The 144,179-nt window shown below is 44.2% G+C and overlaps 1 protein-coding gene and 1 long non-coding RNA gene across 2 annotated transcripts; both read right to left on the minus strand.

The window, feature by feature from the left end:
• Positions 1 to 44,143: 44,143 nt before the first annotated feature.
• LOC120992531 lies at positions 44,144 to 45,032 on the minus strand. Its single transcript, XR_005776992.1, has 2 exons — positions 44,964 to 45,032; positions 44,144 to 44,774 (listed from the first exon to the last, which is right to left on the minus strand). It is a non-coding gene; the product is annotated as an uncharacterized LOC120992531 (long non-coding RNA).
• Positions 45,033 to 47,998: 2,966 nt separating this feature from the next.
• ELL2 (elongation factor for RNA polymerase II 2) lies at positions 47,999 to 114,663 on the minus strand. Its single transcript, XM_040421553.1, has 12 exons — positions 114,508 to 114,663; positions 84,875 to 84,922; positions 70,072 to 70,193; positions 69,613 to 69,776; positions 66,863 to 67,122; positions 61,678 to 61,802; positions 60,904 to 60,988; positions 57,861 to 58,419; positions 55,117 to 55,180; positions 53,859 to 54,030; positions 52,293 to 52,337; positions 47,999 to 50,258 (listed from the first exon to the last, which is right to left on the minus strand). The coding sequence occupies exons 1-12, from the start codon at positions 114,637 to 114,639 to the stop codon at positions 50,142 to 50,144; spliced, it is 1,893 nt and encodes a 630-aa protein (XP_040277487.1). The 5' UTR covers positions 114,640 to 114,663; the 3' UTR covers positions 47,999 to 50,141.
• Positions 114,664 to 144,179: the final 29,516 nt, after the last annotated feature.

Here is a 144,179-nt window from a genome sequence, read left to right on the forward strand (position 1 = left end):
CAGTGGGCACAGTACACTCTGTGGGCCTGACACACACTGGCAGGCAACTGCAATTATATTACAGAGAAAAAATTGTTTTACTGTTTTAAATGCAAGCTACTGTGCCACCAGATATGAGTGGTGGGCACTGGCAGTGGGCACAGTACACTCTGTGGGCCTGACACACACTGGCAGACAACTGCAATTATATTACAGAGATTTTTTTTTTTTACTGTTTTAAATGCAAGCTACTGTGCCACCAGATATGAGTGGTGGGCACTGGCAGTGGGCACAGTACACTCTGTGGGCCTGACACACACTGGCAGACAACTGCAATTATATTACAGAGAATTTTTTTTTTACTGTTTTAAATGCAAGCTACTGTGCCACCACATATGAGTGGTGGGCACTGGCAGTGGGCACAGTACACTCTGTGGGCCTGACACACACTGGCAGGCAACTCCAAGTATATTACAGAGAAAATTTTGTTTTACTGTTTTAAATGCAAGCTTCTGTGCCACCAGATATGAGTGGGCGGCGCTGGCAGTGGGCACAGTACACTCTGTGGGCCTGACACACACTGGCAGGCAACTGCAATTATATTACAGAGAAAAAATTGTTTTACTGTTTTAAATGCAAGCTACTGTGCCACCAGATATGAGTGGTGGGCACTGGCAGTGGGCACAGTACACTCTGTGGGCCTGACACACACTGGCAGGCAACTGCAATTATATTACAGAGAAAAAGAAAATAAAAGCAGACTGATGTACCAGCCCTAAAAAGGGCTTTTTGGGGAGCTGTCAGGACGCTGTCCTTACAGCACATGAGTCTTTGAGGACTGGAGTGGACACAGAACACTGGCCTAGCTAACGATTTCCCTATTAATTCAGCAACAGCACTCTCCCTGCTCTCACTAACACTGCAGCTTCAGAATGAATCTAAGATGGATGCTGTCCTTGCTTTTTGATAGGAGGTCGGAGGGTCTGGGAGGGAGGGTATGCTGATTGCCTGGAATGTGTCTGCTGACTGTGAGGTACAGGGTCAAAGTTTGCTCAATGATGACGTATAGGGGGTGGACCGAACATCGCATATGTTCGCCCGCCGCGGCGAACGCGAACAAGCGAATAGTTCGGGACATCTCTACCCACCTACAGCAATCCCTAACAGCTTAAAAACAAAGATGCATCACAGAACTGGGCAAGACCATGAAAAATGAAAATAATTACTTTTGAGCCATGGTAGAAGCATCTGGTGAGCATTCGGACACATATAAGTACTTTGTGCAGTAAATCCCTTTTTTAGGGATTCTCCAGGCTATAGCTTTCTTTAAGTTAAAATTTCTACCCCTCCCTACAACACACACTGAACTGAGCACCACAACATTAAACATTGCAGCAGTGCTCAAGTCTTGCATTATTTCCACTAGTCATGGTCTGTGTATTGGACATCCATACACTGTGTAGGGGCAGATTACCTTGCTGGGTCACAAGAGAGAAGAAGTGCCAGGCCATCAATGACCCCTAATAAGGTAACCTGCCACTACACTGTGTTGTTCGTAGCCATGGAAACAAAAGATCCGTTTAACTGAAGCAGGAGACTGGGTGATAAGATATAGTGGCCTCAAAAACTGAACTTGTAGCATCCACTTTCTGCTCCATTCAATTGTGGGCACTAATACAAGGGACTTGTGGCATCAGGTACTTCAGTCGAGAATCTGCCTCAGCCACAGTTTGACATATAGGACAGGTCCCAGCTATTACCGGGAGACACTGTCTCTGAAAGGCCCTCTATTGTTGCCCTGACTCTGCCCAGTGCCAGTCTTTAGCCCATTGACCATAGCCTCGTACCGCTCTGCTGTCAGTCACTGGATAAAGTATTTTTTAAGGAACTGTTCTTAGAGGCCCTGGATATTGCACATCGGCCTCATTCTCCATGCATGTACTGTGGAAAAAAAAAAAAACTTTCTTCTACGCCATCTTATTGCTCAACCAAGTGGTATGTTACAGCTTTACTAGTTCTGTGTGTGTGTCTCGGTGCTCCTACCTGGATACCGTCGCTTCCCAGGTGTAGGCTCTGTAGCACTCAAAGAAGAGAGTTGTAGTTGGTGGAGAATAAGTCGAGTCCAGACTTGGTGAAGTTTAACGGTTTTACTTGAATAAACTTACATCATCCAAACACTGGTTGATCTTTCTCTTGGTTCTAGCAGGCTAACCACCTCGTAATACTCTATTAACTGCAAGGAGTCATGGTGCTGTATATGAGCTGGTTCCCCTCGAAGACTCCTGCTACAGGAGGTGTGGACACTTCCGTCACTGCACCGTCGTCTTATCTCTTTCCAATTCTTCCATCCACTGACGATGGCGTCCTTCAACCCCATCCCTTGGTAGAAAGCAGGACTAGCCCAGAGAACCCCTTTGATAAAATAATTGTAGAAACATGGACCACTCTCAGAGAGAATGTATCTTGTTTCTGATTCTTGTTTCTGATGAGCCAATGTAGATTCATTAATTTATGCAACAAAATCAAATAAATCGCATTAAGATGACCATCCTGGTGCCCCTGGAGTCAAGATAACTCATACGGATGCGGATATTGCATGGCCATTAACAATGCAGTCAGACCAAATGGTGTGGTCTCATTAGTTTAATTAGAGCCCGCTGAGGCCCCGTAAGGTCATGTAGTACTCAACCACAGTGAGATTGTGTCGCAACCGCAACACGACTGTGCGACGTGGCCCTTACTCTTTACATAAATAATAGATTAGGGAACATTAGAGCTATAAAATGACATCAAATTGATTTGCTTTTTAACATCTGCATATACAGTGACATCAGCACCCTGATAACTTGTCAGCACTGCAGATCTACACAGTTATGAGCTTATTTTCCTCAGCAGATTGCTGTGTAGTTTCATCTGGAAATGTCTGCAAGTTACGGGTCAGCCTTCACCTAATTTTGGTGAATTAGACACTTGATTGCACAGTATCCATTAGGTGGAATTGTTACACTGGCAAACTGGTGAAATAAACCACAGCAGCGATTGTCTGAATGTGGATCCATTCCATGCAGTCATGGAACAGAAACTTGGAACCCAAACTAATCTTGAGAACAGAACGTTCTGATGACAATATCTTGTAACAGGTCTGATGTGCTAGCAATGTAGTGTTAATACATTGGAACATAACATGTTTTCTGCCTACTCCAGTCTTGTGGCTTGTGCTGCTAAGTACATAACAAACACTATAACATCACATTGTAAGCCTGATAGTGCTAGTGTACTGTAAGCCAGCCATACACATAAGCATGATCGGCTGATCAGTCATCGGTGGCATCATTGGTAGGAACGATCCCACCACAACATGCCAGACTCGACTAGAAGACTAGGGTGCCATTTTTTTTTTAATACGAACTTCCTGTCCTTGAGAAGAATGGCAAATGATGGGCCTTTGTCAGCTGATTATGAAGTACTCAATTTTGGCAGAGAACAGTCGAAATTTTTCAACGTGGTCGACCACATTTTCAGCAGATAAAATAAAGTTGCCTGCTGCACTACTGTAAAATGTGAAAGATACATTATACATCAAGGGGATCCAGCTGTGGATTAAGTAGACCTTAGGTCCTGGGCTCAAAACTTGGATCCCCTCACTACTAACACTTTTTCAAGTTGTGACTATAGTCAACACCACTCCATTTATTGTGTAGCGGTCAGAGCTGGTTACTGGTTACTGGTTACGCTGCTCCCATTGAAGTGAATAGGGGTAGCACTGAAGTACATATTTACACCGAGGCTTCTAGCTTTGGCCCAGTGACCATAAACTATATATCTTTCATATTAAAAGGACCATAACAGAAAGGACATACAATTAAAGAATGTATGTGAATTGCATTTTTGTGCAATTTTTATATATAAAACTATAGACCCACAAACTAAAAAAATATAAAAATTACAGCTTTGAAGCCACATACACAAAAAAATATATAAAATGTGCCTGGCCAGTTAGGATGGGGGGACAGAAAAAGTGAACATTCATATTATGGTATGGTTTACAGTGACTTGTGAATATATTCACCTTTTAGTGTTTCCTATTTCGTGCATTACAACCTAGATATATCTGTAAAGAATAAATCAATGCAACTGGACTTACTGTAGATTTCTTGAAAACGTTTCACTCGTCCTTCCAACAAGCTTTCTCAATTCTGAGTGAATGTACAAGAATTCTCTGGGAATAAATATGTAATGGAATCAACACCTTTGACCCCATGCTGGGTATAATGACCTCTGACCCCATGCTTGGTATAATTACCAGATGTTGATTCAATTATCCTAATTGGAGTCAGTAGGTGATAATGACCTCCCAGAAAAAGGTGTCAAGACAGCATTGTATGTGGCAGACAATAGATGTCTAACCCCCCGCCTCTATTCAAGCTTGGCTTCTCCATTTTTACGTAGATGGCCTCCTTTACAGGTGTGACCTGTTTCTGTTAGATGTAAGTACACGGCTGAATCTTGACCAGAGGTTTTGGCTCTTCTATGCTGAGCCATACGCTGATGTAGTTGCTGTTTTGTTTCGCCGATATACAGTTCTGAGCATTCCTCATTGCACTGGACTGCGTACACAATGTTGTCCATCTTGTGTTTAGGCGTTGGGTCTTTTGGGTGAACCAGTTGTTGCCTCAGTGTGTTTCTGGGTTTAAAGCAGACAGGGATGTGATGTTTATTAAAAATCCTTTTGAGTTTCTCAGACACCCCAGCTACATATGGGATAACCATATTCTTGCGTCTGTCATGCTTCTCGCCCTCACTGGTAGTCTTGGTGCTCTTTCTTCTCCTTCCTTCTTTTTTGACAAAGGCCCAATCTGGATACCCACAAGTTTTAAGTGCCCCTCTGAGGTGTTTGAATTCCTTCACCTTCGCCTTGGCCTCTGTGCTGGTGGGGATTTTCTCTGCCCAGTGGTGTAGAGTCCGGATGACTCCCAGTTTGTGGTCTAGAGGATGGTGGGAATCCAATTAGGATAATGGAATCAACACCTTTGACCCCATGCTGGGTATAATTACCAGATGTTGATTCAGTTATATATTTATTCCCAGAGAATTCTTGTACAGTCACTCAGAATTGAGAAAGCTCGTTGGAAGGACGAGTGAAAGGTTTTCAAGAAATCTACAGTAAGTCCAGTTGCCTTGATTTATTCTTTACAGATATACCATGACCTGGATAAATGAGAACCTTCACAGACATTACAACCTAGAATCAAAATAAATTTTTGTTGTGTTTGTGCAACATGCCTACCATTTTGTAGGTCAAATTATTTTTTATTGTTGTTGTGCTTTTTCATAGGTGTATAAAATTTATATCTAAATATCATAATTATAGTGGATTTTATATATATATATATATATATATATATATATATATATATATAGGCCATATTGTGTTATATTCACCATTGTGTCTTTTTTTTTAACCACCTCAGCCCCCAGTGCTTAAACACCCTGAAAGACCAGGCCACTTTTTACACTTCTGACCTACACTACTTTCACCATTTATTGCTCGGTCATGCAACTTACCACCCAAATGAATTTTACCTCCTTTTCTTCTCACTAATAGAGCTTTCATTTGGTGGTATTTCATTGCTGCTGACATTTTTACTTTTTTTGTTATTAATCGAAATTTAACGATTTTTTTGCAAAAAAATGACATTTTTCACTTTCAGTTGTAAAATTTTGCAAAAAAAATGACATCCATATATAAATTTTGCTCTAAATTTATTGTTCTACATGTCTTTGATAAAAAAAAATGTTTGGGTAAAAAAAAAATGGTTTGGGTAAAAGTTATAGCGTTTACAAACTATGGTACAAAAATGTGAATTTCCGCTTTTTGAAGCAGCTCTGACTTTCTGAGCACCTGTCATGTTTCCTGAGGCTCTACAATGCCCAGACAGTACAAACACCCCACAAATGACCCCATTTCGGAAAGTACACACCCTAAGGTATTCGCTGATGGGCATAGTGAGTTCATAGAACTTTTTATTTTTTGTCACAAGTTAGCGGAAAATGATGATTTTTTTTTTTTTTTTTTTTTTTCTTACAAAGTCTCATATTCCACTAACTTGTGACAAAAAATAAAAACTTCCATGAACTCACTATGCCCATCACGAAATACCTTGGGGTCTCTTCTTTCCAAAATGGGGTCACTTGTGGGGTAGTTATACTGCCCTGGCATTCTAGGGGCCCAAATGTGTGGTAAGGAGTTTGAAATCAAATTCTGTAAAAACTGACCAGTGAAATCCGAAAGGTGCTCTTTGGAATGTGGGCCCCTTTGCCCACCTAGGCTGCAAAAAAGTGTCACACATCTGGTATCTCCGTATTCAGTAGAAGTTGGGGAATGTGTTTTGGGGTGTCATTTTACATATACCCATGCTGGGTGAGATAAATATCTTGGTCAAATGCCAACTTTGTATAAAAAAATGGGAAAAGTTGTCTTTTGCCAAGATATTTCTCTCACCCAGCATGGGTATATGTAAAAAGACACCCCAAAACACATTCCCCGACTTCTCCTGAGTACGGAGATACCAGATGTGTGGCACTTTTTTGCAGCCTAGGTGGGCAAAGGGGCCCATATTCCAAAGAGCACCTTTCGGATTTCACTCGTCATTTTTTACAGAATTTGATTTCAAACTCCTTACCACACATTTGGGCCCCTAGAATGCCAGGGCAGTATAACTACCCCACAAGTGACCCCATTTTGGAAAGAAGAGACCCCAAGGTATTCGCTGATGGGCATAGTGAGTTCATGGAAGTTTTTATTTTTTGTCACAAGTTAGTGGAATATGAGACTTTGTATGAAAAAAAAAAAAATATAAAAAAAATCATCATTTTCCACTAACTTGTGACAAAAAATAAAAAATTCTAGGAACTCGCCATGCCCCTCACGGAATACCTTGGGGTGTCTTCTTTCCAAAATGGGGTCACTTGTGGGGTAGTTATACTGCCCTGGCATTTTCCAGGGGCCCTAATGTGTGGTAAGTAGGTAAATGACCAGTGAAATCCAAAAGGTGCTCTTTGGAATATGGGCCCCTTTGCCCACCTAGGCTGCAAAAAAGTGCCACACATGTGGTATCTCCGTACTCAGGAGAAGTTGGGGAATGTGTTTTGGGGTGTCTTTTTACATATACCCATGCTGGGTGAGAGAAATATCTTGGCAAAAGACAACTTTTCCCATTTTTTTATACAAAGTTGGCATTTGACCAAGATATTTATCTCACCCAGCATGGGTATATGTAAAATGACACCCCAAAACACATTCCCCACCTTCTCCTGAGTACGGAGATACCAGATGTGTGACACTTTTTTGCAGCCTAGGTGGGCAAAGGGGCCCATATTCCAAAGAGCACCTTTCGGATTTCACTCGTCATTTTTTACAGAATTTGATTTCAAACTCCTTACCACACATTTGGGCCCCTAAAATACCAGGGCATTATACCTACCCCACAAGTGACCCCATTTTGGAAAGAATAGACCCCAAGGTATTCGCTGATGGGCATAGTGAGTTCATGGAAGTTTTTATTTTTTGTCACAAGTTAGTGGAATATGAGACTTTGTATGAAAAAAAAAAAAAAAAAAAAAATCATCATTTTCCACTAACTTGTGACAAAAAATAAAAAATTCTAGGAACTCGCCATGCCCCTCACGGAATACCTTGGGGTGTCTTCTTTCCAAAATGGGGTCACTTGTGGGGTAGTTATACTGCCCTGGCATTTTCCAGGGGCCCTAATGTGTGGTAAGTAGGTAAATGACCAGTGAAATCCGAAAGGTGCTCTTTGGAATATGGGCCCCTTTGCCCACCTAGGCTGCAAAAAAGTGTCACACATCTGGTATCTCCGTACTCGGGAGAAGTTGGGGAATGTGTTTTGGGGTGTCTTTTTACATATACCCATGCTGGGTGAGAGAAATATCTTGGCAAAAGACAACTTTTCCCATTTTTTTATACAAAGTTGGCATTTGACCAAGATATTTATCTCACCCAGCATGGGTATATGTAAAAAGACACCCCAAAACACATTCCCCAACTTCTCCTGAGTACGGCGATACCAGATGTGTGACACTTTTTTGCAGCCTAGATGCGCAAAGGGGCCCAAATTCCTTTTAGGAGGGCATTTTTAGACATTTGGATACCAGACTTCTTCTCACGCTTTGGGGCCCCTAGAATGCCAGGGCAGTATAAATACCCCACATGTGACCCCATTTTGGAAAGAAGACACCCCAAGGTATTCAATGAGGGGCATGGCGAGTTCATAGAAATTTTTTTTTTTTGGCACAAGTTAGCGGAAATTGATATTTTTTATTTTTTTCTCACAAAGTCTCCCGTTCCGCTAACTTGGGACAAAAATTTCAATCTTTCATGGACTCAATATGCCCCTCACGGAATACCTGGGGGTGTCTTCTTTCCGAAATGGGGTCACATGTGGGGTATTTATACTGCCCTGGCATTCTAGGGGCCCTAAAGCGTGAGAAGAAGTCTGGAATATAAATGTCTAAAAAATTTTACGCATTTGGATTCCGTGAGGGGTATGGTGAGTTCATGTGAGATTTAATTTTTTGTCACAAGTTAGTGGAATATGAGACTTTGTAAGAAAAAAAAATAATAATTCCGCTAACTTGGGCCAAAAAAATGTCTGAATGGAGCCTTACAGGGGGGGTGATCAATGACAGGGGGGGTGATCAATGACAGGGGGGGTGATCAATGACAGGGGGGGTGATCAATGACAGGGGGGGTGATCAATGACAGGGGGGGTGATCAATGACAGGGGGGGGGTGATCAATGACAGGGGGGGTGATCAGGGAGTCTATATGGGGTGATAACCACAGTCATTGATCATGCCCCTGTAAGGCTTCATTCAGACGTCCGGATGCGTTTTGCGGATCCGATCCATCTATCAGTGGATCCGTAAAAATCATGCGGACGTCTGAATGGAGCTTTACAGGGGGGTAATCAATGACAGGGGGGGTGATCAATGACAGGGGGTTGATCAGGGAGTCTATATGGGGTGATAACCACAGTCATTGATCATGCCCCTGTAAGGCTTCATTCAGACGTCCGGATGCGTTTTGCGGATCCGATCCATCTATCAGTGGATCCGTAAAAATCATGCGGACGTCTGAATGGAGCTTTACAGGGGGGTAATCAATGACAGGGGGGTAATCAATGACAGGGGGGTGATCAGGGAGTCTATATGGGGTGATCACCACAGTCATTGATCATGCCCCTGTAAGGCTTCATTCAGACGTCCGGATGCGTTTTGCGGATCCGATCCATCTATCAGTGGATCCGTAAAAATCATGCGGACGTCTGAATGGAGCTTTACAGGGGGGTAATCAATGACAGGGGGGTGATCAGGGAGTCTATATGGGGTGATCACCACAGTCATTGATCATGCCCCTGTAAGGCTTCATTCAGACGTCCGGATGCGTTTTGCGGATCCGATCCATCTATCAGTGGATCCGTAAAAATCATGCGGACGTCTGAATGGAGCTTTACAGGGGGGTGATCAATGACAGGGGGGTAATCAATGACAGGGGGGTGATGAGGGAGTCTATATGGGGTGATCACCACAGTCATTGATCATGCCCCTGTAAGGCTTCATTCAGACGTCCGGATGCGTTTTGCGGATCCGATCCATCTATCAGTGGATCCGTAAAAATCATGCGGACGTCTGAATGGAGCTTTACAGGGGGGTAATCAATGACAGGGGGGTAATCAATGACAGGGGGGGTGATCAGGGAGTCTATATGGGGTGATAACCACAGTCATTGATCATGCCCCTGTAAGGCTTCATTCAGACGTCCGGATGCGTTTTGCGGATCCGATCCATCTATCAGTGGATCCGTAAAAATCATGCGGACGTCTGAATGGAGCTTTACAGGGGGGTAATCAATGACAGGGGGGGTGATCAATGACAGGGGGTTGATCAGGGAGTCTATATGGGGTGATAACCACAGTCATTGATCATGCCCCTGTAAGGCTTCATTCAGACGTCCGGATGCGTTTTGCGGATCCGATCCATCTATCAGTGGATCCGTAAAAATCATGCGGACGTCTGAATGGAGCTTTACAGGGGGGTAATCAATGACAGGGGGGTAATCAATGACAGGGGGGTGATCAGGGAGTCTATATGGGGTGATCACCACAGTCATTGATCATGCCCCTGTAAGGCTTCATTCAGACGTCCGGATGCGTTTTGCGGATCCGATCCATCTATCAGTGGATCCGTAAAAATCATGCGGACGTCTGAATGGAGCTTTACAGGGGGGTAATCAATGACAGGGGGGTGATCAGGGAGTCTATATGGGGTGATCACCACAGTCATTGATCATGCCCCTGTAAGGCTTCATTCAGACGTCCGGATGCGTTTTGCGGATCCGATCCATCTATCAGTGGATCCGTAAAAATCATGCGGACGTCTGAATGGAGCTTTACAGGGGGGTGATCAATGACAGGGGGGTAATCAATGACAGGGGGGTGATGAGGGAGTCTATATGGGGTGATCACCACAGTCATTGATCATGCCCCTGTAAGGCTTCATTCAGACGTCCGGATGCGTTTTGCGGATCCGATCCATCTATCAGTGGATCCGTAAAAATCATGCGGACGTCTGAATGGAGCTTTACAGGGGGGTGATCAATGACAGGGGGGTGATCAGGGAGTCTATATGGGGTGATAACCACAGTCATTGATCATGCCCCTGTAAGGCTTCATTCAGACGTCCGGATGCGTTTTGCGGATCCGATCCATCTATCAGTGGATCCGTAAAAATCATGCGGACATCTGAATGGAGCTTTACAGGGGGTTGATCAATGACAGGGGGGTAATCAATGACAGGGGGGTGATCAGGGAGTCTATATGGGGTGATCAGGGGTGATTAGGGGTGATCAGGGGCTAATAAGGGGTTAATAAGTGACGGGGGGGGGTGTAGTGTAGTGTAGTGGTGCTTGGTGGGACTTTACTGAGCTACCTGTGTCCTCTGGTGGTCGATCCAAACAAATGGGACCACCAGAGGACCAGGTAGCAGGTATATTAGACGCTGTTATCAAAACAGCGTCTAATATACCTGTTAGGGGTTAAAAAAAACACATCTCCAGCCTGCCAGCGAACGATCGCCGCTGGCAGGCTGGAGATCAACTCTCTTACCTTCCGTTCCTGTGAGCGCGCGCGCCTGTGTGCGCGCGTTCACAGGAAATCTCGCGTCTCGCGAGAGGACGCGCCGGCGCGTCCAGGAGGAATGAATCAACCACCTCCAGGACGCGTCTGTGCGTACAGCGGTCCGGAGGTGGTTAAAGTAGGCCAAAAGAGGTTCATGGAGAGGACACAGTTCATATAATTTCTTCTCTGTAGATGTACCAGTCTGAGTAGAGTTATTCTTGTCTCCTTATAAATTTATGACTGAGATAAGAATATTTTCTAGACGCATCTGGTACTAATTATCCCTACGGTTTAATGTCTATTGATGAAGCAGAAAATCTGTGATATATGTATACACATATAGTGAACTTTAGTTTTTAGTATAAGATAATCAATAGGGCTAATGTATTGTACTATATTGATTGGATATTATGAAGGACGTCAATGCATCTGTTATCTTCTATATTTCTCACTAGGAATGCATACACTCCGAGAAGAATTTTAAGTGTAAACTTTGTTAGTAAGATAGTGTTATTTTAACTAACAATCAATCAACCGTTGAAGTAACAGAGGAGACACACATGTCTGTGAGAGTACAAGGTCCATTATATTCTTATCGGTACGATAAATTTAGTATCTTGGGAAATGTCTCAAATGGTATCCAAATGTCTGTGTTTTAATTGGTATATGTGTCAAATATAATCCCTTAGCTCTGATTTAGGATTCCTTATGTTATGTGTATGGAATGTAAGATGAAATCAGACCTGGACATTTAACCCTTACTAGTATAAGAAGTATATATAGAGGGTGGCTCACTAAAGCCCAGGAGATGGAATAAGGTGCTCTATCCGAACAGAGCGTACCCAACGCTCGTGTGTGAGGAGTAGTTATAGGAAAAAGTATAGGGATGGCACTCTAGTCATAGGTAATGCATGGAAATGAGTATTTTATTAGTATTAACTGGCTGGTTTATGCCAGCTGTTGACAATGGATACAAGTATAAAAGTTGTCTGATTAGATCATGTAATAGAACTTAGGTATGGAATATAGGTATAGAATAACGTTCTCCTAGAAGTATAAAATGTAGACAGTATAATATCAATGCATAAATAGTGGATATATAACAATAATGCATAAAAACTATATTGCTGGTATGAACCAATAAATGACTGGTCTATGTCAGCTGGACATAATATAGATAATGGTATTAGGCCTGTTGGCGTTATCTTTGGAGGTGTAGAATTTAGACAATGCACAAAATATAGACAATAGGATATCAATGCATAGGAAGTAGATTTGCAATAAATACGGTAGAAAAAGAAGTCAGATAAAAATAAATATATAAATATAAAAGTCAAGTGAACCTATTGGAGGTAGGTGCAGGTATCAAGTCCAATGAGGTAATAAAGGGAACAAATGTGGGTGAGAACTGGGGACATCCCTTTTGTGGGAAATGGTAGTTCAATCCGATCTAAGTTTGCCCCCTTTGTTTAAAATCAATAGGGTGTTTCACCTCCGATTGGTAGTTTTGTTTCCACAATTTCTCCAACAGTAGTATTATAATAAGGTGCTGCTGCTTTAGCAGATACGTTACCCTCCTGTAGATCAGAGGCAGGTTGGTGAGCGGCTCCTGGCGGGCGGGTGGCGTCCACGTGTGTTCTTCCCGCTCAAAATCTCTGTTTCTGCTTACGGAGCTGTGTGCTCAGCCTGTCTACTGCTGTGGCTGATCGTCACTTCCGGTGACGTCACTTGCGCTCGCTGACTCTCCCGCTCGATTCTCATCGGCGTTACACGTGGTATCCGATGGCGGGAATGAGAGGCTGCGGTTTTTTCAAAAGTTTAAGGGAGCTCCGGAGCTTTTGAAGTTCTAGGATCCTTTCAGCTAGCTTGGTATGAGTATGGCTACCTCAAATTACCCCATACGCGTTTCGGAGCTTGCTGCTCCTTCATCAGTGGGAATGGGTAGCCTTGTTACTTTGTCCTATATATATGGTCCTGATTGGATCCAATTGAGGTTCTGGAGGCGTGGTTAAGGACTTTGATTATCGGTGTTTAGTAACACTTGTCCTGGACTTGCAGGTAGAATGGATGGGATTCAGACAGAACAATGTGATGAATATGAAGAGACAGACAAGATACGGCAATATTGTATCTCAATGTATAGTTCATAATTCATAATATTTGTAATAATAATAATAAAAATAAAAATAAAAAATAAAAAATAAAAAATAAATAAAATGAAAATAAAAATAAAAATAAGATAAGATAAAAGCAGAATAAAATTCATAAAATCGATATAGCTATGTGTGTATCAATACACATTCTTATATATGTGGTTATACATATATACGTATCATCAGCTTATAGAGGAGTCCTTACATTTTATTAGGAAGGTAAATGTAGAAATGAGTGTAAATCTGGGACCTCTAGATTGGGGATATTTTCAACAATGTTGGATATATTATATTGGAGGTGGATTCCTGAGTATTATGGTTCCCTAATTGTATAAATATATATGTATATATATATAGAGAGGGGGATTGGGGATCCAGATGTTGTTTTTATTGGGAAGACTTCTGCCTGTATTGTGGTGTATAAATATATCTGAGTTGTTACTTCAGATTAGAAGAGGGTGTTGATAGAGGATGTGAAGAGTGGAATAGGGGGGAGGGGCCCACCCGGGAGGAGGGGTCGGAATGCTGGTAGACAGCCTGACTACGACTCCTGATCCCAGGGGGGGGCACCCCACCCATATATTCTATCTGTGATGTAGGTTCGTGTTCATAGAAATACGAATATTTCCATCTCCGCGTTGAGTCCTTTTGGAATCATTGTGTTGAACTCGAATATTTTTCTAGACTCTGATCTGGACATTGCCGCTATGTGGTTACCGCCTCTCCATTGGCGTGTAATTTTTATTAGAGCTGCATAAGTGAGTGATGATGGGTCACAATTATGTTTTTCTTTGTAATGCCTAGAGACAGAGTGCAACTCGTAACCTTTTTTAATATTTGACACATGTTCTGCTATTCTTGTTTTGAGAAGTCTTTTTGTGCGTCCAATGTATTGCTTGGAGCAGGGACATTGCAGGAGATAGATCACATTACTGGAGTGGCATGAAAGATGTTCCCGTATCTGGTGTATATACGTGCTATTGGTTGCCTTTACTGTGGTCGTCTTTTTTGGAAAGTTTGTGATCTTACAACTGTAGCATTTTCCGCATCTGAAAAAACCTTGCAATGTTAACCAGCTTGGGTTAGGTTTAGTTGTAGTCTTTTTTATTGTTGGTGCTACTTTCAGACCGAGATTTGGGGCTCTAGTATATGTGATTTGTGGTTTGTCTGATAATAGTTGACCAATGACTTTATCTCTCAGGATATGGTGCCAATGTTTTTGGATGCTTGTTTCTAGTTTCTTGTAATGGGCATTATATGGTAGGATAATTCGCGGAGTTTCTTCTTTTGCAGTCGTGTTTATTGTGGTTTGGTCAAAGAATGTTGTTCTATCCATTGCCCTTACTCTGTCTAGTGATCTATCTATTATGGTCTTTGGATAATTTTTGACTAGGAATTGCGTCTTCAAACTTTCTGCTTCCATTTCGAACTGGCTATCTAGTGTACAATTCCTCTTAAGTCTTCTAAATTGACTTGTCGGAATATTAAGTAGCCAGCTAGGAAGGTGACAACTTGAGTGTAATATGAAGTTGTTCTTCATCACTGGCTTTTGATAGGTACTGCAGTGGAGTTTGTTGTCTGTTGTTTGGATCAATAGATCGAGGAATTCTGTTACTAAACACCGATAATCAAAGTCCTTAACCACGCCTCCAGAACCTCAATTGGATCCAATCAGGACCATATATATAGGACAAAGTAACAAGGCTACCCATTCCCACTGATGAAGGAGCAGCAAGCTCCGAAACGCGTATGGGGTAATTTGAGGTAGCCATACTCATACCAAGCTAGCTAAAAGGATCCTAGAACTTCAAACGCTCCGGAGCTCCCTTAAACTTTTGAAAAAACCGCAGCCTCTCATTCCCGCCATCGGATACCACGTGTAACGCCGATGAGAATCGAGCGGGAGAGTCAGCGAGCGCAAGTGACGTCACCGGAAGTGACGATCAGCCACAGCAGTAGACAGGCTGAGCACACAGCTCCGTAAGCAGAAACAGAGATTTTGAGCGGGAAGAACACACGTGGACGCCACCCGCCCGCCCGCCAGGAGCCGCTCACCAACCTGCCTCTGATCTACAGGAGGGTAACGTATCTGCTAAAGCAGCAGCACCTTATTATAATACTACTGTTGGAGAAATTGTGGAAACAAAACTACCAATCGGAGGTGAAACACCCTATTGATTTTAAACAAAGGGGGCAAACTTAGATCGGATTGAACTACCATTTCCCACAAAAGGGATGTCCCCAGTTCTCACCCACATTTGTTCCCTTTATTACCTCATTGGACTTGATACCTGCACCTACCTCCAATAGGTTCACTTGACTTTTATATTTATATATTTATTTTTATCTGACTTCTTTTTCTACCGTATTTATTGCAAATCTACTTCCTATGCATTGATATCCTATTGTCTATATTTTGTGCATTGTCTAAATTCTACACCTCCAAAGATAACGCCAACAGGCCTAATACCATTATCTATATTATGTCCAGCTGACATAGACCAGTCATTTATTGGTTCATACCAGCAATATAGTTTTTATGCATTATTGTTATATATCCACTATTTATGCATTGATATTATACTGTCTACATTTTATACTTCTAGGAGAACGTTATTCTATACCTATATTCCATACCTAAGTTCTATTACATGATCTAATCAGACAACTTTTATACTTGTATCCATTGTCAACAGCTGGCATAAACCAGCCAGTTAATACTAATAAAATACTCATTTCCATGCATTACCTATGACTAGAGTGCCATCCCTATACTTTTTCCTTACTAGTATAAAGCTAATAGCTTATGCAATAGTGCCACCTAGGCATAAATAGGTAACATAGCGCCAACAGTTGAAATGCATTTTGGGTGTTATAGAGACATCACAGTCATTAGCATATGTACACGCCTAACCGACAGTGATTGGAAAACTTCAAGTTAGGAAGGTGTGTCTAACTGATAAGTTTGTGATCATAAACCACACACACATGAAGGTACAGAAAATACAGGGAGCACAGAGAAAAAAAAACTCAGAGAGAAACAAAGAAAGAAAGGAGAGACCCCAGGAGAAAAATCCCAATGACCAGAACGTACTTTAGAGCTGACTTCCCTTAGACTCTGAATATCATCTGCATTCTCGGATAACGTATAACTTTATTATGTGTAGTATTGATTGAATTATTTGGCTTGATATTTAGTAACTCCCCGATTTAGTGCGGATGTATAATGTTAAAAGTGCTACATCATTATTATCACTATTAAGTAAAGATGCATATTACTGAATAAAAGATCCAATATTGATATCGAAGAAACTCTCTGATTGGAATCTTCACATTCCATAGTAATATCAGGTCTGATAATTTATAAGTTGTGTAACAATACTACCCGATATCCGAGATTGGCCAAGGTTTGAGCAGAGCAAGGGTTCGTATCTACCTTAATCAATATTAAGTTTATTGTGTATATCTCATAATTGTCCTCGGGACCTTTGTATTAAATTTTATGTTTGAGAGGTGTTCTGGCAAGCTGGTAGTCGTGTTAGAGCCATCTAGTTGCAAATTTAGGGCACTGCAAATAACTGTATATTATTGCATACCATTGAGTTTTATATGTATTAAGCTTTGATTGCATGTTTTACTGATTGCACAATATAATTAAATTAATGATCTCTTTTTGAGGTGTTTTATATGTCCACCTTTAGGATCAATTCCCTTTGAAATTTTTCCTTTGATCCTATCTGTTATATAAAGCATTTGCTTTATATCCTCGACATTGTGGCATAAGCAAAATTAAGACAAAAAGCAGAGAACTTTAATGTGCATAAGTATTCACCCCCTGAGGAAAAGAATCACATATAGCTTTACCAATAAAGTGTCAGTATTATATTATGTTGTACGCAGTATGTGAATTGAACTTTAACCTATTTAAAGAAGGATTAATTGGATCTAGATGAGCTAGCATGGAATTTGTGATATGACCTCAGTACCGCCTTTCTGACATTAAGGAGGCACTAGGACGAGACCTTATTCAGATAAGGCAGGTAGGATAGTCGAAGGCAGCACCTAGACAATATAATCGTTGTAGTCAATGTATAAACTCCGGGTGCTAATATGCAGATTATAAGGAGAATGCCCATATGGTAGGTGGCCAGAAAATTGGCCCTTGGTTTCAGGAAAAAGTAAGTTTTCTTGACCAAGTCTCCATATGCATGTCCTTATTACTAATTTCTCTCCTATCCTTTACCTCCCTTTTAAATCTGTTATACTCAATAAACTCTCTGCTTTAAAACATTGTGAGACAAGAGACTTTTACTCAAAAAAGTCCCAGAAATCCCAGGCTTCTTTATCAGTTGGTGGAGAACCATCAGGCATGTCCAGTAGCCTCCAGTCCTAGTGCAAGAGACCCGGGTGGGAGGATCCATGGGACAGACTAAGCAGCCGCACCCTCCTATATGGGTTTGCTTCAGGGGTTCTAGCTACAATCGACATTGCAGATCTCTCTTTCACAGACTCTTTCTTTCCTTATAATTGTTAATTGTTTGTGTCACTGTCTTGTCTTACTGGTTGCAAATTTTGGGGTTGGGACATCCCAGACTACCAGTGACTAATTTATTAAGAAACAACTGCTCCTTAATAAATAAGGAACATCTCACTCCAGTGAACTAGGATCAGAACTGGCGTATGGGAACACTAACATTCTTACATTAGCTATGGTCACAATTACAGATGAGCAAAGTTTGCCAAACTTTGATTCAGCCGCTTTGACAAAATTCACAAAGAAATTCCATTGTGGGTAGCGGACACAATGATGGGGAACTGTGACCGCACAACCCCATGTCATTGAAACCCTCAGATGCCGCATTTAACTCTGATTGCGGCATCTGACAGTCACATTAAGGCTTTTCAGGGATTAAAGCAAACATACTCACTTCATCCAGCTGCTCGCGGAGAGGCCGCTACGGCCTTCTTGATTGAAGAAAACATGCAAAATGTTGCATGCGCTTACATGATGACATCAACACGACAACGCGTTTTTCAATCAAGATGCCCGCTACGGCCTCTCCGTGAGCAAATGGAGGTAAATTAGAATTTTTTGGTTTTTTACCGCCATTTCAGAAAAAATTTATTTGTTACCAGGATGCCCCAGGAAATTCGACTTTGTGGCAAATCAAATTTTTCCTGAAATTTGGATCAAAGTCAATTTGTTTTATTTTGATTCGCTTAACACTAGTCACAACCACACAGTTCAGGCAACTTTCCTTCTGCTTGCTTTTGTAGATAGGAATGTGATCTTGTATATATGTTTGTGTGTTGTCTATTAGTTATGTCGGATATCCTTTTCTTCTAAAGTTCTAAGCTGTTATTGTAGCAAAAAATAGTGGATGTCAGTGATGCTCCCTTCTAATTTTTTCTCTCTCAAAGACTATTTTTTTTCCAGCTACTCATACATGTGTGTGACATCATTTCTCAGAATGAGGGCAAAAGAGTGAACTTGTATGTATAGCAAAGAATAATGTTAGTGTCTCCCACATAACAAAATAGATAACGTAGTGGACGTTCTAAAAATATGATAGATTCACGCCTAGTAAGAACATTAAAGGGGTTATCCAAGACTATAAAAATGTCTCCCTTACCCTGCTTACCCTGCTTCCGGGTCCCTGAACCGTTTCTGGTCCCCGTACTGCCGCTGCTTCTCCCCGTTCACGTATAAAAACATCTGGTGTCGGGGGGCAGCCAATGGCAGGCTAGGGAGGCTCTTCCCCGTCCCTGTGAGCCATTAGCTCCTCCCCTCGACACTGGGTGTTTTAATCCGTGCACGGGGAGAAACGGCAGTGGTGGTGTGGGGACCAGGAGCGGCACAGGGAATGGGGAGCCAGGTAAGTATATTCATTGTAAGTGGCCCGGCATATGGGGGACATTTTGATAGTCTTGGATAACCCCTTAAAAAGGAAAATAACAAATTCTTTATTAATTCTATATTGTCTAAAACCAGGGCAGCCGCCCAAATATACCCACTGAATCAGGCTGAGAGGGTAATGCAAGGTTACACTGGGAGTATTAATGGTATATTACCCAGAGAACTCTGGTTCTGGTACCACCGAGTGGGGTGCCATTGGCTGTTGACCCCCTCGTAATGCTCAGTCTATTAAATTCAAGAAGTCACAATGCTCTCTGAACTGCTTTCCCCCAGAAAGACTACAGCTGCAGAACGGGAAAACACTACCTCACTGTGCCATGTTGCCTGGTCTTTTTCACAGTCTAACTGCAACTAACTACAGCGGGACCGGCCCACTCCTGCCCAAAGGGGAGAAATGGAATAGTTAGTTCCATTCTTGTGTAAGGCTCTGCCAGGGCATATGCCACCTTCTGGATAACCAGGCACATCATGTCACATAATGTTGCATAAATACGTTATTAAGGCACAGTATACGAGGACCTGGAAAAGAATACAAAGATGGCATGCATTGCTAACCAGTAGCTGGGTATAAAAATGGTAGAGCCCACTCTGGGGTACTACAACATTATCCATCTACATCTCATCTGTATATAATACGGCTTGTATCTCGATGCAGGCCTCTGCTACAAGTTGTAGCAGAGGTGTGATTAGACACAGGTTGTGTTATATACAGATGTAAATGGATGGTGATCTTCATTTTGTTGGAAGCATTGTGTTCTACAAAATGAAGATCCGCAGCTGCAGAAGTTAGAACACACCGTCAATTTATATCAGTATATAACACAGTCTATATCTCATTGCAGGCCTATGCGTTAAGTTGCTGGACTACATTTACTGCCTCCAGCAGCCTATAGGAAGAACTGAAGGGACAGCATACCCCACAGCCATATAGCACCATTTGATGTTGGGGTGTGGCGTTTTTTTGCAGTGGTGTAACTTGAGTTAAATGGACCCCAGGGAAAACTTTGGATCGGGGCCCACCCCCCATGCCATGCCTAGTCGCACCCTCTGTGACCGCAATCATTAAACTCTTGGTCCCTGATCCCCCAGTAATGCCCCCGGTAATGTCTCACACTGCCCCCAGTAACGTTCTCCACTGCCCCTGGTAATGTTCCCCACTGCCCCCAGTAGTGTTCCCCACTGACCCAGTAGGTAGGGCCACCCACTGCCCTTAGTAATGTCTCCCACTGCCCCTAGTAATGTCTCCCACTGCCCCCAGTTGTTTCCCTACTGCCCCCAGTAGTATCCCCCACTGCCCTCAGTCTTCACTTACATGTAAAAGGGCCGGCTTTGTCACTGTACTTCATGCCAGGCCCCGTCAGAGCACCCAACTCACCTGCATCATATGTGCTCCATGCCTCCAGCATCTATTAGGCCCTGGCGCTGCCTTACTATCATTAGTCACAAATTAAATGGGCGGGGGGAGATTGACTAACATCGCTTATGCTCTGCCCACCTGCTTAATTTGTGACTAATTCTAGTAGGGAGCATATGATGAAGGTGAGTTCTGACTGGGGCCGCAAGGAAGTACAGTGACCATGCCGGTTCCCGTTACATGCTCCAGGTCACGGTTATACCATCTGCGACCACAAATATTACACCCTTGACCAGGAGTGCACTGAATAAAAGAGTAGTAGCCCCTATCCTATATACAGTACTTTCTCACCTTTTATGAACCACACCTGGTTTTAGCTTAAAAAAGCCTTAGAATGCGCCTCTGGAGCTGTAAACATGCATTGGGGTCCCCACTAGGTTGGGAGGCTACTCAGATGTGTTTCGCACCCCTCCTGTACTGAACACCTAGCTACACCTCTGGTTGTTACCAGTGCAGCTGAACACCAACCTCCAGGTCTCCAGCTGTTCAGAAACTACAACTCCCGGAATGCTTCATTCACTTCTATGGGAGTGAAAAGAACAGTCAAGCATGCTTGCATGCTGGGAGCTGTAATCTCACAGCAGTTGGAGTGCCGAAGGTTGCCGATCCCTGCACTAGAATGTATAAATAAGGCAAAGTCAGTCCGGCTCACCTGCTAGGAAGCATGGACACATATAGGAGAAATACTGAAGAACAAGAGAGAAATGCAGAATCCAATAAAATAGAGATCTTTATTGAAATCTTGTAAAACCAGAAAAACAGGACTGCTCTGCTGTCTTGTTTTTCTGGTTTTAAGACGCTTCAATAAAGATCTCAATTTTATTGGATGCTGCATTTCTTTATTGTTCTTCAGTAATTCTGTATACACTACATCCACAAATATAATATCAGAACAACTGTGATTATAAACTATTATATCCAAAGCTGCTGAAAGGCACATCTGCACAATTATACAGTGAAGGGATGACTAGGCAGATTAGCTATTCAGCTGTATGCACTAAGGGTGGTATTATGTATATACTATGGCTTATGCTGTTACCAAATAGATTTTGTACTATTAACTAGTATATTCCTTTCAACAAAATGGCCATGCTCATTGTGTAGACAAATATTATCCAGACTAAACCCAGCCCATTCCTCCTGAACTTCCTGGCTTATTTTCACTAGCATCAGAGGGGGAGAGGGAGGGGAGAGAAGACATGGCTGCAGCCAAAGAGAATACACTGCTTTTCTAGTTTATTTTTCATGGTCTGTTATTTGTGATATGACAAAACAAGAACAAATAACAAAGGCACATAAGGAGATAATGTTGTAATTTGTTGATTGCTCATTTTTGCTTGTTTGGATTCTGGGTTTAGTGGCCGTTTAAATGGTTTCACTCATCAAGTATGTAACCAGACAATGCAGTGATCAAGAGTGCTTTGGTTAAAGCAAACCCTTCTCTATGTGTGTTTGAATAGTTACATCTGAATGACAATGGGAATAAACAGTGATAGTCCTTTTGTTAATAATAGTGCACTTTTAGCCATTGATCTGTGGAAAGTTGTAGAATTTCACTATTGTGAAAGTACAGTTGAAACCAGAAGTTTACATACACTATAAAAAAAGACACATATGCATGTTTTTCTTAATATCTGACATGAAACCTTTCCTGTTTTTGGTCAATTAGGATTACTATCATTATTATTATTTGCCAAATGCCAGAATAATGAGAGAGAGAAAATGTTTTAAGGCATTTTATTACTTTCTGCAAAGTCAAAAGTTTACATACATTTCATTAATATTTGGTACCATTGCCCTCAAACTGTATGACTTGGGTCAAACGATTTGGATATCCTTCCACAAGCTTCTCGCAATAGTGGTGTAAAACTGGTGTAAATAGTACTTTCACACTTGCATTAAAGTTTTTCGGCACTGAGTTCCGTCCTCGGGGCTCAATACCAGAAAAAAACTGATCAGTTTTATCCTAATGCATTCTGAATGGAGTGTATTCCGTTCAGGATGCATCAGCTCAGTCCCTCTTACGTTTTTTGGACGGAGAAAATACCGCAGCATGCTGCAGTTTTCTCTCTGACCAAAAATACTGATCACCTGCCGGAATGCTGGATCCGGCATTAATTTACATTGAAGTGTATTAGTGCTGGATCCGGCATTAAGTGTTCCGGCAAAACAGATCCGGCTTTCCGGTCTGCTCATGCGCTGACCTTTAAAAATGCAAAAATATTTTTATACCGGATCCGTTTTTTCCGGATGACATCGGAGAGACGGATCCGGTATTGGTAAGACGGATCCGGATCTGTCTCACAAATGCATAGGTTTGCGTCTGGATTGCCAGATCCTGCCAGCAGTTCCGACGACGGAACTGCCTGCAGGAAACCTCTGCCGCAAGTGTGAAAGTACCCTAACTGAGCCATGTTTGTTGGTCGCCTTGCTCGCACCTGCTTTTTTAGCTTTGCCCATCAATTTTCAATAGGATTGAGATCAGGGCTTTGTGATGGCCACTCCAAAATATTCACTTTGTTATCCGTAAGCCACTTTGTAACCAGTTTGGCAGTATGCTTCGGGTCATTGTCCATTTAGAAGACCCATTTCCGCCCAAGCTTTAACTTCCTGGTTGATGTCTTGAGATGTTGCTTCAGTATTTCCATATAATCTTCTTTTCTCATGATGCCATCTATTTTGTGAAGTGCACCAGTCCCTCCTGCAGCAAAACAACCCCACAACATAATGCTGCCACCCCCGTGTTTCATAGTTGGGATGCTGTTCTTAGACTTCCAAGCTTCTCCTTTATTCCTCCAAATGTAACGATGGTCATTAGGGCCAAAAAGTTCGATTTTAGTTTCGTCAGATCACAGGACATGTCTCCAAACATGTAGGTCTTTGTTCCTGTGTGCATTTGCAAACATTAATCTGGCTTTTGGAGTAATGGCTTCTTCCTGGCAGAGTGGCCTTTCAGCCCATGTTGATACAGTACTCATTTCACTGTGGATATTGACACAATCTTACCAGCTTCCGCCATCATCTTCACAAGGTATTTTGATTTTGTTCTTGGGTTGATATGCACATGTTAGACCAAAGCATCTCTGGGACACAGAACCCGTCTCCTTCCTGAGCGGTATGATGGCTGAACATTCCCATCTTGTTTGTACAGATGAACGAGGCACCTTCAGGTATCTTGAAATTGCACCCAAGTTGGACCAGACTTGTGCAAGTCCAGAACTCTCTTCCTGATATCTTGGCTGATTTCTTTAGACTTTCCCATGATGTTACACAAAGCAGTGTGTTTGAGGTGTGCATTTAAATACATCCACAGGTGTGTCTCTAATCAACAAACCTAACAGAAGCTTCCAAACACATGACATCATCATATGGGCAGTCCAGAATTGTTTAAAGGCATAGTAGTCTTAGTGTATGTAAACTTTTGACATTGCAGACAGTAATAAAAATGTCTTAAAACATTCTGTCTCTCATTATTCTGGCATTTGGCAAATAATAATAATTATTATGGTAATCCTAATTGACCAAAAACAGGAAATGTTTATTCTAATTTCATGTCAGATATTGAGAAAAACATGCATGTGTCTTTTTATCTAGTGTATGTAAACTTCTGGTTTCAACTGTATGTAACAACCCCAACCACAACAATGGCCAACAATTTACATTGGCTGTACATTGGTGTCACATGGGTGAACTGTAATTGGGTTATAACATTTTGTTAAAATGTTCAGTCCCAAAGGGGGGAGGATATAGAAACAGGTTAAAGTATGTTAAAGTTAAAAGGCTCAGATGAGCAAATAAGTTCTATCACCCCTATTACTCTTTTTTTCCAGATGGTCTCTGCTGAGTATTGAACGCAGGACCTGTTGTATGATAGGCAGAAAACCCAAAAAAGCACAAGCTTAACTATAGTCAGTGAAATTTACTCTTACTAAAAATCTCATTAGTATTTCTCCCATGCATAATGTACTGTCATTTAAGGACATGCAGTACATTATATGTATTTTTTAAATGATAACAGCAAAAGTGTGATTTATTTAGCAATAAAAACAATAAATTAATTGGTGCATGATGATGATGGATGAAGGATGGTGACAGCAGGGAGTGTCTCATTAATGTGAAGCTCTCTTCACATCTGCGTCATGGCCACCATATGTAAGGGAGCCACAATAATCTGGCGTATCAGTCCTATGAGAGATACTAACAAAATCAATGGACATTCCCAATAGAAGATTGCAAACACTTTCCAAGCATACCTGTGTGTACTATGTGTCTGTATTCCATGTCCAGGAAAACCAGCTCCCAAGTGCCCAGCTGAAAGTGAAAGTAAAAACAGCTTTCACTCCTAACTCGATTTCTAACGGCTATATCTTCTGATATAGTGGGTATAATGTTGTGGTTCTGGTATAGTTTGAAAGATTGGAATGCCCATATTTCTAGCTGGTACCAATCCTAAGATATGAGCAGCTAAAGCAGCCCTCCCCTCGTCAGTCTGGTTTGCTTTGAGCACTTGGAGCAGCAGAGCTGGGCACTTGGGAGCTGTTTTCCAGCTTTTAAGTAAAATAAAAGTGCTTTTTCTGGAGATGGAATACAGACACAAAGTGCATATGGGTATGCTTGGAATGTGTCTGCAATCTTCTGTGGGGCAGTGCTCTTAGTTATATTGGTGAAAAAGAGGTGACAGACTGGCCTTAATAAGATCCTAATAAGGTCTTAATAGGAACTGAGATCTTAATAACAAGCGATTCTGAGAGGGTCTCAGATACGGGATTTTGTACACCTATTTGGAGCTACTACAGGCAACTGAGTCCATATGGTTTCAGAAATTAATCAGCAGCTTCATTCCATAATAATGACACATCCTGCTATTACCTATTAAATAGGGAGTAAACTATTGAGTCACACATGTCTCAAATAATTACTCAGACTCTTTTATAAATAAAAGCATTACATGTATCAACTATCAAATATTAGCTAGATTGCCTGGCAGAAGAATTTATCATGTACAAATATATGTACTTGCATAAATAATATCTGTATGGGATTCATAGGGAGAGTGTTTTGTGGTTACCCCAAAAGGACAATACACCCCATGAAATCCACTCAGATATGCTATCATTGTCACCTGACATTTGTCACATGTCAGAAGACAATGCGGGTAATAACTTCATAAATTAATTTGTACTGTAAAAAACCATTTCCCGAACTCGGGTTTGGTTCCAAGGTACCACTTGAAACCGAACCCGAGTTCGGGAAATGTTTTTTTACAATACAAATTCATTTATGAAGTTATTAACTGAAGTCTCGGGAGACTTCGTGAAGCAAAAACTTCGGCTCATAGGAGCCAATACATTCTAATACTGTACGGAGCTTCTGGTCTGTACAGTATTGGAACAAAGTTTTATGCAAATCAACTTTGAATGTTTAATCCGAAGTCGATTCGCTCATCCCTAATGGTTATGAAGTAAGGCGCTATACTACACTGCTCAAAAAAATAAAGGGAACACTTAAACAACACAATGTAACTCCAAGTCAATCACACTTCTGTGAAATCAAACTGTCCACTTAGGAAGCAACACTGAGTGACAATCAATTTCACATGCTGTTGTGCAAATGGGATAGACAACAGGTGGAAATTATAGGCAATTAGCAAGACACCCCCAATAAAGGAGTGGTTCTGCGGGTGGTAACCACAGACCACTTCTCAGTTCCTATGCTTCCTGGCTGATGTTTTGGTCACTTTTGAATGCTGGCGGGGCTTTCACTCTAGTGGTAGCATGAGACGGAGTCTACAACCCACACAAGTGGCTCAGGTAGTGCAGCTTATCCAGGATGGCACATCAATGCAAGCTGTGTAAAGAAGGTTTGCTGTGTCTGTCAGCGTAGTGTCCAGAGGATGGAGGCACTACCAGGAGACAGGCCAGTACATCAGGAGACGTGGAGGAGGCCGTAGGAGGGCAACAACCCAGCAGCAGGACCGCTACCTCCGCCTTTGTGCAAGGAGGAACAGGAGGAGCACTGCCAGAGCCCTGCAAAATGACCTCCAGCAGGCCACAAATGTGCATGTGTCTGCTCAAACGGTCAGAAACAGACTCCATGACGGTGATATGAGGGCCCGAAGTCCACAGGTGGGGGTTGTGCTTACAGCCCAACACCGTGCAGGACGTTTGGCATTTGCCAGAGAACACCAAGATTGGCAAATTCGCCACTGGCGCCCTGTGCTCTTCACAGATGAAAGCAGGTTCACACTGAGCACATGTGACAGACGTGACAGAGTCTGGAGATGCTGTGGAGAACATTCTGCTGCCTGCAACATCCTCCAGCATGACCGGTTTGGCATTGGGTCAGTAATGGTGTGGGGTGGCATTTCTTTGGAGGACCGCACAGCCCTCCATGTGCTCGCCAGAGGTAGCCTGACTGCCATTAGGTACCGAGATGAGATCCTCAGACCCCTTGTGAGACCATATGCTGGTGCGGTTGGCCCTGGGTTCCTCCTAATGCAAGACAATGCTAGACCTCATGTGGCTGGATTGTGTCAGGAGTTCCTGCAAGACGAAGGCATTAATGCTATGGACTGGCCCGCCCATTCCCCAGACCTGAATCCAATTGAGCACATCTGGGACATCATGTCTCACATATCCACCAACGTCACGTTGCACCACAGACTGTCCAGGAGTTGGCAGATGCTTTAGTCCAGGTCTGGGAGGAGATCCCTCAGGAGACCGTCCGCCACCTCATTAGGAGCATGCACAGGCGTTGTAGGGAGGTCATACAGGCACGTGGAGGCCACATACACTACTGAGCCTCATTTTGACTTGTTTTAAGGACATTACATCAAAGTTGGATCAGCCTGTAGTGTGTTTTTCCACTTTAATTTTGAGTGTGACTCCAAATCCAGACCTCCATGGGTTAAAAAATTTGATTTCCATTTCTTTATTTTTGTGTGATTTTGTTGTCAGCACATACTATGTAAAGAACAAAGTATTTCAGAAAAATATTTTATTAATCCAGATCTAGGATGTGTTATTTTTGTGTTCCCTTTATTTTTTGAGCAGTGTATTATGCACGAAGTCTAATAGGGGTACAAAGTTCTTATTGTATCTCTTTTTTTTTTCTGTATATGTATGTCGCTGTTATTAGATTAATTGTTATGACTACTTAATATGTATTAATAAAGTTTTTTGTACTAATAGTGATTGTGTTGTAATTTGCTGTTCAATTGGGGTGTTGCATTGAATTCAAGTGTTTCATTCAGTCCCAGTGCCAGAGGTGTATAAAATCTATCCCCTAGCCACACAGTCTGCTTTTACAAACATTTGTGAAAGAATGGGTAGTTTTTAAGAGCTCACTGTACAGCATGGCACTGTATCATACACTATATACTGTATGATGCCACAGCTGCAACAGTTTGCGAAAAGTTTTCTGTTCTAGGTATTCCACCATCAACTATAAGTGATATTATTGCAAAGTGGAAGCATTTAGGAACCACAGAAAGTCAGCCACGAAGTGGGAACCACAGAAAGTTACACAGCACAGTCCCCGAGCATTAAGCTCTACTGACTCAATAATCAGAGCTTAAAACCTCATCTGGCATTAAGATCGTCACAAACACTGTGTGCTGGAAGCTTCATGGCATGGGTTTCCATGGGCAAGCAGATGCATGCAAGCCTTATATCACCAAGCACAATGCCAAGCATCAGATGGAGTTGTGTAAAGCACGCTGCCACTGGACACATGAGCAGTGGAAACGTGTTCTTCGAAGTGAAAAATCATGATTCTCCATCTGGTAGTCTAATGGTAGAGTCTAGATTTGGATAATGCAAGGAGACCGTTACCTGCCTGACTGCATTGTGCCAACTGGAAAGTTTGGTGGAGGAGGGATAATGCTATGAGGTTGTTTTTCAGAGGTTGTCCTAGGCCCCTTAGTTCGAGTAAAACTAAAGTAAAGGTTAATCGTTCAGTATACCCATACATTTTAGACAATTGTATACTTCCAACCTTGTGGGGACAGTTTGGGGAAGTCATTGTGCACAAACCAAGCTTCATAAAGGCATGGTTGGGTGAGTTTGTTGTCGAACAACTTGACTGACCGCACAAAGCCCTGAATTCTTTCTTTTCAATTATCTTTTTATAAAATTTTGTAATAAAGATAGATAAAACAGATGGTGCAATTCATTGAACAATAGTAAGCATACATGGCATGGTATAGAACTCAATCATGCTCTAAGTGAGAGCTCACAGAATCCCCTAGGGGTTAGTTATCTATACCATCAATCACTGCAAAAAGGAATTGACCAGCCTGCTGTTAACTGAGGTTAAAATACCTCCAACTGGTGCAAATAACAGAGTGAGAAAGGAAGGGGGGGGAGGTAGAGGTACGATGGGTATATGTAGACATAATTTAATGACTAGCTCTGGTGACTGTAGGTGGAGTAGTTTTGGAGATCTTGTCGAGGAAAGTGTTAGTCTTCCAGAATGATATCCAGTCTATCCAAGTCTTTTGGAACTTGAAGTGTGTCCTGGTTTCCCATGCAGATAACTCCTCCATATGGTATATATAATCTACCTTCTGTAGCCATTGTGTGAGTGAGGGGGTGGTCAGCTGATTCCAATGTTGTGGGATCAAGGACTTGCCTGCGAGGTTAGGTAAAGAACAAGTTTTCTTTTCCTAAGTGGTATTTCTTGCAATTTAATGTTCAATAAAACTGAGATCGGGGAGAGGGAGTTGTGTAACGAAAAAATTTTTTTGATCGAGCTCAGAACCTCTGACCAGAACGTAGAGATGGGCAGGTCCACCACATGTGGAAATAGGTTCCCTGGCATAGGGAGCATTTCCAGCAGGTATCCGAGCTGAGACATTTCATTTGCTTAAGTCATACTGGGGTAAGGTACCATCTAGTGAGAATTTTTAATGAGTTCTCTTGTAGCAGGATACATCTGGAAACACCATGTGAAGACCATAGTTTTGAGCAATCCTTCCTCGCCCAGTATATGTCTAGTGAGATGTACAGCTTCATAATAAAGCCGCCAATCAGGGAGAGCCATGCCGCCGCGTGATTTATGCTGGGTGAGAAGTGAGTGACTAAGGCGAGGTCTCTTACCCTTCCAAAGATACTTATTTGTAATTTTCTGGATAGAAGAAAAGAAAGCGAGTGGGAAAGGAATAGGGAGGGTTTGAAGTAAATAGAGTAATTTAGGTAGAAGAATTGCTTTGATGAGGTTTTTCCTGCCGATCCAAGAAAAGAAAAGCAATGACCACGAATCCAAAGTCGTCTGGAATGTGTTGAGGATGGGGGCATAATTAAGTGTGTATAAATCCTTCCATGTTGAGATTAATTTGAGGCCTAAGTAGGTGATAAGAGATATTGACCATTGAAAGGGGTAGTTTGATTGTAAAAACTCTTGCTCCTCAGCGCTAATGTTCATTCCCAGTGCCTCTGATTTGGAAGCATTCATTTTAAAATTGGATATTTGTCCATATTTCAGAATGTCGTCTGCGTATGCCACTACATTATGGGAGGTTTTCCCGCTTGTGAAACCTTCTATTTCCAGGTGTTCTCTTATGTTTTGTAACAGGGGCTCTAGGGAAAGTACAAATAAAAACTGAGCTCATTTGTACACTGAGGCTATCTTATCACTGACTGATGGCATTCTCTGTACACAGACATAGCAAATTAACTCAGAAAGAGCAAAGATTTAAGTGTATAAATTGTAGGTTTTGCTGAATTATTTTCCCCAAAAACTATATATAAATCTATTCACCCCCTCTTGGTCTAGAACATGGTGCCTGCAGATTACACTGCATTTCCTGGTGACAGGTTCAGGAGTGTTTGTGAGCTGCTAGAAAAGTATAAGGACTACAGCTCAAGCCAATTGAGCATCTCTCTGACAGGTTGAAAAGTAGAAGGAACAATCTTCACTGAAACTGATAGCTGTAGAGAAACAACTGTTGAAAAGTTTTAATAAAAACAAATTTGAAAAAAAAAAGGTTTTAGCCCAAAATAAGTAAAATGCAATAATAAATTCCCCAAAGGTGTCCATAGCCTTTAAGGAGAAAAGGAAACAGCTTTGTGTTAAGAACGTAGAAAAAAAAGTGGCGATTATCAGCTCAGGCTTGTGCCTTAAAGAGTTAGAAGAAATTACTCAAAACCGCAGGACATACAATATATCAAAATGGCACACATGGTATAAAAAAATCTGCCACATCATAGTAACATAGTACATAAGGCCGAAAAAAGACATCTGTCCATCCAGTTCGGCCTGTTATCCTGCAAGTTGATCCAGAGGAAGGCAAAAAAAAACCCTGTGAGGTAGAAGCCAATTTTCCCCACTTTAAGGGAATAAAAAATTCCTTCCCGACTCCAATCAGGCAATCAGAATAGCTCCCTGGATCAACGACCCCTCTCTAGTAGCTATAGCCTGTAATATTATTACGCTCCAGAAATACATCCAGGCCCCTCTTGAATTCCTTTATTGTACTATCACCACCTCCTCAGGCAGAGAGTTCCATAGTCTCACTGCTCTTACCGTAAAGAACCCTTTTCTATGTTTGTGTACAAACCTTCTTTCGTCCAGACGCAGAGGATGTCCCCTCGTCACAGTCACAGTCTTGGGGATAAATAGATGATGGGATAGATCTCTGAACTGACCCCTGATATATTTATACATATTAATAAGATCTCCCCTCAGTCGTCTTTTTTCTAAAGTGAATAACCCTAACCATAACCCTAATTTTGATAATCTTTCAGGGTACTGTAGTTGCCCCATTCCAGTTATTACTTTAGGTGCCCTCCTCTGGACCTTCTCCAGCTCTGCTATGTCTGCCTTGTTTACAGGAGCCAAGAACTGTACACAATACTCCATGTGTGGTCTGACTAGCGATTTGTAAAGTGGTAGGACTATGTTCTTATCACGGGCATCTATGCCCCTTCTGATGCAACCCATCATCTTATTGACCTTGGCAGCAGCTGCCTGACACTGGTTTTTGCAGCTTAGTTTGCTGTTTATTAAAATTCCAAGATCCTTTTCCATGTCAGTGTTACCGAGTGTTTTATCATTTAGTATGTACGGGTGACTTGCATGATTCTTTCCCATGTGCATAACTTTACATTTGTCAGTGTTAAACCTCATCTGCCACTTATTTGCCCAAGTCTCCAATCTATCCAGATCCCTCTGTAGTAGTATACTGTCCTCTTCAGTGTCAATTACTTTACACAGTTTAGTGTCATCTGCGAAAATTGATACTTTACTATGCAAGCCTTCTACAAGATCATTAATAAATATATTGAAGAGAATAGGGCCCAATACTGACCCCTGAGGTACCCCACTAGTGACAGTGACCGAATCTGAGTGTGTACCATTAATAACCACCCTCTGTTTTCTATAATTGAGCCAGTTACTTACCCACATACATACGTTTTCTCCCAGTCCGAGCATTCTCATTTTATATACTAACCTTTTATGTGGTACAGTGTCAAATGCTTTGGAGAAGTACAGATATACGACATCCATTGATTCGCCGCTGTCAAGTCTAGAACTTACCTCCTAATAGAAACTGATTAAATTAGTTTGGCATGACGGATCCCTCACGAAGCCATGCTGATATGGCGTTATTTGCTTATTTCCGTTGAGAGGCTCTAAGATAGCATCTCTCAGAAAACCTTCAAACAGTTTACCCACAACAGATGTTAAACTTACCGGCCTATAGTTTCCAGGCTCTGTTTTTGGACCCTTTTTGAATATTGGCACCACATTTGCCATGCGCCAATCCTGTGGGACATTCCCTGTCAGTATAGAGTCTGCAAATATCAGAAATAAGGGTCTGGCTATGACAATAAAGGTCTGGCTAGACATATTTTGCTCCCAATCTACCTCATGCCTGGTGTACAGTCGTGGCCAAAAGTTTTGAGAATGACAAAAATATTAGTCACAAAGTTTGCTGCTAAACTGCTTTTAGATCTTTGTTTCAGTTGTTTCTGTGATGTAGTGAAATATAATTACACGCACTTCATACGTTTCAAAGGCTTTTATCGACAATTACATGACATTTATGCAGAGTCAGTATTTGCAGTGTTGGCCCTTCTTTTTCAGGACCTCTGCAATTCGACTGGGCATGCTCTCAATCAACTTCTGGGCCAATTCCTGACTGATAGCAACCCATTCTTTCATAATCACTTCTTGGAGTTTGTCAGAATTAGTGGGTTTTTGTTTGTCCACCCGCCTCTTGAGGATGGACCACAAGTTCTCAATGGAATTAAGATCTGGGGAGTTTCTAGGCCATGGACCCAAAATGTCAACGTTTTGGTCCCTGAGCCACTTAGTTATCACTTTTGCCTTATGGCACGGTGCTCCATCGTGCTGGAAAATGCATTGTTCTTCACGAAACTGTTGTTGGATTGTTGGAAGAAGTTGCTTTTGGAGGGTGTTTTGGTACCATTCTTTATTCATGGCTGTGTTTTTGGGCAAAATTGTGAGTGAGCCCACTCCCTTGGATGAGAAGCAACCCCACACATGAATGGTCTCAGGATGCTTGACTGTTGGCATGACACAGGACTGATGGTAGTGCTCACCTTTTCTTCTCCGGACAAGCCTTTTTCCAAATGCCCCAAACAATCGGAAAGAGGCTTCATCGGAGAATATGACTTTGCCCCAGTCCTCAGAAGTCCATTCACCAAACTTTCTGCAGAAGATCAATCTGTCCCTGATGTTTTTTTTGGAGAGAAGTGGCTTCTTTGCTGCCCTTCTTGACACCAGGCCATCTTCCAAAAGTCTTCGCCTCACTGTGCGCGCAGATGCGCTCACACCTGCCTGCTGCCATTCCTGAGCAAGCTCTGCACTGGTGGCACTCCGATCCCGCAGCTGAATCCTCTTTAGGAGACGATCCTGGCGCTTGCTGGACTTTCTTAGACGCCCTGAAGCCTTCTTAACAAGAATTGAACATCTTTCCTTGAAGTTCTTGATGATCCTATAAATTGTTGATTGAGGTGCAATCTTAGTAGCCACAATATCCTTGCCTGTGAAGCCATTTTTATGCAACGCAATGATGGCTGCACGCGTTTTGCAGGTCACCATGGTTAACAATGGAAGAACAATGATTTCAAAGATCACCCTCCTTTTAACATGTCAAGTCTGCCATTTTAACCCAATCAGCCTGACATAATGATCTCCAGCCTTGTGCTCGTCCACATTCTCACCTGAGTTAACAAGACGATTACTGAAATGATCTCAGCAGGTCTTTTAATGACAGCAATGAAATGCAGTGGAAAGTTTTTTTGGAATTAAGTTAATTTTCATGGCAAAGAAGGACTATGCAATTCATCTGATCACTCTTCATAACATTCTGGAGTATATGCAGATTGCTATTATAAAAACTTAAGTAGCAACTTTTCCAATTTCCAATATTTATGTAATTCTCAAAACTTTTGGCCACGACTGTACATACACAGTAAAGTCACATTATTATGACTACCTGCTAATATCCAGAGTAAATGTCATCTGCAGCACAGACGGCAACTAGACGGGCTGGGAGTGACTCAGTAAGGTCCTGGTAGGTTGTCACAGGTATCTAGAGTCATGCTGACTGCAAAGCATCCCACAGCTGCTGGAGGGTGCATGGGGAGGATCCATAAAGTGAACATGATGATCAAGGTGGTCTCACAGGTGCTCAATTGGGTTCAAGTTTGGGTAATTAGGGGGCCAAGGTAGTTCTTGGAAGTCTTGGCCATGCTGTTACAACCAATGTCGGACATTTCTAGCCGTGTGACATGTCTCATTGTCTTGCTGGAATATCCCATCCGCCCCAGGGATGACAATGAACTTGTATGTGATATATGTGATCTTCAAGGATTGATTCATGCCCAAATCAGTTGAGAGTGCCTTCCACATGGATGCATGGGCCCAGAGAATGTCATGAAAACATTTCCCAAACCATAACAATACCACCATCAGCTTGTGTTTTCCAGCAATGGTTGCAGAATGTTTGTTCTCTGATGTTTCTCACCTGACACGCCAACATCCATCCGTTTGATGAAGCAGAATACTTGGCTCAATGGACAAGGCAACCCTTTCCCAATCAAAGGAGGTCCAATTCCAATACTGCTGCAAAAATGTAAGCCTTTTCTTCAGAAGCAACTTCGTTAGCAGAGGTGCAGTGATCGCCCTTCTGCTTTGGAGCCCCATACACAGTAGGGTTCATGGAACTGTTTTAGACACGTCTGGTAGCCCCTGGTTTATTTTGGTGGTAAGCTGCTTGTGGCGAAACCAACCTCGCCACTGGGTGGTGGAGAAGCCTGGTTGCCAGCCTCTTGCCCCAGGATTATGGGCCCTCTCATCAGCCCATGCTAAACTTAAACCCCATGGCGAGTTGATTGTTTGTGGAATCTGAGCGCTGTTCGGATATATCGAGCGCTCATATCCAAGCCATCTGGGGATAAGTTGAATGTGGGGGTTCTGTTCAGTTTGATAGGAGTTATGTATTTTTGTGTAGTTTTGCTGTTGTGAATAGATGTATTTTCGGTACCTAGTTGGCTTACCACACCCAGTTAAGCCAATTATCTCACACAGCCTAACTCTGTAAAAACTGGTTTTGGGCAGAAAAGCCATGCTTCCTTTGTTCACAAAGGACTTTTACTAACTTTTGAACCCCTGGTCTAATTCGTGCCATTTTGGGATATGTTAAATGTCTGTGTTTACTGTAATGGTTGGGACATTGTATATTTGAATAGTGATGTCTGGACTATTGTCTCCACGTGTGTATTGGCTATTTCCCTTTGTCCTGAGAGATAATTGAATTACTCCTCGGTTGTCTCAGGACAGAAGACATTGTGTATAACATTGTGTATTCTCCTGCCTGTGATAATTACATCAACCCATTGTGTAAGGTAATTGTATCACAGGCAGAGGGGAGGATTTTGTGTGGGAGTGTTTTACTGTATTGTACGTGTGTATTGGTTGTTTTTACAAAACCCTGTGGGTGGTAGTAGTGTGTAACAATGTTATATAAGAACAATAAACACACAGCTCTGGCTGTCCACTGCTTTACTCTCAACACAGAGCTTGGTCTCGTTCTTGGGGGGGATTCACTGTATGCTGTTAGAGACTGATTGCTAGGAGTGTAAGCCGCTTGGGTGCGTTTCCTATTCGTCTGCTAGCAGCTATTCGTGAGGTTCCGTTTGGGAGTTTGGAGCATTCCCTTGTATGCCGTTACACTCTAGTGTGTCAGGCTGCCCTCGCGCACCTTCATAGCTGACGTTCACCTCTCACATCAATGGTACATGGTGCTCCGTAGTTCCCACATTACTTATTCACAGTGCACCATTTGTCCACTGACGATACACTTTCACAACAGCAGCATGCAAACAGTTCACAAACTGCACTGTTTTAGAAATACTGCCACTCTTGGCTCAAAAGCCAATAATCAATCCTTTTACCCATGATAGCAACGAGGGATGTGTCCAGACAGCCTTTTGCACACCTTATATACCGACCAAGCCAGCTCACAACACCTGACTTCCTTCATGAGCTAAGCGCTGACAACATCGAAAGTAGGAAGTGGTAATAATAATGTGAGGAGAATGCATATATACCAATATTTAGAGGGGAATTTATTAAGACTGGCATTTCATAGTATCCCATATTGTCCTTTACAGGCTTTGTGTTCCAGGTACAAGGCTCATCTGACATGTAGTATGTCAAGTAACTAGTTTGTCTACTTGCTATAGAAGTTTAATGGCTTGCAGAAACTCAGCAGGGAACTATATTTACATATTCACCTGGTATTTTCTCACATGTAAGTACCCACTGGATATGAAGCATATATAATTATTGCCTAGGTATATTTCGCTGGGTGGATCCTGAGGTCCACTCCCTATGACAGACAGCATTTACTTTCTTGCACCAAAGCAGGAAAATGTTTTGTCCCTGGTTTCTCAATCTGTGGACAACAGGGAAGAAGGTAATCTTGGATTTAAGTTTATACATATAGAGCAAAACTGCAGTTTCCAACTGCTGTTGAGTTTTTTTAGGCTACTTTCACACTAGCATTCGGGGTTCCGCTTGTGAGCTCCGTTTGAAGGCTCTCACAAGCGGCCCCAAACGGATCCGTAGAGCCCCAATGCATTCTGAGTGTATGCGGATCCGCTCAGAATGCATCAGTCTGGCAGCGTTCAGCCTCCGTTCTGCTCAGCAGGCGGACATCCGAACGCAGCTTGCAGCGTTCGGGTGTCCGCCTGGCCGTGCGGAGCCAAACGGATCCGTCCAGACGTACAATGTAAGTCAATGGGGACGGATCCGTTTGAAGTTGACACAATATGGTGCAATTTCAAACGGATCCGTCCCCCATTGACTTTCAATGTAAAGTCTGGACGGATTTGTCTGACTAACTTTCACACTTAGAATTTTTTCTGAACTATAATGCAGACGGATCCGCTCTGAACGGATCCCAACGTTTGCATTATAGGAGCGGATCCGTCTGTGCAGATACCAGACGGATCCGCTCTGAACGCAAGTGTGAAAGTAGCCTTAATTGGTACAGGTCAATATATGCAGTATGTTTCCAATGATACATTTGTTTATAAAGCATGATAATTCATAAAACGTAAAAACTATTGAAACTCAAGTTTGAACAAAAAAAGGGCAACCTTCACCCCTACTGTGGGACTAATGCTGTTAGTTTGGGTCATTAGATACATTATACAATCACGATCCAATAAATGCTGCCTGTGGCAGACTATGTAGAGACATGTCCTCCACTGGTGGCATCCATTTTTTGATTTTTTTTTCCTACTGCTGTAAAAGCCAGGCAACACTTCTGAAATTCTGGGAATAGGGTATGTAAATAAACTCAAGTTCTGCCTCTAAGGCCACTAGATGTAAGGCAGCCATCCTCAAGGCCTGTTTAAAAAGGTCAAACATTGACTTATAGGATAGCTACGTATCTGGTGGCATTAGAGACCGAGCTTGCTAACAGATTAGGCTACTTTTGCGTTTTGGTTTTCCATTTGTGAGATCCATTCAGGACTCTCAATAGTGGTCCAAAACGGACCAAAATTAGTTTTGCCCTAATGCATTCTGAAAGGAAAAGGATCCGCTCAGAATGCATCAGTTTGCCTCTGTTCAGTCACCATTCCACTCTGGAGGCGGACACCAAAATGCTGCCTGCAGCATTTTGATGTCCACCTGACGAAGTGGAGCCAAACGGATCCGTCCTGGCACACAATGTAAGTCAATGGGTAGGATCCGTTTTCTCTGACAATCCGCCACAATAGAAAACGGATCAGTCCCCCATTGACTTTCAATGGAGTTCAAGACGGATCCGTCATGGCTATAGAAGACATAATACAACCGGATCCGTTCATGACGGATGCATGCGGTTGTATTATTGTAACAAGCGTTTTTTGCAGAGCCATGATCGATCCGCAAAAAGCGCTAGTGTAAAAGTGGCCTTATTTGCATACTGCTGGCAAATCATTCATAAAAGTCTAGTAGCAATAATAGGAATGGCAAAACAGTTACCTGAGAAGATGCTCAGACAGACATGCCAGGAGCATTGAAAGGTCTCTCCCATCAGAACTTAAAAATGGCCATTATTTTGGGACCATAGTAGTTCTCAATTTGAAACTGATTGAATATGCTATGCCAGTTTTGTGGCATAAAAAAGTTGCAAGTGATGCCCTTGTGCAACATTTGGTGAGCCTTTTAGAAGTGGAGTGAAAAGCAGGTCAGTATTTAAGATTAGAACACAATTAGACCTCATTTATAAAGTGCAGTTTTTAAAAAAAGTTTAAAAAGTCACATCTCCATGCCAGGCAACCACAGGTGTAGTTTTACAGACATAGGTGCACACAACATTGCACTTGGCCAAACATATTACTGTGTGCCATTTCATTAATTGGGTGCAACCTCACGAAACAGACTTAAAACCACTACCAATTATAAATTCCCCCTCAAGTCTAAATATATTGATGCATATTTGCAAAAATAACCACCAAGAGTAGAAATGCTAAATAAAGCAAAGTCCATTTTAAGTGTAAGGCCCGTTTCAGATGAGCGAGTATTCTGCATGGGTGCAATGCAAACGCACTGCGCACGCACTGAATCCGGATCTATTAATTTCAATGGGTCTGTGTACATGAGCGTTGGTTTTCACGCATCACTTCTGCGTTGCGTGCAAATCGCAGCATGTTTTATATTCTGCGTTTTTCACGCAACGCTGGCCCCATAGAAGTGAAGCAAGTGCGGATGCAATGCGTTTTACCACTGACGGTTGCTGAGATGTTGTTTGTAAACCTTCCGTTTTTTATCACATGCGTGAAAAGCGCATCAATGCGCATTTCACACGCGCAATAAAAACTGAACACAATCGCAGGCAAAACTGAATGAACTGGCTTGCGAAATTGCGCATTTTTAACTGAACGCATCCGGACCTAATCTGCTCACGCTCAAGGGGCCTAAGGCTACTTTCACACTTGCGGCAGAGTGATCCGGCAAGCAGTTCCGTCGCCGGAACTGCCTGCCGGATCCGACAAAACGTATGCCAACTGATGGCATTTGTAAGACTGATCAGGCTAAACACTTTTTTGCGAACCGCAAAACACGGTCGTGCATGAGCCCTAAGGGTGGGTTCATATGACGTTTTATGCCTCTGTTTGACAGGTAGGTTACAGAAAAAATAAAATAAAAATTCCAGTAAAAAAAGTACACTGCTCAAAAAAATAAAGGGAACACAAAAATAACACATCCTAGATCTGAATTGATTAAATATTCTTCTGAAATACTTTGTTCTTTACATAGTTGAATGTGCGGACAACAAAATCCCACAAAAAAAAATAAATGGAAATCACATTTTTTAACCCATGGAGGTCTGGATTTGGAGTCACACTCAAAATTAAAGTGGAAAAACACACTACAGGCTGATCCAACTTTGATGTAATGTCCTTAAAACAAGTCAAAATGAGGCTCAGTAGTGTGTGTGGCCTCCACGTGCCTGTATGACCTCCCTACAACGCCTGTGCATGCTCTTGATGAGGTGGCGGACGGTCTCCTGAGGGATCTCCTCCCAGACCTGGACTAAAGCATCTGCCAACTCCTGGACAGTCTGTGGTGCAATGCGACGTTGGTGGATAGAGCGAGACATGATGTCCCAGATGTGCTCAATTGGATTCAGGTCTGGGGAACGGGCGGGCCAGTCCATAGCATCAATGCCTTTGTCTTGCAGTAACTGCTGACACACTCCAGCCACATGAGGTCTAGCATTGTCTTGCATTAGGAGGAACCCAGGGCCAACCGCACCAGCATATGGTCTCACAAGGGGTCTGAGGATCTCATCTCCGTACCTAATGGCAGTCAGGCTTCCTCTGGCGAGCACATGGAGGGCTGTGCGGTCCTCCAAAGAAATGCCACCCCACACCATTACTGACCCAATGCCAAACCGGTCATGCTGGAGGATGTTGCAGGCAGCAGAACGTTCTCCACAGCATCTCCAGACTCTGTCACATGTGCTCAGTGTGAACCTGCTTTCATCTGTGAAGAGCACAGGGCGCCAGTGCCGAATTTGCCAATCTTGGTGTTCTCTGGCAAATGCCAAACGTCCTGCACGGTGTTGGGCTGTAAGCACAACCCCCACCTGTGGACGTCGGGCCCTCATATCACCGTCATGGAGTCTGTTTCTGACCGTTTGAGCAGACACATGCACATTTGTGGCCTGCTGGAGGTCATTTTGCAGGGCTCTGGCAGTGCGCCTCCTGTTCCTCCTTGCACTGTTCCTCCTTGCGGTCCTGCTGCTGGGTTGTTGCCCTCCTACACGTCTCCTGATGTACTGGCCTGTCTCCTGGTAGCGCCTCCATGCTCTGGACACTACGCTGACAGACACAGCAAACCTTCTTGCCACAGCTCGCATTGATGTGCCATCCTGGATAAGCTGCACTACCTGAGCCACTTGTGTGGGTTGTAGACTCCGTCTCATGCTACCACTAGAGTGACAGCACCGGCAGCATTCAAAAGTGACCAAAACATCAGCCAGGAAGCATAGGAACTGAGAAGTGGTCTGTGATCACCACCTGCAGAACCACTCCTTTAGTGGGGGTGTCTTGCTAATTGCCTATAATTTCCACCTGTTGTCTATCCCATTTGCACAACAGCATGTGAAATTGATTGTCACTCAGTGTTGCTTCCTAAGTGGACAGTTTGATTTCACAGAAGTGTGATTGACTTGGAGATACATTGTGTTGTTTAAGTGTTCCCTTTATTTTTTTGAGCAGTGTAAATACTTTTTTTTACAATGGATTTCTATGGTGAACAGATGCCACTGTAAGGCATCAGTCTGAGGAATCTGTTTAACTTATATGGTTTTTGTATATGTTAAAAGGATGGGAAAATGTGATGTGTACCCTGCCTAATCCAGACATTTTGCATATAAAAAAAATATATCCATATTATTGCTGAAGTGCAGGACTTTTTTTTTGTATATTTACACCCTTGATAGCCATCTGGGGTCACTTCCAGGTATTCCATATCAAGAAAGGAAACAGGGGAACCTTATTCTGCCAATAACAGGTTTTTCTAGGACTAAGTGAAGACCAGTCCTCAGGAAGTCCCTTTGATTAGGGGGAGTCCGACCTTCACCGACACCTTTCAGCACAACAGATGGGGTCTTGTGAGTTATACTGCAGCCTGACCAATCCGCTTAACTAGGTGCCGGTACAAACAAGCAACTATATCTGTCCAAACTAAGGCTACTTTCACACTGGCGTTTTGGCTTTCCGTTTGTGGATTAGTTGCCCTAATGCATTCTGAATGGAAAAGGATCTGCTCAGAATGCATCAGTTTGCCTCAGTGTCCGCTTTGGAGGCGGACACCAAAAGGCTGCTTGCAGCATTTTGGCGTCAGTCTGACGAAACTGAGCCAAACGGACCTGGCACACAATGTAAGTCAATGGGGACGGATCAGTTTTCTATGACACAATCTGGCACAATAGAAAACAGATCAGTCCTATATTGACTTTCAATGGTGTTCAAGACGGATCCGTCTTGGATATGTTAAAGATAATACAAACAGATCTGTTCTGAATGGATGCAGATGGTTGTATTATCTGAACAGACCCATCTGTGCAGATCCATGACGGATCCGCAGCGAACAAGAGTGTGAAAGTAGCCTAAGGTGCGAGACAATTTTGATCCTCAAATGGAGATTCAAGGTTACAGTCCAGGAAGACCATACATATACATTATATATATATATATATATATATATATATATACATATATATACATATACACACACACACATACATACACCTAGGATCCGGCAGGGATATCAGACATCTCTGTATTCCAGGATCGCCTGAAGCTTAAACGTCACCGTCCAGCTCCATTAACTATATGGCCCCTTTCACATGGGTGAGATTTCTGCGCAGGTGCAATGCGCGAGGTAAGCGCATTGCACCTGCACTGAATCTGGACCCATTCACTTCAATGGGGCTGTGCAGATGAGCGTGATTTTCACACATCACTTTTGCATTGTTTGAAAATCGTAGCATGTTCTATATTCTGCGTTTTTCACGCAACGCATGCCTCAGAAATGAATAGGGGCTGTGTGAAAATAGCATACCATCCGCAAGCAAGTGCAATGCGATTTTCACGCATGGTTGCTAGGAGATTATGTTACTAAATTGATTAAAGTCAATTTACTGTATTTTCCCTTATAACATGGTTATAAGGGAAAATAGCATTCTTAATACAGAATGCTTAGTAAAATGTTGCTTGAGGGGTTAAAAAATAAAAACAATTAACTCACCTCATCTACTTCATCGCGCAGCCAGCATGGTCGTCTTTAAGGGCCTGCGATGATGTATTTGCGCTCACCACGTGGTGGGCGTGGTGACATCAGCGCAGGTCCTGCTGAATGAAGCTAGAAGGATCACATGGTGAGCGCGATTATGTCAAAGGTCCTTAAAAGAAGACTATGCTGGCTGCATGATCAAGTAGATTAGGTGAGTTAATAGTTTTATTTTTTAACCCCTCAAGCAACATTTTAGTAATTCTGTATTAAGAATGCTATTTTCCCTTATAACCATGTTATAAGGGAAAACATCATCTTCACTGAAGTTCGGGTCTGGGTACCACATTCAGTTTTTTATCACGCGCGTGCAAAACGCATTGCACCCGCGCAATAAAAACTGAAGGCAACCGCAGTCAAAATTGACTGAAACTGCGTGCACACTCACATGTTTCCCCGAAGCACACACAACGCACCCGGAGCAAATCCGGGATGCCCGTGTAAAAGAGGCCCAAGAACGACTGGTGGAGAGAGAATCGGCTGGAAGAAAACAGTTGCGAGATTCTCAGCATATTTGCTGGCTTGTAGTCAGATCTCCACCTCTCTCTATTATAGTTAAAATGGCTGGACCGCAATTCTGGAATGCAGAGAGATCCGGCAGATTGTTTCCTGACAGATCCCAAGTGCTAGTGTCAAATTAGCCTCATCAGTGATGTCTAACCTACGGCACTACAGCTGTGGTGAAACTACGACTCCCAGCATGCTCCATTAATTTTATGGAGTTCTGAGAACAGCCAAGTGTTGATCTTGGGAGTTGCAGTTTTACCACACCTGGAGTGCTGAAGGTTAGTCAGTCTTAGGGGGTTGGGGACTTAAAATGTAAGTTTTGTGCGATCACTGCCCTATTTACATAAGGCAGCCCTCATAAAAAGGAACGTGTTCTATGAGAAAAATAATAGTACAGACCGATAAAAGAAATACTCGTTTTCATGATGCTCAAAGTTAACATTTTATTAAACAATTGATTTTCTTTTAACACAGTGGGGCAAAACTGGCTCAAAAGTTAGCTAAAAACACCCCAAAATCCATTTTACCACTGATATTTTAATACAGCATGTACGGAACATTTCAGAAAGTTCATTAACGTGCAGGGTCAGCCATTGTAAACTTCAGTTATATTTTTCTGTATTGTATAACGCATAGTGTCATAGTAGCCCTGCATGCCCTAGAGAGACCAGCGGAAGGTATGTACATTCAAGGAAATTCTGGGTGTACAAGAAAGAGCATAGGAAAAAAAAAAAAAAAGTATAGAATCCTTCATACAATGGAAATGGTTCTCAAGGCTCTTCTCAGGCTGTGTTTAAAATGGGGCAGGGGTATTGAGAATGGACTTCTGTAAATGCAGCCGTACGTCTCCAACTGTGCTTTGGCAAGGCAGCCCTTCGAAATGGAAGGCGAAGCTGAACATGTGATACAGTTGTCGGTGAATGACATATACCAGACTCCCATTTGGAGGAATGGAAGGTCTGCATCTCTCAAACCAGTTACCTTGGATTGTGACAGATTTGCATTCATTTCACATTGTTATTACACAGGTAAATACTCAAATACAAGAGATACTACTTTGAAATCAGTCGAATGTTTGAAGGCTCTTGGCATCCACCAAACTGAACAGACAAACAATCCAATTGAAATTATTTTACAATTAGTTTTTGCTCACACAACATACAAAAAAATAATAAAATGGAAGGGACGACCGTAATTTACAAAAACTAAAAAAGCAAGTACCCTTTATGACAAGGTAGTGCACAGAAACAAGTGAGGGCCAACAGTTCATCTACAACTGATACAATTGAAGACTATGGATAAGAATGGTTTTCATTTTCATTTAATTATTCACATATCAGTGGCAATGATTTGTAAGATATGCTTATACGTTAACCCTCTCCACAAAATGCCAGTCTAGTTGGACATCACACATAACATAGTAATGCTGTAACTAACAAGTGTCCAACATGAACAGCACGGCTTCAGATCCTACACAGACATGGAATATTTAGATTTTAAGTCAGTCACTCTTGATATCAATACTGCAAAGGTCATAATTTAACTGGATTTTATTATTTTTTTTAACAGGAATGTAGAATAAAAAGGTAGAAAAAGCAGCAAATGTTTTCTTTGATTAAGACTGAGCAAGGTAAGTGGTCTTGACAGAGCATGACAATGCCTGACGTAGAAGGCCAGTGCTCCACAGCATCGCCCACTAGTCACAGTAAAAAGGTGGCATTACCGCACCTGGTGCCACCTTTTTTTTATGTTTTTCTAAATGAGAAAATTGTTAGTGACCTGTGCATCACAAAAAAAGAAAAAAAGTGATAGGTTGGACGTTGCAGGTTCCAATGGTCTACAGGTTATTTTCAATTCCCCCCTAAGGCCTCTTTCACATGAGCGAGTTTTCCATCTGGATGTGACGCATGTAGTGTAGCTAACGCATAGTATCTGGACTGAACCTTTTGTGAGAAAATAGTTAGTGACCTGTGTCCATCACAAAAAAGAAAAAAAAAAGATAGGTTGGACGTTGCAGGTTCCAATGGGTAAAAATTACTGTAGCTTGCATGTAAAACAGAAGGCAACAGGAAGCAATGTGTTTTTTCACTGATGGTCACTAGGGGATGCTGAAAGCTATTCTTCCGTTTTTCCACATCCGTGAAAAATGCATGCAAAATTGATTGCATCCGTTTTTGCGATTTCAAAATTCTGCAGAAAAACTGAATGCAATCACAGAACAAAAAACTGGTCGAACTTGCATGCAAAACCATCAGTTTGTCCCTGAACAGATCCTGACAATCTGTATCGCTCGTGTGAAAGTGGCCTAATAGGGAGACATTGAAAGGGTGGCAATACCAGTTTTACAGCGACTTGGAGGTTACACCGTTTAGTGTGGAGCCCTAAACAAAGAACACTTTGTAAACTATCCTCAGCCACCACTGAGGGTTGCACTGTAGTACTGTCTGATTGACCGTGGCTTTAGATGGATTGTATAACTTATTAAATGCTGGTCTATCCTCAGGATCACCTAACAGCTGATAGGTGGGGTGTTGGACCTCTGCTGATCAGCTAGTAATGCCCTCTCGAGGATAGGCCATCACTTAATAAAAGGTGAAAAACCACTTTAAAAAAAATTGTTGCAATACATCTGGCAAAACAGAACACTAGCCTGAACCTTTGCATTAGATTCAATAAGTTATGTGCAGTGTCTTTGTCTGCGATATGCAAAGTATTGAAAATGTGCCCACAGTAATCAATCAGAAAAGAAAAAACAAGAGCAGGAAGCCGTTTGACAGTAGCCCCCTTATCTGCACTTGTTTTCATACACAAGCTCCCAACTTGGATGTGGATTAGACCAATATGCATCACAAGAAAGCAGGAAACATTCACTTGTAACTAGTTACAACAGTTACCAGCATTGAGCCTTGATGCTTGACTTCTGTAATACAGTTTGGAATGCATTCTTAACATTGCTTCCACTCACAATACGACCATCTTCATCATATAAAGGAAGGCAGGTATACTTTAAGGTAAACAGGGATTCAGCTTAACGCACAATTAGTTCAAGGATTTTGGTTAGGAAACTGTTTTCCAGCATTGGATATGTTTGTCTTGTAAACCAGAAAGTCTGTGCCAATTTTTTTTTGTTAAATGTGGGATTGCACTAAGAAATATAAAAAGGTGTGCATACAGCCAACATTCATGGAAGGACTAGTTACTTTTCCATACTGAATCTGGAGAGAAGACAATATGAAATACATTACTGAAGAGGTCTTAGCGGAGAATACCTTGCATTGAGGTAGATAACAAGGTTAGGTCACATTAAAACTGGTCATGGAAAAGGATGAATAATCTACATGGCTACCATACAAGTACATCCGGCCTTAATACAATGTACATGAGTACTCCCAACAAACGTCGGGGGTTCTAATATTTTGTTGGTGGGAAATGAGGTGCAGTTCCAAGTACCCGGCTATGCCTAGATTTCAGCTCCAATTTAAAAGTCTATTTATGGGGAGTGTGGCCACTGGTCAAGAGTGTTCGGCAAACTAAATTGTGGATTGCAGAGATTTGTGTAAAATGTTTCATACAATTTACTTATCCAGAAGCTGGCCGTACACATTAAAGGGTTTGTCACCCCGCAAAACTCATTTTTTTTTTTTTTTGGATAGTTAGATTCCTCCTAGCGCGATATAGCAGAATATAATGCTCTTACTTACTTTCATGCGGCCGATTCTTTATAAAACAAACTTTTATAATATGTAAATGAGGGCTCTACCAGCAAGTAGGGCGTCTACTTGCTGGTAGCTGCTGCAGAAATCCGCCCCCTCGCCGTGTTGATTGACAGGGCCAGCCGGGATCTCCTCCTCCGGCCGGCCCTGTCAGTAATTCAAAAATCGCGCGCCTCGCGTCATTCGGCGCAGGCGCTCTGAGATGAGGAGGCTCGTCTCCTCAGCACTCCCTCAGTGCGCCTGCGCCGATGACGTCTTCTCTTTCGGTGATGTCATCGGCGCAGGCGCACTGAGAATACGAGCCTCCTCATCTCAGAGCGCCTGCGCCGAATGACGCGAGGCGCGCGATTTTTGAATTACTGACAGGGCCGGCCGGCCGGAGGAGATCTCGGCTGGCCCTGTCAATCAACACGGCGAGGGGGCGGATTTCTGCAGCAGCTACCAGCAAGTAGACGCCCTACTTGCTGGTAGAGCCCTCATTTACATATTATAAAAGTTCGTTTTATAAAGAATCGGCCGCATGGAAGTAAGAGCATTATATTCTGCTATATCGCACTAGGAGGAATCTAACTATCCAAAAAAAAAAAATATGAGTTTTGCGGGGTGACAGAAACCCTTTAAGATAGCGGCCGGCTGAACTATTGACAGAGCTTGTTTGGCGGCCTCCCTATATGCCTGCACCCTCAATCAAGCGTGCATTGTGTTCTCCATAGACACCTCTGGAAGCAGCTTATCTTCCTTAAGAAAAAGAATTGCAAGTTAAATTCAACTGCCCATTCCTTCTCTCCCAACATGTCAGAAAATCTCCACAAATCCAATATGGAAAATCAACATGGAAATCAGGAGGTCTCCACAGGCATTAGACAGGTCGGCTACTCAAATCAGCAGGTTCCAACATTAAAAAAGGCATCTGTCAGCAGAGTTGTACTTTTGACACTGCAGACCTGTTACATGTGCACTTGGCAGCTGAAAGCATCTGTGTTAGTCCCATGTTCATATGTGCCCACATTGCTGAGAAAAATGATGTTTTAATATATGCAAATGAGCTCTAAGAGCAACGGGGGCGTTGCCATTACACCTAGAGATGGCTCTCTGCAACTGCTGCACTCACAGGGCCAGGCAGTGTAAATGTGATCACACCTGGCCCTGACTTCTCCTAAAGTCTTGCACTGTGCTGTTTACACTGCCTGGCCCTGTCAGTGTGCATGGTAGTTGCAGATGGTGCAGAGCCTCTAGGTGAAATAGCACCCCCCCCCCCTTCCCCCATTCATCCTAGAGGCTCATTTGCACATATTAAAACTTCATTTTTCTCAGCAATGCCTGCGCATATGAACATGGGACCAACACAGATGCCTTCAGCTGCCAAGCGCACATGTAACGGGTCGGCCAGTGTCATAGGTACAAATCTGCTGACAGTGACCAAACCCTTTAAAGTACATCTAACAGAATCCAGGCAGCATCCTCCCTTGCACAGGAGCCGAACTGTAGTTTAACCGATCCAAAACCTGTATAGTATGTGGCTGTGGATGGGCAAGAAAGCCATCACGTGATTGAACCACATTACTGTTGTGATTTTGGCTCCTAAGGAAGCGGGGCCTGGCAGCCATAAGCCTTGTGACAAGCAACTCAGGTGAGCTAAAAGGTGACCCGTCTGATTACTGAGGCACCTATGTGCCCATTTAGCCTGGATTCTTTTAAAGTGACCAACTGAAGTCCACACAAAATAATGGCTGAAAAAGGAACCATTTCCCACATCTCAAAATGTAGTATAAACGTAAATTCTGCAATGTAGCCAACATTTGTAAAGTTTTCATATGTGCAAGAGATGCATGAAGTGTTTTACTTTTCCCCATAAAACTGGTTTGTGATAAGCAGCTGCAGAATTATTCCCCCCGCAGCAGAACCACACTGATGGCACCGACACACATGACAGCGAAGCATCTAACCTTCACATGGTCTGAATTTAGGATTCCTCAACTGCACAAACATTCTGGTTTACAGAGAGACAAGAGCAAGCATGTTTGATGCTGGAGGCAATGTTTATTACAGATACTGACAACAGGCTTTTTTGGCAAACATTCCAATAATGACATCTGTAAACATTATGCGTCCCTTTTTCATTGGCAGCACTTATTATGACAGGGAAAAAAAAAATAAAAAAAAAAATTCAGTCTACCCAGAATGCAAAGAAAAGCAATATATATATAAATAAAAAAAAATTAAATAAAAAAAAAATGTTCCCACATGAAAAAAAAAAAATTATAATTTTAATTAAAGTAAACTGGTACATTGCATGAAATGCAACTTTGTGCTGTCTGATGATCACAGTATTTCTTAAAGTTAAATATATCTGTACTTTACTTAAGCTCCTAGTTTACAGGAGAAAAAAAAATCTTTACATATACATGTAGGTAAATAGTCTCTTTGCATAATCTTTCAAAAATACTTTATATCCGTATATAAATAAGTTACCTACATCATTACATTTATTAATTGGTAATCCAAAAAAAAAAATAAAAAAAATTTAAACCTCTTCACAAGAAGTAACCCCCCCCCCCCTCCACTGAAAGGGCTCCGCTTGGTTTGATACCAGCTCCCTTATAACCCTCCCCCTCACTCCGATGTCAATAATGCTGACAAATTCTTGAAATGGAAATGCAAACGTTTTCCACAACACAAGTAGCAAATTCATAGGAAAAACCCTAGAATAACACTCGCCAGTTTTTTAAAACCTGAGCGTTTGGCCTATTACATAGCAGCTTTGAGTTCTCATCATGCATGCTCACACCCACACAACCCTCGCACACGTACAAGCACGCTCCTAGACGCTGATAGGCCACGGTGTGCTTCCCATTGCTTTAGGAAGCCGTGTAGAAATACTTAACTACACTAAATATAAACAGGCAAACACCTTAAGGCATCCATTGAAGTGTGTGTGTAGGGAGGGGTTATGACTTAAAGTTTAGGATAGATTTTTTTTCTATATTTCTTTTTTCTGTCTCTTAACCCTCTATTTTTATTTTGCTTTTTGTGTTTTTTTTTTTTAAAATACATTTTTGTGCAAATTTTTTTTTAACCTTCTACCATTTAAGGCAAAGGGTTTGCATTTAAGAAAGAAGACAGACATTTATCCAAAAGCACATTATGCTACATAAAACTTAGAATGCGCAGTTCATCGAGTATAGTCTCTGGAATTCCAGTATCTATACTGATTTCCACAGATAAATGAGAGTCCGAAGGACAAGGAAGAGGAGAAAGCAGCTTTTAAATAAGCAGGATAAAGGTAAGGTTGGGCACCAGGAGGAGGGAAGAAATTAAGTCTGCTAATACTGAAACTCCTGAAAAAAAAAGTTTCTTTGCTTTATCCTAGCGTAACACATCTGGAATTTTAAATAAATAACGTTAAGTATTCACATCTTGTCTAGGCAGAGCTTTAGTGCCAGGACTCTGCCAGTTGTTGGTCAAATTCTCCTATTAGTCTTTTGATGTGGGCAAGCTTGTTGTGCAGGTATTCACATCTGTATTTTTCTTCATAATAGTTCGGACTTGCCTGTAAAACAGACAAAGGAATGGATGTAAATGTGTATTCAAATGTAAGCTTGGAAGACAATAGAACGTGCATTGTAAAATGTGAGGGATCCAAAAGGCAGGGCCAGTACAAGAAAAGCACGGGTCAAACTGCCAAGCCATATTTTTAAATATTCAATGACTATCATAAACCCCAAATTTTACACACAGGCACATTTTGTCCATGATTTCAATTGTTTAAATTTAATGCATTTTCCAAAACTGCCGTCTAAGTGGATGAAATAGTATAGCCATGACCAAGAATTGATTACATGCAGGGTATCCACTTATCAGAAACTCAAAACTTCAAGGGGTTGTCTCATCTCTCCTGTTCAGGGCTGATGCTGAACATCCTCAATTTGGGGGCGTTGACTTGGAAGTTGATAGGTAGCACAGACAAGCAGGGTGCTGATAAAGTCACTGCGCTGCTTGCCTGTGCATGCACGTTCCCGAGACTGCTAGTGAAGCATTTTCATTATCAGTTTCAGCGCAGAGGGACGATGGAGTGAGCAGCCAGTGACAGTGTGTAGAACAGCTCCAAGGCTACTGCACATGCCATGGAGCGGTTCTATAGACTGATGCAAGGTGACTGGGACGGGAGCTGGTGTGCATGCTCCTGGCGACCTGCACGGCAACCACTGCTAGACTGTAGCAGTAACCATATCCTAGCTGAACGAGCAGACAAAAGGGTTAGAATATTCAGAGTGGCATGTACTGAAGATTTAGGTATGCTAGGAACCATTTAATGAGATGGGACAACTCTTTTAACTTCGAATAAAAATTAAATTCTGTCATGCAAAAAGAGACCAGATTACTACATCATTGTTGCAACAAAACCAGGCAAACTAAATGGGATCACTCTGCATATAGTCACGGGGTTAGGATACATGGGGGCATCTAAAGCACTCTAAATGGCAGCGATTGCGCCAAAAACAAAGGCTGCGGTCTTCAGGACCCTCTAGTATGAGGCCAACACCTGTATTATATCAGTAATCAGACTACAACAAGATGTGCAGTAGAGGGGCAATTGCCCTCAATCACTACTCTCCTAGAACAGTACCCACTGACAGCGATACAGCTCCCATCAATTATCAAATTACTCCATAACCCAGATGGCATATGGAAAAACGCATTTCACCAATTACATCACAGACTAAACATAGCGGGCTTCACGCAAATGAAGTCCCTGCTATCCCAACACGTTTCTGACCACCATTTGGGAACCTTTACAAATAAAAGGTGCGCTGAACTGGTCTCCTTTAGTCTTTATAATGCCACATCACCACCTGCAGTGGCCACTGTAGAGCAAATGTATGACCGGCCATGTATTCTGGTTATAGAATAATATGGAAACTAAACTAATCTAAGAACTAATATTACAACTTTACAAAGTGCTGGTGCGGCCTCATCTGGAATATGCAGTGCAGTTCTGGGCACCATTACATAGAAAGGATGCACTACAGCTGGAAAAAGTACAGAGGAGAGCTACTAAAATGATAAGGGGCATGGAGGGTCTTAGTTATGAAGAAAGATTAAAAGAATTGAATTTATTTAGTCTTGAGAAGAGACGGCTAAGGGGGGACATGATTAACCTATACAAATATATAAATGGGCCATACAAAAAATACGGCAAAAAGCTGTTCCATGTAAAATGCGCTCAAAAGACGAGGCACTGCCTCCGACTGGAGAAGAAAAAGTTCCGTCTCCAGAAGCGTCAAAGCTTCTTTACTGTGAAGCTGTGGAATAGACTTCCTCAGGACATGGTCACAGCAGGAACAGTGGACAGTTTCAAAAAGGGTTTAGACGAATTCTTAAAAGTAAAAAACATTAATGCTTATGAAAACGTGTAGAAATCTGAGTATCACTTCCTTCTGGGATTCGCGGCCCCACCTACCCCTTGGTTGAACTTGATGGACGTATGTCTTTTCAACCGTATTAACTATGTAACTAGTCTTTGAGTGAAACCAGCATTTAACTTACAAAATGAAGAATTCTATATTATGCTCGAGATACATACCTCTTTAAATTTCCTGTACTCCTTGATAACCTCTTCATGTACAATCTGCAAAGATAGGTCCGTAAAATACAAGTTTATTAAGGACCAGCCCTCAAGGTTGATGCTCACAACATTTGATGGGGGGGACGCACAACAGTCAGGCATTTATGGCACAACTTCTATATAGATCTCCGATGTGTGCGATTGGAATAACCATCAAATGTTTTTACTAATTTTTGGAAAGTATAGATCAGTAGGGGACACCATACATCCCTTCCATATGTACATGTTTTATTTCTCACTCATGTTAAGTAGGAATGTAATAAAATGTTTTAGTTCACATTAGACAATCTTAAAGGCTATAGCAGTGGCAAGATAAAAATGGTTTCATATGATGGTGGTTATCGCAAGTCAAAAAAAGTTGAACTAAGTTTCAGTCAGCGATCATTCATTAATCTTCAGACCCAGATTTGCCGTTGCAGACTTTTCTTCTGTGGATGGTCCCCTCCCAGTCATAAGCTGATGAGAGGACTGCGTGTCCAGGGTGCTGATGCTTCATTAGCCATCAGCAAGTGTCATTCCTGGACTGATTTCTTCTAATATGGCTCTGAGCTCTCCCCACCCTGTATTCAGGCTGCCATGATGTTGTAAGTGCGAAATCTCTTCCCTGATGTCAGCTGTGTGATCTATTACTCGTTCCCCTTCACATTCTGCCATGGGTTCTATTTTCGCTATACTGATGCTGTGTGACCTCTCCCCCTGAATACCTTAGGTCCTCAACTCACCAGCAGCTTGTTCTGCATGTTTACCCCCTTTCCTAGGATTACTATTAGGTCCCAGGCACACGACTGCATTTTCTGTTTGCATCAGATTTAGATTTTTTTGCAGACCGGATGCGGACCCATTTATTTCTGTGTGTATCTGAATGTCCGATCCGAGGCTCATCAAAAATGAAAGAACATGTCTATTCTTGTCTGCAATACGGCCAAGCATAGGACATTTCTACAATAGTGTAGGATATGCAGAATGGGAAAGCATGGTGCACACAGCCTGTATTCTTTGTCAGACCCGTGGACGACAAAATGGATACGTGTTGTGCATGGAAAAAAAGGGTAGAGCAGATATCTGCATGAGGGAGTGTTGTATGTTAGAAGCAGCCGCACAGCCAGCCATGTATAGGAGTTGCAGACTACAAAGTGGTAGGAAATTTTTAATGAAGACTATATTTAAAAAATTGCTTAAGGGGGTTGTGCACCTTAGGGGGAGTTTTTGGCAACTTCTCCCCCACCCAAACCTGGAAAGAGAAGCATACTTATCTGCTTTCCGGCACAGGCTCCTTCGTTCCACAGCCTCGGCTGCTCTCCCTGGGCAATCTGGATGTAAACTTCCTGGTCATGTGATGCAAGGGAAGTAGGTCAACAGGAAGTTGACATCCAGGGAGCCCAGTGGTAAGTAGTAGCCTGCTCCAGAACACAGGCAAGCATGCTTCTCTTTGCATGTCTGCTCAGGATGGCCAACACCCACCCCCAAAGGTGCAAAGCCCCTTTAATTTTGCAGGTAGGAAGCAAAATGCATTGCTGAACAAACCTGGTATTCCCTAGAACCAGGGGAAAGGCGCTTTCTTTGGGCATCCAGCTGCATGAATTTTGTAGTGATACCTTCTACTCGGGCATGTAAGCTGCGATACTCATCATATTCAGAGTTGAAGTCATCTTTGTAACTTTGCCTCTGTTCTTTGGACACAATAACAGTGTATTTTCTACAAAGAAACAATTGAGTGTTAGGGAGCCGCTCAAATACATACTACAGTCATTTTTTAGAAATGCACTTGCTGTGCTTTAGGTTTCTCTTCTTTAGGTCTCTCATTTTGAAGGACCTAGAAGCAGAAAGTCCGACTGCACACCATTTCATTCTCACAGTGGTGCTGCAGGGGAACTGAACCAATGCTGCCATTTTCTCCCATAGATTACAGCTGAATTCTGCAATGCCCTAAAGTGGGACATACTAATTAACATGTTAGGGGACACATTACAAAAAGAATTTACTTTAAACTGCAGAAAATTGTGGCATTTACTTCTCAGACCTTTTTAACCCCTTAACAGTCACATTAAAATTGGAGAAACTCCCAAAAATATCACCATTATAAATTTTGGATTCATCTCTGAACCATTTTGGTGTTCATATACTGCATGGGCCTGGTCTTGTTTGTACGCTGACAATGTAAGATTTAAAACAAAACCAGTATCACAGCATTATCCTCACTACTTCAGGAGATATAGCTGTTAGAAATCGGATCAGGAGAAAAAGCAACTGAAACCTGCTTTCATTTTTCAGCCACTTACACTTCAGACCCGGCTACATCTCCCGAAGTAGAGATGATAATAATGTGGTCTCGTTTTAAAGTTTAGAAAGTTTTCAAAAAAGTCCAGGCCCGCACCTCTGGCTGCCATCAATCCTAAAATATGAGGGATTAAACAAACCCTTCCCTCCATCAGGGAAGCTGTATACATAGCCACTTCTGTGAATATGACAAACATTGATAGAAGACTCATTTACGATGGCCAATTTACAAATCAATTTTTCCTCCACTCTGCCCAGCTTTGATTTTTTTTTTCTAAATGTCAGACACCATATATGCATTGCTTTACCAGGTTTTTAAACCGATTACTTCTGTTTTTGATTTTAAAAGTTATGTAATGAAAAGGGGGTATAATTTGTTAACAGCAGCAGGACTCCCCATTGTTTCCTTGTTGCAATTGTTAGCCAAATATAAGAGTGCAAATATTTTCAGTGGAATAGGGTTACTTTCTTGAATAGTGCTGAACAGCATTTTGATACTACTTACATCATGTAATCTGGTAATTCTGTTGTAGATGAAGGATCTGATGCTGTGCAGGTTTCTTTAAGGTCTGTTGATGGAAAAAATATGCATACTTCAGTTACAAGAATAATGAACATTCTAAAGTCATTGAAATAGTATGGAGGCAATTTTATAACTATGAACAAAATGTCCCTATTATTTTGGAAACCACCCTATTAGGATATTTAATCTGGATGAGGTAACCATTTTTTGCAGCTTGCAAGGTAAAAAGTGAAGTGTGATTTGGAAAATGTACAGTCTTGTAAAAAACTAAATTTGCACAATTTTTAAGCAAAGATTAGGGATGACTGAATGTCACATTTTGAAGTTAGTGTGTGGGTTCCTTTTGTGGTATTTACTGAATTGCGTTATGGATTCCATTACCACGGACCATAACGCAATTCAATGACGAAATGCCTTTCGAGGCATTGTTATTTATTCCGTCATAATAGAAGTCTATGGCCTGCATAACGGATCTGTTCTGTTTAAGTTACGCAGGAGAGGACTCCAGCACAACTTAAACCGGATGGATCAGTTATGCAGGCCATAGACTTCTATTATGACGGAATGCCTCTAAAAGTATTCAGTCATAGAAAAACCAAAGATACGTTAAGTCATAATATTTAGGGATGAGCGAATTTCATATTTTGAAGTTCGTGTTGTGGTATTTACTGAATTGCATTATAGATTCCGTTACCACGGGACCATGACTGAATGCATTTAGAGGCATTCCGTCATAATAGAAGTCTATGGCCTGCATAATGGATCCATCCGGCTTACGTTATGCTGGAGTCCTCTCCTGCACTACTCAAACAGGATGGATCCGTTACGCAGGCCATAGACTTCTATTATGACAGAATAAATAACGGAATGCCTCGAAAGGCATTCAGTCATGGAACTGCGTTCTGGTCAGTGGTAACAGATAAATACCATGAACTTCAAAATATGAAATTCACTCACCTTTAAATATTATGACTAACATGTATCTTTGGTTTTTCCAAGTTTTAAAGTAGTCACTTATTTAAAATAGAGGGAGTAGGCATCTTATCAGTGGGGGTTTGATCTTTGGGCTCCTCACCCATCACAAGAACAGGGGCCCCATTTCTCACAAAGGGGCAGGTGATGCACGACCACTGCACCTCCATTCATTCTTTATGGTACTGCACTGATAGCAGAGCCAACTTCTCTAAGTACCTCTTGTTTTATATAGTGAATACAGCATAGTAAAATGTACCATTTATATATTCGATTGCAGAGTGCTGCTGCATTGTGTTTAGTTCTACTAAAGACAGCAGAGAGCTGTACTGTAACTGGTACCACCATAAAAATGAATGAGGCGCAGCAGTCAGGTACAACCTACTGCTCCGTTCATGCAGGAGAACAGGTCCACCGTTCTTGTCATCAGTAGGGGTCGGACCCCCACTGATCAGATTCATCCCCCTATCCTGTTGGAGTCTGGGCAGCACGAAGGCCAATTGGTTAGCACTGGTGCCTTGCTGCACTGGCATCCTGGGTTCAAACCTGACCATGGACAACATCTGCATTGAGTCTGTATTTTCTCTGTGTATGCGTGGCTTTCCTCCAGTATCCTCCCACACTACATACTGATAGGGAACTTAGACTGCGAGGCCCACAGGGGACAGCAAGTGATGATAATGTCTGTAAAGCGCTGCGGAATATAGTAGCGCTAGATAAGTGCGTATAATTAATAAAGAGTCGGGACTTGACAAGTACTTTAAAAAAAAGGGAGCCAGTGCTGGGAAGCATACTTCCCCCACCGCTGCGCTGGGATGTAAACTTCCATCTTGACGCAGCTGCAGCCAGCGATTGGCCACAGTGTCAAAGTGGAAGTTTACATCCTGGGAGTGCAGAGAAGAGAAAGAGCAGGGAACCAGAAAGCAAGTAATTATGCTTTGCAGGTCTGCCCACACCCCCTTTAAGTACAGATGGGTTCTATACCAACTGTGCTTGGAAGAAAAACAATTTATGCATGTAAACAATCCAAGCTACTTCTACCAAGACACTGTGGAAAACCGAAGCAAAAGATGACCCTGCAAAAATCCTGTAGACCAGCGGCTACACCCTTAAAGGGCACATAAAGATAAGGACTCCTGCTGCATGACTAAGCAGATTAAACTTACTCAGCGTTTTAGGGCTAAGCTATATTCGTTCTTAGACCAAAAAAAGTATGTTAAGTGGGTGTCACCTGGGCTGGGGTAAAACCATGCCCACAAACATTAGATGGAACTAGAACTTGTAATACTAATTAGTATGTTAAACTGAAAAATACATTCACAAGCAATCCCAATCTGAGATATCAGGACAAAGTGGTGCACATTATCCACCCACTGCCTATAAAAGACCGTATAAAACTGTTGTACCATTCCTGTTATTTCTCCTTGATATATGGAAAGACAACCAGGTACTGTATTACCATTCCTCTTGTCAGTTGGGCGCTTCTCAACATGGGTGCCATGGGTGCCATGAGTGTTGCACTATTAGACTACGCCACAGTATTCAGGGCCACAATACTTAAGGGGAAGGGTAACATTCCACTGTCAACGTAGATGCTACAGAAAGGTTATTTAAAAAAGAATGCAAATCTACTAAAATGTTTTTCTCAAGGACAGGTTAAAAATTAAGATCAGCAATGCTAACACCAAGTAGTCATCGGCATAAAACAATATTTCCTTGATCCCATAGCTGTATAAAATGACAACACTCTGCACCTTTCTTTTTATCCGGCTTGGGGCTCATTTCCAACTTAACGATTTCTTCTTTTTTTAGTAGAACTGGCTTTTCTTCAATGGGTTCAGTATCCAGTTTTTTGCGGTCCTTATCTTTGTGTTTTTTGGATTTCTTTGCCTTTTTGTGCAATGTGCCATTTTTATCGTCCTTGGGATCTGAATTTCCCAAATTAATTGGCGTTGATATAGACTTATCCAGAGTAGTCCTAGAGGTATATTTATTTTGCTGGTCCTCGTAGGTGCTGCTATTTTGACTGAAACTGTCCATGGGCAGATCCTGTGTCCCCCTACCCTCAGGAGTACTGGGAGAATTGGAGTTAGAGTTCATATTTTGTGGATTGGAAACTGGAAGGCGTGCAGGTGGAAGTGGCGGAAGTGCTGGGGTGGCGGCAGCAGCGGGCGGAGGAGGAGGTGGTGCTGGTTTGTCATTGGTTAAACCTAAATGACCATTTAGAGTTGGCTGCACCCTGTTTGTAAGATGAGATATCCTTGGTTTCTTGTTCATTAATGGATCAATGAATTCAGTGTCCAGAAGACGTTTCTTAGAGAAGAATGAAAAATTTTGGCATGTTAGAAATCAAAACCACGTAATAGTTACCGATACTGATGGCATTATAGTCTTGAAAGAAGAAGCATACATTTATGCTCAGTGGATAACTGAGCAATGTACTCCAGATATTAGGAAAGGGGTTTATAAAGGCTGAATCAACAGGGTTCTCTAGAAATTGATAGAGGACCTATACTCAGGAGCATCGTTATCACATTGGTGGGGGTTCAAGTCCTGGCACTCCCACCAATCAGCTGTTAGTGAGCCACCGCTCCTGGCAGGTCTCCAAGCACAGCACCATACATAGAATAGCTACTGCTCGGTATTGCAGCTCAGCCCCATTCACTTCAATTAGGCTGAGCTGCAACTAGGCTACGTGACTGATGTATGGTGAAGTGACATGGCCCCGGCACTAATGGAGCACTGGCCTCTAACAGCTGATTAGCGGGGGTCCCAAGTGTCGGTCCCCTGCCAATCGGAAATTGATGACGTATCCAGAGAACAGGAGGTCAATATAAATTACCTGACAACACCTTTAAATACCTGTTCCATTATCAATGACAATCTTGTGGCATCCTGATAGGACATATTTTACGTGGTATAAATTCATGTCACGGTAAATAATTTAATATATAATTTATATAGGGCCAACGTCTTCCATGGCACTTTTCAATCAGAAGATGCATGTAAAAACAAGGTCAGACGACAAGAGTAAGGGCCCTAGATGTGATGGGCCATGCAAAACTGATGTGGTTTAAGGGTACGTCTAAAACTGTGGCCGTTGAAAGATGACCCAACTGTGTGGGGGTAGCATTTCTCATAACTGGTGCAGCTTGAAAAGTCTTGGAGGTGGATTTAAAGTTTTAGATTATGGTGGATGTTTGGTGCAAGTCATTTGCAGAATGGGTCATAGATGAGGGAGGAGATTTAGAGAGGTGGAGCACTGTGTAGAGCTTTGCTAGTGAGAAGTTAAAACATTTTCTAGGCCTGGTCTGTGACCTGTAAAAAAGGTAATTTTACAAGCAAGGAGTAGATTAGATTTGACAATCCCCAATTCTGAATGTTATCTATACACAGAGGGGCCATTTCATTCTAAACCTGCCCGTAATAAGGAGATTACTGCAGCTAAGTGATCGGTACAGACCAAGTGGCACCTATTAGGCCTGGTGCCAGTGTAAAAACTGCAGGATTTTATAGTTTCAGTTTAAATACAAATGGATATGAAAAATTTAAAATACAAAAAAAATATCTTTAAAGAAGCATTTAACAAAAATGTGAATTAAACAATAGGTCATTTTCTGATGACATTCCCTTTATGGGTATCAAGTGCAATGACTAGCATTAAGTGCAGGCATTCATGTAGAAGTTCACAATAGACTGGGGAGGGAAGAGTTAGTGAGGAAAGGACTGATTAGTAATACGTTACGGTAACTCAAGCAAAAGTGAACCAGGGCAACAAAGTTTTTGCTGTTTCCACAGCAGGAAAGCACTATTACCACAAAACCAAACCATCCTATACATACAAAATATTATATTTGGTTTGGAAAGAACCTTATAGGAGATCATGTGATCTGGCTCTTTAAAACGGATGGCCTTAGATCAGTGGGAGAGTCAGACTCAGCATCCCCACCAAACAGATTTTTGGACAGGCCGCAGTGGTCCAACACTAGTTCCCAGTTGGTGCTTATCAAGCACAGCGCTATACGTTCAGAAGCAGCTGTGCTTGGCATCACAACCAAGGCTGAATTTAGACTATCAAAAATCAGACCGACATCAATTTTAAAGAACTGGATAACCCCATTAATAAAAAATAGATTCATTGTTCAACTTCTTCATTTTAGCCAGAGTGGAGTGTGGTCACAGATCCTCTTGCTCTTGAGGTACTAGTACATCTGCTCATTGACAGCCCAATGGTAAATAGGTAAAGCTTAAAGGAGTTATCTGCTTTTTACTATTGATTACCCATCCTAAGGATAGGTCATTGATATCAGATCAACAGCGATCTGACTTCCAGCACCCCCGCCGATGAGCTGTTTGAAGAGAAAGCAGCGCCCATTTGAGCGCTGCCTTCTCTTCTGTGCAGCAGCGAGTAGTGCAATTACAGCCCTTTCTATAGGAGGGCTCTGTCCTATTCACTTGAAAAGACGGGAGCCATCCCATAGAAATTAATTGGGACGCAAACAGAAAAGGCAGCGCTCATAAGAGCGCTGCTTTCGCTTCAAACAGATGAAAGGCGGGGGTGTCAGGCCTCCACCGATCTGATATTGAAGACCTATTCTGAAGATAGGTCAATAGTAAAAAGTGGACAATCCCTTTAAATTTCCCTTGTGGCAGCAATACAGACAAATGGACAACAAATGTGTTCACTGATATTAGAGTGTATACACGCATCTTGTAGCATCAGTATTAGTAATAAGGAAAGAATTTAAACGCTTGGAAAAAAAGATTTCTAGACATTTCCATGGTCATACAAAATACCTGGGAAGGAGATGTAGATGTAGCACTTAAAGGCGGAGATTCTGATTGACTGGTGCTGGTTGCATTCTGAGACTGATTAAGTTTTCTGTTAAAAATGAAACCACACGCTAGATTACTGAGCAAATGCAATTTTCTAGTAACCAACTTCATATCAATATGGTTTTAAAAAACCACTCCAGGTTTTTAGTTTATTTTTCATATATTACTAACGCGCCACTAGTATTCCAGCAGTGTCATTTGTTACACCCTAACTTAGTTGCAGCCACAGATTTATCATTATGGGAACAGAGTTGTGACCTCAATTCTGACCAGAGGTCCACAGCAGGCTCTAATGTGTAAACAGGAACTCTGTCTGCCCCTGGGTGGTTGACTTCCTGGGAACTACAGGAAGACATCACCAATCAAATCCATTCTAGCAGCTCACAGGCCCCTCTCCTCTTCATGGTCCTCTGCAAATACCTGTATTCTGTTGAAAATAAAATGTCTCCCTTATGTAAAGGAGCAGGAGGGCAGATATATAGCAAGTGAGTATATACACAACGATTAGCTGCAGTTAAATAAACCTCCTGATTCACACTGCCTGTCTGTACTATTGTGTATGCTGACTCTCCAGTGTAGTTCTAGGCGATGTTACATCACAGTGGTCTCCCTGCCTCCTGAATGTAAAAGCTGACAAGGAAGTAGGAGAGGCATCTAGGCTAGAAGAATTAGCAACTACCAAGAATGCCGATTTACTAGCTGGATGAGAATTATTGCATAACGGCTGGCACATACCTGGAAAGAACTTTGTCTAATAACTGTTTGTCAAACTCTGAGTATCCAGGCCAATCTCGCTGTATCTCTTTGTAAACAAAGTCTTTAAGTGTATACGAGTTGTCCTTGGGGTTCAAATTGGCAACCTAAAGTCAAAAAGAGGGCACATTAGCTTAAAGGCACAATAACAGTATACTAATATCTTTGCGTAAATAAGGAACATTTGTTGATAAACTGCTTGGACTAGCAAGGCCCAAATCAACAACAAAAGGGTTGTTCACCCCTGGGGACCTTTTCTAGAGACCGCTTAGCGTGGCCGGACCCACCGTGGTAATCATACTTACATGACCCTGGCCGGTGAGTTCTGGCTCCATCGCTGCAGGTCCCAGGTCTTTGAGCCAACATCCAATTTAATGCCGGGTTACATGACTAGTGCAGCGGATACATGTCCCAGCATCAAACCAGATAAAATGTGGGGAGACCAGGACCCTGCAGAGCTAGCAGGCAGCGATTCAGCCATAACCCAGCGGCAGGAATGAAGTAAGTATGATTACCACTGTGGGAGGTCTGTAGACAAGTTGAACAATCCCTTTAACAGCCATAAACATTTCAGATGGGAATACCCTTTTCAATTCCATATGGTGTAAAATGGCCACATTCTTTATCTAAAACACAACATAATATTGCGCGGTTAGACTCTCCATGCTTGAAATAATGACATTATACATAACAGCATTATAGGGGTAGCATGTAAACACAAGTCAGATGTTCATATGTGCTCATGAGCATCTATTAATATCCACACATCACTACTATACTTAGTCCATCATTTCCTACGACTCCAGAAGGTCCAGGGAGCACAACTGGGCATGAAGGTCCAGAGAACATATTGGATTACTGTGCAGCATGGCCTTCTATAGTCTCCAGCTGGTCCAAGTCCTTTAAAAGGCAATGCTAAATAAACCAGAGCCCACAGTGAAACCGTATAGCTCTTAGGCATGCTCCTCGATGAATAATGGACTTACTCAGGACTAAACCATGAGCACTAAAATCCTACAAATCCCAGCAGCGTCCATGTGCTAGAAAACAATCAACCCACAGAGTATATATATTAGAATTTTTCTGTATGCTTTGCCTATGCAGAAGAGACAGAGTAAAAGGTAATGTGAGATGTGCAATAGCCAACTACATCATCTGTTTGGAATGAGGCTACAAAACCTTTTTTCATTTAATTTTTGAGGCAAATTCCTTTTTCATGAAGTGTTGGTCAGGATATATTTCATACCTAGCTCTACAGCCTAACCTCTGAAAACAGACTACAGCTACATTCATCTTTTCTTCTCCCAGCTTTTGGGAACCTAGCCTAAAATACTATTTAAAGCACTACAGCAGGGAGGCCCAACCTGTGGCCCTCCAGCGGTTGCAAAACTACAACTCCCAGCATGCCCAGACAGCCTACAGTTAACAGCCCTCAGCAGGGCACGGTGGGAGTTATAGCTTTACAACAGCTGGAGGGCCGCAGGTCGAGCATTATCACTGTAGGAAATTAGGCTGAAACATGCCTATAGTGTTTGTTGTCCTGCATAGCTACACTTTAAACCCACCTGTCCCTTCAAGGCACATGTAGCCATCCCTAAGGAATCACGGAAGAATGCTATGTGGTCTGTTAGGTCATAGGGGGTTCTATTTAAAGGGATCACCTTTTTATAAATTTTGCAAGAGCAACTATTTACTTGTGTACTTTAACAGACCTTGCAAGGGCATGCTCTTCTTAAAAGGGATCTCGTCACCTGTATTATGCTGCCCTTCCCGATTTCAGCGGTCTGTCATTTCTGTGATGGCAAACCCACAGAAGGGAGATGAGGCTCACTGCCCCCCGCCCTCCACTGCAGACAATGATTGGCAGGTTTCTTTCCCAATCCGTCACTCATTGTCTGGAGGCGGGTACAGCAGGCATCATCATTCTCACCTCCCTCCCAGTGCTGGCGCACACTGTGGGGTTCGGCATGTCGGCATCACAAGTGACAGACCACAAGCTAGGGAGACTGGCAGCATAGTACAGGTGACAGGATCCTGTTAGAAAAAGCATGCTCTTGCAAGGTCTATTGCTAGACAGTACCCAAATAAAGAGCTGCTCTAATCAGCTTATATTAGAAGTCCCTTGTGGAGGCCGCACAAAGCGTCTGCAATATATCCCAGGATTTCATCCTGCATTTAGAAACCATAGGGTTACAGATGTTTGCTCTTCTGGGCACTGAAAACCACATAAGACTGCCCTCTTTCCTAGTACCGAGGGTGTTTGGGTCATTGGCAGGGAAGAGTACAGGGTTGCACTGTTCCAGGAGTTGCAGCGCACAAAGACTCCGTCTGTGCCATTTAACCCCTTAACTCCCTAAAAAGACTACATTTACATTACAAGGAAGCAGAAAAGTTGCAGGGTTTATATCTGCAATCCAATGAACAAACAAAAAAAATAATAAACAAAAATAAATAAAACTTTAAAGGGAGTGCGTCACCTGCATTTTTTTCTGCTAGCTTATTTTTTGACTGTATTCTATTTCCTCAACATGAGTATGGGGGACAGCCAACAGCTCTCTCCCATCTCCCTCATACACAAATACGTTTGGCTGAAGGTGTCTATGTACGCTATGGGGAAAGCATCGAAATGCGCTGCCAGACAATTCTGGTGGTAGCTCATCTCCAAGAACAAAAGGATTGGGTGAAAAATATTCATTTTGTCCCATCCTTGTCTTCCCTGACATCTGTCAGGGAGCAATGGGAGCACCCCATTGTCAGCTTTAAGGTGGATTTCAACAGGGGAACGTTCGGTTCCGACGTTACTATGGAGGTGATCACTGCATGTAAATGCAACGCTTCACCTCCACAGAGCGAGCAGCCGACAATCTGCTGCTCCTCGGCAAGTGTAAATCCACCTTAAGGCTTTGTGGTCAGTGCAAAGCGCAGGATTTTAGAATTTAAAAAAATAGCGAAATGGAAAATTAAAGGGGTTCTACAGTTTGTTTTAACTGATGATCTATCCTCTGGATAGATCAGCATCTGATCGGTGGGGGTCTGACACCTGGGACCCCCGCCATTCAGCTGTTTGTGAAGGCAGCGGTACTCCAACAGCACCGCGGCCTTCTAACTGTTTACCGCTGGCCCAGTGACATCACGACGAGTATCAACTGGCCTGGGCGGAGCTAAGCTCTGTTCATTTGAATGGAGCTTAGCCGTGCTCAGGCCAGCGGTAAACAGTGAGAAGGCCGTGGCGCTGCTGGAGTGCCGCTGCCTTCACAAACAGCTGATCGTCGGGGATCAGATGCTGATTTATCCAGAGGATAGATCATCAGTTTAAACAAACTGCAGAACCCCTTTCAATATAAAAAAATAATTGTAAAGATCTTTTGGTTAACAAAAGCTTTATTGAAACAATAGGTCATTCCCCATTAAAGGGGTTGTCCAAGTTCAGAGCTGAATCTGGACATACCTCCATTTTCACCCAGGCAGCCCCCCTGATTTAAGCATCAGAGCAGTTCATGCTCCAATGCTCTCCTTTGCCCTGCGCTAAATTGCGCATGGAAAAGGCATTTTTTGGAAATCCGGTGACAAATCGGGCTCTCCTTCAGGCTGCCAGGAAGCCCAGTGATGTCACTAGCAATGATGGGCGGGCTTTAGCGCTGCCCTAACCAGTAAAACAGCTAGGGCAGCGTTAAAGCCCACCTATCAGCCAGTGATGTCACCAAACACTGCAGGGCAGAAGCCTCCGCCCAGCAGCGTGTTATTGTAAACAAAAGAGCCCTTGCCCTGCGCGATCTAGCGCAGGGCAAGGGAGCGCATCGGAGAACAAGATGCTCCGATGCCAACATCAGGGAGGCTGCCTGGGTGAAAATATGCCTATGTCTGGGTTTAGCTGTGAACCCAGACAACCCCTTTAAGGGAGCCCGTATGTCATCTGAGTTATTTGGACGTTCAGAAAATGAACTTTCATTCCTATGGAAAACTGGGCTCCGCTGCGCTTCTGGCACCTGCACAGAACAGCTCCCTGTCTTGCGCGTGGCCAGAAGCGCAGCAGAGGGTGCCGGCACAAGCATCCCTGTGACATCAGGGGAGAGGGCTGAAGCCATGGGAGGAGCACTTGGAAGCAGTTTTCCATAGGAATAAAAGTTAGTTTTCTAAACATCCAGAGACCTCACAGATGTCATACAGGTTTGGAATACCTTTAACGTGAATTGGTGTACATTGCTGGTACTTTAGTGAAAAGTTGCTGACAGCCTCCCTTTTAAGCTTTTCTTTACAAAAGATTTGCTAGTTTGTATTAAAAAAAATACTCCAGATCAAGTGCAGAGCGAGGAGGTGATCTAGTCTTTGCCAGGCATTCCCTAACATGCAGCACTCAAGGTGTAGCACTGCCCAATAAGGGTGTGCATGGATTCTGTAAGAAATGATCAGCGCTCTGCAGCTATAAATAGAGAGCAGTATGCCAGCAGCGCATGATGAGCTAGCACTGTACAGGAGCCTTGCTTGCTGACATCTGCTCTTATGTAAGGGGGTTGTGCATTTAACCCTTCAGAAGACCACCTTGAGACATACTGTACCTCACAACCCTTATAAGACCTTTCCATAACAGCATACACCTAAACTATGACAAAATATATTAACACACAAGACTCTGTACAGATAACCTTGCAGCGCAAGTGCAGTATTTAGAGCCATTATTGCCGTCAAAAGCAGCAGACCCAGATTATCAAAGGGGTCTATCAGGATCACCTCAGAAAATGGATCTGTCACCATCATCATGACGCCAACGTGACCAAAGCCTAATTGGGTTTTCCACAACTTTCTTTTCGATAGGACATAGACGTCAGATTGGCAGGCGCCTGACTCCCAGAAAACGGCTGATCAGCAGGGTTGCTGGGTGTCACTACCTCCTTTTAACAATTATTTTTACTGGGTGTAAGTATCAGATTATCCGAGCTCCCAAAACTGTACAGAATACTGCTGCACATAGTCTGCCATCTGCAGTCTACATCTAGGCAAGAACAATAAGAATCTGTTTTAGAGGTGTAGATTCATGAAAAGTAGAGAGATTTGAACACAATGCACATCCAAGGACCTGGAAACCTGAGAGTTCAAGGGAAAACCATTTTTCCCAAAGCCAAACACACGCATGTGTAAGAAGAACACGACAATACGTTTTTCTTCTCACCTGTGGCAGGATAACACCGAGAGAGTTCTTGTCTTTTTGATTAACACCATCTTTATGTAAACGAGCAAGTATCTCTGGCTTTTTATATGGCTTCAGTGCCAGCAGATGAATCACCCTTTCCCTATATGGCCGCTGTGCAATACTGTTGCTGACATTTGTCTTCCGAATGGTGTTTGCTGGATTAATGGGCGTGGACCTTTTCCTTTCTGGTGCTGCATCTAAAATATTATTTGCTGGTTTACGAATCTGGACCCTCTTGCCTGCAAGAGAAGATAAAAATACAAGTTAAATAAGAAATCACAAAGTCCAGAGTCTCCCAAACCCCGTTACCAGCATGAATGCTTATTTCATGTACATGGCGACCAGTCTACGTGTGTGAAACAGTCACATATCGCCTCTCTTCACATGCACTCAGGTCTTGCAACACAAACAATTACACTGTTCCTTTGTGATGCTGACATTTATAACTGGTACTTGTGCTGGAGGAAGGGAACTTGAAGTTACTAGGTGTAATGGGCGTCTATCCAGAGAGATTCCCACTCAGATCCTAAATGTTATTTCTACAGTTCACATGGGAAACAATCGTAGATGTCTGACAATACACTTCAGATACCCAAAGAGGCAATGTTTATAACCAGTCAAAATGGTGACTAAAATAGGGGGGCTTCTATGTATAAAAAGCTTATGAGCTAATGATCTTAAAGGGGTTCCCTGGGAACTAAGAAAATTAAAGTACTTTACTATTTTATCAAATATATTCCCAAATACCTTTCATTAGTTATAATTGGCTCAATTTGTCTAAGGAGCAATCATTAGGAGAAATATGGCTGCCCTCCTATTAATACACACAGAAACTATCCTAATCACACAGGAGGACAAGTTATTTCAGAGCACTGAGCTAAATAGCTGCCTCAACCTCCTCTCTGCTCTGACTGTCAGGGATTATGATCCTGTCTCCTCATGAACTCTATTCCTACACAGATTTAGATGATCATATATTCAGGATCATAAATCCCTGACAAGTAGAGCAGAGAGGAGGATGAGGCAGATATTTACCTCAGTGTTGTGAAGTAACTTGTTCTGCTGTGTAATTAGGACAGGTTTTGTGTGTACTAATAGGACACGTGCTCATTTTATTTCCCCTTACGATTGCTCCCCAGACAAAACAAGCCATTATAAACTAAGGCTACTTTCACACTTTCGGCTTTGTTGGTGAGATCCGTTCAGGGCTCTCACAAGCGATCCAAAACAGATCAGTTTTGCCCCAATACATTCTGAATGGAAAAGAATCCACTCAGAATGCATCAGTTTGCCTCCATTCAGCTTTGGAGGCAGACAGCAAAGAGCTGCCTGCAGTGTTTTGCTGTCCTCCTGACGAAGCAGAGCCAAACTGATCCGTCCTGACAATGCAAGTCAATGGGGACAGATCCGTTTGACACAATAGAAAACTGATCTGTCCTCCATTGACTTTCAATGGTGTTCAAGACCAATCAGTCATGGCTATAGTAGCGGTTGGATTATTGTAATGGAAGCGTTTTTGCAGATAAATGATGGATCTGCAAAAAACGCAGGTGTGAAAGTAGCCTAATGAAAGGTATTAGGGAATAGATTTATAATAAAGTAATATTTAAGCATTTTTATTTTATTTTCTTAATTCCCGGAGAACCACTTTAATGTCAACTGTACAGTGAAAGGGCATCAGCAGATTTGTACTTCTGAAACTCGCTGACCTGTTGTAGGTGCACTTTGCAGCCGAATGCATCTGTGTTGGTCACATGTTCATAAGTGGCTGCATTGCCAAGAACAATGAAGTTTTACTATATGCAAATGAGCCTTTAGGAGCAATGCGGGCGTTGCCGCAACTCCGAGGCTCAGCCCTGCTGCGCCCCCTGCGCACTGACAGTACCAGGGAAGATCAACTTTTAACTGCCTGGCCCTGTCAAAGTGCAGAGGGCGCGGCAGTTGTAGAGAGCAGAGCCTCTAGGTGTAACAGCGACGTCCCCATTGCTTTCAGAGGCTCATTTACATATACCCTTTTTTGCCCCATAAAACGAATACTAATGGGAAATTCCATTATGGAAGCGTTCATTAGCACCAGAGGACTGGGAAGCCTGTGAAGGCTGCGCACAGAGTGAAGGCGCTCTGTGACCTCATGCTATGCGCGCAAGTTCACAGCACAGCTGACAGCAGGAGGAAGCCAGAGCGTCTTATTTATATTGGGGCTCATTCACTTTTGGGTGTGAGCTGAGGTTTGATCTGAGGTCTTATTGGGGATCTGATTGGAGCTGTGATCTGAGGTCTAATGAAAAATTCTCTTATTGTCCTCCTCTAAAAACTAGGGGCGTCTTATGGGCCGGTGCATCTTATAGGGCGAAAAATACAGTATTAAAACATCATTCTTCTCGGCAATACGGCCCTATATGAATATGGGACCAACACAGATGCCTTTAGCTGCCAAGTGCACATGTAACAGATCAGCCAGTTTCACAGGAACAAATCTGCTGACAGATATCCTTTAAATGTCCCTTGCAAGCAAACATTTCAGCTTGGGAGAAATGCACGCGCTAGAAATGGGATAACAGATGCCAACACCCCCCCCCCCCACTAAAAAAAATAAATGTAGAGCCTCTCTTCCCACCAAATCACCTCTTACAGGGTTGCCTAAACTTACACTAAACTTAGCACTTTGACTTCTTGTGCAACAAGTAGAAATTTTGCTGGAAAACCAAAAACCTACAGTCAATGCATACCTACAAACGGGCCACCAGGTTTTATAACTTTTGTACTACGGCTTCGTGTTTCTTCTTCTGCCTGGGTCATACGGTCTCTTGTAAGCTGGTAGGAGTCATTAGTGGCACATACTGTTATTTTATCTTGTATGAATCCCAGACAATTCAGTTTTGATACGCCAGTGCTTTCATGGAAAAGAAAAATAAAAGGATCAAATTAATCCAACGGCTGAAATTGAATGTGCTGAAGAAAAAGATGATCTGTCGATTCATTTAATGGGTGGCAGGCTCTATACTATAAAGCAATACCATCTATAGAGCAATCATGCTATTGAAATCACCAATGATCCATCGTGTATCTAGACGCAATTGTGACCGTAACTGAAGTGGTAAGATCAGTTCATGCCTCTAGTAAAAGCAAGAGGAGATTTTACGAACTGTCCCGTAATTGGGCTTATATCGCACATTTATTTGGCTTACCTTGACACAGTTTGCTGGATACAATCAAAGCTGCCTTGGGGGTTATCTTTTCCTACATTTGATAGATAGAAGTTAAAGTTGTGCATTTCATTGAGGCAGTCTGATTTTGGAATCTTGATGCACTAAAAATGGGAGAAGAAAAAATAAAAATACAAAAAAAGTTAACTTAATGGCCAAAAATGAGCAACCGAGCAATTAATGCCACAGAGTTTTGTGCATAAACCATTGCCAAGAAGTTTCCCCTACACAGATATATACTCGACCAATCTACCAAAAGTTTTCGTAATTTTATCTGTAATTAAACAGGTGGAATTAAGAGGAAAGAACAGGTTGTAGGTCACCATAATATTACTGTACGCACAAAACCTAGAGCTGGCTGTACACGAGGCAAAAGTTCTACAGAAAGGGCTATTATGCACATTTCAGCCCACGGGTATTTGAAAAGCTGGCATGAGCAATCGTTCACAATGGCCAATCACAGACTTGGCATTGTTGGATGAAACTCCATGTTTATGCCATGATCTGCCAAAATCAGTTCAAGGACCATTTTTCTGCTCAAGGGCCAGGGAGTCTTAAATACAAACTGGTTTATTCTGGCATATTGATGGTGGGATCATTCGTACAACGGATCCTGCGGCTGATCACTGTCTCAATTAGGGCTGCAGGTATCGACTATTTTTTTAAATCAAGTATTCTATCGATTAATCCGGCGATTAATAGAGTACGGTACTCTAATAAAAATGAATTACAAGAATGTTTTACTTTATAAAAACTCACCAGCGCCCCCGTGCTACCAGCTGCCCCCCAGTGCCCCCAGCAACAGTGAGAAAATACTTACCTCTCCTATAGGGGCGCCGCTCCACAGATCGCCAATCTTCTCCAGCGCACTGCACTGACGCCCTGATGAGTCAGGAGGAAAGTGGAGTGCGGAGCGGTCTGGAGGGTGACCACAGGGTGGAGAGCACTAGCAAGTGCTTCACTCCTGCTCCATGGTCACATGACAGAAATCCAAGATTTTTTTGGGTTGAATTACTCGATTCAAATCGAGTAATCATTTTAGCCCTAGTCTTAAGTGTATGGCCGTTTTTAGAGTACATTCACAACAATGGAAAATGGGCGGTCTACGGGGCTATTCACATAGCTGTTCTCGTAACAGTCAGTGAGTAGCAGCCGCGGAAAAAAAAAAAAAGGACACGTCCTAATTTTGGCCGTTCTGACAACCAGACAGACTACAATGAGATCAATGGGACTGTTTTTAACAGCCGTGCATACATCTAATTGCTGTTAAAAAGTGGTACACTATGGAAAAAATAAAAAGTTACCTCACTACAGGCACAAGCGGGAACACTTGCTCCACCCTGGAGGCAGCAGGACCTGTCCCATGATCCTGCTGGGAGTGATAGGTCCTGCTGCTTCCAGGGCAGAGCTAGTTTTACCTCACCACCGGCAGGAGCAGGGAGTATTTACTTTTTTAATCTGTTAATACTGGCTGAGGGAGAGAGGGTTAAAATAACAGGGGCTCTATTGGGCATTATATATACACTGAGGGCAGTGCAGGGGATGGAGTTAAAAATAAATAAAAACAGATAAATCTCATTTATTTGTTAACAGACGTTAAAAATGGATGCTAAAAACAGACATACAGCCAGGATATGGATGCACACAGATGCAAAATGGCCATGAAAAGGGGATTGTTCATCTGTTTAATGGCTGTGTGAATGTACCCTAAAACTGATTAATGTTTCTTCAGCAGATCTAATGCATTCCAGATACACTGAGCTTCTAATAGACAGATGAAGACTTACAGAAAACTGCTTATTGTACAACATCCATAGCTATGTGACCAAGCAACATCTTTCAACCAGGAACAGTGTAAAGACTCATGTAGACTACTGAACCAGAGCTCTACCATCTGTAGGTACAGTGTATGGCACCCACCAAGTAGTGGGCCAATGTTGTACAGAGCCCAGGGCACTGTGCCCAGTCAAAATGACCTCCATATAAGGCCTTTCACACGACTGTAGTGCTCCCATGATCGCATTGCGGGCCGCATACCATGGTTCCACAATACACGGGCACGGCAGGACAACAGCCGTGTGAAAGAGGCCTGACTGATTCCCTATGGCATCAATCTGACTCCCATAAAACTGAATATGATCTGTAAAATTTGTTAAAAAATAAAAAGACATTGGGAGGAAAATACTCCAACGCAAGCGTGTAAACAGGTCAGGACGTGCAAATATCAAAACCAAACGTGCTGGGGCTCGGAGTGATGCAATAATGATGTAAATGATCAGCTGCCATACGCACACAAGTCACAGCATCTGTCAACGTTACCAGGGCAAAAATGGACTTCTACATCACGAAGTAGATAAGAAATACCGCATAAGCCATCTGTGGTTTTTACCCAGTGGAGCATGTAGTCTATGAATCAAATTTCCTCAATGTTTTACCACCCATAAAATCTAAAAATTCTTAGAAAAGAAGTTTCCCTACGTTCCTTGCTGGCTGAGCACCGCACCAGTCTGTTTCAGAAGTGTGAATGTGCATTACTTATTGTAGACCAGAGCTGCAGATTGTCCAAACTGGATAACCACTTTAAATTTGTACTATCATTTAAAAAGGCCCTGAATAATAAGCAGATAACAGGAGGTGACCGATCAGACCACAGGTGACAAGCTGTAATCTGTGGAAGAATCTAGCTGCAAGTGTTCAATTCCTCTACAGCGCCACTGCAGGGCAAAGAAAGCATTACACGGTGCTTACTGAGACTGCAGCAAATCATGAAGGGTCCCTCCAGAACAAAAGACTCTGCGCGGCTAATTTCAAATTGAGGAAGAATAGTGATTACTATAATGTTTCTCAAACTAAAACCTTATGCAACTCTAACAGGACATTTACAGAGGAATCTGGGTCATTTTCAATGAGATTCAATTCTTAGGGTGGGTTCACATCACGTTTTATGCCTCTTTAACGTATACATTACAAATATACACACACTTTTTTTTTTTACTATGGAACTCTATGGCGAACAGATGCCACTGTATGGCATTAGTCTGAGGCATCCGTTTAACATACATTTTGGATACATAAAAAAATAAATTCTACACTATTTGGACATCTACAGGGAGGGAGTTTTAGGTCATCCCATTTTAGATCCATAGGCAGTGATATGGAGTTGGTCCCCACTTTACAGCTAAAATATACAGGCCCTACACCAGGTATCATGGTGTGGGGCACCATTATCTATCGTGGCAGTTCCCATCTGGTATTCATAGAAGGGAGTACTGACCAGTCTTCAGTCCAGGACAGCATGGAACTGTCCTGCCTTTTTTTTGGGATCAGTTAGGAGACTGTGTCCCATCAAGATAACACAACGTGCCCTTCAGGATATCCAGCTGATCCCCTTGCCAGCAAAATCACCAGATCTCTCATCCATGGACAATGCTTGGGACTGGATGTTGTAATGGATTTCTCAGGCACAGAATAAAACAATGACCTTGGCTGAACTATGGGTCCAAGTTGAAGGAGCTTGGAATGACATACCACCGAAGGATATCCAGCATCTACATGCCGTTACCATGCCAAAATAGCAGTCTCTGCAAGGGGAGATACCACCCATATATTATATATACACATACTGTATATAATAACACACTTAAAGGGGTTGTCAGTTATTTTTTGTTCAATGTTCCTAACTAAGCAAATAACAGCTTTCCAATTAACTCACTTTATCTCCAGTGGCTGGTTTCTCAGATTTCACTGAGGGTCACATGACCTGTGATGTCAGCTTCTCTCCCTGCTCTGATAAAGGTAGTTTACAAGCCTGTAAAGAGACTTCACTGTGCGGGCCACGCCCCCTTCACTGCAGTCTACTCTCTGCTAGGATTCTTAACCCCTTCAGCTGCACAGCTCTGCAGGCAGTGAGGAGACAATGCTGGGCACTAGAGCTGACATACTGGAGAGCATTGCACAAGAAGGTAGGGGGAAGATCCTGTGTGCATTAGCAGTGTCATTATACAGGTGGGACATGTAGTTCTACACTTACAAGTTGCTGTTGATTCTCCCAGCATTCAGGGCAGCTCTTGTATCCACTCCCTTAGCAGTACAGGGTGAGGGGCAGAGATGGTTTTTATTGCATGTAAACAAAGGGCCAGAAAAGAACCTGGGAAATGAGGAAATATATACACTGCTCCAAAAAATAAAGGGAACACAAAAATAACATCCTAGATCTGAATCAATTAAATATTCTTCTGAAATACTTTGTTCTTTACATAGTTGAATGTGCTGACAACAAAAATAAAAAAATGGAAATCAAATTTTTTAACCCATGGAGGTCTGGATTTGGAGTCACACTCAAAATTAAAGTGGAAACACACACTACAGGCTGATCCAACTTTGATTTAATGTCCTTAAAACAAGTCAAAATGAGGCTCAGTGTGTGTGGCCTCCACGTGCCTGTATGACCTCCCTACAACGCCTGTGCATGCTCCTGATGAGGTGGCGGACGGTCTCCTGAGGGATCTCCTCCCAGACCTGGACTAAAGCATCTGCCAACTCCTGGACAGTCTGTGGTGTCCAACGTGACGGTGGATAGAGCGAGACATGTCGTCCCAGATGTGCTCAATTGGATTCAGGTCTGGGGAACGGGTGGGCCAGTCCATAGCATCAATGCCTTCGTCTTGCAGGAACTGCTGACACACTCCAGCCACATGAGGTCTAGCATTGTCTTGCATTAGGAGGAACCCAGGGCCAACCGCACCAGCATATGGTCTCACAAGGGGTCTGAGGATCTCATCTCGGTACCTAATGGCAGTCAGGCTACCTCTGGCGAGCACATGGAGGGCTGTGCAGCTCTCCAAAGAAATGCCACCCCACACCATTACTGACCCAATGCCAAACCGGTCATGCTGGAGGATGTTGCAGGCAGCAGAATGTTCTCCACGGCATCTCCAGACTCGTCACGTCTGTCACATGTGCTCAGTGTGAACCTGCTTTCACTGAAGAGCACAGGGCGCCAGTGGCAAATTTGCCAATCTTGGTGTTCTCTGGCAAATGCCAAACATCCTGCACGGTGTTGGGCTGTAAGCAGAACCCCCACCTGTGGACGTCGGACCCTCATGGAGTCTGTTTCTGACCGTTTGAGCAGACACATGCACATTTGTGGCCTGCTGGAGGTCATTTTGCAGGGCTCTGGCAGTGCTCCTCCTGTTCCTCCTTGCACAAAGGCGGAGGTAGCGGTCCTGCTGCTGGGTTTCTGCCCTCCTACGGCCTCCTCCACGTCTCCTGATGTACTGGCCTGTCTCCTAGTAGCGCCTCTATGCTCTGGACACTACGCTGACAGACACAGCAAACCTTCTTGCCACAGCTCGCATTGATGTGCCATCCTGGATAAGCTGCACTACCTGAGCCACTTGTGTGGGTTGTAGACTCCGTCTCATGCTACCACTAGAGTGAAAGCACCGCCAGCATTCAAAAGTGACCAAAACATCAGCCAGGAAGCATAGGAACTGAGAAGTGGTCTGTGCTCACCACCTGCAGAACCACTCCTTTATTGGGGGTGTCTTGCTAATTGCCTATAATTTCCACCTGTTGTCTATCCCACCTGCACAACAGCATGTGAAATTGATTGTCACTCAGTGTTGCTTCCTAAGTGGACAGTTTTATTTCACAGAAGTGTGATTGACTTGGAGTTACATTGTGTTGTTTAAGTGTTCCCTTTATTTTTTTGAGCAGTGTATTTTTTTGCATAAAACTTGCTTAGCTCAGTTATAGATCAGATTTTCAGTGCTATATTTTTTTTCATAACTCGGACAACCCCTTTAACTAATCTTACTCTTAAGGGGAACTGCACAAATGGAAGCAATGGTCTAAGAAAATAATTGGTGGAGCTCAAATTATTTGCTCTAATTACTTTAAGATTTTTCAACGAGAGCAACAGATTTGCCCCCTGCTGGGAGAATCTGGCTGCAGAAACATTGTTTGGTTAATCTCTACCCTCAAAAACCTCAGCTCTTCTGCAGACGGGAATCGAAAGGAAGAGACACCCACCCACAACAGGTGCTTTGCCTAGAAAGACAAAAGAAAAAACCCCTAGAATATTAGGTTCTTATTTTAGATTAAATAAAGCCACATTTCATAGTATTGAAAAACGGAAAATCTGCTGTGGCTGCCTTCTAAAGTAATGCAACTACAAACAGTTATCAGTCTAACAACCACACTGAGCCTTTCCAAGAAACAGAAGGCATCAGGAAAAAAAAAAAAAAAAAAATTTTTTATTAGACATTTCCAATGCATTGTGATCTACCCATTCTAACAGCAGAAAAGACCACCATGTGGTAAGGCGCGTTACAGTCAAAGCTGAACATTTCATTCTCACAATGCATCCGGCTGCATCACTGAGGGATTTCATCCAAACGACTCAAGGTCTTCTTAGTAATTGCTGGTGGCACAAGTGCCCATTGTTTACTGGAGATGGAGCTCCTCAACACCCAAAACATGTTTTTTTTTAAAGCTGTTTTTTTTAAAGCTGTCTATTACAAACAGGTACAGTTAAAATCAGAAGTTTACATACTATATAAAAAGACACATATGCATGATTTTCTCAATGTCAGACATGAAATCTGAATAAACCTTTCCTGTTTTTGGTCAACTAGGACTACCATAATAATAAATTGCCAAATGCCAGAATAATGAGAATGTTTTAAGGCATTTTTATTACTTTCTGCAAAGTCAAAAGTTTACATACCGTACATTTCATTAATATTTGGTAGCATTGCCCTTAAACTGTATAACCTGGGTCAAACGTTCTACAAGCTTCTGACAATAGTTGGTTGGAATTTGGGCCCATTCCTCCAGACAAAACTGGTGTAACTGAGCCATGTTTGTTGGTTGCCTTACTCGCACCTGCCTTTTCAGCTTTGCCCATAATTTTTTTTAATAGGATTGAGATCAGGGCTTTGTGATGGCCACTCAAATATTCACTTTGTTATCTGTAAGCCACTTTGTAACCAGTTTGGCAGTATGCTTCGGCTCACTGTCCATTTAGAAGACCCATTTCCGCCCAAGCTTTAAAGGGGTATTCCCATCTTCAATTTTCGTACTTACTTTCGTCCAGCACGACGTTCACTTCCTGGATTCGGCGGTGCTTGATTGACGTCTTCTCTCTTCCAGGCCTCGCTTGCGCAGAACACCTGAGTTTTTCTCCCGGCCGGGCCATGTCCTGAACATGCACGCCGCTGCGCATGCACCATGGTGACTTATTCCTGGCCTGTATAGTACAGAGCCAGCGTGCGCGGCTCTGTACTATACTGGCCAGGAAGAAATCACGGCGCATATGCGGCGGCGTGCGCATTCAGGACATTGCGCGGCTCGGCCAGGAGAGAATCTTCAGTCTTCTGCGCAAGCGCAGCCCGGCGGGATTCGGCAGGAGAGGTGGCTGTAACCAGGGGAGATGAAAGACAACAATCAGGTAAGAGGGGACTTATTTTCTCAAAAAAGGTGGGAATTGGGTAACAAAATGTATTTTGAAAAATTATCACTGTCAAATCATTAAGAGATTTAACAGTGATCATTGTGATGGGAATACCCCTTTAACTTCCTGGTTGATGTCTTGAGATGTTGCTTCAGTATTTCCACATAATCTTCTTTCCTCATGATGCCATTTTGTGAAGTGCACCAGTCCCTCCTGCAGCAAAACAACCCCACAACATGATGCTGCCACCCCCGTGTTTCAAAGTTGGGATGCTGTTCTTAGACTTCCAAGCTTCTCCTTTTTTCCGCCAAATGTAACGATGGTCATTAGGGCCAAAAAGTTGAATTTTAGTTTCGTCAGACCACAGGACATGTCTCCAAAAATTTAGGTCTTTGTTCCTGTGTGCATTTGCAAACATTAATCTGGCTTTTGGAGTAATGGCTTCTTCCTGGCAGAGTGGCCTTTCAGCCCATGTTGATACAGTACTCATTTCACTGTGGATATTGACAATCTTACCAGCTTCCGCCATCATCTTCACAATGTCTTTTGCTTTTGTTCTTAGGTTGACATGCACATGTCGGACCAAAGCACGTTCATCTCTGGGACACAGAACCCATCTCCTTCCTGAGCGGTATTATGGCTGGACATTCCCATCTTGTTTGTACAGATGAACGAGGCACCTTCAGGTATCTTGAAATTGCACCCAAGTTGGACCAGACTTGTGCAAGTCCAGAACTCTCTTCCTGATATCTTGGCTGATTTCTTTAGACTTTCCCATGATGTTACACAAAGCAGTGTGTTTGAGGTGTGCATTTAAATACATCCACAGGTGTGTCTCTAATCAACAAACCTAACAGAAGCTTCCAAACACATGACATCATATGGGCAGTCCAGAATTGTTTAAAGGCATAGTAGTCTTAGTGCATGTAAACTTTTGACATTGCAGACAGTAATAAAAATGCCTTAAAACATGCTCTCATTCTGGCATTTGGCAAATAATTGTGGTAATCCTAATTTACCAAAAACAGGAAAGGTTTATTTTGATTTCATGTCTGATATTGAGAAAAACCATGTATGTGTTGTTTTTTTATATAGTGTTTACCTTCTGGTTTCAACTGTATACAACTAGAACCATAGACTGCAATGGATCTGAAAATGGCCATAAAAATGCCATGTGAATGCACCCTAAAAAAGAGGTTTAAAAATAAATAAATGCCACTTTATGCCCAGAATTGGCTGGGAACGTGGCAAAGTGACAGATTCCCCCAAGATCCTCCCCCGAAGATCTGAAAACAGCCTAAATATTTAGTCACCCCGATATTGCAAAATGCAAGTAATGCATGTCATTAGGGCTGAAACTACTCATCGATTTAATGGATGTAATCGAGGCAAAAAATTAGCATCGAGAATTTATTTAAATCACATGAACACGGAGCAAGAGTGAAGAGAAGCCTCTCACTCACCGCTCTGGCCTCCCGCCTCAGCACCGCAATGAACAGCGGGTCCTATAACTACTTCAGGAGGTAAGCCAAAATGGCTGCGGCCATCCTGCCAAACCTGACTGAATAGCAGACTGTGGGCGGAGCCAGCGCGTCACCCGACCCTCACGTGTCGCCATCAAGCCCGGCTCATACACTTCCGGCAGTTCCTATAGCAACCAGTAACACTTTTTATGGTTTACGGTCCAGTGTATTTCTCCAGGAACCAGAGTCGGGGAGAGGAGTGACCGTTTCATCCTGCAGGACCAGCGCTTAGCATGGCAGCCGTGTGCCAGGCACCACATGTACTTCTGTCCCAGCCTCCTCTGCTGCCTTGCCGTCCTCTATCACTTTCTGTATGGACTCCATATGGGGGTCTGACCTAATACCCACCCATGTCTCTGATATAGGTATCCGAGCTCTCCATTCTAATGGGGTCTCCCTCTCTGTGACATCCATGTCTTATGGACAGAGGCTGATCTGAGAAGATGACCCCTTTAATGGGGGATTCTGGTAAGACGTTATTCCCTATCCACAGGAGAGGGCATTACTAGGAGATCAGAGTGGGTCTGAGTGCTGGGGAGCCCACTGATCACAAGAACGGGAGCCCCCATACCCTGGAATGAATGGCTGGTAAAGCATGCACACTGTCGCGACATTCATTTTCTATGGGACTGTCAGATTGCCGAGTACCACCCCCAGTTATAGCCAACAGTCCCATAATGATGAATGGAGCTGCAGTGTGTATGGTTGCACCCCCATTTTGGGGGTATAGAACCCCCCCATTCTTGTGATCAGAGGAGCTAAAGGGGCTGCAACACTGATTCATGCTGCACCTGTCAGTGTTCCCCTGCATAGTGGTGGCTCCAGCCATCCGCCATGCAGGGAACTGCAGCACATGTCCATTCAAGTGAACAGGGCAGGCTGCAATATGTGGCAGTGCTGCTGGGCAGGGAAACACTGAGGGTATGTCCATACGGGATTCATGCTTACCTGCAGTCTTGCGCGCTCTCCATTTCCCAGTCTCTGCACTGTTTACATCAGGCTGTGCATGGACAAGGTCACATGCATTGACTGGCTTCAGCGGTGATGTGGTCACAAGCAGCACTGAAGCTACTCATTGGCAGGAGCGGCGCATGTGACCAGGCCCACACACCGCCGGATTTAAGGCAGGTAAGTATGACTCTTCTGTTTCAGTAGGCGGACTACAAGCACTTCATAAAATAAAAATATATAAATAAATAGTAAACAGTGGTGCAGCAGGGAGTAGTCTGCTCCCTGCCATTGGTAGCTGAGTACAGGCAGGCGAGATACAATAACATAATCACGCCTGCTTTGTTGAGCTTAGACTGGAGCAGACGTGCTCCGCTCTGTTCATTGGAGGAACATTGGGTGGGTGAGTATTCAAATTGGAGGCAGTAAGGGGCATCACCATTACAGTTAGGCTACTTTCACACTTGCGTTGTTTGAATCCGGCGTTTAATTCAGACACCGGAACTGCCTGCCGGATCTGGAAAAACGTGTGAAAACAGATTACATTTGAATCCTGATCAGGATTTTGATCACAATGAAAAAAAAAATGCATTGGAAAAAACGGATACGCCATTTATGGACTTTTTTCACATTTTTCCGGTTTGACGGAACACACGGCGCCAGATCCAGTGTTAATGCAAGTCAATAGGAAAAAGGCCGGATCCGGCGTTCAGGATTTTTAGCCGGGGGTAAAAATACAACATGCTACGGTTTTCTGAAAAGCCTGATCAGTCAAAAAGACTGAACTGAAGACATCCTGAACGGATTACTCTCCATTCAGAATGCGTTAGGATAAAACTGATCAGTTCTTTTCCGGATTTGAGCCCCTAGGACGGAACTCAGCGCCAGAAAAGAAAAACGCTAGTGTGAAAGTACCCTTAATGGGCATCCAGCTATGACAGATGCAGCAAGTGAACTCCGGCAGTCTGCTCCTCCACCGGAACAGACTGCCGGAGTTCACAACATAACCTTAGATACACATTCTGCCAGAAGAACAGCCTGCTGCAGTATACAGTATTGGGTATAGCCGGATACAACCAGCTATAAGCTCTCATTGACTATAACGTGGTCCAAGGCCATCTGGCCATGTTCCGGAATACAAGCTGCGTATCATCCAAAGCTTTTTTTTTGTCCGGCCAAAACCCAGCTTGACTGCTGTAACAAGGCCTGACCCCATTACAGTCAATCGCTGGAGCAGCCGGCAGATAATCCAGCTATACCCTATATGGTACATTCTACATGCCCCAATTCACCAGAAGCCAGTGTCAGGGGGCACTGATGAGGCAGTGAGACTGGCATAGTCAGGGGTACTGTGGCTGGCAATGTGATGCAGCTCTGACTATTTTATGGGACATTGGATTTTGTGTTGTGTCTACCATATCAACTTCTTATCACCCATAGGATATACACTCAAAATTTTACTTTATTTTCAAGCTTCTAAATATGGGTCTGTCCTACAGTAAAAAAAACAAAAACACAGCACTTAGTTTGCTGTTTTTTCCCCCTCGATGGAAGAAAATGCAGCATAAATGCAGATATGTTGCAAAAACAGCATTTTTGCCACACCCAAAATGCAGCACAGCCACAGTGTGTGGCAGCACCCCAAGCTGATCCATCAGGGGGACATTTTGTGGACTTCTAGGAATCACCTATAATCAATGGGAATACCTAGCAGTAAGTGCCCAGTTTTCCTGCAGCTCCACCACAGGCCAACAAAGCCAATTCAAATCAAGATTCTGTATGATGCAGGACAGATCCTCCACAGCAAAATACACAATGCCCAGAAGGAGCCCTCTTTTGCTCAGAATGGGAGGGGCATAAAAGCCACATTAAAAGCAATTGAGACATTTTGAATATATTCAGGGACATTTATCATGCCCTATAAGCCACAACTGTGGTGTTAGTCACATTATGGTGCAAAGCATGCGTGCACCATAATTTGCAACTTTCTGAACTTCTCTGCACATTTACTACAACTGTCGCCAGAAAGTGGCAGCACCAGTTATAGCTGGAGTCTACGCAGGCCTGTATCTAGTGTAGACTTCACTTTCTGCCGCACGGCAGGGCAGAGATGTGCCCTATTTGTTAAGAGGCTACTGCCTCTTAAATCAGGCAGATCTCATGGCAGCACAGGGCGATCAAGACCTGCGGATGGATCTGCCAGTCTCCATATATCTCCCCCAATGTTTCTATTTTCTATCATTTGCAGGTCATTAATATGTCTATAGAGCCTGTGATCTCTATAATTCTACAAACGTTTCCTTACTGGTGTTGCAATTTCAATTTTGAGGAGTGCAGATAGGCTATTAGTTTACTGCTGCTGTGAGGTGGAAGAGGTTATCTGAACTGTAGGATTAGTATAACAGTATGACAACTCTAGACAGGCCTAGATAAAGACGACCACAGAAGAGCATTGCATTAATGTAATGTGTTATTCTCTGAGTTATTACAGAGGGCCTTTCTGCTCAGCGTAATGGTCTGACTCAGAACATTAAGCGACACTGTTTAATGAGGAAGTTGAAGAGCCAGGATGAGAAGAATACACAGTCACTTAAAAAAAAAAATACATTTCAGAAAACGTAGTCACTAGTGATGTGTGAAGCGAGCTTCAGATGCTACATTTGAAGTCACTTCATTCAAAACTTCAGATTAAGGGCTCATTCAGACGGCCGTATGCTGTCCGCAAAAATACTGAATGCTATCCGTTTTTTTTGCGGATCCGCAAAAAAAATGAAACATGTCCTATACTTGTCCGTGAAAATCAGGACATGGCCCCATTGAAGTCTATGGGTCCGCAAAAATACTGAATGCTATCCGTTTTTTTGCAGATCCGTTTTTTTGCGGATCCGCAAAAAAACGGATAGCATTCAGTATTTTTGCGGACAGCATACGGCCGTCTGAATGAGCCCTAATACTGTACGGAAATCAATATATTAAAATGTATGGGTTCCGATGAGGCCAAGTTGTGACTGTTGAATAACTTTAGTTAAAGTTTAAAATCGAACTCTGCTTCGGTTCCGACTAGTTCCTCGGAACCATAGCAGAGTTCGGTTTCAAGTTTTAATTGTTTTTCCACTTTAAAAAAATCAACTACCGAAGTTATTCAACTAAGTCACATGACAAAAAAAAAAAAAAAGCTCACCGAAGTCAATAATACCGTACAGAGACAGATCTCCGTATAGTATCATTCCAAAGTTTTCAACAAAGTGACTTCGGATGTAGCATCTGAAGTGCACTTGGCACATCCTTAGTAGTCACACATAGGTTGTTAAGGTCAGATTTTGATAGAAGTGCCCCTTTAACAGGGTTCTACAGAAAATGCTTTATACTATAATACTAGGTCTTATGCTGTACAATATTGTACACTTTAGAGCTACAGTAATAACCGTATATCCAAATCCAATATTTCTCGTTTCAAAAAGCTTGGCAGCTACTGCAGTAGTTCTCAGGGGTGGGGAACCCTCAAAACCTCCTGCATCTTTTGGCTATAAGGCCTCATGCACACAAACGTATTCTTTCAGTGTCCGTTCAGTTTTTTTGCGGGACCGCAAACAAAAACGGAAGTTACTCAGTGGGCATTCCGTTTTTGTATGTCCGTATTTCCATTCCGCCCAAAAATTAGAACACGTCCTATTTATTGTCCACATTACAGACAAGGATAGGACTGTTCCATTCAACAAAATACAGAATGCACACGATGTCATCCATTTTTTTTGCAGATACGTTTTTTGCGGACCGCAAAATACGTAGCGTCATGGGCATGAAGCCTAAACATGGAATATGAAATGGTGACTAACCAGCTATACATGTGTGCATAAGGCTGGATTCACATCACGTTTTATGACTCCATTTGACTTGTATGTGTAAAAAAAAAAAATTATACATAAATGCAGCACACCACATTCTTGTATCCTGCACAGTTCTGTAAAAAAAAAGTTAATTTTTTTACAATGGAACTCTATGGTGAACGGATGCCACTCTACAGCACCAGTCTAAGGGTACTTTCACACTTGCAGCAGGACGGATCCGACATGCTGTTCACCATGTCGGATCCGTCCTTACGCTATTTCGCTGTACCGCAGCTCCGTCCCCATTGACGGAGCGGCGGCACGGCTAAAGCCGCCGGACTAAAAAGTCGGACATGCAGGACTAAAGCCGTGCTGCGCCAGAGCTCCGCCCCCGTCCCCATTATAGTCAATGGGGACGGAGCAGCGGACCGGCGGCACGGCGAAATAGCAGAAGGACAGATCCGATATTGTGAACAGCATGTCGGATCCGTCCTGCCGCAAGTGTGAAAGTACCCTTAAGGGATCCGTTTAAAGTGTACATTTTTTGTATATGTTAAACGGATGGGAAAAACATGATGTGAAGCCATCCTTACATGGGTACAAATAAAACATGCATGCACAGCATATTAGTGGTGGAAAGGAGCTTTGATTGATCTGAAAAGGCTAAAGACAGAACAGAGCATGAGAGAGGACAAGTCAAGAAATGGCAAACATCCAGAAAACTTTAGGTTTTTCTTGCCCGTTTCATGCGAAGAGACTAAGGGGGAGACTTATCATTCAGTTTGCACCTGAAAAGTGGCATTAAGTTGCAAACGTGTTAGACAAGTGGCGTTTTTACACTGCCCTTGCTGTTTTTCCAAAGGGAGTGGCAAGGGCGGGAAGGGGAGTGCTACAGCAAAAATGTTTTATCCCAGAAAGCACCAGTCTTCATAAGTCTCCCCCAACTCCCTCTGTAAGCTACTGCATATAATATTCCACCCACACGAGCAGCAAGGATAAATACAACTATAAAAAGCCATGAATATACTTACTCCTTGGAGTCCCTGAAATTTAATGGATGGTCTTACAGCTATAGAATTCTAAAAAAATAAAATAAAAAGAAGAAATTAGAACCCAACCAATTTCATTCAATTGAAATATGACATAGTGGGGGTGCAACCTCTAGGACCACCCTTGAATAAAGCACCCGCAGTGCTGCACCCTTCCCAACCCTCTGGTTCAAGGAAAAATTCACATTAACTGGACCCTCCCTTTTATCTGTTCAGTTGCAGATCCACTAACTTCCAGGCTTCTCTTCTGTCATCCAAAAAGGGTGCACCGCTCCTCAGACTGCATTGAGTCCCTAGACACTTCCCACCCATCCGGCCCTGCTCTTGGATTACCCACCACTATTCACATGAGCACTGCTGGCCAACCCAAGGGCAGCAGGAAGTGTCCTGAACTTTCAAAAGAACAGAAGGTGCAGCCATCTTGTTAGGCAGAAGAGGAGCCTGGGAACTGAAGGATCTAATATAGTAACAGTTTGTAAGGCAGAAATCTGCGAAAATATGCATACCGGCTGCGTGCGTTACACTCTTTGCGGAACACACATGGCCAGCCCTATGATAGAAATTCTTGTCTGCAACAAAAGGCATAGGACATGCTCTATCTTTTTGGCAGGGCCACGGAAGGCAAGTACGGATGTGGACAGCATGCAGTATTCTGTCCGCATCTTTTGCGGCCACATTGAAATTAATGGGTTGGCATCCTTTCCATAAAAATTGCGGAACAGATGTGGACCCATAAATATGGTGGTGTGAATGTACCCATTTAGTGGACTCTAACAGCTTCCCCCAGTATATTGGCTCCCTGGCCACCCAGGCTTTGAGTCTAGCTACAGTACAAGTCATTCAAGTGAATGGGGCGAGCTGTAGTTCCCTGTATAGCCAGGTACCTGGGCATACATATGCAGGGGAAAAAACGTAGGGACGTAGCACCGAACCGGCGCTGCCCTCACATCGACAGGATCATGGGGGGTCCAGATGTCACAACCCACTGATCATGAAGTGAGGGTACATATGTTGTTGTGATCAGCCTATAACAGTTAACCACATTATGAGCAGCCATTTTTATGTGAAATTAGTTTATAAATAGGAAACAAGAAAAATATGGAAAACAACATGAACCAAAAGACCCACGTGGACTGTATAGAAGAGTATATAACAATGGGTTTACACAATCCATGATGATGAGGTATAATGTACCAAGTGACTCGGCTTGTTACACAGTGACTCATCCAGACGTTCAAGAGGAGATCCCGACTCCTAGGTCGCACACCCTCAGGAGCAGCACGATTAACACGCAGCAGTTAGATTTCTGGTACATGATCTGGCAATGTCCATGTGTATTCTATTTGGGAGCGGGGGGGGGGGGGGGGGGGGAACTAAAACCCATTGATATTCTGGCGTGTCCTATCCCATCAGTGGTCAGACCACACCCGTATTTGGCCACTTACACGGTCATTATTTTGCATTAGTATTTGCAAGCCAAAACCAGGAGTGGAACCCGAAGAGAAAATAATGGAAATCTTTGCATCTCCTGTGTTTTGGCTTACAAAATACTGACCAAACCCCGACCGTGTGAAAGTGGCCTTTTTCTGAGAAAGAAATTGTTTATGGCCAGGAAGACCACCGCACTGAGGTAGATGGACAACACGTTTACTAAGTGAAAATCCATAGTTAACACTTATACCTTTTGAATCTATAGTATTTATGCATAGGAGATGCCCATCCAAATTCCATACATTTTGGGAAATGTGAAGAGTCCTCACTCATTTTTGCCTACACTGCGTCATTCCTACCCTCACCCCATACCTCAAGTTGAGCCCAACACCCTGGAAGCTAACTTATGACTGAAAGCCCAGCACAATCACCAAATGGACTCCTATGTACTTCCCAGTCTATGTGCACTTTGTGACACTCATGTGAAATGCACATTAGGCCTCATGCACACGGCCGTACAGTGTTTTGTAGCCCACAAATTGCAGATCCGCAAAACATGGATACGGGTCGTGTGTATTCCGCGGAAAGGATGGTCGGGCCCTCAATAGACCAGTCCTATCCTTGTCTGTGATACAGACTAGAATAGGGCAAGCTTTTTTTTGCAGTGCTGGCAAACTGAGGTACGGATGTGGGCAGCACACACAGTGCTGTCCACATCTTTTGCAGCCCGATTGAAGTGAAGGGGTCCGCATCCAAGCTATAAAAAACGTGGCTTGGAAGTGGACCCAAACATTTGTGTGCATGAGGCCTTCGGGTACATTTATGCAACTGTATTTTGCAGAACAGATGCAGTCCCGTTCATTTCAATAGGGCCACAAAAGATCACGCCGTGTGCTGTCCACATCCGTACTTCCATTCAGCGGCCCTGCAAAAAAAAAGAGCATGTTCTATTCTTGTCCACAATTGCGACATTTCTATCAGAACTGGCCAAATGTGTTACGCAAAATGCAGAACGCACATGGCCAGTATCTGTTTTGTGGATCTGCAATTTGCGGACCATAAGACACATGGCGGTGTGAATGTACCCCACGTATGATGAAAAACGCAGTTTCTGTATTTCACATTGTAAAAGACAACCCTTATCAGGCTATGTATGAAGAGACACTGACAAACTACTTGGGGGGGGGGGGGGGGGGGGGGACAACAACAGCATGCAGAGGTGTAGCTGTGTATCCAGCACAGGGGGAGATCAGATTTCAAAGGTTAGCATGTAATCCGATCCCTCTGAGCCAACAGCGCTTGTAGTATTGATTTATGCAAAGTTGAAAAGGTGCCCCCTTTAAGACACGCTTAAGGCTACTTCCACACTTGCGTTTTGGCTTTCCGTTTGTAAGATCCATTTAGGGCTCTCACAAGAGGTCCAAACGGATCAGTTTGCATTCTAATGCATTCTGAATGGAAAAGGATCCGCTCAGAAAGCATCAGTTAGCCTCCGTTCAGTCACCATTCCGCTTTGGAGGCGGACACCAAAGCGCTGTCCGTCTGACGACACACAATGTAAGTCAATGGGGACAGATCCTCTTTCACTGACAATCTGGCACAATAGAAAATCGGATCCGTCCTCCATTGACTTTCAATGGTGTTCAAGATTGATCCGTCTTGGCCATGTTAAAGATGATACAAACGTATCCGTTCAGATCGGATGCAGACTTATCAGAACGGATCAGTCCATGACGGATCCGCACAAAACGCGAGGGTGAAAGTATCCTTATTGTGATTACATTGAAATTAACTTTGAAATTAGTTTAGCCAATTTTTGACAAAGCACACGTACAGTAACAGGAGACTACTACAGGTACGGCTCCCACTGGTTCACGTGTATGAGCTCTGGGCAGGCAATTAATGTCAATCCATATAGAATTATGGACACCTTAAAATCCACCTCCATCTAACCTGGCAATTAACTAGATTGTCCCATTTAACACAGTTTGGCCAGGTATAAGCAGCTTAACCAGACGAACACAAGCTTCCCAATGGTCACAGCACAAGTAAATGAAAGTACTCCTTCAAGATGATTAGGGGGTAGAAGAATGTCTAATGAATGGGTGAGCAGCACATCATTCACACCTCCTGATGCACAGATTGACCGCCACTCCTAATGACCTCAGCATGGGACTCATTATACAGCCTCACTACTCAGGTTCGTCAAAATCTAACTGCTGGAGGAACAGACTCCACAGACGTCAAATACAAGCTTGGAAAACTCATTTTCTAGCCTATACATCACAGCTGTCGTGAGAACGCAAGTTCTGAACATGCAAGAACACGTTTGCTTTAAAATGAACAGGAACACCCGCCCCACTGATGAGTATGGATATCATGTACACGCCACAACCAACGTATTCTGTATTCCACGTAGTATGCCATACTCCATACTTTCTGGATTTACATGCAACAGGAGAGCGGCACATCTGTGACCAGACTGGATCTCCAAGTTAGGGTGCATTCACCCGACCGTATGTATTTTGCAACCCCTGCAAAATATACAGATCACGTCCGCGTTACAGCAGTTCGTTTTTTTGCGGATCCATTATAAAAGCGCAATAAGGGTACTTTCACACTAGCGTTATTTTCCGGTATTGAGTGCCATCACAGGGGCTCAATACCGGAAAAGAACTGATCAGCTTTATCCTAATGCATTCTGAATGGAGAGCATTCCGCTCAGTATGCATCAGTTCAGTCCCTCTTATGGTATTTGGCTGGAGAACACTTGCCTGATTGCCGGATCCGGCATTAATTTCCACCAAAATGTATTAATGCTGGATCCGGTACCAAGTGTTCCAGAAAACAGGATGCACAAAGCTTTATAAACGCGAAAAAAAACAAACAAAAAAAAAAAACATACCAGATCTGTTTTTCCAGATGGCACTGAAGAGATGGATGCAGATTTTCAATGCATTTGTCAAACGGATCCGCATCTAGATCCGTCTACAAATGATATCCGTTTGCATACGGAATTCCGTACCCGGCAGGCAGTTCTGGCAACGGAACTGCCTGCCGGATCCTCAACGCAAGTGTGAAAGTACCTTAAAAATAGGACATGTTTTATCTGTTTTGCAGAGCTACGGAAAGGAAAGTACGCGGACCCAGTGAAATGAATTGGTACACATTCTATCAGCAAAAAGTACGGTCGTGTGAATGGGGCCTTACCGTGAAGATTTGAATATTCACTTGTCTGCACAAGTGAAACCATACCCTGCGTTACTACCGAGAAGTCTAGAGGTGGTCATACCCATTAGATGGATAACCGTATATTCTAGCAGGGGGATGTGCAGACTCTCCTTAGGCAGTAAGGCCTCTTTCACACAAGCGTGACGGATAGGCTCCAGAGGCGTTCAGTGAAGCTCGCACCATTTTGCAAGCAAGTTCAGTCAGTTTTGTCTGCGCAGGTGCAATGCATTTTGATGTGTTTTTCACTAGTGTAAAAAAACAAAAAAAAACACACAAAGGTTTACAAACATCTCCTAGCAACCATCAGTGAAAAACACACCGCACCCTGCGTTTTTCACTGAAGCCCCATTCACTTCTATGGGGCAAGGGCTGCGTGAAAAACGCAGAATTGATGCGTGAAAAAAAAAAAAAACGCTCATGTATGCAGACCCATTGAAATTAATGGGTCAGGATTCAGTGCGGATGCTATGCGTTCACGTCACGCATTGCACCCGTGCGGAAAACTCGCTCGTGTGAAAGGGGCCTTAGGCAGTAATGGTGGAAGGAGGGGGTTGGACATGTTGGATGTTTTCAAGGGAGATAAGATGCCCTATTGAGAAAACACGCTTGGCAAGCTGTACTGGGGGGGTTCTAAATGGGGAGAAGTGGCTGTCAGAATAGATACTGGGAGGCTGAAGCTCACAGCACGGCTCGTCACATGCAGGGGGGGGGGTGTAGACTGCACCAGTTTTGGCTGCAGGGTAAGGAGAATCCATCAGGAACAGTGAGGCTGGGCACTCGCAGCGGGCGTTCTCCCGCTCTATTTACATGTCCAAGTACTTTCCCTGGGGCATGCAAACATGGAAAAGGGAACAAAAAGGTAGGTTTTACATAATGTGTAAATTTACCACAATATACTGGCATTATCTTAATATGTTAGATCTAGGCCGCGAGACTCCCTTTAACCCCTTCATGACGATAACTTTAAATTCCCCCCCCATTTACATAGCCATATGAGGGCTTGTTTTTTTGCAGGACAAGTTGTACTTTTGAATGGCACCATTTTATATTGCATATGATGTAGTGGGAAGCTGGAAAAAAAAAAACTCCAAATAGGGTGGAGTTGGGAAAAAAAAATGCAATTCTGCCATGGTATTATGGGTTTTGTGTTTATTTTTAACGTGCAGTAAGGAGAGATTTGAATTTTTATATTTAAAAACAAAAAAGTGAAAAACCTTTTAAAGTCCCCTTAAGGGACTTTAACATGTGATCATTTGATCGCTTCTTCCACAGACTGCAGCGATTTAACAGTGAAGCCTATGGGATATTTTCGATGTTCCTATGTCTGTGGCAGGCCTGGGATCTTTCGGTGGGACCGAGGCTGCCACAGCAACAGAACAACTCCCTCAATCTTTTTGCAGAGGAGCCATTCAGGCCCCGGGAGTGCAGCAGGGTTTCCCCACTCAGATGCCCTTTTTTACAACGACATCTGTGGGGTTAAATGTCCATGACTGGCATTCTTGCCGCATTTGCCATCTCCACGTTCATTCAAGGTCAATGGGTCAGTGAAGAAGAAGAAAAAAAAGAAACTGACAGCAAACATTGCATCGGGATGTTATCCGTTTTTCACTCAACTGCTAGGAAATGCTGGGTGACTGTTATTCTTCAGATTTTATTCGCACGCAAAAAAAAAAAAAAAAAAAAAAAAAATGGATGCAATCCTGACGAGAAACAACTAAAAGACTGAACTTGCATGCAAAACCATCAGCTCCTCAATGCCCCCGACACATTCCATATCACTCATGTGAAGGATGCCTTCGGGGTCATGCACATGGCCATATTACTGTATACAGAGCCATAATAGTGCTGCCATAGGGATGAATAAAGTCCCTACCGTACCTCTGTAGGTCTCAGATTTCATCCGAATACTAATCTGCAGGGATCGCACAAAAGAAATTGTGGCATTTTGCATCACATCTCAGAGATATTCTCCCTCCCCCCCCCCCCCCCCCCCCACCCCGAGAAGCATTGCTATCTCTGTACATACGGCACCCGACGGACCATGGAAAGTTCTGTACTAGAGACAAGGACATGAAGATAAAATGTTATGTCTGTTCAATGAGAGTAAATCAGACAGAGGCTTCTATTTCACGGCACAAGATCATCAAGGTGTCCACGTGAAGAGAAATACTCTCCCCAGTGTCCTAAGCCACATTTCCAGCAGTCTCGTCTAGGTTCTCAATATGTGAAGCTAATAAGGTATATAAAAGGTGGCACTGTTCGTAACCTTCTAATGTTTCGGAGAGCTTGTGCAAGCTGTCACTTTCTATTTGAGGCCATAAATACAGATCGTTGAACAATTACAAGGATTTGGTCTTCCTGCTTTCTGGAACAAATGCACTCAGCAATCGCTGCCAAAACCTTTACATCTATGCACGCCTTGATACTTCTGACCGGATTTCAGCTCCTCCAAAGCCTTGGCAGATCGCTCTCGCCAGCAAACTTGCAGGAAGGCGCAGTTTTGTTCCCATCAGCAGATTCAGTGGGTAAACTAGATCTCTGATAAAATAGGATTATCTCCTTAACAGCAGGTCAGCAGCCAAACAAAACAAGGCTGTTCAGCAAGGCGATGAAAATACCTGGCCGCAACAAAGAGTTAATTTAGCCGGGGTAATCCCATACAGAAAGCGGCCAAAATAAAGACCTTTATACAGCAGAGAGCTTTTCATTAACAAAATCATCTAGCGCCCTCACAAACACCAGCACAACCGGAGGGAGCAGAAAGTCCTCCATTAGAGTGCAAATATCTACAAGGCTTTGTCCGTCTTGAGCTCACGCAGTACGCCGGTCACTACAAATACTATAGGTCGGGCTTAGCGACAAACTTTGAAACTGAAAGAAATCAAGCTTTTTAAAAGCAAACTTTTGGCAAGTCACACTCGCGTTTTAGGCAGATCCGTCATGGATCTGCAAAAACGGATTCGTTACAATACAGCCGCATGCATCCGTCATGAACGGATCCGTTTGTATTATCTGTAAACATAGCCAAGATGGATCCGTCATGAAGTCCATGGGAGACGGATGTTTATATTGGGTCTGAGAAAACGTATCCGTCCCAATTGACTTGCATTGTGTGTCAGGACGGATCTGTCTTGCTCCGCACCACATGGCGGACACCAAAACGCTGCAGGCAGTGCTTTGCTGTCTGCCTCCAGAGCAGAATAGAGACTGATCGGAGGCAAACTGATGCATCTGAGCGGATCCTTTTTCATTCAGAATGCATTAGGGCAAAACTGATCCGTTTTGGACCGCGTGTTAGAGCCCTGAACGGATCTCACAAACAAAGCCAAAATGCCAGTATGAAAGTAGCCTTTAGGTGGGCTCTGTGCGCCGAGATCCCCACCAAGCGCAAGAACGAAGAGAGAAGTAGGAGAGGCAGAGATGAACTGAATAGAAAGTCTATGGGCTCCACCCCCGCAGTGAGGGGAGCGCACTATGTAATACTTCTCCCTCCCCCCGTTCTAGCTGTCATGGGGGTCTCACTCAGACCCCACTGATTAAAACGTTTGCGATGTCGCTATGACAAATCAGAAGTCTGCTGAAAACGCAGAAAATGAATACCACTCCTGAAGGAGTCACAGAGGCACACAGCATTTGGCCAATTTGATCCATTACATTAAAAACATACCGAATGCCGACAGTCATTTCAATTATAGTAATTAAAAAAATAAAAATCATTTCCTGATTGAAACCGGTTCCACTGGTCAGAAACTTTCAAGCTACAAGTCATCCCTAACATACCTATTACTATTCATCTGAGAGCTGTCCGTGTGGACACTGCACCGTAATGGCCACAAACTTATCTGAAAGACTTGGTTCAGGCATAATATCTGAGAATGCATGTTCTCTACTTGGGGGGGTACTATCTCTCTTTGGAAGAGAGTGTCTTAGTATTCCCCAAACCCTGACTTAGGCCTCTTGTCCAGTTAGATCAGTGCTCTCTGCACTGATGAGGGGCAATCACCCTGAAACAGCTGTCTGCAGATGAGATGCTGGCTTATTTAATATCCGAGTCATGCCTCAAGGCCTATTTAAAAAAAAAAAAAAAAAAGTCGAACACTGACTTATAGGATAGCTGCATTACACCTGATGGCCTTAGAGGCAGAGCTTGTTAAAAGCTCATTTACATGCATACTCTAGACATGAATGCTACTTCGGGGACCTTCTAGATGCCTCACAAGGACAATATGGCCACAGTCCTGAGTAGGCAAGTATAGTTGCCAGTGCTAGGCCTATGGGCTCTTTCACACTTGCGTGGTCCGGATCAGTCGTGTACTCCATTTGCCAGAATTACATGCCGGATCCGGAAAAACACATAATTTTTTCTTTCCGGATGAGTCTTTCTGGCTTTTTTGGTAAGAGACTGATCCGGAAATCCTGAAGCCAACATCAACGTTTTTTTTTCCAGATCCGTCGTACGGATCCGGTATGGGGCCGGATCCGGAAAAAAAACGATGTTGGCTTCAGGATTTCCGGATCAGTCTCTTTTCACGCCAGCCAAGTCCTTCCTATTTCCTGGCGCAGGCGCAAATTCCGGATCCGTCGTAACAACTGAAGATGTTAGGACGGATCCGGAATAATACATTTCAATGGGCTATTATTCCGGATCCGTTGATGCGGCAAGTGTTCAGGATTTTTGACCGGAGCAAAAAGCGCAGCATGCTGCGGTATTTTCTCCGGCCAAAAAACGTTCCGTTCCAGAACTGAAGACATCCTGATGCATCCTGAACGGATTTCTCTCCATTCAGAATGCATGACGACGGAACTCTATGCCGGAAAACAAAAGCGCAAGTGTGAAAGAGCCCTAAGGCAGGTTAATAACCTGAACAGCATCATAGCTCTCAGTTTGGCAATTTCAGGTGAAAAGCAGATGGGGACAAACAAAAACAGACACATTACTAGTGTGTGAAACTGGTCTAGGGCATATGCTGAACAGCTCAGGACTCCCTGCTCCACATCCATTCTGATTTATCCACATGACGAACCGTTGTGCCCACCCAAATTCCAACAGAAGAAAACAAGATCTCTTTAGTAAAATCAGTAAAAAGTTCAGCTGGTAGCCACAATATACCGCTCACAGGCACGTGACAATCGCTACACTTCTGTGTGCCTGCTGTCCAATATGGGGATGTACACACATCTTGCACATAATGCATCAGACTCCTGACCGATTAGCAAAGCTGTAAAGCAAGATAAATGTGAGCTACAGCATAGGCAGAGCTCATAAGGATCCTCATGGATGTAATGGATGACTGCGGAAAAGTGACTCTGCCGGCTTGTAACCTGATCGGCAGCCTGCCTCCTGCCTGACCTTTTCCACTACAGGGCAATCTACAGGCAAGAAATGCTTAGAACAGGGGAAGACTAACCTAATACTGCACCAGTATAGACTGGAACAGTGACCAGTGTAATGACCACAGCAGTTCTGAGACCTAATGCATTAATATGACATCAAAATTACAAAGTAAAGGGTTTGTCTCACATCGGCAAATGGCATTTATTATGGAAGTTAATACAAGGCACTTACTAATGTATTGTGATTCTCCATATTGCTCCCTTTGCAGGCGGAATTCAGTTTTCCATCACATTATACACTGCTCGTTTCCGTGGTTATGACCACCCTGTAATGCAGCAAAGGTGGCAATGCTTGCACACTTAGGCACCGGCCTATGTTAGCTCCCACGGTCCTGGCCACCAGAGGCCAGCACCATTTCCTACAGTGTAAAAGCACTGCCACCGCTGCAGGGTGGCCATAACCATGGAAACGAGCCGTGTATAGCAATATGGGCAATCACAATAAATTAGCAAGTGCCTTGTATCAATCTCATCTACATGATAAGGGTCAATTTGCTGAAGTGAGACACCCCCTTTAAACCCACAGTAGCAAAGTTCTGTAATTTAGCCGACTGATTTTGTAGGAACACATCTACAGCACTGTTCGGACCCATAGCAGACCACAGTATAGAAGATGGATTTGTGTGTGCATGAGGACTAATAAAGCTGTTACAAACATGAAATCTTTTACCAGTTGTGGCCCTTTGCAACCAGATTCCCTCATCTCTCAAAGACCTTTCGGAAAATAAAAGGGGCAATCTGGGTACTGCGGGCACTTTACTGTGCTTTCTTGTTGATGCATCTCCATTGCTTCTGTGCCAGTATTTTGTAATCACTTATACCAGTGGCTCGCCATCAGTCCCAGGTTATTACCATATATTCTGGCAATTGACATTTTTGCAGACCTGCCTAAGGCTACTTTCACACACGTTTTGTGCAGATCTCTCATGGATGGATCTGTTCAGATAATACAACCGTTTGTATTATCTTTAACAAAGCCATGACAGATCCGTCTTGAATACCGGATCAGTTTTCTACTGTGCCAGATTGTGTCAGAGAAAACGGATCCGATGGATTTTGGTGTCCATCTCCAGAGCGGAATGGAGACGGAACGGAGGCAAACAGGCATTCTGAGCAGATCCTTTTCCATTCAGAATGCATTAGGGCAAAACTGATCCGTTTTGGACCGCTTGTGAGAGCCCTGAACGGATCTCACAAACGGAAAGCCAAAAACGCCAGTGTGAAAGTAGCCTTAGATTTACCAGCAAACACTGCCAATTCGGATGGTATAAGTGTCACATTTTACACTGAAATATTCAAAGCTTTTGTGTTTTTGAATTGCCCGTTGCTCCCGACCATCACTAAAAGTTGAATGTGGTCCAACATACAAAAGGTTGGGGACACTGGGCTTGTATGGTAAATAATCATCCAGTGGAGAGACTAGCCACGTCACAGCTCAACTCCCCATTCAATGGGGCGAATCCGCACTCACGTGGCTTCCAAGCCAAACTAGTGTCAAGAATGGATATGTCAATTCTGTTTGTGACTACAAGCGGATTTCACTTAGGAATCTGTATAAAAATTCTACCATGAACAGTACGGTAATCTGGAGATTTTCTGCAAACTCCAGAAACTAGGGTAGATTGAAACAGTTTTTGCAGGAGGTTGAGGCAGATTTTCCTGCAGGTTTTTAAGCCAAAGCCAGAAGTAGATCTTCCTTCATATTTCCAATTCCTTTTGAATCCACTACTGGCTTTGGCGGAAAAACCTGGAGGAAAATCCCAAAACCTCCAATACTCAGGGTGAACCTACCCTAAGGCCATTGATAGCCCCTGCTCTGCCAGAGGATGCACATAATTTAGGACCTTTTACAGCAAGCAGGAAACAGTCAACCCAGTGCACGACGTCAGAGGATGCGGATCCATTCACTTGAATGGGTTCAACATCTGCAAGATATGTTCTGCATCGCAAAACAAAAAAACAGGTTCTATTGTTTGCAGTGAAGGGGCATGGACTGAAATCCCATCGGAGCGCTTTGTAGTGCTTCCGATCTATGGCTACACATCTTGCGGACCCATTCAAATCAACGGGTCAGCATGAGTGATATGGAGCGCACACGGCTGTTGCAGGCCACAATAGGGCACGGGGCACACACGCTCTGTGCAGGAGCTCTTAAGCCAGGAACAAAGCAGAATGCAGTCACTGGTCTCAGCTGCACATTGGAGAGGGTGGGGGAGGCACGGGTTGCAAGGGAAAAAAATAAATAAAAAATGTGACAGCCAGGCAAGATAAGAAATCCGTATTTCACAAATATGTTCACATTATGTGAATTCACATGGGCCAAAAACTCAGCTGACGTGGTTTCAGCATGGTTTTGATTGTTAAAGGGGTTGTCCAACCTCCAAAAACAATATGCGACTGTCAGGAAAATCTATATAAAATAAAGAAACACCTTTTTGAAAGTCCCTTGGTTCCAGTGCCAAGGCTCCCTTCCCCAGCAGGCTGACCAGTCTGTGGGTCAGGCGACTGCTGCAATCAATTGCCGCCCTTTGCAGTGACATGTTGTCCCCGATTGGCACATGACAGCTGAGCCTCTGAAGTGACCTGCTGCTCGTGCACACATCATTGCTGTGGCCAAGAAGAGGTTGGTATTCCCCCGTCTAAGGCTCCATTCACACGTCCGCAACGTGTTTTGCGGATCCACGGAGCAGCAAAAACACGGAAAGCGGCAATGTGCGTTCCGCATTTTGCGGACCGCACATTGCCGGCACTAATAGAATATGCCTGTTCTTGTCCGCAATTGCGGACAAGAATAGGACATGTTCTATTTTTTTCCGGAACGGAAGTGCAACCCGGAATTGCGAATGCGCAATTCCGTGTCCGGGCAGCACATCGTGCTGCCCCATAGGAATGAATGGGTCCGCAATTCCGTTCTGCAAAATGCGGAACGAAATTGCTGACGTGTGAATGGAGCCTAAAAGAATGGATCTCAGACGTAAACGGCTCAAACAGATGCTAAATGTGGATAAGGCTTATTGGATAAGGCTTATTGCAACATAAATGTGTGCGCTCCTTGGCCGTATTGCGGGTCCGCAAATCCGGAGAGGCAGAATGGAAGCACGGAACGGAACCCTACGGAAGGACTATGGAGTGCTTCCATGGGGTTTCGTCCCGTACTTCCGTTCCGCAAAAAGATAGAACATGTCCCATCTTTTGCGGAACAGCCGGATCGCGGACCGATTAAAGTGAATGGGTCTGCGATCCGCTGTGGCTGCCCACGGTGGGTGTCGGTGCAGCAAGGCCACGGGGCGCACATGTTCGTGTGCAAGAGGCCGAACCGATGCACAGGATCAGTTCCCCCCCCCCCCCGTTCTTTGGATGGATCAGAAGGAGAAAAATAACAGTGATGGGCGATTCCAATCAAAAAGACGCCTGTATGGGGAAATTTCCAATGAGTGCATAAAATCAAAATGACCACTGCCTCTTCCTGTCCGTTCTGCAGACCCCCACGTCGTCGCATACAGATGGCGAGGCACTTGCAGGAGGGGCGCTCTAATTTTTCATGAAGCAACGCTTCGTGGGGCACAGCTACCAAACTTTTTTTATAATGGAAGCTAACGCTAGCAGTAGCACACGATGGCTGGGGTTAATCCATCGCGCTTCTGGCATTTAGCATTGCTTTAATATTTCTAGAGACGCATTGGAGTAAAGAGCAGCTGGACTTCCTGCACAGATCAGTCACCGAGGTGGGGGATGGGGGGCAGGAACAAAAGCAGCATTGCTGAGAGGCAGTGACGCAAGATCCCCAAAAAGGAGGTAAATAAATGCTGGGTGTAGATTTTAAGCCGATGTTTATCACTTACCAGAAAGTAGCTGCCCCCTTTATAGGAATTGTGATGCAAAACTAAGGAACAACTTCTTGGCTGCAGGGAGATTCCCGGCCATTAGCAGAAAGCAGGCCGCCCTCGGCATACACTGAGCCTGCCGCACATTAACTGCTTGTGTGCTTCAGACATAATGCAAGGCGGCGACCAGCAAATCCGACAGGCTATAGGCCAGCGCAGGCATCATGGCTACACATTGTTGCAAAAAAAAAAAGTGCATTGTGAAAGTATTCACCCCCTTGATGTTTTTCCTGTTTTGTTGCATTACAACCTGAAATGGGGGGGGGGGGCTGTACCACTTCATTTGCACAACATGTCTGACACTTTGGAGGTGCCAAATGCTTTTTTTTTTTTTTTTACTGTGGCTCAAATATAGAACCTTAGGCACACGCGGTGGATTATGTGCAGAATCTGGTGAGAAACAGAAAAGAGTATGCAAGTTTACAAATCTCATCTGCGCTTTGCTTTCTTCTGTTCAGAAACAGACATGTTGTGTGGATTTTAAAATCTGCAGCATCAACGGTTTGTGTAATCCTGCGCTAGAGGGGAACGAATTTCATATAAAAAAAAAACATGCACAAAAACCGTGATAAATAGTGCAGATATCTGGTTTTGGTGCAAATTAAGGGGGAGATTTATCAAACTGGTGTAAAGTAGAACTGGCTTAGGTGCCCATAGCAACCAATCAGATTCTTCATTTCATTTTCCAATGGATCTGTGAAAAATGAATGATAGAATTCAACTGGTTGCTATGGGCGACTAAGCCAGTTCAACTTTACACAAGTTTGATAAATCTCCTCCTAAGGCTACATGCACACGGCCGTATGTTTTGCGGTCCATAAGCAGTTTTTGTTTGCGGATCCATTGTAACAATGCCTAAGGCTTCGTACTCATCACCGCTCAGCCTTTCTGTTCTCCTGCTCCAATTAGGAGCAGGAGAAAGGATGAAGAAGACACATAAGGGCTCAGTTAGGACCCCGTAGACTATAATGGGGTCCGTTATGTTTCTGCTCAGAAGATGATTTTGAGACAAATGTCCTACATGCACAATTTTTGTCTCCGATCCAAAATTATCTTCTGAGCAGAAACATAACGGACCCCATTATAGTCTATGGGATCCTTAGGCTCCGTTTGGCTCAGTTATGTGCCTTCTCCATCCTTTCTGTTCTCCTGCTTTTAAACGGAGCAGGAGAACAGAAAGGCTGAACGGTGATGTGAACGAAGCCTAAAACGGACAAGAATAGGACATGTTCTATATTTATTTTTATTTTTTTGGGCGGGGCTACGGAACGGACACACTGTGCTGTCTGCATTTTTTTGCGGCCACATTGAAATGAATGGGTCTGCATCCTATCTGCAAAAAAATAAAAATGGAACGGACACTGAAACAAAACGTTTGTGCGCATGTAGCCCAAATGCGTATTTTTTTACATAAACATCTGCCCTATGTGCAGGTACACTTTCCGGAGCCACCTCTTGCTGCGATTACAGATGTAGGTCTCCATTAGTTGAGCACATCTAGGCTGGAGCCCATTGATACAGATGAAGGTTTCGGAGCAGTTTACATTAGACGGGTTGCGTTGGAGCACAGCAGTCAAGTCATGCCACAGATGCATGGAGGTCTGGCTTTCACTAGGCTGTTCCCACAACACGTGTAGAAACAGCGCAAAAAAGCAACGTGCCATTTCCCGACACTGTTTTGAAGTCTGACTATGAACGGTAGCGCAGATTTCCAATAAGAGGTGGGATACACACAACTTTCCTGCGGATTTCAATGCTGAATACTTTCTACAACCCACCATGTGAGCATAGCTTAAAGGGTTATCCAACCCCTATAGTGCCGCCCAAATGCCCAGGGCCCTCACATAGGTTGCACTTAAGCCTACATGGTCACTTCTTAATCTTCCTAGCATCGCAGGCAACGCTAGGGATTAGGGAAGCTTTTTCCTGCCAAAACAGAGCACAATATGGAGCCACAAGGACCAGCTGGAAAGCCACCATAGACAGTTCTTCCATGTGAACAAGGCCTAACATTTTGACCAGAACTATGTTCCCCCGCTCATCAATGACTTGTCCCTATTAAATCTCCCTCAATGCAAGTTAACATTTCCCTATAGACATCTGTTATATCTACGTGGCCACTGACATAGCCGTCAGAAGATCCACCTTCCTAAATGGCTAATCCTCCTGGTCATACAGCACCACAATGCTCTACACGTAGAGGGATTTGCCATTCGGGATTACAGGAAAGCTGGGCAATACCACGCACTGCTTGGCACACGCCTTCATAGAAACCCATATAACTGAAAATGCCTGAAGAGCATTACAGAGGACGTGTCCGCTCCCTGGCACGTGGGGGTTTAGTAAATACTTGTATTCCCCATGAAAGGGCTCTGTTGTGCCGTTCCTCTGTTACTTCTCCTGCACATTTATGAACTGACAACTGAGTGTTACCAGCTGGGAGCGTGTCCCCCGACAGTCTAAGGGTACAACCACATGGCACAGCCGTGCAGCTTGAACCACAAGCAGTATTAAACAGATTAGGGCACATTTACTAAGACTGGCTCAAAAATTATGCGCAACTGTGGCAGTCCTTGCGCAAAAACTACGCCAACCCTTGGCTGGCGTGTTCCCCCCAAACATTTATACCTGTAAGTAAGTGTGCCCCATTGTCTTCTCACCCCTCATTGCTAATGGTGCCTGGTTACTAAACCATAGAAAAAGTTTGCAATGGGTTAACTAAATACAATCGCGGCTTGCATGCCCCATGCAGTTCAATGCACAGCAAAGCCACATCTCCATCGTGCCCATACCAAACATCGTGCAATCAGCCCTACCGGTATCAGACTGTACAGATGCACAGGAATGGCGAGTCCAAGTTGCCAATTTATTCAGAAATCGTCAGGAGGAATAACAGAGGATCAGCAGAACCACAGAGTTATAAGACCAGATGCACCAGAATTGTTATTTTAGATCTAAAACAGACATGTTTCCTTGTACGTGTAAAACCACACTGTCAGACGGCCAAGCTAAGCCTTCCACATTTTTGTGAGCAGAAGGCACATCTGGGACGTCATGCTGCCAGACGCGGAGCTGGCGAGTTCATTGGCCCGAGTCAATGCAAATTAGTATGTGCGCTGGTGAGCGTTTGGGTGACCGTTCAATCTGACCTTTCCTTGGTGGGTAAAGTCTGCTGTGCTTTGATAAGCAATTACAGAAACTGAATGACAAACAGGCATAAGGACACCACGACATCCCCCACAGGTACAGCAGCCACCAGACAATGCGAGCATTCACATCACCGGCTCCGCTGTATGATTAAGTTCACGCCATGGAGCGTGTGCCAAAGAAAATGTTCCAGAAAGACAGTGGAAAAGTGCAGCCTGTGCCATGCCCAAAAAATAATAAGTGCTTACACCGCCAAGTAGACCTAGCAGCAACTGAAGAGGAAAACCGTGGCCTAAGGAGGTCTGCAACGTCATGAAGAAGCCACCAGGAGGATAGCAGCCACACGTTTCAGCTGTTCACCGACAATACACGGCAGACGCAGTCCAAATGACTTTTCACCGTGGAACTTTTTTCCTACATCGATTAAAAGGGGTTGTGCCATGAAAAATATATGTATTCTACAGTTTTCAAACCAGCTCCTGGATCTGAATACTTTTTGAAATTACATCCAATTAAAAATTAAGTTATTCAACAAAATGTATCTGCATAGCGCTACCTGATGTTCATCCTTACGCCTCGTCCACCTCACTGAGGTGGTCAAATGCAATCGGTTTACATCGTCAACTGTCAGCAGTCAGACGCTATTACAGGGCAATAACTGAGCTACCAGGCTAAACCAAACCTAGCAGAACCGGAGCAACGAGTGGGGAGATCTCTGGATCCACAGCGCTGGTTCTAGCCTTGTTAGTAAGACTGGCATGTACTATATGATGTCTGATCACTTATGGCATTATCCCTTTAATATTATGAGCGACTGAACCAAGTACTAGGGACTTTTCCCATAAGAAAATTTTAAAGATTTTAAATATTGATGACCTAGCCTCAGGCTAGGTCATCAATACCTGATCAGTGGGGGTCTGATCGCTGACACAGTGGACAATCAGCTGTGTGAAGAGGCCGCAGCACCTCAGACAACCCCTTTAAACACTTTCCAGATAATTGCTGGTCATTGGCTGACTATACGTGCCAGGCGAGGCATGGCACTACTCAAAGATAATCAACCCCTTTAACGTGGGACATTAGAACTACGGCTGTGAACCAGATGTAAGAAGACAGCGTTCTGTACGTGGCGCCATGTGTACCCAGCCTTCCCAGAAGCTTCAGAATATCTGTTTTAAGTTACACAAATGCTAAAGTTGATTAGAAAACCAGTAAGGCGCACGGGGGCTGATATTCTACTGATCGACAGACTGTGTGAAGTGATCTGTCTGGGACAATTTGTTCGTTCGGCCACAGTAATCTGATCTGCATGCATTAAATGGGAGCCAAGTAACTTTTCTCTGGGTCGGCGTTGGACAACAGCCTGCTTGACTTCATGCCGGTTATGTGACGTGAATCACTTCACAAATTCTTCCTCAGGTCCCAGCTGACTGTGTGTCAACAAGTGCCAAGAAGAACAAAAGTGAGCAGGAGCACGAGGGGTCACCGGGCCACCCCCAGGGCCTGACGCTAGGCACCGTCTTAAGTACACAATGACTTGCCTTCCATCCAAAGATTTCCTTCTTCCTTTAGAGTCTGCTAAACTAAACATCACCGCTTCCGAAGCTCCGACGGGAAAGTTCTACCAGACAAATGTATGTAATACTAAATAGCGGGCCCCGATTCTCTGGAAATGTTATCCATTCAGATTATGGAAGAAGAATCCCAACGAAAAACATTAAGGACAAGAACTTTCTAGTTGAGAATTTGAAGCAGCCGGTGAATAAAAACCTGCAGGCGGTGCAGACTGACACCTCATAGCAGGAACAGTAGATCCCTTTTATAGAAAACAAGAATTGCACAGCGAGCAGTTTCCTGTGTGGGATTTTTGGGGCATTAGGTCTCTAAGGTTGCTTTTCTATTCATTAAAGCCTCCCTAATCAAGGCAGCCAGCACTGATTAATCCTGGCAAGCGAGAGCCTGAGCACGTACTTCGCTTTCATAGGCCAGTCATGTGATCACATTTTAAGGGAAATTAGGGGACTACTTGCAGCAGAGGATTCCGGCAGGCAGTTCCGTCGCCAGAACTGCCTGCCGGATCCATCAAAACGTATGCAAACTGATGGCATTTGTTAGACGATCAGGATCCTTATTCGTATGACAAATGCATTGAAATGCTGGATCAGTCTCCAGTGTCATCTGGAAAAACGGATCCGGCATTTTTTCTCTCAGTTTTTGCGGAAGTGAGAGTAGTAATAAAAGTGATCAATGTGTGTAACCCCTAAATATTATCCAATCTTCTTGAAATGTGGCATATATATCTTTTACATCACTGAGACTCGGGGCATAAGCAAAGTCATATGAAAATCACATCTTTGGAAAAATGAAACACCCTAACTGCACATATTCCGGCAGGAAGAAACTACCAGAGTTTACTGCATCCGGCATAGCAGGATACTGCCAAGCACTGCCAGATCCCTATTGACTATAATGGGATACGACCGCTTTTCGGTCATTACAGGCAGGATTAGAATGACTTAAGACAGGATCCACCATTCACAGTAGGTAATTGTCAGATCTTATCGATCCTTTCCTTGTACAATGACCTCTGCACAGGTCAGAGCATGTCCAGAAAACTCTCCCATAGAAGTCACTGAGGTCCTCTCCTGACCATCGTTTCTATGGACCATGGGGCTGCTGGAAAGCAATTTTCTTAATGCTTTCTAACTGCTGTGACAAGATGGTCGCCCCCATAATCATGTTCAGGAAATAGAAAAAAAAAAATAAAAAATATACAAGCGGAAAATATTGCTAAAAAATAAAGGGAACACAAAAATAACACATCCTAGATCTGAATTAAATATTCTTCTGAAATACTTTGTTCTTTACATAGTTGAATGTGCTGACAACAAAATCACACAAAAATAAAAAAATGGAAATCAAATTTTTCAACCCATGGAGGTCTGGATTTGGAGTCACACTCAAAATTAAAGTGGAAAAACACACTACAGGCTGATCCAACTTTGATGTAATGTCCTTAAAACAAGTCAAAATGAGGCTCAGTAGTGTGTGTGGCCTCCACGTGCCTGTATGACCTCCCTACAACGCCTGTGCATGCTCCTGATGAGGTGGCGGACGGTCTCCTGAGGGACGCACAGTGTTGGGCTGTAAGCACAACCCCCACCTGTGGACGTCGGGCCCTCATATCACCCTCATGGAGTCTGTTTCTGACCGTTTGAGCAGACACATGCACATTTGTGGCCTGCTGGAGGTCATTTTGCAGGGCTCTGGCAGTGCTCCTCCTGTTCCTCCTTGCACAAAGGCGGAGGTAGCGGTCCTGCTGCTGGGTTGTTGCCCTCCTACGGCCTCCTCCACGTCTCCTGATGTACTGGCCTGTCTCCTGGTAGCGCCTCCATGCTCTGGACACTACGCTGACAGACACAGCAAACCTTCTTGCCACAGCTCGCATTGATGTGCCATCCTGGATAAGCTGCACTACCTGAGCCACTTGTGTGGGTTGTAGACTCCATCTCATGCTACCACTAGAGTGAAAGCACCGCCAGCATTCAAAAGTGACCAAAACATCAGCCATGAAGCATAGGAACTGAGAAGTGGTCTGTGATCACCACCTGCAGAACCACTCCTTTATTGGGGGTGTCTTGCTAATTGCCTATAATTTCCACCTGTTGTCTATCCCATTTGCACAACAGCATGTGAAATTGATTGTCACTCAGTGTTGCTTCCTAAGTGGACAGTTTAATTTCACAGAAGTGTGATTGACTTTGAGTTACATTGTGTTGTTTAAGGGTCCATTCACACGTCCGTTTTTTCTTTCCTGATCTGTTCCGTTTTTTCTGGAACAGATCTGGACCAGATCTGGACACATTCATTTTCAATGGGTCCTGGAAAAAAACGGACAGCACAATGTGTGCTGTCCGTTTCAGTTGTTCCGTATGTCCGTTTAAATATAAAACATGTCCTATTCTTTTCCTGAAAAATCGTATCCTGGTACAATACAAAGTCAATGGATCCGCAAAAAACGGAAGACATACGGATGTCATTCCGTATGTCATCCGTTTTATACGGAATCCGTTCCTGGAAATTACATTTTAATTTTTTTTATTTTTTTTCAAGAAATCCAAACAACTTTATTTGCTTATTGAAATTTATACATGTTTCCGTTTTTTGCGGATCCGCAAAAAACGGATGACATACGGAAACATTTTCAGGAACAACGGATCCGCAAAAAACGGACAGAAAATCGTATTATAGCAAAATACTGACGTGTGAATGTAGCCTAAGTGTGCCCTTATTTTTTTGAGCAGTGTAAAAACAGAAAAAAAAAAAAAAAAGTAGTCACTATTTGGTTTTAACCGTCAGATAAAAATGTTGACAAAGTGGTGACATATTTCCTTTAAAGGACATCTGTCAGCAGATTTGTACCTATGAAACTGGCTGACCTGTTACATCTGCACTTAGCAGCTGAAGACATCTGTGTTGGTCTCATGTTCATATGTGCCTGCATTGCTGAGAAAAATTTGGTTTTAAAGGTGTTATCCATGAGTATAAAAAGGCCCCCAATATCCCAGGCCCCCCCACTGAATATACTTACCCAGCTGCCCGTGCAGCTCCTGGTCCGCATGCGTGGATGAAAACATCCAGTGTCGGGGGGGGGGGATATTTTCATAGCAATGCTATGGAGGCTCGTCCCAGTCATTGGCTGTTTTCATCTGTGCACGGGGAGAAGCAGCAGTGGCAGTGCGGGGAGTCGGGTAAGTATATTCAGTGTGGGGGGCTTGGCATATGGAGGGCCTTTTTATACTCTCAGATCACCCCTTTAGGCCTCATGCACACGACCGTTGTGTGCATCCGTGGCCGTTGTGCCGTTTTTTTTCGCGGACCCATTGACTTTCAATGGGTCCGTGGAAAAAACGGAAAATGCACCGTTTGGCAGCCGCATCCGTGAGCCGTGTTTCCTGGCCGTGAAAAAAATATGACCTGTCCTATTTTTTTCACGGCCAACGGTTCATGGACCCATTCAAGTCAATGGGTCCGTGAAAGAACACGGATGCACACAAGATTGGCATCCGTGTCCGTGATCCGTGGCCGTAGGTTAGTTTTTATACAGACTGACCCGAAGATCCGTCTGCATAAAAGCTTTTTCAAAGCTGAGTTTTCACTTCGTGAAAACTCAGAACCGACAGTATATTCTAACACAGAAGCGTTCCCATGGTGATGGGGACGCTTCTAGTTAGAATACACTACAAACTGTGTACAAGACTGCCCCCTGCTGCCTGGCAGCACCCGATCTCTTACAGGGGGCCGTGATCAGCACAATTAACCCCTTCAGGTGCGGCACCTGAAGGGGTTAATTGTGCTGATCACGGCCCCCTGTAAGAGATCAGGGCTGCCAGGCAGCAGACCCTCCCCCCCCCCCCCCCCTCCCCAGTTTGAATATCATTGGTGGCCAGTGCGGCCCCCCCCCCCTCCCTCTATTGTAATAATTCGTTGGTGGCACAGTGTGCGCCCCCCCCCCCCCTCCCTCCCGCTATTGTAATAATTCGTTGGTGGCACAGTGTGCGCCCCCCATAGGCCCCCCCTCCCTCTATAGCATTAACAACATTGGTGGCCAGTGTGCGGCCTCCCATCTCTCCCCCCCCCCCCCCCCCATCATTGGTGGCAGCGGAGTTCCGATCGGAGTCCCAGTTTAATCGCTGGGGCTCCGATCGGTAACCATGGCAACCGGGACGCTACTACAGGGGGCCGTGATCAGCACAATTAACCCCTCCGGCCGGGAGCTCCACCTACTGGTAAGTGACAGCCTCAGGTCTGTGCGGCGCATTGCTAAATGAACTGCCACTTACCAGTAGGAGGAGCTCCCGGCCGGACACGAACATCGGAGCTCCCAGGTAAGTATGAATCTTTTACTATTGTACTATTGCTAGTAACCCTCTGCCACCAATGATCGGGGGGGGGGGGGAGGCCGCACACTGGCCACCAATGTTGTTAATGCTATAGAGGGAGGGGGGGGGCCGATGGGGGGCGCACACTGTGCCACCAACGATTTATTACAATAGAGGGAGGAAGGGGGGGGGGCCGCACTGGCCACCAATGATATTCAAACTGGGGAGGGGGGTGGGGTCTGCCCCCTGCTGCCTGGCAGCCCTGATCTCTTACAGGGGGATATGATAGTACAATTAACCCCTTCAGGTGCGGCACTTGAGGGGTTAATTGTGCTGATCACGGCCCCCTGTAAGAGATCGGATGCTGCTAGGCAGCAGTCATGTACACAGTTTGTAGTATATTCTAACTAGAAGCGTTCCCATCACCATGGGAACGCCTCTGTGTTAGAATATACTGTCGGAAATGAGGTTTCACGATCTAACATAGAGGCGTTCCCATGGTGATGGGGACGCTTCAAGTTAAAATATACCATCGGATTGGAGAAAACTCCCATCCTATGGTATATTAACTCCTGACTTTACATTGAAAGTCAATGGGGACGGATCCCTTTGAAATGGCACCATATTGTGTCAACGTCAAACGGATCCGTCCCCATTGACTTGCATTGTAATTCAGGACGGATCCGTTTGGCTCCGCACGGCCAGGCGGACACCAAAACGACTTTTTTTTCATGTCCGTGGATCCTCCAAAAATCAAGGAAGACCCACGGACGAAAAAACGGTCACGGATCACGGGAAAACGGAACCCCGTTTTGCGGACCGCAAAAAAATACGGTCGTGTGCATGAGGCCTTAATATATTCAAATGAGCCTCAAGGAGCAACAGGGGAGTTGCCGTTACACCTAGAGGCTCTGCTCTCTCTGCAACCGCTGTGTCCTCTGATTACTGCCAGGCCCTGGCCAAGTACAGAGCTGACTGTCAAAGTGCAGGGAGGTGTGGCAGTTGGAGAGAGCTGAGCCTCTAAGTGTAATGACAACGTCCCTGTTGTTCCTAGAGACTCAGCTCTCTCTGCAAATGCCACAACCCCTGCACTGCGGCACATATGAACATGGGACGAACACAGATGCCTTCAGCTGCCAAGTGCAGATGTAACAGGTCAGCCAGTGTCATAGGTACAAATCTGCTGACAGATGCCCTTTAAAGTAGTTTTCCAGGCTCCGCAGATTTATAACTTATCCTCCGATATGATAGGGGTCCAACACCATGCACTCCCTAAATGAATTGGAGCTAAGCTGCACTGCTACTACACTACATTTTGAATGAAGCGGTGCTTCTGGCTCCATTCAAAGATGATAGGTAAGGGATTTTATTTTATGCACTTATATATAGCACTGACATATTCCGCAGCGCTTTACAGATATTAGCATCAGGGTCCATTCAGACATCTGTAAGTGCTTTGTGATAGGCAAAACATGGATACCGGCCTATGCATGTTCCATAATTTGCGGAGCGCACATTGCCAGCCCTATGATAGAAATGCCTATTCTTGTATAAGATTGCAGGCAACAATAGGACATGTTCTCTCTTTTTTGCGGGGCTATGGAACGGAACTACGGATGTGCAAAATTGCGGAATGGATACGGACCCAGAACTATAGATGTGCGAACGGACCCTTAAGCAGTCCCCAGTGGGGCTCACAATCTAAGTTTCCTCTCAGTATGTCTTTGGAGGGTGGGAGGAAACCGGAGTACCCGGAGGAAACCCACGCAAACACAGGGAGAACATACAAACTACATGCAGATATTGTCCTTGGTCAGATTCAAACCCAGGACCCCAGCGCTGTAGTGCTAACCACTGGGCCACCGTGCTGCCCGCAGCAGCACAGGAATCAGCAGCTGCTGTGAAACTACAACTCCCAGCATGCACATTTAGGCCTTTCACATGAGCGATACAGATTGCGTCAGGATCTGTTCTGAAAAAAACTGATGGTTTTGCACGCTAGTTCAATCAGTTTTGTCTGCGATTGCCTTCAGTGTGGAAATCCGTTTAAATGCGTTTTTCACACAAGGCCCATTCACTTCAAAGGGGCTGGGGCTGCACAAAAAAAAAAATAATGCAAAATATAGAACATGCTGTAATTTTTTTGTAGGCAGAGATGTGTGAAAAACTACGTTCATCTGCACAGCCCCATTGAAATGAATGGGTCAGGATTCAGCATGGATGCTATGCGTACACTACGCGCATTGCATCCAGAAGGAAAACTCTTGTGTGAAAGAGGCCTGACTTGGCTGTCCTTTTACCTCCCATAGGAGTTGTAGTTTCAGAAAAGCTGGAGTGCTGGAGGTCGCTGATCCCTGAGATAGGCTGTCACATAAAAGTGGTCTATAAATATTGGAGTTAAAAAAAAAAAAAAACACACTATCCCCTTTCTGATGGTGTCCCTTTAAGGAAATTGCTCCAGGTCGATGAATCTCTTGGGAAAGTACATCTTTCAGAACTGGTGAGGTTGCGATAGACGATACATGAATCATCACGGGGACGGATTTTCTAGACTTCCAGTCAGGACTCCCATAGTACACTACAGTCAGCCTCTCCCCCAAGTGAAATGGCCGCTTACATTCAACTGCAGAAAGTTGTAGAAATTATGGATAGGGTCCTTTTGGGCCTTGTAACAACCAAACGCCATGGGTTTAAGGAACAATTGCCCAATAAACCACCCCCGTGAAAAATCGGGTCATTCGTGGCTGCGGCCTTTAACATTATCAGCAGATCAGCTGTTTACACAGGGAGGTGTACTGCCAGCAAGAGATAATCAGTGACATAGGCGTTTGCTTTTTACACGGGCCAATGAAGGGGAGTGAATAGGGGCTGAATATGTCCGGGAGATGAGGCCGACACGCAGTCCGCGTCTCCCAGAGCAAGCGCACATGTGAATCAGCATTTATAGGTCCTTAACATTGGTGCGGACGGTTTACTTATGTCAGTACTGAAGAGCCGACTGGTTTGCTGTGAAGTGAGTTAGAGACTACCACGTATTTTCATGGCATCAATAAGAGACCTTAGCCAAAGGGTAGGTGACAAATGTATGATCCCTGAGGGTCCAACTTCTGGGACTTCCACTGATCCCCACGCGTGAACACAGCGACTGCACGTGTGACCATAGCGTCGTTCACTTACATGGGACTGCCAAGTACGGCGCTCTATAAGGGAATGGAACAGTGGTCACCCATGCACACTACGGCAGCTGTTCATGGACCAACCCCTTTAACCAATCCTGAGGACCAAGCATCAGAATGGGTTGGGAATCAAAAGCTACAGTATTAAAGGGGTGTTCTGGGACACCTATATTGATGACCTTTCAGGATAGGTCATCAATATCTGATATGTAAGGGTCCAACACCCGGCACCCCAATGATCAGTTGTATGAAGAGGCCGCAATAAAAGTATCAGAGTGCTGCTGCCCCCTCACAGGTTACTAAGCACAGCGCCAATCATATAGTGGCTGTTCTTGGTATTGCAGCGCAGGCCCATTCACTGGAACGGTACCGAGCTGCACCTAGGCCATATGACTGATGAGCGCGACGTCGCTGGCCCAGGAGGAGGCCGCAGCACACAGCTGATTATATAGGGTGCTGGAGTCAGACCTCCCCTAGATGAGGCAGGGATTACCAGCAGATAGGTCATCAATATGTGAATCCTGGAAAAGCCCTTTAATCTTTATATTGTGTTGGGAAACCAACTTTTAAAAAGGGGTAGTCCACTTTTTTACTACTGATAGGTCATCAATATCAGAACGTCTGGGGTCCAACACCCAGCACCCCTGCCGATCAGCTGTCTCCTGCTGTTGACCTGCCCGCCGCAGTGGTGAGCGGTGTAATTACAAGTATGACGTCCTCATCCACTTCCATGGGACAGCTTGGTAGTGTTCACTGTAACAGACAGTGCTGTGCCATAGAAGTGAAGGAGGACGCCATACTTGTAATTCCACCGCTCACCACTGCGGCGAGCAGGTAAATAGCAGTAGGCAGCACTGGTGTCAGACCTCCGCCCATCTGATACTGACGAGTAGTGATGAGTCAAATGAGCTTTGCATGCTACATCCAAAGTAGTTTCATACAAAACTTCCATTTTAAGAAAAAGCAGAAAGTTTTAATAATTTGAGACCTATTTCTCATTTAAGTCAACCGGAAAGAGGTAAAATAGATTGAGTCAGCAGCGTATATTTCACTTGTTTTCAGCAGCTAATTACGCTACTGATCTGCCAGTTTTTTTGCTGCATATTTTGCTGTGTGAACGCGGCCTTCATGAAATTGTGACCTGTAGCTAAGGTAATGTTCCAAAAATACACAGCCGGTATTACAGGGAGCAGCAGACCCCACATAGCTGCCCGTAATCCGGTAACCCGACACATGCAGCCAGCAATATGGAGTCAGTTGACACTGTCCACAAGTGACGGCATCTATTCCAAAACGCCTATATTTAGGAGCCGCTATTTAAAGGGGTTCTGCAGTTCTTTTAAACTGATGATCTATCCTCTGGACCCCCGTCGATCAGCTGTTTGAGAAAGCAGCAGCACTGGCAGTAGCGCCGCGGTCTTCTTGCCGTTTACCGCAGGCCCAGTGATGTCACGATAGAATCAATGGCCTGGGGCGGGGCTAATCTCTGTTCACTTGAATGGAGCTTAGCCAAGGCCAGCGCCACTGCCTTCTCAGCTGATCGGCAGGGGTCCCGGGTGTCAAACCCCCGCCGATCAGATGCAGATTTATCCGGAGGATAGATCAGTTACAAAAAAAATAAAAATAAAAAAATGCAGAACCCCTTTAAGCATTTCCTATGTGCAGAGTTCATTGCAGGTGATCATAAAGACCAGTGGTGGCGAACCTATGGCACAGGTGCCAGAGGTGGCACTCAGCCCTTTCTTTTGGCACCCACACCCTGGAAAGAGTCTATGGTGTACTAAGAACAGCACAAGCAGCGCACAAATGTAGGCAGGCTATTATAATAAATGATAAGTACATGGAAGATATACTATAGGGGACTGTAGTATTCCGGTTAAATTGCCGTGTTGGCACTTTGCTTTGTTGGTTTTGGGCACTGTCTCTAAAAAGTTTGCCATCACTGGTAAAGACGGATCAAAAATGAAAAAAATTTGTGTTATTCATTTGGTAACAGAACATCTCCCCAAACAGCTACATAAAACTTCCACAATAAAATATAAAATACTAAAAAGGTAGAGAATAAAGTCAAGAAAAACTGCCCAATCTTATCAGTCCAGATTCCATAAAGCCGCAAGAACGCTTCACAGGCCCAGTCTAGAGAAGTGACAGCTCAGCAGAACTCCCCCCTTTTCAGCTGGAACTTCATATACTGAATGAACGCGAGACCAGCTGGCACCGCACAGCAGAGCTGTCTATGCGCTGGAAGCCGCACTGCTATGTAAAAGCTATCCCTGGGAACACAGCTCCAAATAAAGTCATATTATCCAAAATGCCCACGTCCAGCCAGCCCCCATGCCACATCGGAGGACTTAATGGCAGAAACCAACCCAATCCCAGCGCCGAGATAACCCGTCACCAGAACAGATGGTAAATTACACTGCCCTGTATGTGAATTGGTTAGAGCTGAAGAGGACATTTTTGTCACTTTTACTAATCTGGATACATTCACTTTAAAAGAAGTCCTAGAAGAGTGGAGAACAAGAAAGAAGATTTGCTGTGGCCAGTGAACATAGCCATAGGAGGTGGGCAGATCATTAAAAACCATAGCCAGCTACCCCCCCCCCCACCCCCCAATCCTTGGCAAGGGGAGGGGGGATGGTGTGAATAGGACTGACAACACAGCATTCGGAGACACCCTGCAGCTTTTATAGAAGCTTACTCAACTCCTCTACACAGGTAGGAGCAGAACGCCCATGATATTACACCACAGCAGATACAGCAAAATCCCATCTACCGTCAAGGCGGCCATAAAACCTACCGCAATAGTCACTGCGCAAATGTGGAACAAACTGTATAAATATTAAGAGAAATGGATAGAATTCTGATATTTCGCATTGCATATTAAACAGATCTAAGGAGCCATGATTAATAATTTGCTACCATGGGGGAGGGGTCATCCAGATCAATATGGGACTTCCAGTTAGTGCACTGATCAGGAGGATTTCTGGTCTATAATCGATCAGCCACAGATCTCTCCTACAAAGTAATGGAAGCTCTGAAAAGTTTCCAGAAGGCCGGTCACACTAGAGAGTAATTACAGGAATGGGAAGTTCCAGGGCACTTAGAAAGTGCGGCCATGTCTTCTCTGGGGGAAGATACAATATGGAGTCTTCTCTGAGGAACAGCAGGAAAACTTCCCAGGACTGACACCTGAAGGGAAGCAGGTGGAGGACAGGGCTGCCATCAGGGCTGGGGCTAGGCTGGGAAGTGACTGGCTCCTTACAAGCACTGCCCTGTGTACCTGGGAGACCAGGGACCAGCTGGTTCACACAACAGGGAGTCACGTCGGCTCAGCACCTGTCCCAGGACCCCTGAGGGCCCCCCAACACTGCAAGGTGCCCCCACTAACTTGTCACACAGCATAGGCATTTTAGGGGGGTCAGGGCACACAGCACCTCACTTTTTAAGGTGCCCTCGCGGTCACTTACCTTAGTGTTCTGGTAGTTCTCCAAGGCTCTGAAGGCGGTCTCAGTGAGTTTAACGTGAAGCACGGTTGTCTGGTCCTGTGACCCCCTCTCGCAGGACAGCCCGTAGCTCCCCTCCTCACTAAGAGCCGCCATCTTCCTCACTCAGTCCCTCTTCCCCTTCCGACTTGTAGCCGAGCAGAGGGTTTTGTATAACGCAGCCTAACTTGCTTCCTGGCGTACGAAACGAAACCCGCGACGCTGATTGGTTTATCGCTTCAGCCACGCCCCACACTCATAGGCTTGTGGTGCACATCGCTCAAGCTCTTTATAGCCAAGGATGACATTTTTTTTCCGCTTTTGCTCATTCGAGACGTCATCACGTCCAAGGGTGGGCGGGGCTATACGTGACGTACGAGGGATTGAAGTGAGTACATTTTGACATAGTTGGTGACGTTTACTCCCTGCAGAGCTGGGGGCTCCAGTGTGTCTGCTGGAAGTGCGCAGGGAGCAGCTATGTAAATGTCCATTGTACTGAGGGCTGACTTTATCTGCTTCACTCTCAAGTAAGATTAGGACTTTTTTTTTTTTTACGTTTCCAGGTACTGGACGTGTTAAATTGTGTTAGGGTACTTTCACACTTACGGCAGAGGTTTCCGGCAGGCAGTTCCGTCGCCGGGCCGGCAATCTGGACGCAAACGGATGCATTTGTGAGACGGATGTGGATCCGTCTCACAAATGTATTGCAATAACGGATCCGTCTCACAAATGTATTGCAATAACGGATCCGTCTCTCCGGTTGTCATCCGGAAAAACGCATCCAGTATTTATTTTTTCTCGCCCATTCCATTGGGGGACACAGACCATGGGTATAGCTTAGGCCATTACTAGGAGGAGACACTATGCAAATAAGAAAAAACAGCTCCTCCTCCCTGGCTATACCCCCGTGCTCCAACAGGAGGACCTCAGTTTTAGCTTAGGGTTCTTTCACACTTGCGGCAGGACGAATCCGACAGGCTGTTAACCATGTCGGATCCGTCCTTCCACTATTTCGCCGTGCCGCCGCTCCATCCCCATAGCACGGCGAAAGCCGCCGGACTAAAAAGTCCTGCATGTCCGACTTTTTAGTCCGGCTGCTTTCGCCGTGCTGCGCCGGAGCTCCGCCCCCATCCCCATTATAGTCAATGGGGACGGAGCGGCGGCACGGCGAAATAGCGGAAGGACGGATCCGACATGGTGAACAGCATGTCGGATCCGTCCTGCCGCAAGTGTGAAAGTACCCTAAGTGTCGGATAAGGAGGTGACACTCCTGCAGGGTTGTCCCGGTAGTTTTTCTCTTCTCCTGTTTGTTTTTTTCTCAATAGAGGACGCAGGGTCGCATGTGCGTCCCTGGTCTCTCAGTGGAGCGAGCGCCGAGGTCGAATGGACATCCCCGGCTACCTCCCCTTCCCCCCAGAAGTTAAGTGGAACCGGGCTCGACCTGCAGCTCCGGTGGCCTACCAGATCCGGGGTCACCTAGTCCTGCCCTCTTTCCAGATCACTGTCACTCCTTGTGCCAGATGACTGAAGAGGTGACCCCCTGCTGGTCCGGAACAGAGGGTGAAGACTGCAGGACTCAGATAAGTACAACGGCTCTCCTGCAATCTCCCCCTCCCCCCGTACTAGCTGTGTGACGTGGTTCTTTGGGGCTTGCCTGTGGATCAGGGTGGGCCTGCTGGATTGAGAGGGAGGAGGGACTCCTTCTTGGGGCTGTGATTAGTCGCAGCGTCTTGCTGCTGCACCCCTTCCTGTTTGCGCGGAGGGCTTTTTAACCCCTTTTTATCTGGCGGTGGACGCCATTTTCGGAGCCGGGGTCTGCCTTTTTAAATTTCCTGCGCGATCTGTGACACGACTGGGGGGCGGAGCTTATCGCGTCTGCTCCGGCGCTTCCGCTTTGCCTCAGCGCTTCTCCATGCTTGGCTGCTCCTCCAGCTCCTCTCAGGTCACGGTAGGACTTTAGCGTTCTGCAAAGCTGGGATACCCTGACTCCGGGATTGTCGCCATCATGCCTAGACCTGGGACCCCCCTCCTAGCGGGACTCCCGGTAAGGATCCAGTCGGACAATGCCACAGCCGTGGCCTACATCAATCATCAGGGCGGAACCCGCAGCCGACCGTTGATGCAGGAGGTGAAGAGGATCCTCCAGTGGGTGGAGGCTCACGTTCCAGTATTGTCTGCAGTGTACAACCCAGGGGTCGAAAACTGGACGGCAGACTTTCTCAGCCGCAACAGGGTGGATCCGGGAGAGTGGTCTCTGCATCCGGACGTATTCGAGGACGTCTGTCGCCATTGGGGCCACCCGGACGTGGACTTGATGGCGTCCAGGCTCAACAACAAGGTTCCCACGTTCCTGGCCCAAGCTCGGGATCCGGAGGCGTACGGGGTGGACGCTCTGGTGTCTCCGTGGCAGCACTTCGCGCTCCTCTATGTCTTCCCACCACTGCCTCTACTCCCAAAGGTTCTTCGCAGGGTCACGGCAGAAGGAATCCCGACCATCCTCATCGCCCCCGATTTGCCTCGTTGCGCCTGGTTCTCGGAGGTTACTCGAATGCTGGTGGACGTTCCGTGGCCTCTTCCTCTCAGGGAGGACTGTCTCAAGGACCTCTCTTCCACCAGAATTTACAGCCACTTTGTTTAACGGCGTGGCTGTTGAGACCGTCATCTTGAAGAAGAGGGGCTTCTCGGACTCTGTCGTGAAGACCATGATCAAAGCCAGGAAACCAGCTTCCTCCCAGATATACTATCGTACCTGGAAGGCCTTTCTTGCCTTTTGCGAGAAGATGGGCGTTTTTCCCCTTCATTTCTCCGTTCCGGTGGTCCTCTCCTTTCTCCAGTTGGGTCTTGAGATGGGAATGTCCCTGAACTCTCTGAAGGGTCAGGTCTCCACTCTGGCCATTTTCTTTCAGCGCTCTCTGGCTCTGCTAGGTCCGGTGAGGACCTTCCTGCAGGGGGTGGCACATTCGGTCCCTTTCGTATGTCCCTCCTCTGCCCCCCTGGGATCTGAACCTGGTTCTGTCTTCTCTCCAGGCGGCTCCTTTTGAGCCTCTGGGGGACATTTCCCTGAGTCTTCTCACCTGGAAGGTGGTCTTTTTGGTGGCCATCACCTCTATCAGGAGGGTATCGGAGCTGGCCGCCCTTTCCTCTAAAGAGCCCTTTTTGGTCTTCCACAAGGATAAGGTGGTACTGCGCCCAGTCCCTTCTTTTTTGCCCAAGGTGGTCTCCGCCTTCCACCTGAATGAGGACATTGTCCTGCCATCCTTTTGCCCTGCTCCGGCGAACCCCAAGGAGCGCGCTCTCCATTCCCTGGATGTTGTTCGTGCCTTGTGGGTGTACCTGTCAGTTACTGCCCCATTTGGCCGCTCGGACTCCCTTTTTGTGGTTCCCGGGGGGCCCCGTAAGGGTCTGGCGGCCTCCAAGGTCACTGTGGCTCGGTGGATTCGGTCGACTATTGACATGGCCTATCTGTCCCGGGGTAGGGTTCCCCCAACAGGGGTTACCGCCTCCTGGGCTAGGCGCAATCGAGCCTCTACATCACAGCTTTTGTAAGGCGGCCACCTGGTCGTCCTTACATACCTTTACTAAGTTCTACCAGCTGCACTCTCTGGCGTTGGCTGATGCTGCCCTAGGGCGCAAGGTATTGCAGGCTGTGGTTCCTGTTTAAGGTCCCTTTCACACGAGCAAGTTTTCCGCGCGGGTGCAATGCGTGACGTGAACGCATAGCACCCGCACTGAATCCTGAGCTATTCATTTTAATGGGTCTGTGTACATGAGCGTTGTTTTTCACGCATCAGTTCTGCGTTGCGTGAAAATCGCAGCATGTTCTATATTCTGCGTTTTTCACGCAGCCCTGGCCCCATAGAAGTGAATGGGGCTGCGTGAAAAACGCAACGCCCGTGTGAAACCAGCCTAACCGTTGGACGTTTTCCCTCTGGAGGTGCTGGTCTTCCCACCCCATGGACTGCTCTAGGACGTCCCATGGTCTGTGTCCCCCAATGGAATGGGCAAAAAAAAGGAGATTTTTTGTGAAGCTCACCTGTAAAATCTTTTTCTCGTCTTTTCCATTGGGGGACACAGCTCCCACCCATTCTTGTCTTTTGCAGGAGGGGTTGGTTCTATTCTATTGGGACCTTATGGTTAACGGCCCGATGGCGGTATTCCTCGGTTCTGTTTTTCTTTGTTATTATTTGGTTTTTGGTCTCCTTCTCCTACTGCTTTTTCACTCCCTGAGGTCCTCCTGTTGGAGCACGGGGGTATAGCCAGTGGAGGAGGAGCTGTTTTTTCTTATTTGCATAGTGTCTCCTCCTAGTAATGGCCTAAGCTATACCCATGGTCTGTGTCCCCCAATGGGAAAGACGAGAAAAATCTCCTTTTTCACAAATGTAATGGTCTGCGCATGCGCGGACGGAAAGAACAGTTTTGTCGGAACACTGGGGGGCCGGATCCGGCATTAATGCATTTCAATGGAAATTAATGCCGGATCCAGCATTCCGGCAAGTGTTCAGGATTTTTGGCCGGAGAGAAAACTGCAGCATGCAAAAACGTGGGACTGAACTGATGCACCCTGAACGGAATGCTCTCCATTCAGAATGCATTAGGATAAAAACTGATCCATTTTTTTCCCGGTATTGAGCCTCAGTGATGGAACTCAACACCGGAAAAGAATAACGCTAGTGTGAAAGTAAACTTAAAGGGGTTGTCTCACTTCATTAAGGGTACTTTCACACTAGCGTTTTTCTTTTCCGGTGTTGAGTTCTGTCACAGGAGCTCAATACCGGAAAAGCTGAATACCGGAAAAAGTTTTATACTAATGCATTCTGAATGGAGAGCATTCCTTTCAGGATGCATCAGTTCAGTCCCTCTTAGGTTTTTTGGCCGGAGAAAATACCGCAGCATGCTGCAGTTTTCTCTCCGGCCAAAAATCCTGAACACATCCCGGATACGGCATTCATTTCCATTGAAATGTATTAGTGCCGGATCCGGCATTAAGTGTTCCGGCAAAACGGATCCGGTGTTCCAGTCTGCACATGCGCAGACCTTTAAAAATGCAAAAAATAAAATAAACACCGGATCCGTTTTTCCAGATGACACCGGAGAGACTGATACGGTATTTCACGGATCCGGATCTGTCTGAAAAATGCCATCCGTTTTGCGTCCGGATTACCGGATCCGGCAGGCAGTTCCGGCGACCGAACTGCCTGCCGGAATCCTCTGCCGCAAGTGTGAAAGTCCCCTAAGTGGCATTTATCATGTAGAGAAAGTTAATACAAGGCATTTACTAATGTATTGTTATTGTCCATATTGCTTCCTTTGCTGGTTGGATTAATTTTTCCATCACATTATACACTGCTTGTTTCCATGGTTACAGACCACCCTGCAATCCATCAGTGGTTGTGCTTGCACAATATAGGAAACAGCACCAGCCATGGTCCCGGCCACCAGAGTGGCTGACGCTTTTTTCCTATAGTGTGCAAGCACGACCACTGCTGATGGATTGCAGGGTGGTCTGTAACTATGGAAACGAGCAGTGTATAATGTGATGGAAAAATGAATCCAGCCAGCGAAGGAAGCAAATAACAATACATTAGTAAGGGTACTTTTACACTAGCGGCAAGGAACTCCGGCAAGCTGTTCCGGCGGTTGAACAGCCTGTCGGATCCGTGGACTACCGCCATTACAGTCAATGGGGGCGGGCCGGAGTTCCGGCGGCAACGCGGCAAACATGCAGAGAGGTGGCCGGTATAAAACTACAACATGTCGTAGTTTATTCCTGCCGCCTCTCGGCATGTTTGCCGCGCTGCCGCCGGAACTCTGGCCCACCCCCATTATAGTCAATGGGGCCGGAGCATGTACTAGCAGCAGCACGGATCCGACAGGCTGTTCACCTGCCGGAACAGCTTGCCGGAGTTCCTTGCCGCTAGTGTGAAACTAGCATAAGTGGCTTGTATTAACCTCCTCTACTTTCACAACCAAGTATTGATGCATATAAAAGGGAGCACGTCTGTAAATTCTGCTAACTACAAATTTCCTTTCTTTTTGTGCCTGCAGCTTGTATGTAAAGCTATGGGTCTCCACGGTAACAGACAACAAACAAGCTGTGTAGTCTGATCCTGCAGTCATCTTCCTGCCCATTTACCCCTACTTGTTACTAACCTACCAAATGTATGTTAGGCTACTTTCACATCAGTGTTTTCCTTTCCGCTATTGAAATCCGATCAAAAGTGGAGGAAAACACTTCAGTTTTGTCCCCATTCATTGTCAATGGGGACAAAACTGAAGAAAGCGGAGTGCACCAGAATGCGTTCTGCAAGCAGCATTTTTGATTGCGTCTTGGGATACTGATCAAGACGGATCCGTCATGAAACACAATGCAAGTCAATGGTGACTGATCCATTTTTTCGGCCACAAAAAACCCCGGATCCGGCGCCCAATGACTTTCAATGGATTTAGTGACTGATCCGTCTTGTTCATTTGGGATATAATACAACCGGATCCGCTCTGAACGGATGCAGACGGTTGTATTATATACCGGATGCGTTTTTGCTGAACCCATGACGGATCCAGCAAAAACGCAGATGTAAAAGTAGCCTTTTTACACGTTTTTATAATGTGAATGATTAGATAATTTCCTACAAATATTCATAGTGCGGATGATGAAAATGTAAAGCTTTCTAGAGGATTACTTCTGTGTAGCTGGATTTGTCATTGCAAATCTCTAGGAGTGCTAGAAGCAGTGCACATCAGCAGAAATGCAAGTTCTTGCTGGTCTCGCAGTTGGAAAGGGTGTTGCCATTCAAAGCCGTCTAGTAGGAGTGTGCCCCATTTTGACTTTGCTCCACGCCTCTGTACCGTGTGTCCATGATTTCAGCATGTAAAGTTACTTTGTAAACCCCCTCCACCTGCAGCAGCCACAGAAGCCCCACTTACAGTTAAAGGGGTTGTCTCACTTCTGCAAATGGCATTTATCATGTAGAGAAAGTTAATACAAGGCACTTACTAATGGATTGTGATTGTCCATATTGCTTCCTTTGATGGCTGGATTCATTTTTCCATCATATTATGCACAGCTCCTATCCATGGTTACGACCACCCTGCAATCCAGCAGCAATGGCCGTGCTTGTACACTATAGGAAAAGTTGCCAGCCTCCCTGGTAGCCGGCCACAGACTCCCCTGATATACTGCACCCACCATAGATGCTCCTCATGAAAGTGGCAGTGAAATAGGTCCTCCTTGCCCTCTCTTACCCCTGCTAGTTCTCTGAAGTATCTGATACTTACTACTTCCAACCGCATGATTCTAGTCCCCCTCCGCTATACGAGGAGTGTGATGTAAGTACATTTCAAAATGATGAAGAACCCCACTTTGGCCCTTTGCATAGTTATCTTTATATTCAGAATTTTAATGAGGGTTTTCCCATCAACCTAACATAGTATATAAGGCCGAAAAAGGCATTTGTCCATCCAGTTCAGCCTGTTATCCGCAAGTTGATCCAGAGGAAGGGGGGAAAAAACTGAGGTAGAAGCCAATTTTCCCCACTTAAAGGGACTCTGTCACCACTTTCTAACCCCCCCTTTTAAAAGTATTGTTATCTCCATGGCGCCCCTGTGATTACAAAGGTGTTGTTAGAAGATAAATTCGCCGTCTCCTTTTGATAAAAAGAGCTTTTATCTAACCTGTCAATCTTCTTGATAAGGTGCCCAGGGCGTTTCTGTTGGTCTCAAGCTGCCGCCCGCCGCCGCCGCCGTTGGTGCCCAGCTCCTCCCCTGTGCGCACGCGCGGGATCTTTGAAAAGGAGGAGGGGGCACTGAGCGAGAGCTGGAGGCGTATTTCATTACATTCAGGCGGCGCTGAAAGCATCAGGGGAGGAGCTGGGCACCAACGGCGGCGGCGGCGGGCGGCAGCTTGAGACCAACAGAAACGCCCTGGGCACCTTATCAAGAAGATTGACAGGTTAGATAAAAGCTCTTTTTATCAAAAGGAGACGGCGAATTTATCTTCTAACAACACCTTTGTAATCACAGGGGCGCCATGGAGATAACAATACTTTTAAAAGGGGGGGTTAGAAAGTGGTGACAGAGTCCCTTTAAGGGGAAAAAAATTCCTTCCCGACTCCAATCAGGCAATCAGAATAACTCCCTGGATTAACGACCCCTCTCTAATAGCTATAACCTGTAATCAGGGCCGGCGCCACCTGTAAGGCGACCTAGGCAGTCAGAGAGAGGGACTGCCCAGAGAGAGGGACTGACAGGAGGGAAGCGCCTCTAATGTAGCGTGGCCGAGCTCTGTTCGGTCCGCGGTACAGGAGCTTTTGTTTCCTGTACCCAGCCGGACTGACAGGAAGTGCTCACTTAGTGTGGGGGGAGGAAATGATGAGTGACAAGGGAGTGGGGGGGGAATGAGAGTGACAAGAGAGTGGGGGGGAGGAAATGATGAGAGTGACAAGAGAGTGGGGGGGGGGGTGAGAGTGACAAGGGAGGGGGATGAGAGTGACAAGGGAGGGGGATGAGAGTGACAAGGGGGGGGAAATGAGTGACAAGGGAGGGGGGAGAAGAGAGTAACAAGGGAGGGAGGGGGGAGAAGAGAGTAACAAGGGAGGGAGGGGGGAGAAGAGAGTGACGAGGGAGGGGGGGAGAAGAGAGTGACAAGGGAGGGGGGGAGAATAGAGTGACGAGGGAGGGAGGGAGAAGAGAGTGACGAGGGAGGGAGGGGGGGAGAAGAGAGTGACGAGGGAGGGAGGGGGGGAGAAGAGAGTGACGAGGGAGGGGGGGGGGGAGAAGAGAGGGACGAGGGAGGGAGGGGGGGAGAAGAGAGTGACGAGGGAGGGAGGGGGGGAGAAGAGAGTGACGAGGGAGGGAGGGGGGAGAAGAGAGTGACGAGGGAGGGAGGGGGGGAGAAGAGAGTGACGAGGGAGGGAGGGGGGGAGAAGAGAGTGACGAGGGAGGGAGGGGGGGAGAAGAGAGTGACGAGGGAGGGAGGGGGGGAGAAGAGAGTGACGAGAGAGGGAGGGGGGAGAAGAGAGTGACGAGGGAGGGAGGGGGGGAGAAGAGAGTGGGGAGGGAGGGGGGGAGAAGAGAGTGACGAGGGAGGGAGGGGGGGAGAAGAGAGTGACGAGGGAGGGAGGGGGGAGAAGAGAGTGACGAGGGAGGGAGGGGGTGAGAAGAGTGACGAGGGAGGGAGGGGGGGAGAAGAGAGTGACGAGGGAGGGAGAAGAGAGTGACGAGGGAGTCCCCAGAGCCAGACTGCAGCCAGAGACCAGATCATCTTATTGTCCTGGTGGTAAGTAGACAATGCAATATGTTTATTATTTAATTGTTTAGTTATTAATACTACATTGGAAACTAATTTACCTCACATTAAAAGGACACTATAGTCCCAGAACCAGTACAGTTTAATGTAGTGGTACTGGTGTCTATAGCCTGTTCCTGCAGAGAAAAGACACTGTGCAGTACTGGTGTTAAAGGAACACTATAGTGCCAGGAAAACAAACTCATTTTCCTGGCACTATATAGTTGTTAGGAGTGGGGCACCCTCGTGTCCCCCTCCCACTGAGCTGATGGGGTTAAAACCCCTTCAGCCACTTACCTTTCTCCAGCGCCGACACTGGGAACTCTTCTCGCCGATCCTCCTCTCAGCTGCGAATGCGCATGCGCACGCATTCAAAACTATGTTCCGCGTCTTCCCACTGTAATTTTCACAGTGAGAATCGCGGAAGCACCTCTAGCAGCTGTCAGGGAGACAGCTACAAGAAGCTAGATTAACCCTAAGGGAAACATAGCAGTTCTTTTAATTTAAATGCTGAGAAAGGGGTGGAACATATGTGATGTCATGATATGGGCAGATCATCTGATAAAGGGGGGGGGGGGCGGCAATTTTTATCTTGCCTAGGGCGGAAAAAATGCTTGCACCGGCCCTGCCTGTAATATTATCACACTCCAGAAATACATCCAGGCCCCTCTTGAATTCCTTTATTGTACTCCCCATCACCACCTCCTCAGGCAGAGAGTTCCATAGTCTCACTGCTCTTACCATAAAGAATCCTCTTCTATGTTTGTGTACAAACCTTCTTTCCTCAGACGCAGAGGATGTCCCCTCGTCACAGTCACAATTCTGGGGATAAATAGATGATGGGATAGATCTCTGTACTGACCCCTGATATATTTATACATAGTAATTAGATCTCCCCTCAGTCGTCTTTTTTTCTAAAGTTAATAACCCTAATTTTGATAATTTTTCTGGGTACTGTAGTCCCCCCATTCCAGTTATTACTTTAGTTGCCCTCCTCTGAACCCTCTCCAGCTCTGCTATGTCTGCCTTGTTTACAGGAGCCCAGAACTGTACACAGTACTCCATGTGTGGTCTGACCAGTGATTTGTAAAGTGGTAGGACTATGTTCTCATCACGGGCATCTATGCCCCTTTTAATGCAACCCATTATCTTATTGGCCTTGGCAGCAGCTGCCTGACACTGGTTTCTACAGCTTAGTTTGCTGTTCACTAAAATTTCTAGGTCCTTTTCCATGTCAGTGTTACCCAGTGTTTTACCATTTAGTATGTACTGGTGACTTGCATTATTCCTTCCCATGTGCATAATCTTACATTTGTCAGTGTTACACCTCATCTGCCACTTCTCTGCCCAAGCCTCCAATCTATCCAGATCCCTCTGTAGTAGTATACTGTCCTCTTACGTGTCAATTACTTTACACAGTTTAGTGTCATCTGCGAAAATAGATTTTTACTGTGCAAGCCTTCTACAAGATCATTAATAAATATATTGAAGAGGATAGGGCCCAATACTGACCCCTGAGGTACCCCACTAGTGACAGTGACCCTATCTGACTGATCCCTCATGAAGCCATGCTGATATGGCATTATTTGCTTATTTTCATTGAGGTACTCCAAGATAGCAAGCAAATAACGCCATATCAGCATGGCTTCGTGAGGGGGATCGGTCATGTCAAACTAAGTCTACTTTCACACTTTCCGTTTGTGAGATCCGTTCAGGGCTTTCACCAGCGGTCCAAAACGGATCAGTTCAGTCTCCATTCCGCTTTGGAGACAGACATCAAAACGTCTGATGAAACTGAGCCAAACGGATCCGTTCTGACACACAATGTAAGTCAATGGGGACAGATCCGTTTTTTTACTGACACAATCTGGCACAATACGGATCCGTCCTCCATTGACTTTCAATGGTGTTCAAGACGGATCCGTCTCAGCAATGTTACAGATAATACATCTGGGACCCGCACCTACGAGCTCCGGCTCGGCTATTTCCGTCTGCTCCATAGACATGAATGGGAGCAGGGGCCGCGTGTGTGCTGTGCGCTCCCATTCACTTGTATGGGAGCAGCGCTTGCTGGTGGATGGACCCCGCTCTCCCCGATCCGTTCTCCCTTGTAGGTGCACGTCCCAGAGGTAGGACCCACACCTATCAGACAATGGGGGCATATCCTAGCGATATGCCCCCATTGTATGTGATGGGAATGCCTCTTTAAGTTCTATGGTTGCACTGCTACACTGCCATACATGAGCATGCAACAGGTCTCTCACCAAAAATCGGCATGTAGCCATACCCTTATTATCTTATACTCAAACAACCAGCTTTTCTGACTCCTCCTTTTGGCAATCGCCCCAGCCTGCACCTCCACAGCTCTGTTCAAGCCCAGTATAAAGAAGTAAATGCGTGGGACGTGCTTCAGACTACAGTCAGAACATGAGTTCGTTTTTTTTGTTTTTTGTTTTTTACATCCTTTTGGCCTCCATCATGCAGGTATGCATTGGGATACTATGTTTTAACTAGCTATAAAGTGGCATACATCAGAGACAGCCCTAGGAGGTCTATGATGTGATGTGAACAAAGCCTTAAAGGGTATCTTGTCCCTACGAAGCTTGTGGTACCTAATGAAAGAATCATACTCGCTTGCTGCCAACGACACGGGTCTAACAAACTGTCTCCATTCGGTGATCTTCTGGTCCCGGCTTATTTACTTCCGACTGAGCTACAGACGGAGCCATCTGTGCCACTGCATCAAGGGCTAGCGTTACCTGTGACGTGTCCCCAAGCAGCATGTGACCTAGCAGCGATGTGCTTGGGGGCTTGTCACCACTATGGCCAGTCGCTGGTCGCAGCTGCGCATGTGACACTGTTTGTACCTCGGGCAGAAATAAACAAGCCACAGACCGGAAGATCACCAAATGGAGCCAGTGGATTATCTCACAGGAAAGCAAAATGATAGGGCGTTGCAATTGAACATACTCAACCCTTCTCTCTTACGACATCATCTGTTGAGTCGATCGAGCAGTGACTGATTGATGGAAAAGTATGGTAGGAAGGGAACCAGCAACATGTTGGGTATGGGTAGAAAACAGGAAATAGCTCCACACAAGTTGAAGGGGTTTCCCTGAAGTTCAATATTGATGACTGGTCCTCAGGATAGTGGAACAGCGGAGGTCCGACTTCTGGCACCATCACCAATCAGCTGTTTGAGGAGGTCATAGCACTCCAGTGAGCACTGCGGCCTCTTCCCAGGCCATTGGTCATATAGTCCATTTGCAGCTCAGTAAGGGTGGTATTACTGCCGATGTATAGGCAGTGTGCGCACCGATGGATGATAAAAATCCATTGGCGCTCGTTTGCACTGGCCTGATTACAAAGGTTCGTTCCTCCCTGATTACACAGGGTGATGTCCTGACAATATCGAGTATCTTTCATCCTGATGAAAGATACCTAGCAGCCGATGAATGAACGTTTGCTCATTCATCGGCGGATCGATCATACAAGCCAATTATTGCGAACAAGCGTTCCTATGAACGTTTGTTCCCAATAATTAGCTGATAATTGTGCGGACTAATAGGCCCTTAAACATACAAGCTAACAAAGTATTTTCTATCTTATCTTTTCAGCAAAACAAGTCTCGTAATAAAACCCACAAGGAAAGCTCCCTTTATGTATTTCCTCCGTTTATGATCTGTATGTGTGGAACGGATGTTGATCTGCTGTATTCACTGAACAGATTTGGCTTGGGGCTACTCCTGAGGGAGCCCCCCTGGTCTCCCTGTCCGGGGATGTGGTCTCCATTGCAGGGAAAGCAATAGGCAAACACCTCTTGAAGTTTTCTTGTACGGTATTAGCGTCTCGGAAACTGATGATAAGTCACTGTCATTGATTGAACATGCCGAAAGAGTGACAATCAGAGTTACCATCAGTTTCTGAGGAGGTAATTCAAAGGGAACATAAATATGGCCGCACTTCCTGTTGTCCCTTTGCTTTCACAACAAAACCAAAATGTCATGGTAGGCTCCCGAACAATGACAATAATGGAAGCGCTGTGCAAGTCAAATAAGAAAGACCAACAGCACTGCTTATCACCTGCCGAATACCATTCCTACAGTGAAGTGTGATGGTGGAAGCATCGTGCCGTGGGGGTGTTTTTCAGGGGTTTGAACCCTAAGCACACAATTAAGACAACACAGAAGTGGCTTAGGGACTGCTTTGTGAATCGCCTTGGGTGGCCCAGCCAGTGTCCTGACCTGAATGGAGCATCTTTGAAAAGCCCTGAAAATTGCTGTCCACCAATTGTCCCATCCAACCTGACAGAGCTTGAGAGGATCTCCAGAGAAAAATGGCAGAAAATCCCCAAATCCAGGTGTGCAGCCCTTGTGGCATCATAGCCAAGAAGACTGGAGGAGGTAATTGCTGCCAAAGGTGCTTCAACTAAGTCCTGAGTGAAGGGTCTGAATACTTGTGCCAGTGCAAGATTTTAGTTTTTCCTTTTCAATAACTTAAATATTTCTAACATTCTGTTTTCACTTTCTGATTATCAGGTATTGAGTCCAGAATAATGGGATTTTTCTTTTTTTACCACAAGGCCACAACATAACAAAATGGTGAAAATGTGAAAGGGTCTGAAGATTTTCCAAATGCATTGTATATTGGGGTAAGAAACAATGCAGAATGGCATTAAAAAGTCTAAAGGGGTTGTCAAAAAATTATTTAGTAAGAGCTCAGAATGCTATAAAAATGATTGCGATTCCCTGCCACTCCCGCTCCTGGTCTACTACCTGGTGTCTGTGGACACACAGGAAATGACTGGCCGAGGCGGATCAACACTGCAGGCAGGCATTGGCTGAGCTGTCATTTTCCATTCTAAATAATTTTTAGCACCCAGACAACCTCTTTAAGGGTCCATTCACACATCCGCAATTTTGCGGAACAGGTGCGGACCCATTTATTTTCAATGGGGCCTGGAATGTGCTGTCCGCATTTACGGATCCGCAAAAAAATAAAACATGTCCTATTCTTGTCCGCAATTGCGGACAAGAAAAGGCATTTTCTATGAGTGCTGGTGATGTGTGATCCGCAAAATGCGAAACGCACATTGCTTGTGTCCGTGTTTTGTGTACGTGTGAATGGACCCTAAAGTTTTTTTTGTTTTTTTTTAAAGAAAACTCTATGAAGGAGACAAGGAAATCCCATGACCTTTAGTAGGGTATCTCCTTATAACTCAATAATTCATAAATGTCTACCCAATAGAAATCATGTAGTTTTCATGCACTATTGACATCCAATAATAATAGAATTATCGCCAAAAAAATGCCGCTAGAATTGTGTATTCTATCCTATAATAGTCCTCTCCTTAAAAATTTGTAGTGTATATAAAGATCCATTAAAAACTGAATGTCACACACCATGACACCTGTGGGGATTTGCTTTGGTAGTTAGGACTAGCGGATGCAGTATAGTGGCAAAGTACACAGTTATTGAATCAAACAGCGGTGTTTATTCACACATTGGTGTATAACAAAATGCAGATAAGATGTATCACAAAACGCAGGTGGCTTGGTGTTTGTTCACACACAAGGAAAGTCTATAAACAATAAAAGTGACCTTTTCTCCTGGGTGTTAATTCACACCCTGTTAGCGGTTCAGCCTCATCAAGTCCATAGGCGGCCTGTTCGCCTTTAGAGAGGCCTGAATCCTCCAGCCCCACTCAAATCCCAGCACAGCCCTCAGTTCACAGCACACAGACTCCTGAGCTCCACTGTCAGAGGCAGTGCTGGCTGGAACATGGGGGAGTAGTCACTCACCCAGCACTTTGACTACTCCCAGTAAGAGCTGTCCCGGATCAGCTATGACAGCCATGCTAAATCTTTAGGTGTCAATTAGCAATAGTTGCTGCTGACACATAAAATACCGGCTCTTACTTCACTGAGGCCAGGAACCTCGGTGACACATACATTCCATCCACGATGATTCCAGGTACCTTCTTACACAACTTACAGAGGTTTCTTACAACATGGAAACCTTAGGTACTCTATCTTGTCAGCCCATGGTTTTCCCCTGAATATATGCATTATTAACCCTTTTTACACCACTCTGTCCAGTTCTCCAGTAGTTGACGCCATTACCTTTCCTTAAAGGGGTTGTCCAGGTTCAGAGCTGAACCCGGATATACCCACGTTTTCACCCAGGCACCTCCTATTGTATAAGACTTATATGTTCTCACTCATCCTTGTTTTTGTTGTATGGAGGAAACTAGCATTAGTTATAGCGTACATGAGGTTAATTTGTTTCTTTTTTTATTGATTGTCCATTATGTGAGGTACATGATGGGGTCATTTACTAATAATGTTAGGCATATGGAAGTGTAAAGTGATACAACCGTATGCCTCATTAAGGGTCCATTCAGAGGTCCATAGAATGTGTCTGGATCCGTTCCGCAATTATGCAGAATAGGTGTGGACCTATTCATTTTAAATGGGGCCGGAAAAGATGCGGAGAGCACACAGTGTGCTGTCCGCATCCGCATTTCCAGTCCGCGGCTCCGCAAAAAAAATAGAGCATGTCCTATTCTTGTCCGCAGAAGAATAGGAATCCTCTATTTAGTGCCGGCGATGTGCGGCGTCAGTGTTTTGCGGACCAAAAAACACTACGGACGTCTGAAAGGACCCTAATAGTAACCACATCAACTACCTCCTCACATAATGGACAACATGGGGTTAATGTAAGGTATATGATGGGATTACTTACTATTACTGTGAGGCACATAGTTTTATCAATTTAGACCTCTATGTGCCTGACATTAATAGTAAATAACCCCATCATGTACCTGCTTATATATTGGGCGACATGGGGTTAATGTAAGGCACATGTCACTATTACTGCGAGGCACATGGTTTTATCAGTTTGGACCTTCATGTGCCTCATATTAATAATAAATAATCCCATCATAATGTGAGGCACATGGCGTTACTTATTTTGAACCTCCATGTAGTACCTCATATAAGTAGTGACACCATCATTAACCCCATGTTGCCCATTATGTGAGGTACTTGATGGTTTCACTGTTACCATTAATGTGAGGCACATGTAAGTACTAAAGTAAGAAGACCATGTGCCTCACATTGATACAGGCACACAGCGTGAAGCATTTTTCTGTAAGAACAGCATGAAACTTCTCCTGCAGCAAGATCCTCCTGGATGTTGAATGTTAAAGGACCTGTGATAATGTCATCATCATGTGACCAGCAACCAGTGGCTGTTACTGGTTATATGGCAATGACCTCCTCAAAGGTCCTTTAACTTATCAGCTTTGAGGACTGCAGTGGGTTTCTCTCTCCCCTATTCCTATTATCCCCCCTCCTTCCCTGATACTCCCCTATCAGGCCACTGGGCTTTTACATTGGTGGCCGGCTGCATCACCGTGAGGAGGGAAGGATGCTCGCCTTTCCTTCTCCACTCTGCGCCACTTATGACAACATGGCGTGCACTGTGCTTTGTGCTCCATGCTCCATGTATCAAACCAGGTATCAAAGTGTCGAAACAGTATTGAGACGTCAATACCCTGTGCAACCCTATAATACACTTAAAATAACTGTTGGCCAGACTGATATCCTCATGCACACTTGAGTTTCACATATGCGGCTGTCTTCTCCGGCAGGCTGTTCTGGCATAGTTACTTACCCACTGGACCCCATTGACTATAATGGAGACTGGCAGAGATCTAGCCGCTACCCGGCAAATATGCACGCAACTGTTTCTGTCCGACCAATTCCTGGCATTGTATGCCGACACATCCACAGGTGAGAAACTGGCTCAATGCAGGCAGTATCCCTAAAACACACCAAGAAGCACCTCTTGGGGAATAAAGGAACAGCTATTTTGAAATTCTGCATGTCCAGTCCTTGTGTTCCCCAATGTCTGCCACTGGAGACAGGCAGTCGCCATACACTCTAAGCTTGTTGGCAGATACTGCTAAAATCGTCAGAACCTGTCAACATTTTTTCTAATATTTGTGGCCGCCTTTATATCTCTTTTACACGGCTGGTGAGCAGGGACGAACCTTCGCAGGAACGTTTCTTCTGCCAGTCAGAACTATGGCTGCGGACAGCACACTGTGTGCTGTCAGCATCTTTTGCGGCCCCATTGAAATATATGGGTCCGCATCCGTTTTGCAAAATTACGGAACGGATGCGGACCCGTTTATACGGATGTCTGAATGGACCCTTAACCATAGATCAGATATAAGGGACATCACCACCAATGCTTATCTGGGACTGGCTCCCATCTTTATACAATTAACACGTTCATCGTTACCCCAGGACCTCCTTATCTTGCAGATGCCCGTGGTTGTATGACCATCCTGTATAGATCATTGGGTACTGAATGGCCTGCACCCACTGAGATATGTCAGGTGATATCGGCGTCTCACATACATTTTTATGAAAACAAGCACATCACAATATGATTGATAATACTTGCATACCACTACATTAATAGAAACATATAAACCCAGTGTTTCTCTGTGACACAGCCGTAGATGGGAATTATACAATGGCTGTGCTTTCAGGAGAGATTACCTTTAATTATCCACTTGTTAACTGATTCAGTCAGCCTGACAGTTTTCCCTGGAGTCCAAAGCTCAGTAAGCAGACGTGTCCTCGTATGTGTGAGCGTGTAAGTGATTCAGCTGTAAAGAGAGACGCTGTGCTGATCATGACCTGAGAGAATTAGAAAAGCTCAAATGTTTCTTTTGTGATGGAGACAAAAAAAATAATGAATTACTTACCGTTGTTTAATGTCTCCCATAATTTTAAGTCTTAAGTCCCTTTATTTAATCAGTTTTTAAAGGGGTTGTCCAATTGCAAACATTTATTCCCTATCCACAGAATAGGGAATACGTGTCTGACCTTCAGGGGTCTGACCACTAGAGCCCCTGCTAATCACAAGAATGGCGGCCCAGGGGTCTCCTTTTTGAATGGAGCAGCGGTCATGTCTGCACGCTGCCGCAGCATTCAACCGTATGGGAGTACAAGCGCTGGGCAATCTCTGGCAATCCCATAAAGTTGAGTGGGGCAGGGGGGTTCATGCATGAATGCTGCTCCATTAATACTGGTGAACACTAGGTCCCTGTTCTCCTGATGGTCTGACCCTCGCCAAAGGGAATAAGTCTTTGTAATGGGACAACCTCTTTAAAGCGACCCTGTGGTTCAAGAAAATAAACTTCACGTTAACTGGGGAAGGAGCAGTGACTGATCAGCTGCTTTTCAGCTGCAGCTGCACCGATTCCTGGGTTCCTCTTCTGTTATTCAAAATGGCTGCACTTAGCTTTACCAGTATGATGTGGGTATGACCTAAGCAGCTTCCTGTAATATATGAAGAGCAATATTACAAAGGTAATCATTAAAGGGGTTATCCAATTTCAACAACACACACACACGTGCCGGGCCCCTCACTGGTAATATACTTACCCCACTCCCGATGCTGCTTCTGGTCCCCGCATCGCCGCTGCTGCTTCTCCCTGCACACGGACGAAAACATCGGGGGGTGGGGGGGGAGCAGCCAATGGCAGGCGGGGCTGGGGGGGAGCCTCCCTAGTATCGCGGGTGATGCTAGGGAGGCTCGTCCCTGTCCCCGCCTGGCTCCTCCCAACACCGGATGCTTTCATCCGTGTGCAGGGAGAAGTAGCTGTGGCGATGCAGGGACAGGGAGCAGGGTAATTACCGTATATTACCGGTGAGGGGCCTGGCACATGTGGGGGAGGGTTTCTTGAAATTGGATAACCCCTTTAAAGCTTTAATTAACCACAGCAATTTTTACCAAACATATATTATGATCATTACAGAATGAAGAGAGATTCCAGTTTTGGCTATGTTCTGCCTAAAATGTGGAAGAGCAAGGTCACTTTGCTGGTATCTAGCCATAGGACTACCAACTCTCCATTTACACAGGCTGACTGAGCAGGCAATTATAAGCCGATTGCTTGCGATAATTGTCAGAGGAGGTGAGAGCTGCATTTAAGTGCAGCAATCGCCTTCACTATATGAGGACATGCAATCACTACTGAGATCACTTGTTCCCATACACAGGACAATCTGCTTCCCAGAAACAATGAATTATGTGTCTGCATTAGCAATGCTTGTACCCAGTAAACGGCAGTTTGCTGTTTCCTAGGGTAATCGGCAGTACCTCTCCGCAGGCCGATTTTCAGGAATAATCAGCCCGATAATTGTCTGGTGTAAAGGGACCTTAAAAAATTTATCTGTCATGAATTATTACAACTTAAAGGGGTTGTCCTACAAAAAATATTCTACAGTTTTCAAACCAGCACCTGAATATGAATACTTTTGTAATTACATGTAAATTAGTAAGTTTTGTAAGTGCATTAACATTTTTGCATAGTCACTGTATGTGTAAATATCTGTATACCACCACCTGCTGTTTGTTTTTTGTTTTTTTCTTTTTACTTTGTCCTGCTCACTGAGGTGGCCGCACATGCTCAGTTTCATCCTTCAACTGTCTCCTGAGCTGTGATAGGGAGAGCTGAGACACGCCCCCTTAGCTGCAGCAGAAAAGACACTCCCCTTCAAGCTCTCAGCTTATAAATCTAGCAGAGCAATGAATGGAAAGACTCTTGATCCATGTCAGGTACAGGGCTGGTTCTAGCTTTGTTAGAAAAAGATTGTCATGTCCTATATCTCTGATGTTAATTTTTTTTCCCCCCATTAGTCATGCACTAACCCTTTTAATGATGCAAGCAAGTAAGGGGATTTCAGTTGAGCACTTTTTTGGACCACAGCTGTTTCTCTCAACCCCCCTCCCCCCAATACACACGCACAGTCTTCTTGGTCAGTCATGCAAATGTCCTAAATAGAGAGAAGGGAGAAATTCACTACTGGACTCCTCCGGCAATGGCTTATCTCCTCAAAAAGGTTGGGCACGTTGAAATGCAACTGCCTAATACATATCTCCCGCTGACATCTGCCATTAATTTTTAAGGAAGAATTGGGAGGCCCCCCTTACACATTAGATGTTGGCTGGTCCCACTGAAGTCAGCAGGTTCAGCCAATTTATATCTAACGGAGGAACAATTATTAGCTTCTTCCCTTTCTCTGCCCTACACATGCCCAGAACACTGCTACCAAACATCATTGATGGCACAGGAATTTCAAATTGAATTGGCTGCATTGACTATATTTCCTATTCTACACTAAAAGTGTGTGATCTGTATAGGTTCCTGCTATCAAGCCGATGGTGATCTCATAGCATCTTATGATTATGGCTGGCCTTATAGTCAAACTTTGCAGACAGGAGGTAATGATATGTTTAGGGAGCCGAGTACTTTATGCTGATAGTTACCAGTTTAGTACCCATTTTGTCTGAGCAGGGTAACCACAAGGCTTGCAGACTTTCATTTTGATGCTAATGACGAGCCACAGGAAAAGCCAGTAAATTGCTGCCTATAAATCCCTGTCTTGTATTATCCATTTCTTGGCTGTGTGCCTTTGAATCTAAGCCTTTATTCCAACACTGTCACTTGTGGAGGTGTGAGCTACAGGTAATGATCAATGCTTTCTATATGTAAAGCCAGGAAGTTCTTCCCTTTACTTGGCTACCTGAGACTTAGCTCCCATCCCCCAGGTAGTCACAGCAGCCCCATCCTGGCACGTCTTCATAGTTGGTCTTCCTAACTTTTCATGTAGGCACATTTTTCCAATTAGTCTAGGTTGCACACAATATTTCAGTGCAGTATGAAGCCCAGTCGTTGTAAAGTGTGTCTAATGATCAGAAATATTTTTTATCTATGAAAAAAAAATTCCAAGCTATACATACTATACTGACTGTATATTGCATTTAGTCATAATTGACTCCATACCTTGAAGACACTGTATTTTAGGTTGGGTGTCTCAGGCCTAGCTTGTGTGTCGGGCCGTGTCTATTCACCCTGATCTTCATTACGACTGTTATATCAGTACACTGTCCTTTTTACCAAGGCCCCTTTACACGGGCCAGTGTATTGGCAGTGATCATTAACAAATACTTTATTCTCGAACATTGCCTGATCGTGGAGCAGAGATGATATCTGTATTTACATGCAGATATCATCTTCTCTTTATAAGGAACAGCGATCGCAACTGCGATCGTTAATCCCCATGGAGCATCATTGTTTGCTAACAGCAGATTCTTCTTTACATGGGGTGATCTGCTGCCGGCAATTTAATGTGCCATCACTTGATGAACAAGCCTTTGATAGAGTAGTCCTATCCTTATCTGAGGTGAGGGGGCCAAAGGACAGACGTGTGGATGCGGACAGCACACGGAGTGCTGTCCGCATCTTTTGCGGCCCCTTTGAAGTGAATGGGTCCGCATCTGACCCCCAAAAAATGCGGCTCGAATGTGGACTCAAACCACAGTAGTGTGCATAAGGCCTAAAGGTAGATTTACATGGCCCGATATACGGGCAGATTATCGTGCACAATTTGCCCGTCTAAATGTGCAGCCGATCAAAAACTGTTGTTCGTGCAGGCACATGAATTATTGTTTTGGTGCAGCAGATTGTGTGGTCTAAACTGTCTTCTTGACAGTCAGCTGCTCGTTCAGTGGAAGTGAAACTCTGCATTTACATGCAGTGATCACCTCCACATCCTCATACAGCTGCATTGTTTCTGGATTGTTTCTTAGATAACATAATCTGACTAGAAACGATAATTTAGGTGCCTGCACAAATGAAAGGATCATCCGATGAACAAGCGTTTCGCTCGGTCATCAGGTGGTCTGCTGCATCTTCAGGCGGGCGGATTGTTAGGAATGAGCGTTCGCGGGAATGATTGTCCGAGATAATCTGCTCATGTAAATAGATAACAATGGATAACTATACAAATTTGGTGTGGAACTGCCATGACAACTCTTTGATCGGCAAGCTCAAAGGTGGGTTTAACTCTAATTGTATCTATAATACTGTCTCGTTTTTATTTCTGAGTACATAGTCCAAAATGTCTCGCCTCAGGTTATGTCCAATGTTATAATGGAAGGCTTATCGTTCTCAATCCATTTAATAAGCAGATCACTGATTGTAGTGAGTACACCCCCCCTAAACCTCTCTTTACACAGGCAGATTATCAGGCCGACAATTAGCCCATGTAAATGTAGTGCTGACAGATTAGTAGAACGCTGGTTCATTGGGTGATTCAATCATTTATGCAGCACACAATAAATCGTCGTTTGTCGAAAGAAAATCACTCTGTGTAAACAGGGATGTGCTCCTTCCTGAACATTGTCCGGTGATATCAGCCATCTAAATGGGCTGTAAGGGATCACTTTACTTCCGGGGGTCGTCATCACAGGTTACTTCACTACGGATATAATGTCCAAACTCGTGCTTTATTTTACACACTCCAACCAATGCAGGTCATCATGAAGTCGCAGCTCTACCTCACTATGTGTTACATCAACACAAAATAAAAAACTCTAGGCTAGGCTCTAACTAATACATTAACTTGACTTCCTGACTTACCTACAGAGCACCTTTCACACCCTGTCTCAGGTGCGGCTTTCCCAGCCCAAAGTCCATCAGCCTCCTGGCTGTACAGAGCACAGTTCACACACTGTCTCAAGTCCAATGTCTCTTGTGGGGGATTAAGGCTCTGTAGCCCGCCTGACTATGGCCCTGCGACCCTCCCAGGTGTCGCTTCGTCCCCCAACTCCAGGCTATCTCCCAGCCTCGTGGTCCCTCATCCTAGCCCGGCTGAGACCAGACTCGCAGAGCCATCCCAGGCATCTGCTTCCAAGTCTCCCCCTCCTGATACACTGAGGGTTGTTTATAAAACCTTTACTACCTCCAGCTGGTCTCGCCAGTGGTGGAATAAGGGTGTGGACCGTACTATCCACCCCTTCTATGCCTCTAACCTGTATGAGACCTGTCACTGTCTCACAGGACCTAAAGGCCTCATTAACATGGAGGTATTTTCATCAGTTTTTTTCATCAGTATTTCTGAACCTGGAGTGCAAGACAAACAGAGAAAAACTACAATGGAAAGATTTGTACCTATCTGGTGTTTTGGACCCTCTCCTGGGTTTTGGCTCTAAATACTGACCTGTGAAAGTGGCCTTAGAGTGCTTTCACACATGTTTTTGCCGTTTTTTGTGTTTTGGTGTCATGAAGAAAACGCTAGTGGGCGAACATATTGGGGGAAGATATATTACATGCTAGACAAGTATTTTTTAGATCTTTGTGCTGAGTTTTTGTCTGCACCTTGTTTTGGGGCAGTCTTAGACCGTTTTTGGTGCATGTTTTGGACAAAAACTAACCCACTCCAAGGTGGTATAAAAATAGTGTGCAATTATTACAGAGCCCTATTGCACATTATGTCACTAATAGGGTATTTTTTCTAAAAGAACATCACTGATTTAGACAGATTTAACAATCCACATAATAAATTTGGCACAGACATTTACAAACAGATATACGCCATGTTGCGACAGAATCTGTGACTACTTCCCTGCTCACTCCAGGTCTAAAAAAGGGGGCATGGCGGGGAAGGGGCCGGGCCGGCAGGCCTGTCTCATTCATCATTTTCTACGCCTGGTTTAGGTGTAGAAAATGGTCTGACTGTAAGACAGCTCGGAAGCTGTCTTACATTTTAAATCTGCGGTGGATGCGCCGAAGTTATGTAGAGGCCAATGCCTCTACATAACTTTGGCGATCCAGCGCGGGGCTTATTGAGACCGGCACCTAAAACGCTGGTCTTACTAAATGTGCCCCAATATTTTAGCATAAAGTAAACCCATGTTAATATATCTTCCCCACTGTGTGCAGCCAAAAAACACTTATTCTGGTCTTTGTTTTTTTTACAGGTAAAAAAAACAAACACCAGAGCAAAATTCATGTATGTAAGGACTCTAATAGTGTGATCATACATGAGTTACTTTGTTTTACCAATGTAACATTTGGTCCAGGAGAAGGTATCCACTCAATGTCACAAAAAGAGGTTGTTCAACGTGTTGGAAAATACTGATTTGATTAACAAGATTAGAACCCGTCTCTGTTCCAGCACAGCAAGAGTTTTGACTGTTGTCAGTCTGCCCAGCCATACTTTTAGCCAGCGAAGTTGACTAGTTAGCATGTTTGTAGGCCTGTAGTGGGTGTTTGAAAGCAGCTGGAAAAGAACAGCCCTGACTGTGATTTTATACTCTCAGCATCACAGAAACGGGTCAGAGAATTTCATTCCATTATCTAATGGTGAACATTGTGAGACTGTATGGCAGTGGGGCCCTAAATTGGTTGACTCCCAGAAACCCTGCAAGTACCAATAACTGTATTTGTAAGCCAAGTGGAGAAACTGATATAAATGTTTTCTCATGTAGAATTATTAAGATCGACAATTTATGATTCTAACTGCATTGTAATGCAAACTGATTTCTACCTAAAAGAGTGAGTACGGTCAACCAGTAAACCTGAAGTAAGCATAGTAATAGGAAGTACAAAAAAAAAAAAAAAAAATGAAAACCATGAATATCACTCTGGCTTTTTTACTTGTAAAAAAACACCAGAATAAAAACAAGCAGTTTTTTGCCACCTGCATTTTGTGCAGAGATTTGTAGGTCTTTTTTTTATGGTGTCTTTTGCAGACAGTGGAGGGCATTTATCAAATCGGATATGTCAGTTTTGTGGCTTAAAAATGTTGCACGCCGTACCCCCAGTGCTCAGGCATACAAAGCAAAGACAGACTTGAAAATAACAAAGAAACAACTGCAAATATTCCACAGTGTGTCTCATCCCTAATGTTTTCCTCATGGCATTTTCCCCTATTGGGAAGGTACTGGCAAAAGGTGTGAATAAAATGTCAAGCTCCAGTATGCTGTTTTTTAAAAAAAAAAAAAGAAGCAAGAAAGATAAAAATGCAAAAAGAAAAAAACGCCAGTAACTATAAAAAGAAAATTGTGGGGGAGATTTATCAAAAATGGTACAAAGGAAAACTGGCTTAGTTTTTCATAACAACCAATCAGAGTCCACCTTTGATTTTTCAGAGTTCCTTTGGAAAATGAAAGGATCAATCTGATTGGTTTGCACTACTTTTGATAAATCTCCCTCTGTGTCCTGCGGTTCATATTTCTCCACCTAATATGTGGAGCTGGTGTTTTATTCCCCCAAAAAATGCACAAGAAAATGCAGGTGTAAAAAAAAACTCAGTGCAGAAAAACTACACGTAAAAAAACACTGTAAGGCTCCATTCACACATCCGCAATTCCATTCCGCATTTTGCGGAACGGAATTGCGGACCCATACATTTCTATGGGGCCGCACGACGTGCGGCCCCGATCCGGAATTGCGGACCCGCACTTCCGGGTCCGCAATTCCGATCCTGAAAAAAATAGAACATGTCCTATTCTTGTCCGCAATAGCGGACAAGAATAGGCATATTCTCTTAGTGCCGGCAATGTGCGGTCCTCAAAATGCGGAACGCACATTGCCACTGTCTGTGTTTTGTGGATCCACGGATCCGCAAAACACACACGGGTGTGTGAATGGACCCTTATGAAGGCTTCTGACTGAATGTTGCATCTCATGTTGCATTGTCCCAGGTTTGACTGGTCCCATTGCTGTTATATAAGAAGCGCTCCCACAAAAATATTTATTCTCTGATCCGTTAGAAAGCTACATAATGTAAATTGTAGTGAAGGTAATCTCCTCATCGGTGGCTGTAGTTGTGAGTTATCCCCTCCCTTCTAGTCCTCAGCTGTGTCATGTGACCAACACTCTGACCCTCCAAATGACACTGCATCTCTACATCTTATGTGTGGACGGGAAGTCAATTTCGCTATACATTCCTATGAGAACACAATTGTTGCGATTGTGTAAGAAGTCTGTGTCATTAACCTCTTAATGCAAAATAATGTACATGTACTTCATTTGCATGTGGGATATAATTCAGCTCACACCCACTGGCAATGACCAGGATTGGAGATAACTCTGTTCCCGGTCATTTAGCCTTTCAGATGCTGCAGTCAATAGCAAGTGTGGCATCTGAGCAGACGATTGTCAGGAAATAAGTGTTCCTTCCCAGCAATCGCCTGTTCGTCGGTAAAGGAGACTGCTACATTTATATGCATCAATCTTCTCCACAGTACGTGGAGGAGCGATTATTAATGTCATTGCTCGTTCCCATACACAATCATTGTTTGCCAGCAGCAGAGGGCTGTTAATACAACACAATCTGCTGCCCACAAATGATTATTTAGGTGACCGCACCAACAATCTCGATGAACAAGTGTATCGATCGTTCATCGCGCAACTGGTGGCACCGGCAGATAATCGCTACGAATGCTTGTTAGCATGATTTGCCCGATGCTTGGGGAGTATAAAGTGGCCTTTAGACATAGAGAGGCTATTGTAAATGGGACCTTGTAAATGGCTCCCAGGCTGGCCATAGTAAGCTGTGGCAGGGCTTAAAGGGGTTGTCCGCTTTTATGATATTGATGAACTATCCTCAGGGTAGGTCATTGATCGCAGATCAGCTGGGTCCGACACCCTGCACCCTCACCGATCAGCTGTTTGATGGAAAAGCAGCTCTGCCTTCTCTTCATTGTATTCCTGATCGCCGTTGCAACCACAGCAGGTGTAATTGCAACTAAGCTGTCCAATTCACTTCAATGGAACGGCTCCTTCCAGTCGCAATGGCAAGCAGGTAAACAATGAAAAGCGTGGCCATCTCTTCAATCAGCTGATCGGTGGAGATGCCGGGAGTTGGCCCCTGCCAATCTGATATCGATGACCTATCCTGAGGATAGGTCATCAATATGAAAAAAAAGTAGACAACCCCTTTACTAGAAAGCCAGCAGAATTCCTAGTAAACTATAACATTCCATGATACAAAGTGATACATGTTAAGGACTCATGCACACGACCGTTTTTCGAGTCCGCATCCGAGCCGCAGTTTTTGCGGCTCGGGTGCAGACCCAGTCCCTTCAATGGGGCCGCAAAAGATGCGGACAGCACTCCGTGTGCTGTCCGCATCCTTTGCTCCGTTCCGGGCCCGGCAAAAAAAAATATAGCATGTCCTATTCTTGTCCGTTTTGCGGACAAGAATAGGCATTTCTACAATGGCCGCCCGTTCCGCAAATTGCGGAAGGCACACGGGCGGCTTCCGTTTTTTGCGGACCGAAAAAAAACGGAACGGTCGTGTGCATGAGGCCTAAAAATGTTAAAAACACACATGAATTACATTTTCAATCACCTTTCTCAATTTTACATAAAATAAACTATAAAAAAATAAATATAATCTGGCTCCATCCTCTGTGTGATACCGGAATTAGCAGCTGCTGAGAACCCCCGGACTCCACCGAACTGATAATCCTAAGAATAGGTCATCAGTATCTTGAACCCGGGCAACCCCTCTAACACTGTTATTCCCCTTCATCTAGTAAAACGGTGAGTGCGCTGCACCTGGCTGCAATGTTTTGCTTGCCACTCTTGTTAAAAAAGAAACTGGCAGTGTAGAAAGAAGCATCTATGCTAGTGAAGGTTCACTTCTGCAGCAACTGTGTATACAGCCTGTGGTATAAACCTTCCCAGAAGATTCTATATACAGAGCTTCTGCTGGCCAGGAATGTGTGCAGTGGCTGAGAAATCACTGTGCTGGCATTGTGCACTGCTCAGTTCTCAATGTAGACCTCTCTGTTTCTTTGGAATGTAAATCACCATATGGGAAGTCCTACTGCTTGCATATGCTTCCTCTCACTTAACTCTTTTAGTACCACCAAGACTCAAAAATCCTTAAAACACTGTTACCAAAAAAAATTACATCTTTTTTTAAATATTCTCATATAACAGCAATACTATACTGTTTCTTTTTGGATAGAATCTGTAGTATCTTCCACCACCATGATTCCAACCAAAATATTACTTAAAGCCACATTTCTAATGGACAATTATTGTCACCATGCATTTGTTACCCAATGATCCTTTTGATAGTTACTAACCACGAATGAAGGAAAAGATCAAGGTTTGGTTTATACATTTAGGTTTCTTGGTGCAGTATTTGAAGGCAAAGGGCTCATAAACAGAGGACACATATAAAGGAAAGGCTTATCCTCATTTTGAATCCACTCCTGGATTTGTCCTCAAAAATGGAAAACTGCAAAAAAAAAATACATGGTGAATGATTGAAGGGGAGCTTATGTCCGGGTTCAGCTCTGTACCCGGACAACCCCTTTAATAGATTGCACAAATAGGCAAATGTAAAAAAGTGGTCATTAATAGGGTTGAGCGAATCCGAACTGTAAACTTTAGGATTTTTGGACCCCGGACCCGAACATTTCCGTAAAAGTTCAGGTTCTGTGTTCGGCGCTTTCTTGCCGCTTTTTGAAAGGCTGCACAGCAGCCAATCAACAAGCGTCATACTACTTGCCCCAAGAGGCCATCACAGCGATGCCTACTAATGGCATGGCTGTGATTGGCCAGAGCAGCATGTGACCCAGCCTCTATATAAGCTTGAGTCACGTAGCGCTGCACGTCACTCTGCTGTTACAAGTGTAAGGAGAGGATGCTGCTGGACTTGTGATTTCAGGGAGAGATTAGGAGAGAATCTAACTCGGCGATCTACTTAGAAATAGTTGTGTGGGTGCAGGACACAATCGTTTTACCCTGCCCTGAGGCCATTGACCAAAAAAAAATTACTTTTGTAATTCTGTTAGTTAGGTGGGTGGCGGCGGTGGCGGCCATTTTATGCATGCTCAGTGCACCAGCACTGCATCTGAGCATTTGGGACATTGCAAATCACTATTTTTTTTGGGCAAACTACAACATCTGGATTAGTCAGTGTGCAATTTAAGGTAGAAATACACCCATCATTTTTTGGGGTTTGAAAAACACACAATTTTTTTCAAAAAACAGTATTTTCCAGATCTGCAAGTGTTAAATTCAAGTTTAATATATACAGCTTTCATATTTCTGTTACCAAAAAAACATAATTTTGGCAATCTACAATATCTTGATTAGTCGGTGTGCAATTTAAGCTAGAAATACACCCATCATTTTCTGGGGTTTGAAAAACACACTTTTTTGACAAAAAACACTATTTTCAGGCCTTGCAGCATCAGCACGTGTGAAATTACAGGCTTACATACTGCTGTCAAATTCAGTTGTTAAACAAACACTCGTTGGGCACAAAAAATTTAGTTGGCAGCCTTTGATGCAGATGTCATTGTGCGATACACCCTTAATACATTTGGGTTACATTCAGAGATTTTAAATACCGCCATTTGGTGCACCAATATTGAATTTAGGCCTACACTGGTTCAGGCCCTGTGAGATACACCCTCTACATACAGGGGTTTAAATCAGGGATTTGAAATACAGCCATTTTAAATACAGCCATTTTGG

The sequence above is a fragment of the Bufo bufo genome, chromosome 2 (genome assembly GCF_905171765.1).
Source record: "Bufo bufo chromosome 2, aBufBuf1.1, whole genome shotgun sequence".
NCBI classification, from domain to species: domain Eukaryota; kingdom Metazoa; phylum Chordata; class Amphibia; order Anura; family Bufonidae; genus Bufo; species Bufo bufo.

Bases quoted from the DNA above. Each gene is read 5' to 3' on its own strand.
- ELL2 (XM_040421553.1), bottom strand. From the start codon at position 114,639: ATGGCGGCTCTTAGTGAGGAGGGGAGCTACGGGCTGTCCTGCGAGAGG. The intron at 70,194-84,874 runs GTAAGTATATTC...TCCCATTTTTAG, and splicing joins AATTTCAGGGACTCCAAGGA to TGCATCAAGATTCCAAAATC. The intron at 58,420-60,903 runs GTATTTTGTATG...TTCTTCTCTAAG, and splicing joins CATCTACATCTCCTTCCCAG to AAACGTCTTCTGGACACTGA.